The following is a 144,179-nucleotide window of genomic DNA, read 5'->3' as shown; positions in this document are numbered from 1 at the left end:
CACTTTGTAATTTCTGTACTTACTTTTGATACACAATATTTATTTTGCTACACAGTGTCAAATTTTCCATTTTAATTGGGACTCCTGATTGTGTTTTGCATACTTAAATGGGCAATCTCTGTTTAGGACCATCACATAGAAAATTATAGAGATCAGTGGGTTAAAACAGGATATTCATAAACTCTTAGTATGAAAGACTTTAAATTACATGGAATAAAAATGGTCACTTGTCCTTATGGATACATGCTATTTTGTTTATAAATTTAGACAACATTATCCATGGAGTTAAGCAATCTAATGCTAACTTTGGTTGTGACAAAAGTTGAGATAGCAATAACGTTTGTTTATTATTACCAGTTTTGGCTTAAGTTAAAGCAGTCCTCAGATTTTTTGGGCCCATTAAGACATACACATTTTTGTATATTTACTAGGCAGCACCCTCTAGTAAAAAGCCATCATTTTAAATTCTTACCAGAGGGCACTGCCTTGTAAATACACAATGATGTGTGTATAATTTAATGGGCCCAAAAGATCTGAGGATGGCTTTCACATAAGCTGAAACTGGTCATAGGAAACAAAGGTAATTGCAATCTCGACTGTTGTTTTAACCATGATGTTTCGAACTAATTAGTTACAGTATCAATTTTGTTCACTTATAAAGAAAGATAATGAGATGAAATACCATACTAAATGTGAAAACCACTTTGAAAATTCAGTATTTGTTCACTATAGCGATATACTTTAAAACCACTGAGTTTTAAGATTCTTGAGCTTTGTGCAAAAATAGTTACTTGGCAGAAATTAATCATTGAAATATTTGGAGTATGTTACCCCAAGTAACCTGCACTTAATTATGAACTTTACTTATTAACTGTATGTACCAATATTTCGAGATCTTATGCAAAAATTTGTTAGTAAGTGAACAGAAATTAATAACATAAAATTTTATTTAGGTTGACTTGGCTTATGTACCCTTAATATTAATATATACTTCAGTATGAACCTTGCTTACAGTAATTCAGAACCAATAAATTATTAAAAGATAAGGACATGAAATTATATTTTTCAAGATTTTATAATGAAAGCTGTAGAAAACTAGGAACTTATTTAGCATATTAGTTAAGTTTGTGATGCAACATTGGTTTGCTTTATGGACCAGGTGCAGGATCCTAATAATGTTAGTGTTTCCAGGTGAATGAAGTATCACAGAATTAACTTTACACAACAACACAATTAATGATGTCATTGGTCCATGTCCTAATGCAGCTCTTTTGGAAGCACATACTTTTCCTTAAACCAACAAAAATGAGCAACAAATAGTTGTAAGCTGATGTTCATATTATCATCTACCTGTTATTCCTGACAATAAGATCACTCATTGTTACAATTCTTTCCTGAGTGGTGATGGATGAGTACTATTAATGTATCCACTGAGCCAATTCAATCACACCATGGAGCACTACCAACAACACAGTGGACTTCAATACAGTTTTATATGAACTTGTAGATGGATACAGTAGGGTATGGTAGAGATAACATGCAAGATGATATGATACAGAAAAATATTGTTTTATTGCTCAAATGGTACATAACAACAAGGCAAGCTTACTGACTATAAACAGTCAACAACAAAGGTAGTCTGTTGTGCAGCAAGATCGGTTATCAGTGTGTTTAGAGGAACTCCCACCCTCTCCTCCCCCCAATAGTGTGGATCACTGGGGAAAGGTGATCACCATGGGCTAATTACAGTGTGATAAGGTGCCATCCAAGCAGTGGTGGATGATGTGTTGTGGGCATTGAGTAAGACTGTGTCCAAGCTAGATGTCAGAGATGCAGTGGTCTGGATCCCATTGCACAGTATCAAGGGGATAATCTGTAGGAAAGCAGGTGGGTCCCAAGTCCAGCCGTAGTGTGACTGTTGTGGAATGTCAGTGTTGGGGGCATCCCAATGGTGTCAGCTTGAGGGAAGTTGTCCTCATGGTCCTTGATAGTGGAGCAGAGGACTGTGATGTTCTGGGGACAGTAATTGTGAGGAAACTGTTGGGGAATAGCCATAATGTGATGGCTGCCATGTCCACATTGTTGGGCAGTTTGTAGGAACATGTGAAATGCTAACAAATGAAACTATTTCCTGTGCTGCATTTGGGATGTTGACCTGTGACAATCTGGAACTTGTCAAGCTTTTTGACACTAAGGTAATAAGGCTGAAAGTTACCGACACTACCATGAACTTTGGAATTGTTTGTGGTCACAGTGTGTCTGGTTGAGTTGCCATGTTGGTTGGTGGAGGTTGACTTCTTGTTTGTGGATGGATCATCCTGAAGCATTCACATAGGTCATAGTTGGTTGATAGATACTGTGCTTGGTCTTCTGTTCAGCAGTATTTCAAAAGTATGTGTGCCACATGATAGAACCTTGTGGGGTGCTGTATAAGGAGGCTGTAAAGTGGGCTGAATCATATTATTGTGAAGAGTGACATGGTTGCTGTTTATGAGTGCTTTATGGATGAAAGCTTTAGCAGTTCTGTAATGTTGTGGAAGCAATGTTTTGAGCAAAGCAATATGTTCTTGTATGTCGGTGACTAGGGCAGGTTGGTTGTTGGTTGATTTGGGGGAGAGAACCAAACAGCGAGGCTATTGGTCCCATCAGCTTAGGCAAGGATGGGGATGGAAGTCAGCCCCTGGCATTTGCCTTAAGTGATTTAGGGAAATCATGGAAAATGTAAATCAGGATGGCTGGATGCAGGATCGAACTGTTGTCCTCCCGAATGCAAGTTCAGTGTGCTATCCACTGCACCACTTCACTTGGTGATGAGGGGAGTGAGGGACGGAAGCAGGTCATTTTTGTGGGTGCTGCATATGCCTAATAGCTCTCACAGTAAAGTTTCTCTCCAGTGACTACTGTGGCACATGAGGGCAGCTTCTAGTGTGCAGTGCCATCATTCCACTAGGCCATTGCTTTGAGGGTGATAAACAATAGTTCAATAATGATGAGTGCCATAGAGGTTACATAGTTCACTGAACAGGGCAGACTGAAATTGTTGGTCTTGGTTGGTGGTAATGGACACTCGATACCAGCACCAGGAAATCCAAGTGTCAATGTAGGCTCTGGTTGTTGACTCTGTTGACATGTTTCAGAGAGGGATGGCTTCTACCCACCATGTTACATAGTTTATGATTGAAAGGACGTAATGGTAACCCTCAGATTCAGTGAGGGATCCCACCAGGTCAAGGCATATGTGTTGAAACTGCCCTTTTGGTTCCGTAAACTGTCTGAGGGGTGATTGTGCATAGTGTACCACTTTGCGTTTTTGACAAGGTATGTACATGCACATCTACTCCTTACATTACTTCCAGACATTCAGCCATACAAAATAATCTGTAATGAAGCATGTCATTGATCAAACACTGGGATGTGACATGTTGTGCAAATGGTCAAAGATAATCTTCCGAAACAGCTATGGTGCAAGAGGACAAATGTGATTCTGTGACATATCACACGAGATCTGTATTGCAGTGTCCAGCATCAAATACTGTTCAAGTTTAAGATTAATAGTTGTATCATTGAGCTGTATGTCCCGCTGTTGAGCTTCCACTATTTTATCACAGTCAGTTTGTGCAAGATGATATTGATCCATGAGAGGTAATCAGTGATGACATTGCCCACTCCTTTCAAGTTATGTCCATCAGCTGTAAACTGTGTGATATAATCTAGGCAGGGGAAACATATGGGGCATTAGTCTTTTGATGAGTTAGTAGTCAGTGATCTGTGTAGATCACTAGCAGTGTGCCTTCTATCATGCTGGAACTGAAGGATTGCCTTGTCGACAATGAGGAGTACACAGTTGTAAGTAAGCTATTTTTTTGAGAACGAGTCATTTTTCATGAAAAAAAAATATGTAGGCCTGCCACTTCCTGACAGAGCATTGCACCAATCATGAAATCACTTGCATGCAAAGTTAAGATTAACTGCATGGGAGAAAGCAGGTGTGTCAGGGTCATTGCGAGGCATCTTTGAGCTGGTTGATGTCTTTCTGCATATCAGTGGTCCAGGTCAGCTTCTGTTTACCATTAGTGTTTATTCCTTTGAGGAGGTCTGTGAATAGGGCCTGAAAAGTGGGCTGCCTGCGGGAGGTGATACTTTTAGAACTTGATCATCTCTATGAAGTGACATATTTCCTGGTGGTCTTGAGGAGGTGGTAGTTGTGCATGAGTTTTATTTGTTGTGATGTAGGGTGGATGCCTGTGACATTGAGAACATGACCAATAAAAATAACTTCAGGTTGCTAAAGTTGGCCTTTGTAATCATCAGTTATGACGCCATCTGTAGAAAGTACATGAAAAACTTGTTTCAGGTGGGAGTTGTGTGTGTCATTATCCCAGGACAAATGAGGCTGTCATCAAGATACGTGTAACAGAAGGGAAGCTTAAATATGATCACATCTACAAACCATTACCAATCCTGGATGGCAACATTGCAGGATAAATTGCAAGCTAACCATTCCATAAAGAAAGTTCATCAGCAGCAGAGTACAAGCTGTGCAAGGAGGAATCCAATACAAAATCCAAGTGCACGTTGAAGTTATGAACACTGGGCTACTATGGCACATTCTAAACAGCTGTATATAGAATAGTGGTCTCTCTGGTATTCATTTTTGCAGCCCTTATGGCCACTTGATGCCGGAGGATTTGTCCAGCACAGTTGATGTCTGTAGCAGCCTCTAGCACTCTAGCACTGTGTATCGTATCGCCTCTGTCAGGTTCTGCATCACAGAGATATGTTCTAAGTTGGTTATATTGACATTCCCATGCAGCAGGCCGGCCGAAGTGGCCAAGCGGTTCTAGGCGACTGCTACGGTCGCAGGTTTGAATCCTGCCTCGGGCATGGACGCGTGTGCTGTCCTTAGGTTAGGTAGGTTTAAGTAGTTCTAAGTTCTAGGGGACTGATGACCTTAGAAGTTAGGTCCCATTGTTCTCAGAGCCATTTGAATCATTTTTGAGACAGTCAGCCGTGGATCAAACATCTCTGTCCCTTCACCACTGTCAGATGAGGACACAATATCCCTACTTCCCTAGAGAAGGCATGTAGAACTGTAAATGGCCTGAGTGATGAGTTTCCTAGTCCTGCAGGGGTGCTGGTGATACTGATATCTACATTTACATCTACATCTACATCCATAATCCGCAAACCACCTGATGGTGTGTGGCAGAGGGTACCTTGAATACCTCTGTAGGTTCTCCCTTCTGTTCAAGTACTCTGAAATCTGCTTTTTGTCACTTTTGCTAAACAGAGAAATCTTCCTACCTTTTTTAATATTTCCATTTACAGCTGAAATCTCCGATGTTGTCACTGCTTTAGGATAGCTGATTCCCTGTTGTGCGTTAACTGTTTCAAATAGTTCAGGTCAGTTTGTCACCAGATGGTCTAATATGTTATGGCCACGAGTCGGTTCTCTGTTTAACTGCTCAAGGTAGTTTTCAGATAATGCATTTAAAAAAGAATTAACAGTATTATTTGTCCCTGCCACCAGTTATAAACATTTGAGTCTCCCAATCTATATCTGGTAAATTAAAATCTCCGCCCAAAACTATAACATGGTCAGGAAATCTACTCGAAATATTTTCCAAATTTTCCTTCAGCTGCTGAGCCAGGGGGCCTATAGAGACATCCAATTACCATGTTTGAGCCTGCTTTAACCATGGCCTTCACTCAAATTATTTCATATTTCGGATCTCCGTCAATTTCCTTTGATACTATTGCACTTTTTATCGCTATAAAGATGCCTCTCCCTTCACTGTCCAGACTGTCTCTGTGGTATACATTCCAATCTGAGTTTAGAATTTTGTTACTGTTTACATCAGGTTTCAGCCAAATTTCCATCTGTAGTACTATGTGGGCATTGTGGCCATTTATTAATGAGAGCAATTCTGGGACCTTTCTATAACCACTCCTGCAGTTTACTATTACCACATTAATATTGTCATTCCCTGTTGTGTTTTGCCTACTGCTACCTTGTTGCATCTCAGGAGGCATCTTTTTGGGCCTAGGGAGGGAATTCTCTAACCTAAAAAACCCACGTGTGCACTCCACATGTACTCCACTACCCTTGTAGCCACTTTCTTCATGTAGTGCATGCCTGACCTATTCAGGGGGACCCTACATTTCTCCACTCGATAGCAGAGGTCGAGAAATTTGCACCCCAGATCTCCACAGAAGTGTCGGAGCCTCTGGTTTAAGCCTTCCACTCAGCTCCAAACAAGAAGACTGTAATCAGTTCTGGGAACGACACTACAAATACTTAGCTCAGATTCCACCCCATGAGTGAGGTTTTCTGCTCCATCACCCGCCTAACATTGGAGCTCCCAATCACTAAAAACCCCTCCCCCTGTGTGCCTGCTCGGACCTTGCTGAAGGAGCGGCCACATGTCCATTCACAAGCAGAGCAGGCGATGCCACACAGCCAGCCTCCACATTGACCCTCCGCCTTGTGCGACGTGAACGCCGTTGAACCCACCACTCCCCTTGGGGAGAGGGTGGCACAACTGCGCCCGGTACTCACGAAGATGTCTCAACAGCAGGGACCGTGGGTGAAGAATGTAACACCTGGGGTGTAGCATGCACCAGACTCCCCACTGTCGCTACACTCTGAGGTAGCAACCTGAAGATGACTGACCGTGGCCATCAGCAGGTTCAGCTGTTCGCGAACAGGGGCCAGCTCCTCCTGCATCCATATACAGCTGTCACACATCCTATCCATCCTAAGAAACCAACAATTTACTGTAGAGAGTTAAGTAATCAACTTTTAACTAGACTGCAAATTCACTAAAGGTGGCTGATAGTTGACTAGCCTGTGGTTACTAGACACTTCTTGTTGGAAACAATGAAAGTAAGCACTAACTGTCTCTGGACTGTATTCAAAATAAACACGAAATCTATGGAACACTATTACTAGTACTAAAAAATTGAAGCTTCCTAAAAGCAAAAACACACAGAACAGAAGTAACAAGTAAGAAAAACACAGTTAATACTTAAATTTATGTAGCTTGCTTCACAGGAGATGTGAAGCAGATGGCAGGGTGTCTACCATCACTGGGGAAGAGACATGGATGGTGACATCTGTTTCATTTGAGGGAAGTTGCTTCAGCAGTGCATTTTCTGGGTTGTTGGTGTTGCTCCTGCCTCCACGAGGTCAGTTGAATTTCTGGGGCACTTGTGAAAGAGGAAGTGACAATGGAATGTAGAGTGATAGTCTCACTATGTGTGGATTGTAGTTGTCATACTGGATGAGCAGAAGGGTAAAAGTTGTGCCACTATAGAGGTTGAGGCATGGGGCTATGCCTTGATGCAGCCAGGCACAGGATAATCAGAGTTCTTAATTGGTTGCTAGGAGTTATGGTGGTGCCCTGTTATGTGGACACACTTGGTTACAATGATGTACCAGGTGGTTTTGGCTGACTGGAACTTTAAATAACTGGCCCACAACAATACCTAGGGCCACCCTGGGGTACAAATGAATTGGAAGTGCATACTTGAGAGCCCAAATGAAAAGACTATGTTGACCTTGAGCTCTGAATTCTTTGGTTCATCCACAGAAATTCCAGCAGTGAACAATGCCAGCATTCATGTAGCAGTTCTATTGGACTTCTTATTTGGATGGGAGGAAGCTGTAGAATGAGTCTGCATCATCTCTTATCCATCTGAGTTTGAAATACCATTATCAGTTATTCAGCTTCCGAATTTGGCACTGGTGGGAATGAGTGATGATCAGAGTGGGTATTCTGTTTCTCTAGTAAAAATATTTGGACTCAGAGACACAAAATAAGGGCTGTCAGCTAATGAAACTGTTCAGAGTGCTTCCTTTATAAGAAAATGTGGTTGTGATGGCATGGATCACTGCAAGGGTTATCAGTGAAGGCGTTTGGGCGTTGCCCAGTGACATTCACATTGGCCAAGCTCTTAACTGCAGCAACTGATGTATCATAGTATGGTATAGTTGCTATACTGTTGCATAAACATCATGTTAGCAGTGAACAACCACTACTATTGTCCTTTAAAATATTAACATTGGTTGAGCAAACTGAGAAAGAGCTTTATCACTTATTATATGGAATAAAAAATGCAGTGCACATTAACACAGATTTAAATTTCACTTAATAATTGGCCATAAGCCACAGTCATACTCTTTTGTTCTAGTTCTAGGCTCCCAAAAATAATAGCTTCAACAAGGATCCTTATTTGTGATCAAATACAGATACAATATTCATTATTGGCCCACTAAGAAGTATCGCAGTGATTAGGTTATTAGAAAGAGTAGAAGTTAAAGTACTCCTTTCAGTTATTGAGACTTTTAATGCGGTAAAATAAGTTTTATTCAGATGGAGCTGTTGTAGAGGATACGGAATTCATCAGAATTTAAGCCAATTACAGAGTATTAACTGAATAAACTGATGCTCTAATAAGTGAAAGGCCTCAGACATGCCAACTGATTCGACTCATATTTGGCAGGTCACCTGTATAGAACCTAAAATGAAAATCCTAGGATATTTTGGCACAAAAGCGTGCTGTTTTTTAGAAAACTGCCCCTAAAGTTCATGACACATAATTGAATTAAAAATGATGGGATCATATTGAAAATTGAGCGTTTTTCTTCATCATACATGGGGTCTACAAATCCATATTTTCCTAAAAATCAAGGAAAGAAACTGTTAGGGCTGTCACTTATGTACCCATCAGGTAAACACTGTTCAACAAAAGCCCCAATGGCACAGCAACCAAGACATTTGGCTGGGAAGCAGAGAACCTGTGTTTCATTCTCTAAAGCATTACACAGTGATTTTTTTTTTTTTTTTTCTGTACTGAAATCGGTAGGAATAGGTGGATGAATAAAGTAATCAATACGGAATAATGACAAGGTAGGCAAATAAATTTCTCAAATAACTTGGATTAATACTGAATTATGAATTTTAATCCTGGTTGCCTTACAATGGCTCTTCCACTCACTGTGTTACATGTCCTTCCAACAACTAGATGGATGTTACTTGTCACATAAATGCCTGAAGCAAGTATAGTTGCTGCACCAATAACATCTAATGAATACAATCTTCATGTAAAAACACCATCCATTCTGATGATTTAGCAGAATATACATTTAGTTTATATTAAACATATTTCTTTTTCAGGAATTAATTTTAATGCTTGCCAGGCATATGATAACATCACCTGAAAAATCAGTGCTGAAAGTCAGTTGTGAACTCTGCTATAAATCATTGTTGCATTTGTATGATTGTGCAATTCCCATTGGACTTCCATAAGCACAATGTAATGTTCTGTATAGTGCCTTGCTGTAAATAAGCATCACACAACTGGCAGCAAAATTGTTCAGAAATGTTTTGATACGATGAGGTTCAAAATTTCAGCTATTTACAAACTCAACACATCTGAGAAATTAATTTACCTAACTTGTTATTATTCATTATTGATTACCTCCTATTCCTGCCAATCTTGATGTAGAAAAAATACAAATATAAAACCTGCAGAATGCTGAGACTAGAGCACAGGTTCTCTACTCTCCAGCCAGATGTCTTGGTCACTGCACAGCAGTGCTTTCACTGAACAGAATGTATCTCATAAATACATAAGTGGCAGTTGTAACAGATCCTTTCCTCGATTTTTAGGAAAATATACATTTGCGGATCCCATTTATGGGTATGAAAAATACTCATTTTTCTTTTATCTTTTGATCCAATCAATTTTGAGTCAATTGCGTGATATTAACTTCAGGGCTAGTCTTCTGTAAACTAGAAGAGCATTGAGCCAAGACACCTTAGAGTGGTTGTGCACAAGCAACTTGTCAAATATGAGCTGAATCGATTGGCCACATCTGAGGATTTTCACTTATAAGTGTTGAATCATGGGGCACCAGTTTGTTCCTTTCCAATTTGATGGATGTTACTCACTTTTTGGCGATCTCAGTGGTGCAGAACCCTTGGCAAAACTGACTACTGCATATTGCATTCCACATAGATCTCATAGATTTCATCTGCACACTGATAAGGCACTTCAAGATGAGTTTGGAGGTAGGCAACCAAGTGGAATATGTATGAGAATATCAATGGCATTGTTTTTAATCACTCAGAGCTTCAAACAGCAATTTCATTAATTCATCCAGAAAGTCCTTCATGGAGACATAAAACATTACTAATTGAATGAGGCTGATGCCAGCCACACATGATTTTCACTGAGTTCCTTAACATATTACAGGCTTCATACATTAGTGAACTCAATAGTCAACACATCAATTGTGAACAGTGAGAGTGTAATCAATGTGATATCTTTGTTACTCAGTGAATGTCTTGTATGGAAGATGCAAAACATTGCTAATCTTATGTGCTGTATATTGCTGTATCTAGTCAGTCTTTAATAAATATCTGGTGTCTGATATACTCTCCACTCAATTCTGTGTGGAATTATTATTTACCTGTAACTAAATTTCAATAGTGGTGAACCAGTGAAGAGAATATGACATAAATTTGGATTGTTTGGCATTATCTCATCAATGACTCCAAGAACTCCTTCTTTAAACAACTACTGCAAGCAGGAGCAAACATCACCAAAGACACAAAAAATACAGAAAAATGAAGAACACTCATCAGGAGAACAATCACAGCACCTCATGTGACCTCAAGAAGCAGTGTTTGGCCACGTAAAACTGCTGCTTTCTGATTTCTCTAAGCATTTTTGAACAGTGTGGTATCCTCAGAATGGCTTCCACTTTTTTTTTCCTAATAACTTGTATTCTTTCTTGCATGCACATAGTTTACATATATTTACACAATTCTTTCTCATTTACCTCCAAAGTTTCTTACTTTTGGTCCATTGTAATATCTAAGACAATTTGCTTTAAACATTCAAATCTACCTCCTTACTGTTCCCAGCAATCAGTACGTTTCCTGAAACATTTCCTTATTTGGTCATCCTACAGATGATATAACACTGCTTAGCTTATGCGCCAGAACCTAGTACAACATTTACCACCAAAAATAAGTAAGAAATGATTTCTTCACTGAATGAAGCAAATCATTATACACCCCTTTCAACAGGCACAGTACAACTGGCATTTTGCACATGCAGGTCTTTTTCTCAGTGTGATGTATTGTACCTATACCCATGATTGAGGGGCCCAAACATGATCCTCTATTATCAGAAAGGCTCTCAAGTCTGGGCTGACATCTTTAGCTGGAACCATGGGTAAAGTCAAGGTGTCATCACTAGCCATAGTGGCTCCAACTGCTTGAAGTCATGGCCAGCCCAGTTCATTTCATTCACCATAACACTTAGGTTCAGCTGTAGCAACTGTAACTGCACCCACACCTGCCTTGGTCAATTCAGGTTTGCTGCAGCAACATCAGTAGGTCCATCCTCAACCTCAAAAAGGCATTATGACTTGTCACCATTTTACAAGCTGCAGTCACTTGAAGAGGACACTATTCAGAGGGGCCGAGTGCAGAATGGTGGAGCCATGTGACTTCTTGTCAGTACCACCAGTTCTGGTGATGATATCATTTTTTGAACTACATGACAAAGTGGGCAGGGATTTAGTGCCTACATCTGGCATACATGTCGACTCAGTCATCATGTGAGTACCATTATTGAAGTCCAGTAAAGCTTAACCAGGCTCAATCTCTTGCATCACCTTATACAAGTGGCACAGTATGCTCACTATCCTGCAGTACCAAATAAACACTGGCATGGCACTATGAAGACTTATAATGGTATGCCACAGGAAGCAATTCGTATCACACCATCAAATCATTGGTCTAAGAATCCTGATACAGAACTGTCTGTTTTGGTCTGGTTTTTTGCATAATTGATTCTGGGATATGACAACTCAAGCTTTGCCCATAGTATCTGATTTGGTTCTCTATTAATCTCCAGATGTTTCACTCTGAAGCTACTTGGTGCATAGTTTCCTTGTTGACAAACAACTCTTTGTCATTCCTGGACAAGACCTCTGATCAGCACTTGACGGATACAATTCAGTATTATCCCAATTCCTATTTTGTAGCTGCCTCAAATTTGTCTGATGATGTTCTACTGACCAAAAGTGTCCACAATAGTAAAAAAATGTGATTGAGCTGGTTATGTATATTAATTATGATTAAGGCACATTTTAAACAAGTGAACTTGTTAATTTTCATGATGTGTTGAATTTAATAGTTGCACTTTATCAAATTTGCTTATCAGTTGCTTCATGCTTTTCCTCAAGGTCACTGTCACCGTGGGTTATACTGACATCACTGCATAAACACTGATGACAAGTGAGGCTGTTCTACCACCCCAGTCCAGCAAATTTTTGACGTTACCAGCCTTTGAAAACAGGTTGTTGCATATTATGGTCAGGTGTTTTTCCATTGTGACTCCCAGCACATTGCACCTGAGGGAGATGTTCGGGAAGGTTACACCGCCCACCCCCCCCCCCCCCCCCACCCGAGGAGAGGGGGGGAGGGGCCAAGGCAAGGGGTGGTCGCAGGAGCCGGACCATGGTCAGCTCGACAGTGTCATTGGGGAGCTGCGTGGGTAGATGTCATGAAGGAAGGTTCAGCCACCGAACCTGGAAGCTGTTGAAGCGCACCGGGTGTTGTACTGGACATGCTGGTCGTGCATCGACAGGGAGGCCGACGGTTTGCGGGTGGAACGGAGTGACGACGACAATGTCTCTGGTGGCCGTGGCAAACACATGAATCATGTCCAGGTCGATGACAATGTCTCCGGTGGGCGTGGCGAACACACAAAGCATGTCCAGCTCGATGTCGGTGGCAGGGAATGGCGGAGGTTGTGTCGTGAGGACTAAATGAAGGGAAACACACAATGAACAGTGTATTATCACATAGTATTATAGAGATCAGTGGATTATGTCTTGGGGGACAGGCACAAACACCTTGAGCGAGGGCACGTTCAAGATTGGGGGCATGAGAAACCTCGACAGAGCGAGGCAGGCGAAGGGGGAGAGGTCAAAGGGACTGGCGAAGGGCCTTGTGGCGAGGGCGTGATTGTAGGTAAGCACAACGTGGGGAACGTGTGATCACTTGACAGAGTGTGTGAGACCAGAGTAGAGGGCGAGGTCGGAGAAGAGCTCGACGATTGGAGCTGGAAGTCACTTGACCAAGTGTGTAAGTCTGACATGGAGGGAGTGGTCGGAGTGTCGTGAGCCATGGTAGTGAGTGGCATGGTCGTGGCCTGAAGGGGGGTAGAAGTGGGCTCGACATGAGCAAGCTTAAGTTTGCTGAGATAGACTGTAAGAGCTGAATCTTTTATCTGGATGTCATAGGTGTTGGCTGAGCGCCATAGAACTCAGTACGGGCCGGTATATGGAGGTTGGAGGGGAGCACGGACAGTGTAATCTCGGAGCATGACGTATTCGCAATTGTCCAGAGATTTCAGGACGTGAACCTTAGGGCGGGAGTGGCTGGCAGGTAGAGGGATATGGAGGCTGATGAAGGTAAGTCAGACTGAGGGAGAGAAGTGGAAGGGCTCATAAGTTCGGCAGGGCGAAGTTTGTGAACCAAGCCATTGGTGACGATGGAAATGTTGCCGGCGTTGCGGAAGGCGGTTTGTTTACAATGTGTGGCGGGCAGGGCGGGCGAGGCATGGTCATGGTGTTCGGAGCCACTCAGTGGATCCAACGGGAACCCAGGCGGCAAAATGCCCCAGGAGTCAACACGACAAGATGGCCGCCAGCCAGAAGCTGTGGCACCAGGGTCAGGTGAGCCTGGTACAGCTCGTGAGCCGTTAGTGAGCCCATTGTCCGAGGGCACGGCCTGTGACAGCACGGTCGCAGGCGAAGCGCTAGGCACAAGTGCAATGTTCGTGTTGTCAGTGGCGGTCATGGCGGTCGCACGGCGGTGTGCAGGAGCCGGAGTTGCGAGGGGCGGGCTAGCAGCCGTCAGTTCGGGAACACGTGACGCTCGTCACGCATGTGCACTTGTGTCCAGCCAATTGTCAAACGCTGCCGTGTTAGGAGGCTGTGGCACTACGGAGCTGTCTGTACATGTTAAGGCATTCTTGATAGCACAGTTGCGAGGGGTAGCGGGAGGTAAACACACGGAGGCTCGATTGCTGGGATTCCAAGCAGATTCAGCACACTTACTGACCTTGCTTTGTCCTTGCTGTGGTGTCTGTAATTCCTTTGCTGCATTGGAGAGCTGGAGCTGTGTTTCGTGGAGCCAGAGGGAGAGCTCGAAATTTTCCTTGAACAGGAAAGCGACATGTTTGAGCTTGACAAGGTACTTGTGCATTGCTTCTTTTAACATGCATGTATGGATGAGAGGTGAGCCTGGACCGATGTGTCACGGGGGGGGGGGGGGGGGGGGAGTGAGTCTTGGAAGGATGGTGAAACACACTGTTTCACACTACGTCCGGTGAAAGTTTGTGGTGCCGCAAGAAGTCGATGCCTAGTATAGGTTCGTCAATTTTGCACACTAAAAAAGTCCACTCGAGTTTGTGCTTTGGGGAGAGTGAGACGACGTGTGAAGTTGAACCCGAGCATTGTAGTTTAGTTGAATTCATAGCTTGCAGTGAAGTATGATGAGGGCAGATGTTCGACGACGCTAAGGACGTGGGCAGCAGTGACACATCGGCTCCTGTATCCACTAGGAAAAGGTATCCCCACGAAATGTCTTTAATGTAAAGTCGTCCACAATTATTCGGTCATTCCTGGACAGAATGGAGCACTGGGGGGGGGGGGGGGGGGGTGCCTGTCATGTTGAGCGCAGAAGGTGGCACCCGAACCTACCTGCGATTGGCGTTTGGAAAGTAGCAGGGTGGTCTGCAGTTCCGTGCCGCCTCACCAAACAGTGCGTGGAAGTAACAGTTCGGGTAGTGCGGTTGCATTTCCTGTGGAAAGTTCATTGCCAGTGGCGGTGGATGAGGTTCAGTGACCACAGCAGGTTAGGTTGCAGGAGGGGGCGTGACCGTGGGAAGAGCCGGTGGTGTCCCAGTTGCTTGTTTACTGCTTCCCAGAGCGAGTGGAACGGTCGGCACAGTACAGCCTTGGCCGCGTCTGGCCGCAGGGCAGTGAGCCTGAACCTGAGACTTGTCAGGTAGGCAGTGGTTGGCGAAGTGGAGCAGTAATGCATTGTGTAGCTTGTCAGCAATCGTCAATCTTTTCTCACTGAGGTTCGGGAGGCCTTTGAGCCAGAGCAAAGCGGATGTGAAAAGATAATTTATCTGACCAGATGGCGAGGAGAGCTGTGTCAGAGAATAGACCGGTGCTGACCAGGGCACGTAGCCATCTCCAGAGCTGGGAAGGTTTGTCGTTGCCTAGTTGCTCGAGGTGGAGCACTTGCCGTATTGCTGCGTCAGTTGAGCACGCAAGCCGATGTAGAACTGTCTCTTTGGCTAGAGTGTACCGGGTAGATGAGTCTGGGGCATCTAACAGGTCAGCAATCGAGTCCTCCTGGTCGTGCAGGTGAGTGATGAGACACAGAAATCTGGTTGACTTGTCGAATTTGTAATGGTCAAACACTTTGTCCGCAATTTTGAACCAGGTTGTAGCTCTGTCGGGATTAAACGGCGGCATTGTAGAATGTTCAGAAGAACAGGTCGAGTTGAGTTCGTCGGGGCACTGCCTGAAATGAGCTGTTGTTGCTGTAGTATTCCAGGAGAGTGTGCCTCAAAGGGATGTGGCAACGACGGCTGTTCGGGAGGCAGCGTGAAGGTGACACATTGTGGTTGAGCACGATCTGTTGCAACGCTGAAGGCCGACGCCGGTGAAACACCATAATGTGTCGATTGCGGTTGAGGAAGCTCAACACGTTGCGGGTGTGTTCGAATTGAAGCGTCACGGAAGACTGACATGGATGAGGCACCGAGATGTGCCGAGAATGGTAGTGGACGCTCGACTGGAGCGGGCGTGTGGGCGACAGATGAGAAAAAGTTCAAAGTTTGAGAACGCGTGTTAGTCCGTGGAATGCTCGACGTATGATCAGAGCTGGGTCCACCTGTGTTGCAGGAAGGTTGCGGAGGTGCGGGCTGTCCAGAAGCACAGTGTGGGAAATGATGTCGAATGTGGGACAGAATGTGTGGAAGTTCACTGTTCATAGTCACTCCACTCAAAATGGTGTGTGGATAAGGTGAATGTCGTGGTACAAAAAATGGTTCAAATGGCTCTGAGCACTATGGGACTCAACTGCTGTGGTCATCAGTCCCCTAGAACTTAGAACTACTTAAACCTAACTAACCTAAGGACATCACACACATCCATGCCCGAGGCAGGATTCGAACCTGCGACTGTAGCAGTCGCACGGTTCCGGACTGCGCGCCTAGAACCGCGAGACCACCGTGGCCGGCATGGTACAAAACACTGAGCTGTAGCAGTTAGACAGAGGTGAAGGTCAGGCACAGATAACAAGTTATTGTTCCTATTGCAGGCTGAGGTATCGAAGTAGGAAGGGAAGTGCTGATGCTGAACCAAGGCAGGCACGGGCGTGGTCAGATGCTGAGTAGGTTAACCTGTGAACGAAGCAGTTCCAGCCACGTGGCAGGTATCCGCGTCGTACTGTACGGATTTCGGCGTGGCAAATCGTTGTCCTGGCGGTGGTAGGTTGTCCAACGAAGCATCTGCAGAAATCTGCATTGGTCCCACATTGCACGGAGATCCGTAAGAGGTAACTGCACAGTCGATGAGGGAAGGTACATGTGGTGGGAACAAAGGCGTTTGATAGCCGGAGTCATGCACACTCCTAACCTCACTTATTGTTGCAGGTTCGAAAACGTCCTGCAAAATCGGCGTAATCGTCGGTTGAGAGGCATCGTGTTGCAATCCTGGTGGGCGTACATCGCCCGCAACATGATGCATGTCGATCACAAAACCCAGCTTTAGGCGTTGGGCTGAAGTCATTGTTCGAATGCTGTGTCGATGAAATACACGCGAAAATAACCGACGCGGAGGTCGCGGACACAGTGAAACGGCGAAAATGGAAGACGTTACAATTCGGGGTCACCAGTGAGGGGGATGTTCGGGTCAGTTACACCAAACAACTCTCCCATTTTGCAGTAGTTCGTTTATTCACCTAAACATAACAAAGGCTTACAAAGATAATTTTAGCTTAGGGTCCAAAGACGGTGCTCGGAGTCTAGAGACAAACATATATTGATGCTAGTGTCGACCTCATCGGCGGCACACACCTAGTACTGATTATGCCATGATGTGAAGGCTTTTGTCACACTATATCTGTATGCATGTCAGAGTGCTGTTTTACTCTGGGCAGGATACATGATTTCCTGTTACAGGTGGGCATGTCCTTATACAGTTGGCTAATGACAGAAGTGACAGGCACTGCTGGCTGTGATCAGCTGATAACTTGGCTCACTGGAGACAGTCTCTACAGCAGGTGGTGGCTCGGGTGCCAGATTCTAACCCTGTAGCATGGCTGAGGTGCATGCAGCCTGCATCATATGGTGGATTGTGGTTATGATGCAGCACAGGTGTTTTAAGTGGACCTGCAGGTAGTGTGTATGACACAGTCTACTGGTAGCTGTGGTTGGGGTTGTCTGGTTGCATATGGTGGCACAGTCCAGATGTTTGCCCCAGCTGGCATGACAAGGTTGAGTGATACTGAGGCACTTATGGTGGCAAAATGACAATTGGTGGCAGGAGTCACAGGACTGGTAGCACCTGTGTGCCATCAGTGGCAGCTACAGTTTCAGGTTCCGCTGAAGCACTGTCCTGATTGGTGTCAGAGGAACCAATGTCATCCACCAGGTTGAAAAAATGAACAGGAGCATGAGCTGTCAAGATGTAAGCTGGCTGGACTCAGCCAACTAAAACTTTAGTTGGCTTGCTGCTTTACTCAGTGTTGATCATTCTCTCAGTACAGGTGATTACATAGTGTGGTCCCAAGTAGTGTGACTGGAGTGGTGGCTGCACTATGGTGGTGCACAGTATGATGTGAATTCAGTACCATTAGGGCCTGGGCTAAGACCCTTACAGTTGCAGCATGACAAAGCATGTAGTACAGTGGTGAAGACCAGCTGACACAAGTGTACAACTTCATCATCTTCTCTGTGGCCATTGAGAGAGCACTGGATGGAGCATGCAGCCTTGGAGCATGCTAACTCATGCACCTCAGCAGTCACTTGAGGCTTCATCTCCATCACAGCTGTTCATGTAACACTGGCACTGTGTAGGGCAGCAGACAGCATATATAACTCATACAGTGGCACAGACCAGCAGATTGCTGACTGCTTTTTACTAAGGCGTTCTTGTAGACATTGAGGGGTGTGTCCAAGTCAACTACAGCAGCTCTGCATGGAATGTAGAAGGTAGTGCAAAGTTCCAGCATGGCCTCTCCACCAATGGCAAGCCATGAACGCTGGTGTCTGCTCACAGATGCAAGTCAGGGGCAACAGTGTTTAGCGCCAATCACCATCAGTTTGGCTCTCAACAAGTCAAAGGCAGAAGTCCCAAAGGATTCACACTAGCAGATGAGATGTTGGCAGTTCACAGCAACCAGGTTTGGTAGACTAGGCAGGCAGCAATCACAAAAGTAGAAGTAATCTAGCAAATGGTAGGTAGCATGTCACAGGGTCTGTATCATAAGTAGGTCACTAAAACTGAATTGCTTACGGTCTTGGGAGCCTGTGTATTTATTACTGTATGTCTGAGGCAATGACATTATGTCTTGGCAAGGATAACTGCGTGTGTACTCATTTTCTGGGTTCATCAGCATTATTTGCCACACACTTCAGTGTCTTGACAGTGGCTTTCAGTCCTTAAGTTTAGTACATTCCTGCCATGTCAGTGGGTTGATAGGTGGTCTTGTGGAGCATTTACTGGTTCTTGCGGCATCATACTGGGCTATCAGAATGACATTATGATCCATTCTCAGTGAGGTCATTTTGCTGAATTAACAATTCAGACTGTCACTCGAGGGAGGTGAAGCAATAGCTTCTGGGATGTGCCATATTATTTGCAGTATTGGCTCTCTGCCTGTTTGTCATTAAGATTGCTACATGATGCACTATCCTAATTTGACTTAGCTTGGCCCTGGATGGAGAAAACATTAAGAAAATTTTACAGTTGCCCATATCTTTCTGTGGAACTATATGTTATGATGCAAGATGGTAATTGCTATGTTCTGAGCAATCAACTGTTATGTTCTCACTGTTAATGGTAAATGGGCAGAAGCTGGCCCAAGAATCTGTTGCCATAGGAATCTGGAAAGGCAAGCAAAAGACTAGCTGACACAAGAGCACTTCAAAGAACTGCATTGTGTTCTACATGTGGTGAAGAAATGCTCCACTGTTGACAACTTGTGGCAGCCATGGCTGGCTATAGCAGAGGCCAGATATGCGAGTGCATCTAAGTACACTAACAATCAATGACTCTTTGCAACTTTCAGCACCAAGTAGTGACACAGAAGTAATCTTTTACTAGTGCTCAAGTGCCTGCCACATCCTAGCAGTTTTCATTTGTTGGCTACCTGGAGGTTCTTCATTGTTGGTGAAGTTCAAAGTGCTACTTTGAGGCACCATCTCCAGCAGTATTAATAAGTTATAATTCAACATAACATACTCTTCTCATTTAAAAAAATTCATCACAGATTTTTCCTTTGTTTGTCTCTGGAACAATTTCGTGACATTTATATTGGGTAGATAGTAAATTGCTATATAATTTCTGTCTGCAACTCATGGTCTTGCGGTAATGTTCTCACTTCCCAAGCACTGCGCCGCGGATTCGATTCCCGATGGGGTCAGAGATTTTCACCTGCCTCAAGATGACTGGATGTTGTTGTGTTGTCTTCATCATCATCATTCATCCCCATTATGGTCGGAGGAAGGCAATGGCAGACCACCTCTGCTAGGAACTTGCCTAGTACAGCGGTGCGGGTCTCACGCATCATCCCCTACGCACTGTCAAGGAGTATGGGACTTCATCATCATCATCGTATAATTTCTTGACGTTCAAATGTTTATAAAAGCTTATTCACAAAGTATTTGTTTTGTTTAATAACCTATATTGTCTCAATTAAATCTTTATGCTCCAATACAAGTTACCAATCTTATTTTATGTAATATATTTTGTCCATTATTAATACTATTTAGCCGCTCAACAGGACTTTGATGTATTGATGGTTCAGGGTTTTACATCTCAAGCAAAAGTAGAGTTCACAAACTGTTAGTATAATCATGGCAGTATTGGTAGTGGTAACATTTATAGTGATAGTATTATACCACGTCTATCTCTATAGTTATGAATATGCTGGAACATTTATTCTATGGAACTTCATCCTTTTTGTGATGCTGTCAGATTGTCCAATGAGCACAATAAGTTGGAGTTTAAGGTGCTGTTAAGGAACATTAGGTTTTGTCTGGTAACACTTCTAACAGTTTTTCAGAACTGTACAGTGCAGGTTGAGATAACTTGATTGTGGTCGTACTGGTGATGGTAGTTGGAAGATGAAATCATGCTCTAGCTATTTGACAAGATGTACCATTTATCAATATACTACTGTTTCATAGTTCTTCTCAGGTCATGCCTTTGGGTTTTCTGTTTTTGTAACACTTCTCATGAGAAAACTGAATAAATCCAGTGTACCCCACTCTCTGGAAATGTGGTTGTGAGGCCAACACTTCTCTTTTGCATTCTGCTGTTTCTGCTTTCACTAAGAACAACTGTACTTCACATGAATGAGATTTTCACTCTGCAGCGGAGTGTGCACTGATATGAAACTTCCTGGCAGATTAAAACTGTGTCTCGGACCGAGACTCGAGCTCGGGACCTTTACCTTTCACCAGCAAGTGCTCTACCAACTTGTGCTTCATATGCCAGAGGCTTAGACTGTATCATTCTGCCTCAAAAAATCATAATGCTTTCTCTTATAGTTTCCTGTAAATCTGATACTGACATGATGACATATACCTCCCTCTGTTCTGAGTTTAATAGTACTTCCTGAATTTGTGCCTGTATCCACTTGCCTATAGTTCTCAATTTTATCAGATACAGGTGAACAATGAAACAATGTTATCATGCATTCATGTTCACAACCACAATCTGAATGGATACATGCAGTTTTATTCCATCCAATTGGACTTTAATTGCTAAATGATAGAATAGTACTAGTTTTTTCTCAGTTAAGTTAATTATATGTTGCAGTTCTGGGGGAAATTTTTTTGCCCCTGGCATAATTATGCTATGAACTCACCTCTGTGGCCAAGGTCATGAACACATGCTTGTGCAGTGGCACTCGACCTGGGGGTAAGCCAGTTCAAATCCTGGCTGTGGAAAAAATGTTCATGAGCAGTATTTGGCCATCAAGGGGGGAGAGATGGTGGCATAAAGTTCCTGATCATCAGATTTTCTGCTAGTGTCCTGGTTTAAATACCAAAGCTCCCAACAGTGTCTCATAAAGTGAGGACACTGTTGACAGTAATCTGTCCTTCAGATGGGGATGTTCAGCATAGCAGACCTCTTGATTTTATTTTATTTTATTTTATTTTATTTTATTTTATTTTATTTTATTTTATTTTATTTTATTTTATTTTATTTACTGTTCCATAGGTCCAACTGTGTTGGGTTCATAAGGACGTGGAATGAGTCAATTTCTTACAAATACAAAATGATAATCTTAGAGTATATACAGACATTTGAGCACACAATTATATAAAAATTTATACAGTAATTTCTTTGAGTAGCAATACAGAAAAAAAGACGCATATTTTCTTAGATTCAGAAAAACAGGTACAGAGCACAAACGGAAACAGAGCTCAAGCTGAATAGCATTTTTAGTGGCATTATGTCATCTTGTATTATATGATATTAAAATCTTACAATTTATTTATTTAAAAATTCATCTAGAGTATAAAAACTCTTTCTAGCAGAAATATTTTAATGCTTTCATAAACTTACTCTTGTTATGAATCTCTGTCTTTACTTCAGGAGGAAGAGCACTGTAGAGTTTTGTTCCAGGGTAGTGGACACCCTTTTGCACAAAGCCCAGATTCCTATGCTCACTGTGTATTTCATTCTTCTTCTGAATTACTGGTTGCCGCCCGCCGATGCGTTGCGTCTTGCACCGTGCTGCTGCCCGTGATTCTGGAGACTGCTACAGTCCCCGGTCCTCGCTGCCCTCCCCCCCGTTTGGCCCGCTCTGTCTGACCGAGAGCGAAGGTGGGTGTACCGGTCACCCGTGGCCCTCGGGCCACTGTTGCTCCCAGGACAGGACCTGACTCGAACCCACACCCACTCGGATACTGTGCCGCAACTTGCCGCTAGTGGTGCTTGCCGGATGGCAACACCCGTCACCATCTCTGGCAATGCTGAAGAGGTGCTGCGCCTCCCGCAGTTTACGCCTCGCCCAGACCCCAGTATGCCAGGTGGGAAGCGAACGTGGCCCATAGACTCGAGTGGAACTGAGCCCCTCCTGGACCCACTGCAGATTGCTGCCACTACCGTCTCTCAGGCAGACCATGCGATCTCTAAGTTGCAGGCTGCAGTTCCGTACCACCTCGGTGTCGTGTCCCCGGAGGCAGAATATAGCCCGAACGAGTACATAGAAAACAGAAAGAAGTTTATGCAGAATACTTATGACTTTGCTGTCAGACTGGCCCCCATAAGCAAAGACCAGCACAGGTCCGTCCCAACGCTCGGCTGACATGGCACACTCTGTCTCAAGCTAAAATTGGCTATCTATTTACATTGGTTCCTCCCTCGCTTTTGACACAGTGTCAGAGAGAGACATAAACTATGGCAGGGATAAATTCCCACACGTCAGCCATTTACAAATCGCCACTCTTGGCTGTGGCCTAGTGCCCCGCCTCATACATCGCAATAACTCAAAGTAGCGCTGCAGTTTCCTGCTTCGTTATTGCTCCACTCAAAACAAATTGTGCGTGCAATACCGCCGTCGCAGCTCCGCGCCCGCGAGTGCCATGTTTACCTTGCCTGGCCTGCTGGCTGTCGACTGTTACCACACTCTGCCAGTGGCCCCCGATTCCATCGCCCAACCACTCCTTCATTTAATTTTGATACAATTTCCCTTTCCCTTGACTAGGACTGACACTAGCGCAGCACTTTCTTCCTCCAGCTGTACCTGAAGGGCACAGATTTTCCTTTCCTGTTCCCCAATCAAAATGTACCTACTGTATACTTTGCCGTTCCAGGAGAAAGCCTTTTCTGTTCTCCCAACATTCTCCCCACTGCATTCCCCCCTCCCAGTGAAAATATTTCTTACTAGATTAGCAACAAATCCCTCTACTCACTACCCTATAACAGCTCCCACATTTCTCACTCATGGTCAGTTTCGAAAGAGTAATTAAGTTTAAAGAACGTTTTAAATTTGTCAAGGGCGCGAGATTAGCTGTGTGCAAGCAAAAATCGACACAAAGGTCTCATGTGCGGTGGTTGTTGTTTTTGTACTGATTTAGAGACACAATGACAGAAGAATGAATTGTAATTACTTCACTTTTAGAGAATTTACGCTATCAAGCGTGTTTGGTCAGGCTTTTAAACTTTTATAACTCGGAAAATTTAGGCCTATATCGCGTCTATCTAAATAGTAAACAATGCGAAATGTGTTAGTTATGCCGGCCGCTGTGGTCCAGCGGTCTTAGGTACTTCAGTCCGGAACCGCGCTGCTGCTACGACCTCAGGTTCGAATCCTACCTCGGGCATGGATGTGTTTGATGTCCTTAGGTTAGTTAGGTTTAAGTAGTTCTAAGCCTAGGGAACTGATGACCTCATATGTTAAGTCCCATAGTGCTTAGAACCATTTCACCCATTTTGTGTTAGTTAAATACGTTTTATATTACACGTTTATTGCGACAATAGACACTGATGAAACTAGTAGCTGCCTTTTTTAAACGAATTTTGCACTATCAAGAAAACTTGAATAATTTTTTTTGTGTTTATGTCACCCAAAATTTCGGGTTCTGTCGCGGTTATCGGGACTTCAGCTAAAGAACAAGTTTTTTTAAGATCAAGCTCTGCTGGGACTCTAATTTTCAGTTGTGTGACAAGTATACAAAACAAGTATACAAGTATACAAAACAAAGAAAATTTAAACTCGATACTATTTCCTCTTAAATAAATTCTTTTAGCGGACGAAAAAATACCTGTGATCTCACTCGGCGGTCATCTTGCAACTCAATTAGGTTAAATGTTTACATCAGGCGCTCTTGTTCTCATCTGCTGTTATTTGTAGTTAAGAAGTTAATATTAAAATCACCCATGGTAATTAAATCCTTGTGTTTTGAGTAGATTTGCTTCAAAAGTTGTCCCATATGGTTTAGAAAGATATATATTTCCCCTGTAGGAGCCTTGTAAACTGCCAAAAACTGAATTATTATTTGTAGTAATTTCCGTTACACGTGCTTCAAAGTGAGAATCTACACTATAAGTAATTGTCTAGGGATTTATATTTTAAATCAGTTTTAACATAGATTGCAGTCCCTCCTTTCTCCTTTATCGTTCTATAGAAGCTGGCTGCCAATGAGTATCCATCAATTTGAGGAATTTCAGTTCGACTTATCGCATGGTGTTCAGTAAGACATATTACTTGTGCATGGTTTACAGATTCAGCGTCATTAGTGTCAACATTTAGAAGCTCCAGTTTACTTCTGAGACCATTGATGCTTTGGTGGAACACACTGAGTGTACTGCTACGCATATCTCCTGTAAACGTGGACCGTTTGGCAAATTATTACACCCCGGATTATCACCAATCTTAACACTTAGCCTAGAAAAGCCTTAGAAACAGATTGATGATGTTCATCTAAGGATAACGCCCGCATGATTACTCTTCGAAGCTTATTTCCTATTTGACTCCGCACTTTATTCGCTACAAGTGGTTTTCCCTCGCCATTTAGATGCAGTCAATGAGTCTCCCTGCTATTATCATCCTCACACACACACACACACACACACACACACACACACACACATGTGTTATTACAAATGTTGTAAGGGAATATGTTCCAAATAAATAAAAAAAGATCCTGCTATGAGCTGCTTTGGAAGAAAAGAGTGCAGGACTGTTGCCCCTGTCTTGCATGCTAAACTGCTTTTGCAGTGTTGCTACTTTTAATCTCGCATCATTCAAACTAATTGCCAATGCTCGCAACAACCTGGTTACAGTCATTCTCTCATCTATTGCACCTATACAAGTATCAATCCTTCCTAAGTTGTTATTCATTGTTTGCATAGTACTTCTCCTATACTGTGCCAATTCTTTACTTCTCTTACCTTTCTCATATTGTTTAAGACATTCTGTTCCATGTTTAACAGGTCCATGGTATGCTATTCTACTGTGCTCTTTGCTCTACTGTATTACTTAAATTTTGTATATCCTCACCATCTGGTGTACTGAATGTGGTTTTCAGTAATTTCCCTCCGACATCCAATCGTCCTCTGTTCCATCATATTAGTATCAGTGGCACTATTTCTGTAAATTTATTCAGCTGCATTCTAAATTTCTCATACAAGAATCTCAGCTCTTGATACTCTCGGTAATCTTGATACTTGATACAAGAAAGGATGAATTCTTTTTCGAAAACTGAGAATATCAGGTCTGGAACTGATATCAACATTTTTTTAACACCTGAAATGCTGTTTGGCATTCTGCCACCCATTCAAATTTTACATCTTTTCTTAATAACTGGTTTAAGGTTCAGAAATTTTTGCAAAATCCTTGTTGAATTTTCTATAATAACTTCATAAGACAAAGGATGATTGAAGTTGTTTGTTTATTAGCAGTGTTATGTAGTCATGAATTGGCTATATTAATTAGGGATCAGTTTTCTCACCTTCCCCACTAATTACATGTTCAAGGGAGATAATTTCTGTTTGCACCAAATGGCATTTATCTGAGCTGAGCATCAAACATGCTGTTTGTAGTTCATTAACTACTTCTTCCAATGTTTTTGTGTGTTCTTCCACATCTTTCGAAAATACAGTTATGTCATCCAAGTACACCATACATACCTTGGGCTTTAATTCATGAAGTACCCCATTCAACACCCGGAAATGAAGATGTGTTTTATAATCCAAATGGAATTCTCTGATACAGATAATGAGCCAATGGTTTTGTGAAAGAAACTATATGTAGTTCAGGTTCAGGAGACCAATTGGGCAGCAATCTCAAAGACAGAAGTCATCTAATGAATGATAGGCAGCATGTCACATGGTCTGCATAGTAGCTGACTGACTGCAATTGAATCACATATGGGCTTGGAAGCCTGAGAAATTATTACTGGTTGTCTGAAGCAATGACGTTATGTCTTGAAGAGGATGGTCGCATGTGTCATTACTGGATTCTTCAGCATTCTTTTCCGCACCTCAGTGCCACAATAGTGGCTTTCAGAGCGTCAGCTTGGTGCTTTACTGCCATGGCAGTGGGCTGGTAGGCGTTCTTGTCGACAATTTACTTGTTTTTTTTTTTTTTGGCATTGTGCTAAGCTAGCAATGACGTTATGATTACTCCTCATTGAAGACATGTACACGTCTTGCTCGAGTGAGGTGAGACAATAGCTTCCAGGGTGTGCCATATTATTTACACTATTGGCTCTCTGCTTGTTTGTCATTCTGATTACTGCATGGCACATTGGCCTGGTTTAACTTGGCTTAGCACTAGCTGCGAAAAACCTTAGAAAATGTTACAGTTGCCCATGATATCTTTCTGTGACACAAAAGTGTTCCATATTTGCATATAAAAAACTTTTCTGATGTCATGCCATATCATTTTGTGCAGTCCGAGGCCACCCATTTGGATGCATAGCCATTCTGCCAGTGGTGGGGGCGAGGCATAGTGGGACAGTTGCAATTTTTCCATGAAATCACCAGGGATGGTGAGTGGTTTTCCACAGACAAGGTTGGCAGGTGAAGAGCCCATCTCTTCCTTCATAGTTACTCATAGGCTGAGCAGTACCAGTGGGAGTTATTGGTTCCACGCAGTATCAGAACAAGTCAGGGATGCATCTAGTGTCTTACAGAGCCAAATGACCGTGTCATTAGTCCTGTGTAACTAGTATGTAGACAAACTGGTGGGCACAATGTGTCATGAAGTGACTGGGGCGTAGCATGTCACCCAGGTTTTGATGAAGGCAGTGGCAACATCTCAGTGGTTATGTCAGCTACGGGCATTTCCTCAAGCCAGCGAGTGAAGCTGCCCATCATTCTCAACAGTTAATGCTTGTGGTGCCATTGGGGCAGCGAGTGTAATATGTTCATGTGGACACGTGCATAACTGCGTGTTACATCAGAAGCCACTAATGGTTGCATGCATATGCCTCCCAACACTGGCATTCTGGCCCACTGATGGCAGTCTCTCTTAATCCCTGGCCAAAGGAAATATGCAGGCAAGAATGGCACAGCAGTTTTGATGCCAGGGTGTGACAGCCCATGGATGTACTCAAAATCAATGCACCAGAATTTCTCTGGAAGCAACGTTCAGTGTGTGCCCACAGAAATGTTGTAAAAAATCTTGATGGTAGGGTCGGGAATGGAAACTAGTCCCAATTGTAGGCCACTGGAGGTGTTGAGACGAAGGTTAAGCAGCTTTCGTCACTCTCTTGTCCTTGCACAATGTCCTCAAAGTTCACAGGAAGCCAGATAGCTGCACAAGTGTCGGATAAGCAGTCATAATTCCATAGTTCTGACAATATTGCGCAAATTCACAGAGAACTGAGACACGTGATCCAACTACCCCTTCAGGGAATTTCCAGCTATTTCTAGAAAACTTGGATGCTTTGTTGTGCTATCTATCAGACAGGCGGAAGCAAATTACCATTCGTGGGGATTTCAATGTTGATTCCCTGAAAGAGTGTAATAGGAAGAATGACCTTGTAGTATTACTCAGTTCTTTCAATTTGAGCTATGTCATTGATTTTCCTACTCCAATAACAAAGAACAGCAGAACACTGATAGATAACTTTTTTATAGACCAAGATAAATTTAAGGACATAAATGCTTATCCTGTTGAGAATGGTCTTTCAGATCATGGTTCACAGTTAGTTACAGTACATGACATAGCTCCATGCAGTATATCAAATCAGAATTTCAAAGCAGTGCGTTCAATTAACAATATAAATATAGCAAACTTTAGGGAAAGCCTAAAGCAGCTAGTCTGGGATGAAGTGTATAACGAACCTGATGCAAACTTGAAATATAACTTATTTCATGATACATTTTTAAGGGTATTTGAAAATTGTTTTCCCAAGGAAATAGTTAAACATAATTCCAAGAAAACATATAAAAACCTTGGCTAACTAAAGGAATAAGAATATCTTGCAACCGTAAAAGAGAACTGTATCTAACAGCAAGAGGGAGTACTGACCCCAAAATTGTTCATTATTATAAAAACTATTGTGTGGTACTAAGAAAAGTTCTGAAAAAGTTCAGAAGCACGTGTATCATGTCTGAGATCAGTAACTCTGATAATAAAATTAAAGCAATTTGGAATATTATTGAAAGGGAAACAGGGCAACCAAGAGCACAGGAAGAATTTAGTGCCATAGAACTGAATGACAAGTGTACTAACAAACAATCAGAAATTGAAAATATTTTCAATAATCATTTTTTAAATGTTGTGGAGAAAATAGGATCTAGATCTTCACTAGAAGAGACAAGGCTTCTAATAGAAGAGGCCATACCTGTGCAGTTTGAAACAACTGTATTCCCACCAACCACTCCCTCTGAAATCAGTAAAATAATAAACTCACTGAAAAGTAAAAGCTCTTACGGAATTGATGGCATTTCCAGCAAGATACTTAAAGCTTGTTCCCCACAGACAAGTAGGATTTTCAGCCACGTAAGTAATAGCTCTTTGGAGCAGGGTGTTTTCCCCGAAAAACTGAAATATGCCGTTGTAAAACCATTGCATAAAAAGGGGGATGGGACGGATGTCAACAACTATTGCCCAAACTCTCTTCTGACAGCTCTATCAAAATTTTTTGAGAAAATAATGTATTCAAGAGTAGCTTCCCATATTTGTAAAAATAAAGTACTAACAAAATGTCAGTTTGGTTTTCAGAAAGGCTTTTCAACAGAAAATGCTATATACGCTTTTACTGATTAAATATTAAATGCTCTGAACCCATTAGTATTTTTTGTGGTCTCTCAAAGGCCTTTGATTGTGTAAATCATGAAATTCTTTTACATGAGCTAAATCATTATGGTTTGGGTGGGGGGCAGTGCACAAATGGTTTAATTCATACTTAACTGGAAGAATGCAGCAAGTTGAAATAAGTGATTCATGTAATGTTAAAACAACAGCTGATTCCTCAAACTGGGGGGCTATCAAGTACGGGCTCCCACAGGGTTCGGTCTTAGGTCCTTTACTGTTGTTGATATATATTAATGACTTGCCATTCCACATTGATGAAGATGCAAAGCCAGTTCTTTTTGCTGATGATACAAGTGTAGTAATAACATCCAAAAGCCAAGAACTAAGTGATGTAATTGTAAATGATGTCTTTCACAAAATTATTAAGTGGTTCTCAGCAAACGGACTCTCTTTAAATTTTGATAAAACACAGTATATACATTTCCATACAGTAAATGTCACAACTCCAGTAATAAATATGGACTTTGAACAGAAGTCCGTAGGTAAGGTAGAATTTTCAAAATTTTTAGGTGTGGCCATTGATGAGAGGTTAAACTGGAAGCAACACATTGATGGTCTGTTAAAACGTCTGAGTTCAGCTACGTATGCTACTAGGGTTATTGCAAATTTTGGTGACAAGAATCTCAGTAAATTAGCTTACTATGCCTACTTTCATTCACTGCTTTCGTATGGCATCATATTCTGGGGTAATTCATCGTTGAGTAGAAAAGTATTCATTGCTCAAAAACGTGTAATCAGAATAATTGCTGGAGCTCACCCACGGTCATCCTGCAGACATCTATTTAAGGATCTAGGGATCCTCACAGTAACCTCACAGTATATATATTCACTTATAAAATTTGTTGTTATTAATACTACCCAGTTCAAAAGTAATAGCAGTGTGCATAGCTATAACACCAGGAGAAAGGATGATCTTCACTATGCAGGGTTAAATCTGACTTTGGCACAGAAAGGGGTAAATTATGCTGCCACAAAAGTCTTTGGTCACCTACCAAACAGCATCAAAAGCCTGACAAATAGTCAACCAACATTTAAAAATAAATTAAAAGAATTTCTAGACGATAACTCCTTCTACTCACTGCAGAATTTTTAGATATAAATTAAGGACAAAAAAACTAGCTTAAACATTAGTGTCATGAAATATTTTGTGTAATGCAATATCTTGTACAGACATCTTTTATTAACCTGACACGTTCCACGTCATTACGAAGTGTCGTATTCATGATCTATGGAACAAGTATTAATCTAACCTAATCTAATCTAACACTTGGAGTGATTATTTCGAAACACACGAGTGATGGGCTTGTGACCCGCGAATATAATTAAGGAATGAACTTTCACTGACAGGTGGAATGACTTCACTTCCTCAAATACCAGAAACAACTCGTGGTCATAAGTGTTCCAAGAGTATTTCACTTGCAACAGCTTCTGTGAGAAGAACGACAGACAGCTACTGATGACACATTGTTGGAGCACAGCAGATTAGATTAGATTAGATTAGATTAGATTAATACTTGTTCCATAGATCATGAATACGACACTTCGTAATGATGTGGAACGTGTCAGGTTAATAAAAGATGTCTGTACAAGAAATTACATTACACAAATGGGAGACTGGCTGCCATCCACCAGCATGGCTAATTCAGTGTTGTGCACTGAATCAGTGGGCAGCATTGCTTCAGCTAGGCTTTGTTTGGACTCCGTGAAACTTTTCTCCAGTGTATGCATCCAGATAACAGGTGTCTTTCTTTTTGAGATGGTGCCATGTAGAGTTGCAGTCAAAGGTTCCTGCATAGTGGCAGCATTTGGCATACGGCAACAATGAAAGTTTAATGTGTTCAGAAGAGACATAAGTCTTCACACATCTGTGGGTGCAGTGTATTCACGATTGCCTGTAACTTCATGTGGAGTCGTTGATCAAATGGCCAAGAAACTACATTGCAGTGACCACAGATATGCATTTAAAAACGTTAATGATGATACTGGTATCACTCAGGCACTGAAAGATGATCATCAGGGGGGGGGGGGGGGCGACAGCGGAGCTCAGACGACGCCAAGAACACTAAGGTGTCATCAGGTTAAGCAAAACACCTTTGTGAGCCTTTCAGAGCGCCATGCTGCCAGTTCTGGACTGCATTCCGAAGGCCAAACGTTATAATCATACTCTCAAAAAGCCCAAATGGTGTGATAATGGCCATATTGTGAATGTTCTCAGGCACCACAGGAATCTGCATGAACGCCTTCACACATACCCAGCTTTGCTGAATATAGATTACCTCAAATAGGGCATGGATGAAATCCTACAGGATTGGTACCAGTAAATGGTTCATGACCTTTCTTGGATATGGAGCATGTTTGTCCCCACAAACTGTCTTTCGAGAGGACTGAGTACAAGGTGGAGAACCAGGATACTTGATGGTCAAATTATGACTTGCTGCAGGATAGCCTCAAAGTCAGCCTTGGCTATAGTGAACACGTCGAGTGGAAGTCGACATAGGTGGTACAAAGTGGGTGCACAAGTCATGGTTAGAATGTTGTGGACATTAAGTTTTTAGCTCCCTCAGTGCAGCAGACGGGAGGTGAGCTCTCGAAAATTTTCAAGACAGTAATCATATGTAATGTGGCAGTTCATTGTTTCCACGATGAGAAAGGGGCCTGCTGGCACTTTGCCATATCACTCCCTAAGTGAGTATGGTACCAACAAAACCTGTTCAGGGTTGTTATGACATCGGTGGAGTACTGCAGGGAAGGCTGTTGCTGCATTGCTGGTTGCACAAGCACTTCTAGCTGAATCTTCTACTGCTATGGTGCCTTCTGCTCACTGGCCATGAGAAAACCAACCAGCTGACTTACATGGTTGGTGCTGCCACCTGGATAGCCAGATTCTGGACTAAGTAGTGCAGGCTGGCATCTACAGAGGTCGGTCTGGAAAGCATGTGTTGCTTCAGAGTGTAAGATGATGCTCGGGCTATTGCATCATACTCCACCATGGCTGAGGTACTTGGAGCCATTGCCATTGTGTTGTGTACCCAATCAGCTAAGACCACAACAGCATGCAGGTGCATTTGTTTCTTGGTGACATTGACTGGTTACACTTGAGCTGGGAGGCTATGCACCTAGACAGCACACAGCAGTGAGTCTGAAACCATGTTGCACTGTGCAAGGCTCTGCAAGTGGTGCAGAACTGAGATGGCCTCCTGTTGTTGCATTCTTGTTGGTGCAGTAATTGATGCACCCGTAGTGGCTGAATTTGATGAGTTCACAGGTGATGTCGCTGTTCAGGGAAACTGTCTCCACTTGGCTAAACCGCATTAATGGGTTTGGCGATCAAGAAATCGGTACCCTAACCAACAGCTATTCTGTGCATGTCACTGCTTCAGTAACAGTAAGAGGTGCTGATGGTGAGTGGAGGGCATTGTGGGTTCTGGTCCAAATGTTTGATGTAAGCACTTTTTGGTGTCTGCATTCTGGGAACTGCACCGACATCAACATTTTTTATGTCTGCATTCCTGAAAATGCCAATTTTGAGCATATTCAGGTGTCAGCATTTGTAGTTCTGAAACAATTGCGCTTGTTATATTCATGGTCACAGATTTCCCCTCCCCCATTCTGCTCTGGGCCAATTTCAAAACATCAATGTCATCATGCTCCCAGATAATCACTGGGGGCCCCACTTCTTTCAGACAACATGCTCGCCTAATTTGATTGAGAAATTCTTCCATGTCTGAGGCCAGTGACCATTCAGATTTGGCACAGGATATAATTCTGGAAATCTTTTGTCACAAATTTATTTATTCATGTTAACACGTTTCAGTACATAATCATCTGAAAATATTAGTGACAGGAACAAAAATACAAATTAAGAAATGCTAATGAAAAATATTTCGTGCATAATACAGCAATTTCTACTCATACATACAATAAAATACAACACAAAGCCCACAAAAGTGAGCACATAAGTCACTATAAATGTGACTCTCATATCTATGGAGTCAAGTGCCAAACTGTATATGTACTGTTATAGCACAGAGTAATATGGGTCCCAAGTTATAAAATTTTTAACGGAGTTCAACCACCTTGATGTAAGATAGGCTGGTTACACCACGATTAGCGGCGGACCAGGAAGCATGGTGGTGCAAGACAGATGGGCAGCACAGTCTGCAACTCTGCAGTAGCTGAGTGAGAGAGAGCACATGCAGTAGGAAAACAGAGAAAGACAGCGACTAAGCAAAATAATATGCATGCTCACTTGCATGGCGGAATACCCCAAGAAGCAATAGCCACAGCTAGGGAAAACACTCATAGACCAATTTAACTAGCTGCTAAGAGAGAATTAAAGCACGGGTATCAGAATAACGAGGCCACATGCAACCATCGCTAGTAAACCACACATCACAGAACTATGGTGAGCTCTTTACATACCAGATCCCAAATTCCAAATACAGAGAACAATTCAGGTCAATGCGAGCGATGGAGTCCGTGTCGATGACATTCCACTCCATGACCATGTTGTTTCAATAAGTCTTGTCTCAGATCAACCAGCACAGTACCTGTCAGCCGTGGAGTGCCGTAGAGCTGAACTCCACTGATGAACTTCATGCTGTGTCACACCAACCACTACTGAAGGAAGAGCTTATGAACTATCAACAGCAATGCAGTACCAGGTGCTGTACTGTCTGAGTGTAGGACGGAAGACTATGACCATTCCGGCAGTACTGGGTTCGAAATCTGGTGCTTACACCACACTGTGGATGGGGTGGTCCAGGGAAGAAGAGGCACGGAGTGAGATCGAGTATGCTCCCTCAGCCTGTAGCAGACATCCATGCTGCACCAGGCTGGGCTGAGCATCCGAATCGATGCTAGAGGAACAACGTCTCACTAGGACGCAGGTGCAAGGACTGATGCAGCGTCCGACACCGGGAGTCTGTCCGTGACAGGGGCAGGAGGCAACTATGGCCAACAGTGCACCACCATTTGTAAAGTTGTCACAATAAACGATTCATTGAATAATCATGTTTTCTTAGCTGCACGAGCGCTCCCAGACGATTCCTGACATTGTGCAGAGGCGTCATCGACTCGGCATCTCTGTGGCACCAATAGTATACCGATAAACAAAACATTACAGGCACCAGATGGAAACAGTTATACAGAAAATAAATCGAATATCAAAGAACATAAATGCTATCAAAAAACTAAAGCAATGTAATCATTAACTGATATACTGTATGAAGTAGCATCTAAGGAAATGACATACAGGTCTAATACATTAAATGCCACAGTAATAGAATATTACAAAAGTTTTGCATCTTGTGAATGTTGCAGTATATCCAGTACGAATGCAGACAACAAGATGATTTTACATTAAAATTACAGAAGAGGCACAGAAATTGACAGTTTCGAGTAAATTCAAAATAAGAAAGATTTATTTGTTTACAATCCAGTTGTGAAATAGGCAACAGCAAACTGCATGGATGATGCTATGACTAGTGGGAAAACCTTCACATCAGCCCACACTGCATTATTGCCAAATTTATTCAAGGTGGCAGCAATGACATTGTCCAAGATGGCGGCATGTAGACTTGGCAACATCGCATAACGTCATCCAAGATGGCGGTTTTTGGCGGCGAAATAGGCCAGTTGTCCTACGTCCACTAACCTAACCTCAAGAAAAAATGGCGGGAAGTTTGGATTTTGGCGGATAATATCACGATTGGGCAACGTCCACTAACCTAAGCCTCCAGAAGAAAAAATGGGGGGAATTCCAACACAATAATGGATGCAAAAACCGTACTTATCTTTATTATTATTGATTATCATTTATCAACATTCATTATCATTTATTATTATTTATTATCATTTATTGTTATTTATTATCATTTATTATTATTTATTATTATTGACCTGCCTCGACTAGAAAATTCCCTCCAAATTCAAATTCCAACACGATAATGGCTGCAAAACCTTACTTTTCTTTATTATTATTCATTATCATTCATTGTTATTTATTATCATTCATTATCATTTATTATTATTATTTATTATTATTATTATTATAGGCCTACCTCCACTGGAAAATTGCGCCAAATTCAAATTCCAACTCGATAATGTCTCTAAAACTGTACTTCTATTTATTATTATCATTTATTACTTATTCAAGATGTCCGATTCTCTCGGCGAGAAAGCCATTTTCCTTACATCCATAACAAAAATCTATTACAAGTTCAAATCCCAACAGCATAATTGATCACATGTACGAACTTTCTCTGTCACTTATCTTTTTTTATGTGAGCGAGAGCGCAGGCTACACTTTTGGCAGCAAAGTTTGCTCTACACTGGAATCCGCCATGACTATATAACAGCACGTTTGGTCCGCACTAGAAAGCTCGCTAATTCACTCTCTCGCGCGCGTGTAATAACTGTTCAATCGCTGCTCCGCAGCCCCGCTTACGTCACACACACACCATACACGCGACAGACCTAGTCTTCTGTAAATACCTAAGTACTTAATTCCATTTAGTTTTTAATCATATTAAATAATTCAATTTAAAATTCATATACGCATGCAAAGGTGCTGAACTACCCACTTTCAACTGCTTTTCAAGGACCAGACAGCCACCTCTTCCTAGGAACCAGCGCCGAGTTTGAATTCTGGCAGTAAAGAAAGGTCACTTTCTGTATTTACCAACCTAACAAAATTGTTGTAAATAAAGGGCACTTGTACTAACCTCAGTAACCCGACCGCCTCCTAGGAACCAGCGCCAAGTTTGAAATCTGCCTTTAAACAAAGCTCACTGGTGCTTCCGCCACCAACCTAAGAAAACTGTTGCAAACCAAGCTCATCACCGCTAAACTAAGCCACCAGCACTCAACCTCTTCGTACATGTTTTGGGTAAAAGGACTCGGCCTGCACTAGGCCCACGGATGGAGGAACCACTTTATTTAGGAATGGAATATATGTATCACACCGACATGTTCCACACCATACAGACCTGCAAAACACTCCTACATAATTCATTTATAATGCTCTAGACACATGCTTGCTAAATTAAAAATAACTCATAGCCCAGCCTACAGACATGCAAACCGCTCGTAAATAATGCAAAACATTTACGTCCAAATAGCCAAACAACTGCTAATTTCCGGAAATAATTTCAGTGCATAGGCTGATGGAAGGAGGAACGAGTGTACTTTATTTATTTGCGACATATCTTTTTGAAACTTTTACTTCTCATAAATTTCGATATGTAAGGCTGACATAAGGCAGTTTCTGAACTCCAGTAGTGCACTACACTTGGAAACACAACCACACCCACCAAGATATTCATTCCAATCCAGACGTGTAACTCATCTACAGATAAATTTGTCCAGTTATTTCTTGACTCCCTCACTGACCAGATTGCAGTTTGTGCGTAAAAACCGCTCAGACTGCGCTGTGCTGCTCGGGGAAGTAATGAAGGACTGCACTCTGTTTATGTGGAGCCCCTTTTATTTAATCGTGCAGTATATTTGTCACAAAACACCCACACTGATCGGACTGTGGTCATCTCACACAGGCCACAAAGATGTAAACAACTCCTGATTTCACGACTCAATAGCAAACTGCTCTTAAATAATGCAGTAAACAATATCGGTAGACGAGGTATCTACTCTTAAACTCTCCAAATAACGCACAGCACAGTGCACAGACAAGTCCAACAGACGCGGCCAAACACCCCCAGCTGCTAAACCGACCAAAACGTCTGTGCTCGGCCTCCCCCAAACATCAAACATGACCTCAGCACAGTCGCATTCGCGCCTAACACCGGAGAAATTGATATCGCATATGCGCCTTAGCTTACGCTCCCAGATAGGTCCAGGCTGCGCGCGTGCGGTCGGTGGATGAGGGCGTTCCAGAGCCTTCACCCAAGTTCAGCTTCCCAGCGCTCCCTCGTCATAGCCGACCAGAAAGGGCACTCTCATCTGACACACGTGAAAGCTGCATTGTTCTTCTCATGTTTACCGCAGGCTTCTCAGGTCTGGACCTGCCTTCACGTCTATTGTCAGAATAGCTCATAGCTCGTTGACACACACGATTGACGCGGCCGTGAAAAAATTTACTACTAGCATGCAACCGAGATGGTGACGGAAAACCAATCACTCTGATCTGTGCTGCACGCGCCTGTAATCATTGAGAACACTCTATTTATATTTTCGTACAACTTAATTAACCATACAGTATATCTATCACGCTATCACAAAAAAACCACCCAGATGTGCCCTGGGCCATGTTGCGCAGCCCGCAGACATGCACCCAATCATAATTTCATTACACACTATAGCAAACTGCTACTAAATAATTCCTCACACACATGTGTAGATACGCTCAGTACTTGTAAACTATCATAATAACGCATAGCAGAGCCTGCAGATTCGCTCATAATGCGAGTAATCAGTAAAAATGAAGCACAGAGCCATCAGCTATTCTGTCAATGTGACAGATGAGTTTAAATATAGAGGTCGTCAATCACTTTCTGACAGCAGCTTGTAAAATCTCCACAACACCGCCAAACTCTTCCAGTTTCCTTCTGTTGTAACTGTCTTTTATTTAAAATCGTCCATTGTGTTTGGCGTATTATGTAGGCGGAGTAACAAGATAATTATACCATGTGACATCTAGTTTTCTGCGAGAGGCAGTGGATCAGAACGTGTTAATGTCAGTTTAGAACCTGACATAGACCTCGAAGTCGTGGTGGAAAAACAAAATGTACGGCAGTGCACAAAGCGTGTTGCAGCAGAAAAAAAAACAACTTTTCAAACGACGGCACAGAGTCACAGGGAGCGTCCCTTGATACTTACAGTATGGTTTGTGGGATTCGGTCATCCTCCTACAGTACAGGTGATGAAACTTTAAACTGGTCGGTTCATTGGATCAACACCTGTGTATTTAATAGGACCGTCACATGTGCTCGATGACGGCTCGCATGCGGCATTTGCATTCTATATATGTGAGGAGAGAGATGCAGTAAAAATTTCTTATCGAGTTCTCTATCGGATGAAGTTAGTGGAGCTTTCAAAGTTCGTAACTTTTTCTCTATTGGGTGGTACAAAATAACGATGATAGCACGTTGGGCTGACAGACGGGAATGGGACCTGAGGGTCGCAGATTTGCTTTGGACGGTATCTGTATGTAGTTTGGGGACACACCACAATGTGCCCATTTCCACCAAGTGGTCAAAACATGGTCCTGTCGCACTAACTCAGGTCGCTGTGTTTCTACATGGGTTGTAGATGGTGGTGGATATGGCTTTCTCCAACTTCTGCTCCGTTCTGACTTAGATTGGAACGATCACATGCGCAAAGCTGCAGAAATGGCAACAGTCGCAAGATGCATAGGACTGACTAAAAGCATGTTGGGCTTTTACTGTAGCAGATAGGTTCGAGAAAGATGACTTGTTTCGCGATATGAGAGTGCCACAAATATGATATGGCATCGAGACAGAATGCATACAAATACTGGAGAAATATCTAATGTCAGCGGCGTGAGGAGGTTAAAATACCTGTTACATCCCCTGCTCCTTAGCTGCACCACTTTCAAAATTCGGCGATTTTATTGCCAGGGTGCACCATCTATATTCAGTGTCACGGGATTTGTCTGGAAAACTAATTCATTTGTAGGTAATGCCATACCTCAATTTATAAACCTGGTATAGCTTTTAACATGGATACTTGTGTGCACATGTAGAACCAAGACCGCTTGTGTAACAAACAATAGTTGTGGGGATAAGGTTTTTTAACATCTGGCAGTTTGTACGACTATTACACCTCTCTTTCTAAGACATGGTGGTAGCGCTCGCAAGAAAACTTATGAGACATGTCCACTCATCGTTCGTTGCAGGTCAGTATTATTCAGTATCACCAGCAATCTGTTATTGACGAAGTATTATACTTAGTAGTAAGGGGTGTGTGATAGGTTCACCTTAAGCATCAGGTTTATAAACTACGTGTTTGTATTCCAACATGCGGAAAGGAAATGACTATATCCAGTCGTAAGGAAGGTATGGGTTTGACATGTAGTACTGTGATAGCAAAGGGAAGCATATGTCAAGCCATAAGAATGATAGCGATATTTCTGTTTCCGGAGCCACAGCCGTCAGCAGGGTGTGTTTCCATTACTTCGCTCATTGCCAAATGTTGTTCAACTGAGACTGCCATCGCAACATTTAGTTGTAGGTACAGGGATAAAATATATGCGAGGACGATTGTTTTCCTATGACGGTTCTGTCTATCCTTGCTTGGTGTGCAGCGCCAGTGACTTATGGCAGGAATTATTTATGTTTCCCGTTAACTGTTGGAGCTGTCCGAATACAGAGGCCTGTTGGAGGGCAGGAATGTAACTGACTTAACTGTTGTCCTCTAGATGGCCAAATAGTGAACTAATACTTAGTATGTGTTGCATAGCTTTCGTGATCGCATGGAAATTTGGGAAGATTGAATATGGATTTGTGTTTGCACTGGACCGTTATTCCCTACCATGAAAATTGTTCGTTTGAATGTTTCTGCACATTTCGCGCATTTATTTAGTTGACGGAAAATCGATTGTGGTGTGTACATCTAGCATGTGGAAGACACGTTTACCAGTTCTCTAGACATGAGAAACAACTTAGTTGACCTTGCAAATTATAAGGATGAATTGGAACCTGCTGTGTCACCGTCATCGGTATTCACAAGTGGAAATATCAGTTTTCTTTATTTTTCTCGAGTTTCCACGTAAATGTCTTTGGAGACATGCCAAGTTTCTAGTTAGTCAGTGGTTTACAGCACACCCCACCTAGCTAAAGCTTTGGGTTTGTAGAGAAATAATTTCCAGTCTATATCTTCGGAATTATGTTGCACGAGCCATCGGTAGGTTACTGCTGTGTGCTTGATATGGAGAAGTACTGCGAAAAATGGTATAATACAGGGGCGAACCATGCAAAAATACATATGTTCTTGTAATCCCAGAGTCTGGAGATGGATTTAGAAGAGCGAGTAGGCAAGCAGGTCTGGACCAGAAACAGTAAAGCGTTTTAGTCGAGGGGAAAAGCCCGAATTTGTAAAACAGTTCTGAGAGTGACTTCAGCCCACTGTGGGTGCTCTGGTCACCCGTCAGGAGTGGATGATCGACGACCTCACAGGGAAATGTCTAGTGGCACGAGTATATCTATGGTGCTGTCTGTCTTCGCGGTATGTGTACAAACGATGTAAAAGGGGCGATTTTTGTATGGCGTAGGATAGGAATTGTATGTTAAATATATCAACATGGTACTCAATGATATATTGCTGGGCTGGAGATCGGTTTCACGCTCTGATATTCAAATTCCTCTCCTCAGTGGGAGAACAGTATTTGATGACATGTAGGGGCACTTTTCAAAGTTTAATTTTTGGTGCAACATAGCGATCTATGTAACATAGTTTGTTTTGCCACTGAAGGCCTTGTCTGCAGAAAGAAAAAGAAAGGCGATTGGTACTTCCACACCACTGGCATCAGTACATCGGTGTGTAAGTTCAAAAAGAGCCAATCATGATGCCGAATTCAATCATATGACATCCTTTGTGCTGGGATATAGGAGTCTCTACATAGCGGTGAGAACATTTTCCTATGTTGAAAGCAGGAAGAGTAACACATGATGGACAAGCTGCCACATGAGGACTGCAACGAAGAATGCATTCAACGTTATTTTGCGCTATTTTTGTAAACTCGTTCTTTTAGGGCAAGAATTTCCATGCATACAAGCCGAGACATCACGATAACTCCTACAAAAGGGCACGTTAAGTATTTCTGGGATACTATGCTACTTCCAAGAGTTCGCTGTACATACTGAGATTCGTTCTACAACCACAGCTGTCAAGAGGAGACATTACCTGTAGATCGATCGGTGTCAGATTGTAGCAGCAATCGTAATATTTAATTGTAGTTACACTGGTAAATATGTTCCTGGCTTCCAATATTCTTGTGAGTCTTGTATGTATTTGATGATCTGTAGACAACTCTTGCGAGGTTTTACTATCAGTGCAATGTAGCCATCTGCGCAAAATAATTTTGCCACTGAAAGTCTCACCTGCAGAAAACAATTTAGAGTATTCAAGATAGTATATGGAATATATGGGAAGGGTATATTGTTTATTTATAAAAACCTCAGTTTGTGGGGGGTTGGATTACTCTTGCTCATCATTCTCTGCTGTTTGGAAACATCTAAGTTCTGCAAGAAGCAATTACATGTGGCAAACATGTTGAATGTTTGGCGGATGGTGCTCACACACCGGCAGCATCAGCAGTTTGACGGGTAATTTCAGTGATGGACTGGTTGTTCCATTAGGAATGACCCTGTGCTATTCTGGGAAGCATTGCATCATCTCTCGTGGCACTGGACCTAGACAGCAGCTATACATCATCGCACCAGCAACGGTGTCTAAGTGAACACGTATTTCGACACAAATTTCTCAGGTGTCAAGTATGAAAGGGATGTCGCCGCCTCATCCTTGCACAACCCGAACGGTCGCGTCAGAGCTTTGCAGGGAGCGCTGGTGCACTTCGACGTCAGCGTCAGGTGTCGGGTGGCAGGATGTGTGTTTTATTAGCGATCTTTTGTTTAATGTATATTCCATCTACATCTGCATATATACTCTGATAGCCACAAAGTGGTATGTGGTGGAGGGCGTTATTCGCACCAAAGTAATATTTCCCCCCTTCTATTCCACTTGTCGATTGCGCGAGGGAGAAACGACTGTCTGAACACCTCAGTATGACCTCTAATTTCCCTTATCTTTAAATGGTGATCCTTGCGAGATATCAAAGTTGGTGGTAATAATATATGCTCTACATCCCCAGCAAAGATAGGATTTAGGAATTTAATGAGCAGCCCCTTCCATTTAGCTCTTTATTTATCTGCAAGTGTGTCCCACTTCAAACTTTCAATGAGATTTTTAATGCTCTTGCGATGGCTAAATGTACCAGTCACGAATCTTGTCGTTCTTCTTTGAACTTTTTCAGTCTCTTGAATCAGACGCAACTGGTAAGGGCCCCATACAGACGAACAATACTCTTTGACGAATAGGATGCCGTGAAATAAAAAAAAAACTAGCCCATACATGTGAAGAATATCGAATTAATTAATTTGCATAAATTGTTTATATCAACGTGGTGCTAGTAGTACAATAGTTAAGGTGAGGGTGTGTGTGAGTGGGTGACATTGAGGAGAACAGCGGACTAAGTGCAGATTACTAAGTTAATTTCAATAATTTTTATGAAAAACGCAGTTCAGTAATTTAAGGGGGTGGGTGACAGAGAAGGATGCGCCAGAAATGGCGTTCAAGAGCATGTGAAATTCGAAAAGTGTACCAGAAAATGGTGGGAGGCATAACTGATTAACTAATTTGCCATCAAATGTGGTAAAATAGTTTAAGGAAATGGGGGTAACATGGAAACCACCTGACAGAACAATTGGTTAAGTGCTGACAAAGGCCCAAACATTAGGTTAAGATATCCAGAGTACAGTGCCAAACATTATTTTATGCAACATGTTTGACACATGTAATTGCTTCTTGCAAGACCCAGATGTTTCCAAACAGCAGAGAATGATGATCAAGAGTAATCCAACTCCTACAAACTGAGATTTTTTTTATAAATAAAGAGTACATACTTATCATATATTCCATACAGCCAGCCGGTGTGGCCGTGCGATTCTAGGCGCTTCAGTCTGGAACCGCGTGACCACAACGGTCGCAGGTTCGAATCCTGCCTCGGGCATGGATGTGTGTGATGTATTTAGGTTAGTTAGGTTTAAGTAGTTCTAAGTTCTAGGGGACTGATGACCACAGATGTTAAGTCCCATAGTGCTCAGAGCCATTTGAACCATTATTCCATACACTGTCTTGAATCCTCCATATTGTTGAAATAAACAATATTCCATGCAGAGCAATCGATTTCCCTCCAAATTAAGGATAATCTGAGTCTTTCTTCCCGCCATTTTCTGGGAGGGAGGGAGAGTTGGTGGAGGGTGTACCAGAGGGGGAGAGGTTAGTTAAGTAATCAATCAAATTGATAGTAGTGACAGGTCTATTCCCATAACTCAGACCTGAAAGTGTACCTCTAGCAGCGAGGGGGAGGTTTCCTGAGGGGGGAGGGGAGTGGGAGGGGGTGAAGAGAACAATAGGTTAAGTGCAGTGAAATGGAAAACCACTTAACAAAACAATATGTTAAGTAAGACTTACGTCCATCCTATCTAGCAGAGGCTGAGTCCTTTTCCAGCCAATCCCTAGGAAGAGGTGGCGGTCAGATGACTTAGGTTAGTGGAGGTAGCCCAAGTGCCTTTTCTTCCTGCCGGTTTCTTAGGTTAGTGGAGGTAGCCATGGTATGTTGTCTTGTCCTGATGGGACTTGAACTTCTCACCATTTTCTGGGGGAGGAGGGCGGAAGGCAGAGGATTTACCAGTGGTTGAGACGTTAGTTAATTGATCAATTTAATTAAGTAGTCAATCAAATTGATAAGAGTGAGAGGGGTGCCAATTCCAGTAACTCAGACCTGGAAGTGTACCTGTAGCAGGGAGGGGGGAGGGGGTTGGGGGAGAGGGAGGGGGTGGGGGGAACGATAGGTTAAGCGCCTGTCAATCAAAAGGAAATGGTGGTGGCATGAAAAAACACTTAACACAACGATAGGTTAAGTACCTGTCAATCAAAGCAGAACAATAGATTAAGTACCTGTGAATCAAAGGAGAACAATAGGCTTGTCCCTGAGTGCATGCCTGCCTTTGATGTAGGCAACCCGCACTAACAAAATGCGCTTGTTCTCTCCTAGCCCTACTACTCACGTACACCCCTCCATGGCTATCATGTTTCCTGACAGCAGTGGCATTTTTGACGAGATAACGCGCAATGTCACAAGGCCAAACCTGTGTCCGAGTAGTTTGAGAAACATAGTGGCGAGTTCCAGTTGATTTGCTGGCCAGACAACTAGCCAGATCTCAACTCAATCGAGGACATCTGGAATGTGGTTGAACGTGGCATCAAAGTTCATCACCCCTATCTCCGGAATTTACTGTAATTAGGTCACTTGGTGTGCTGATGTGGTGCCAACTCGTCTCCAGCGACCTACCAAAACTTCATTGCTTCCAAGCCACAATGCGTCGCCACTGTTTCCCGCGCCAAAGGTGGACATACTGACTATTAGGTAGGTGGTCAGAATTTTTTTAACTGATCATTGTATGCAATTAATTTTATCCGTGTTTATGAGCTACAGTGTAGTAACTAATAATACTCAAATGCTCCGACTGCAAATTAAACATAAAAAATCCGTAACTCTCACAATTATGTCTGTTTTTCTGTGGTAAGCACATTGGAAAACTGAAAATCTAATTAACCAAACGTGGTGCAGATTCACTGGAGCGCCTCGAGTGGTTATACTGCATACTTTATGAGAAAGTAAGACGTCTTTTGATCGTTACGGGCTTTGAAAATGTTTCCTTTAAGAACACTGTCATTGTGACTGTCACAGAAACAGAGAAACACATATGAGAGGGCAGTCACCTTTCATTGCAAAATGAGAACTTCAAGGAGAGGCTGCATAAGCTACGAATAACGTCACATTCTGAACCAAGAATTAGCTGGAAATCCGATGCAAAAAACTGTGTAAAAGAGTGGCACCAGCGCATACGCACAGTGTTAGTTAGATTCAAACTACTGCTAACGGGAAAGTGGAACCAGTTGTCATCAGAACAAGGAATAAGGGACGAAAAATGCAGTTATCTCTGCAATAAGTCATCATTAAGCAAAACTGTCGTTAAGTCTATAAATATTGAAAGAATAACAAGTATCTACTCATAATGATTACAGTATAACCGCTGCTGATGTATTGTAAGTAAATGCAGAGAGCATCCATGTGGAAGAGCTTTTAACCTGCATTATGCTTAACACAGAGAGATAGCGAGATGACAGTACATTCACCATGGTGAGCGTTGTGCTTATTTTCTACGCAGTGCTTCACAATCGCTGCACAGTGTTACACTCCTGGAAATTGAAATAAGAACACTGTGAATTCATTGTCCCAGGAAGGGAAAACTTTATTGACACATTCCTGGGGTCAGATACATCACATGATCACACTGACAGAACCACAGGCACATAGACACAGGCAACAGAGCATGCACAATGTCGGCACTAGTACAGTGTATATCCACCTTTCGCAGCAATGCAGGCTGCTATTCTCCCATGGAGACGATCGTAGAGATGCTGGATGTAGTCCTGCGCAACGGCTTGCCATGCCATTTCCACCTGGCGCCTCAGTTGGACCAGCGTTCGTGCTGGACGTGCAGACCGCGTGAGACGACGCTTCATCCAGTCCCAAACATGCTCAGTGGGGGACAGATCCGGAGATCTTGCTGGCCAGGGTAGCTGACTTACACCTTCTAGACCACGTTGGGTGGCACGGGATACATGCGGCCGTCCATTGTCGTGTTGGAACAGCAAGTTCCGTTGCCGGTCTAGGAATGGTAGAACGATGGGTTCGATGACGGTTTGGATGTACCGTGCACTATTCAGTGTCCCCTCGACGATCACCAGAGGTGTACGGCCAGTGTAGGAGATCGCTCCCCACACCATGATGCAGGGTGTTGGCCCTGTGTGCCTCAGTCGTATGCAGTCCTGATTGTGGCGCTCACCCGCACGGCGCCAAACACGCATACGACCATAATTGGCACCAAGGCAGAAGCGACTCTCATCGCTGAAGACGACACGTCTCCATTCGTCCCTCCATTCACGCCTGTCGCGACACCACTGGAGGCGGGCTGCGCGATGTTGGGGCGTGAGCAGAAGACGGCCTAACGGTGTGCGGGACCGTAGCCCAGCGTCATGGAGACGGTTGCGAATGGTCCTCGCCGATACCCCAGGAACAACAGTGTCCCTAATTTGCTGGGAAGTGGCGGTGCGGTCCCCTAAGGCACTGCGTAGGATCCTACGGTCTTGGCGTGCATCCGTGCGTCGCTGCGGTCCGGTCCCAGGTCGACGGGCACGTACACCTTGCGCCGACCACTGGCGACAACATCGATGTACTGTGGAGACCTCACGCCCCACGTGTTGAGCAATTCGGCGGTACGTCCACCCGGCCTCCCGCATGCCCACTATACGCCCTCGCTCAAAGTCCGTCAACTGCACATACGGTTCACGTCCACGCTGTCGCGGCATGCTACCAGCGTTAAAGACTGCGATGGAGCTCCGTACGCCACGGCAAACTGGCTGACACTGACGGCGGCGGTGCACAAATGCTGCGCAGCTAGCGCCATTCGACGGCCAACCCCGCGGTTCCTGGTGTGTCCGCTGTGCCGTGCATGTGATCATTGCTTGTACAGCCCTCTCGCAGTGTCCGGAGCAAGTATGGTGGGTCTGACATACCGGTGTCAATGTGTTCTTTTTTCCATTTCCAGGAGTGTAGTAACTGAGTCCCTGGTGTTACCATCTATGAATGATGCCTCTATCCTGCCACAATACTCAGATGAGAATTATCAGAGTGTAATACAATGGCTCAGAAGGGCAGATAGTTCCAGTACTTGCAGAGACGATTTGTACGGTGCAGATTCATGACGATTAACTACTATTGCGTCAGATAGTAGTTCAGACATTTTTTTCTGCTAGCGGAAGAGTTATTCAACAGTGGGTGAAAAGCATACACACCCTAGCATCCCACACAAAACACAGACCCATAATATACCAGTTAATAGCAGTGAAATCCCATATGCTCGCGTCTTCCTGGCAGCGCCGTTTTTTTCTTTTTTCTCCTTTTGCAGTAGACTGTCACGCCGTTTTGGAAGCGAAACATCAATTGTTAGCTTCTACCACGCCATAATTATACCCACTAGCTCCCCATCCACCCACGACAACAACTGTGGAAGGTTCTTAAAATATGACAGTGGATGCAATTTCTTACCTGCATTATAAGCTTCTTGTTGTCATCTTTTTCGAGTGGTTATTCTTCTGTTACTTTGAAGATGAATGCATAAGGTAGATACCAATATTTTATTGTGGTGAACATCCAGTGTCTCCATTCTTTCAGCTCCACCATTCAAAATGCAGTGATAATGAGCAGCAAAAAGGCGCTTATGACTGATAAACAGTATTATTGTAGTAACTAATGAAGTGTGGCGACGATGGTAATGAACTCAAGTATTTCATAGGATTTTTTAGTTGATTTCGTTGTGGTCATTTTCAATTAAAATAGAAGAAGAGGTTAAACATAGGCGACTGGAATGGCTATTGGAGTATTTTAGGGGTAGTGATGCCAGTGAGAGGCCAGAAATCCATTGCTAGCGTTGCCTTCTGCGGGCCTGGAGCCTTGCCTCGCTTGTTGTGATTGAAATCACGGCCTCTGCGGGTTGCAGATAATGTTTCTTCAGTTGTTGTGGTGCAACACCATGTGATTCACTTTTTGTCATTCAGTTGTTCACTTGTATTTTTGGCATCCTACGCTTCATCTGCATCCATGGCACATTGAATGAGTGTTAGTGGTTTATGAGATTATACTACTGCACTGCTTAATCTAACACTGATTGGGACATAATTATTCCACACAGTAGCGGTCCTTAAGCATAGCCAGCATGGCAACAATGAATTACTGCAAATTTTCTTCAAATGTGTTGCCCATTTGTTGTGGAATGGTTTACAGAATCTTGTTACTCACTATCGCTTGCTGCACTAGAGAAGAAGTACTGATGATATTTGTTGTAGAGGCAACTGAAACATAAATTTGTAGAGTACCAAGCACATTTAATGAAAGCTACTGCCTTCCAGGAAAACAGATGTTTCAAAAGTGATACCAGGAATTTATTAAATTCCAAAAATTGTTATTAATGCAATCAACTTCAATGTAAGCCACACATGTTTGATCATTGCTGTGAAAACAGGTGCACTAAACTCATGCAGAATTGAAGGATGTATTTTAATGATTGCATTTGATTGCATTTTGAATTTTTTCGTGAATCATTTCACCTGCCAGCAAAAATAAATATCACAGGTTTGGCAAAGTGAATTACATGATTGAGGGATAATTTTGACAGTACAAGTGACTGCTTTTCTTTCATTTACAAAGGTTTGATTAGAAAGTGCCTAAATAGGCTACACTCCGCATGAATCAAGGAAACCTTACCCAAATATTTCGAACTGTAAATACATTACATAAATAGAAAACATGTTTGAAGAATGTTTCTGGTACAATTTTTTTATTAATGAAATTACTAGTGCAAAAACCAGTATTTTGGAGTAATTTTGCAGGATGTGTACCATTTAATGACAGCCTGTACAATGAAGCTGAAAAGAGAAGCACACAGACAGGATTTGAACCAGTATGCTGTGCATGATAGCTGTGAACTATGGCGACTGAGCTACTCTCACTACCATGGAACAAAGCTCACGTTATTGTTATAGGAGGTACACAAAAAACTTCAAAATCGATTTCCTCGGAAACTAGGAGCCACTGGATGAGAAGCCACTAGCCACGTACCTAGAACAGGTCACTCTATGACATACCTAAGACTTATCAAAATTTCTGATTTACAGGTTTAATGGTCTCCTTGTGAGAAATAGAAACCACTGGACATTTTTAACTTCTGCATTTTCAACAATGCTGCCCAAATAAACCCCATCGATGGTGTAACAGGCAACAATCATAGAAGGGAAGCTGATGTATATGACTAGTGCTGGTTTGCTTCTTCCAAAAGCGATATTAAGTACATCGACTGCAGCGTCATTAAAAGTAATGCACTGCAAAAACTCTCATACACTATGTTTATGTGATGCTAATACTAGAATGAACATTAAATACCTGTTTTAGTGGTGCAAATATAGACCATATCAGATTTGTGGACGACATAGTAACAATAATAATAATAATAATAATTGTAATAATAACAGAGGAGTTATTAGAAAAAAAGTGGGTTCAATAAAAACTACAGACAGTTGGAAAATGAGTAGAAATGAGGAGATCTAAAAAATACAGAAAAAATATTTGTCATGATAGCTAAGTGAGGATTAACCTTTGTTGAACATATCTACTGATTGGATGTGAACAGGCTAAAGAAACAAATAGTCTTTTACTTTGGGAAGTATAAATCAACAACAGCATGGGTTAAGAAGTAAGCAAAGAACTAGAAAAAAACATCAAAGTATTGGAACTAATGTAAATAAAGTTTTTAGGGATAAAATATTGAATTTAGAAGGCTTTCAAAGCAGAAGAAATAAGAAAATGGAAACGACATAGACAGAAGAAGGAAAAGACAACATGAGAGAAAATAATGAGACTTTTGAAAAAATAGGGAACAATAACAGAGAAAGCAGAGGAATTGACATTCTAGTTGATAAATTTGATAATAATAATAATAATAATAATAATAATAATAATAATAATAATAATAATAAGTGAACACCTGAAAACTATGAAAACATTTTTAAATTATTTGCTGTCCATACCTCCAGGAAATAGATGTCGCTTTGACAACGCTTGGCTTCATTGCATTCTCCAGAATATTAATGTAGGTCCGAATTTGCCACAGGGACCCTGCTCCCTGAGCTGAGATACAGCCCCATATGGCAACAGAATAGCGTCCACTTCTTTCTCTTTCAGTCCCTTTTACACGATCGACTTTGTTATTTCAATTGGCTACTCGAGACACGTGCATTTACTGCAGCGCTCCTAGCGTTTGATTCACATACTGAGTCTCATCTGTTTTGAATTGTCATTTTCGTTGACAAGTCAGGTCATAATTGCCGGTGTTGTGAAAGCTGTCTGCTGTGCAGTTTCGTATATGAATTGTGAAAGTGAGGTTATGAGGGACTATAATTTTTATGGAAAAGTCGAAATGTAGTGACAAAATGTAGGAACGAACAATGACGATAGAGTTTATTAATGCCCAAAGCAGAATTCATAGTGGAAGTTCTTGGCAAAGGTCGTGTGGTAAATTCTCTACACTCCTGAGAACTGAAAGAATAGGAGAAGTGTAAGCCAAACATTTCAGAAAATATGCATTTATTTATTTCAGAAAATATATACTTGCAAACACATTAGAAAATGCGTAGACCGCAGTAAATAGCACCACTTTGCTTCATCCTTTGTATCTTGCTTTCGTGTGAAGTGTCAAATAACAAAGAAAATTATTTTTCTCGATCTATAATTCTAACTGTTTCGCTGTTGAAATAGTTTTCAGGAAAACACCGTTATCTATTTACCTTCTTGTTTATGCATAGTGTTTTTTCCCTCTGTATACCGCAGTGGCGGCTCGTGAGTATACATTCTGGGTGTTCACAAATTTTTACATTCAGATGACTCTGAGAGTGTGAAATTAATAGCATCTGCTGTGTAACAGTCACGCTTATCAACAATTTTATACAAACACAGCCACTACCGATAATAATAATAACAACATTAATAATAATAATAATATGCATAACTTATCTGACAAAAGAAAGAATTGTTTCTTTGGAATTTTGTTGTTTTGTACATAATCAAGTACCGTTTAGGACAAGGACGAAACAGCTTTAGCAACTCTTCATTTCGCATTTTTGAGTTTCGTTCTTTTCCACATTTTCGGACAAATGTACAAGATCCCTGACGGACGTATTACTTCACGTATTTATTTCCAGGCTGAAAATCACATATTCTTGCGTTGTCGTCACGCTTATATGATTTTTGTCACTCTTTGTTGTGTACATAGTTCCGCATATAGTCAGCGCGTACACAACTTTCCCAATAGAGCGCGCCCCGCTAAGCACAACAGCGTAGGCGCAGCGCTCTTTCCTTTTCCGCACTATGAGATGGCGCTGTATTAGAGATGGACCAAAGTCTGCTTCTGCCGATCCGCATATTAATATGTAACGCAGCCAATGAGATTTTTGCTAACATAGAACCTTTTCTTCTCGGAGATCACACTCACGCAGTGATACATGAACGCTCGAGGTATTATAACGAGTGTACAGACCTAGGACTAGTCAGTCTGCATTAGTCTGCATTAGTCTGCATTAGTCTGTAGTCAAGTTTCAGTCTGCACCTAATAAGATTATCATATTCCTGTACATAGCCTTGATGATAAATGACTAGACATTTTGTCAAGTATCAGAGATATGTGAGAATAAGATTAACATACCAAGACCAAAGAAACTTCAGATCGTCAATTGTAAACAGCATCCAGAATCCAGTTACATAATGCCTATGTTTTTTTATTATTTTAATAAATGTGTGTGAAAATTAAACAAGTTCTGTTTAAAGCTGGTACCGTCAGTCTGCAACTCTAAGCGTGCAAGTGGCATTTCTATCGTCTTACCCAAAGGCAGAAGATAAACACGCCACGATAAGACCACGAGACATATTGCTGACCTCGCCTACTTCGTTAGAGCGACAAGCCAAATAATCTGATGTTGTGTGTACCGAAGGTTTTACAGTACGCACACAACACTTTTCAATCAAATGATCTGTTCTCGGAGGCCCTAGCTCCTTTGCCGCTAATTTTTTCTAGTAATTTACTTTTCTGTTCCCAGAATGAGATTTTTGCTTTGTGTGCTGATATGAAACTTCCTGGCACACTGAAGTTGTGTGATGAGCCAAAACTCAAGCTCAGGATCTTTGTCTTTTCCAGACTCTACCAACTGAATCACCCAAATTCAACTCATCCATTACCTGTCCTCACAGTAAAACTTTCCTGTTACCATTTAAAATAGATTCCACATAGATTATGTTTACACTGCATACAAAAGCCGATTCCTGCACAGTAAACAAACAACTCAAAACACAAACGTTGTTTGTGAAAATGATTAAACTCAAGTAGTAATGTCTACCAACATGGTCACTTGCCTAGAATAAGAATGAGGCGCAGAGATCTATAAGCGCCTAAAGCATACTGCTGTCAATTCCACATTTAAGTGAATATCTGAGAAACCAATGGTACAGCTTTTAGCGAATTTTCTTAAATATAATGTTGCCTAAAGCACAGATAAACCTGATTCACCATAATATCAACAGATTTCAGAAGCATGAGTAAATGCTACAATGTCACAATCGATGGTGATGTGCTTTACGCCTTTATGACTCTCAGGGCCTCAAATAGATTACTGTGTGACAAAATTCACACCTTGATGTAGTACACTATGTGATCAAAAGTATCTGGACACCTGTATGAAAATGACTTACAAGTTCGTGGTGCCCTCCATCGGTAATGCTGAATTCAATATTATGTTTGCCCACCCTTAGCCTCTATGATGGCTTCCACTCCTGCAGGCATGCATTCAATCAGGTAAATAAATGTCGTGCGACTAGGGCCTCCTGTCGGGTAGACCATTCGCCGCGTGCAAGTCTTTCTGCCACAGGCCGTGCATTATGAACAGGTGTTCGATCGTGTTGACAGAAGCAGTCGCCATCCCCCAATTGCTCTTCAACAGTGGAAAGCAAGAAAGTGCTTAAAACATCAAGGCAGGCATGTGCTGTGATAGTGCCACGCAAAACAACAAGGGGTGCAAGCCCCTTAAATGTAAAACACGACCACACCATAACATCACCGCCTCCGAATTTTACTGTTGGCACTACACACACTGGCAGATGACGTTCATAGGCATTCGCCATACACACACCCTGCCATCGGATCGTCACATTGTGTACCGTGATTTGTCACTCCACACAAGGTTTTTCCACTGTTCAATCGTCCAATGTTTACCCTCCTTACACCAACCGAGACGTCGTTTGGCATTTACCAGCGTGATGAGCAGCCGCTCGACCATGGAATCCACGTTTTCCACCTCCTGCCTAGCTGTCATAGTATTTGCAGTGGATCCTGATGCAGTTTGGAATTCCTGTGTGAAGATCTTACATATTACGACCCTCTTCAACTGTCGGAGGTATCTGTCAGTCAACAGACGAGGTCGGCCTGTATGCTTTTGTGCTGTACCTGTCCCTTCACGTTTCCACTTCACTATAACATCGTTAACAGTGGACCTAGGGATGTTTGTGTGTGTGGAAGTCTCGCGTACAGACGTATTACACAAGTGATACCCAATTACCTGACCACGTTCGAAATCCGAGAGTTCTGCAAGGCGCCCCATCCTGCTCTCTCACGATGTGTAATGACTACTGAGGCGATGATACGGAATACCTGGCAGTAGGTGGCTGCACAATGCACTTAATACGAAAAACGTATGTTTTTACGGGTATCCAGATACTTTTGAACAAAATTATTCAAATGGCTCTAAGCACTATGGGACTTAACATCTGAGGTCATCAGTCCACTAGACTTAGAGCTAGTTAAACCTATCTAACCTAAGGACATCACACACATCCATACCCGAGGCTGGATTCGAACCTGCGACCGTAGCAGCAGCGCGGTTTCTGGACGGAAGCATCTAGAACCGCTCAGTCACACGGTTTGGCAATACTTTTGATTGCATAGTATATAACTCATCTAGAAATCCACAAAACAGGTTCATTGTCAGTACAAATTTAACATATACTGACGTCCGATCTAATTTTACTGCAGTATATAGTTAGTCAATTAGCATATCTGAAGAGTGGCTATATCTAGCAGGATATATGCCAAACAATCAGGGATAAAGTTCTGCTACATTGTGCTACCACTGATGTAAACTTCTAGTTGAATGGCAAGGCTAGCTAGCTAGCTGAACACATTGTGAAGCATGCACGTTGTTTATCAGATGAGTATGTATTTGGGCCATAAGAGAATTATGTCATGCGAGTAGAGCATGCGTAAAAGCTCCTTAAAAGGTGAACAACTGGAGGTGTGCTAGCGACCCTAATGGCAAGTTTCATGGAGTCTATAGGAGAAGTAGCTCGTTAGATTTAAGTGCCCTATATTTCAGATTGCAACATCTATGTTACGTTTAACAGCATTCAAACAAAAATAACCAATAAATCCGCAAGGTGTCGAAACTTAGGGTGCCCACATGCTGTTGTGCTCCTACACAGCAGCCGCCACTGGTAAAATGTAAATGCTTTATGCTTTCACATACACTCCTGGAAATGGAAAAAAGAACACATTGACACCGGTATGTCAGACCCACCATACTTGCTCCGGACACTGCGAGAGGGCTGTACAAGCAATGATCACACGCACGGCACAGCGGACACACCAGGAACCGCGGTTTTGGCCGTCGAATGGCGCTAGCTGCGCAGCATTTGTGCACCGCCGCCGTCAGTGTCAGCCAGTTTGCCGTGGCATACGGAGCTCCATCGCAGTCTTTAACACTGGTAGCATGCCCTGACAGCGTGGACGAGAACTGTATGTGCAGTTGTCGGACATTGAGCGAGGGCGTATAGTGGGCATGCGGGAGGCCGGGTGGACGTACCGCCGAATTGCTCAACACGTGGGGCGTGAGGTCTCCACAGTACATCGATGTTGTCGCCAGTGGTCGGCGGAAGGTGCACGTGCCCGTCGACCTGGGACCGGACCGCAGCGACGCACGGATGCACGCCAAGACCGTAGGATCCTACGCAGTGCCGTAGGGGACCGCACAGCCACTTCCCAGCAAATTAGGGACACTGTTGCTCCTGGGATATCGGCGAGGACCATTTGCAACCGTCTCCATGACGCTGGGCTACGGTCCCGCACACCGTTAGGCCGTCTTCCGCTCACGCCCCAACATCGTGCAGCCCGCCTCCAGTGGTGTCGCGGCAGGCGTGAATGGAGGGACGATTGGAGACGTGTCGTCTTCAGCGATGAGAGTCGCTTCTGCCTTGGTGCCAATGATGGTCGTATGCGTGTTTGGCGCCGTGCAGGTGAGCGCCACAATCAGGACTGCATGCGACCGAGGCACACAGGGCCAATACCCGGCATCATGGTGGGGGGAGCGATCTCCTACACTGGCCGTACACCTCTGGTGATCGTCGAGGGGACACTGAATAGTGCACGGTACATCCAAACCGTCATCGAACCCATCGTTCTACCATTCCTAGACCGGCAAGGGAACTTGCTGTTCCAACAGGACAATGCACGTCCGCATGTATCCCGTGCCACCCAACGTGCTCTAGAAGGTGTAAGTCAACTACCCTGGCCAGCAAGATCTCCGGATCTGTCCCCCATTGAGCATGTTTGGGACTGGATGAAGCGTCGTCTCACGCGGTCTGCACGTCCAGCACGAACGCTGGTCCAACTGAGGCGCCAGGTGGAAATGGCATGGCAAGCCGTTGCGCAGGACTACATCCAGCATCTCTACGATCGTCTCCATGGGAGAATAGCAGCCTGCATTGCTGCGAAAGGTGGATATACACTGTACTAGTGCCGACATTGTGCATGCTCTGTTGCCTGTGTCTATGTGCATGTGGTTCTGTCAGTGTGATCATGTGATGTATCTGACTCCAGGAATGTGTCAATAAAGTTTCCCCTTCCTGGGACAATGATTTCACGGTGTTCTTATTTCAATTTCCAGGAGTGTATTTCGTCTCTTTTTGTAGGAGAACACTAGCAGGTAGGAAAAAATACAAGGTCCTTGTGTAATCGTTCAGTGTGCCACACTAACAAAACAAACAACATAAGAAACATTAAGAAGACATGAAAACACAAAATACATTTCTACAATAGGAGTGAGCTAGACCAGAATAGATTATAACTTCCGATGTTGGCAGACGCTGCCATAGTCCCCTGTCTATGCTATGCACAGCATGCAGCATACCCGGAAATTTAGAAATCCACAGTTAACACACTCTACAGATCGTTGACATCATAGACACACTCGCATCGTGGAAAGTTGCTGATTCACATGAGGGCACGAATGGCGCACAAACTTCATGTGGTCGATTTTGATCAGAACGTCGCTTATGTAAAACGGGCTTCAACAAGAAACGTCGGACTGAACCGCTCTCCTCGCGGACGGTACACCTATTAATATGAAAACCGTTTGATGTTAATAAAACCGCTCACAAATTCAATGAAAATATTTATTGAACAAGTGCAACGTCATAAAAGTGTAACTATAATAGAACGCAAACCGATTTTATTAATGGTGTTCTGCACTGCAATTACGCAAGGCCAGTTTTACATAAAACGCTTGCATGTATGACAGTACACACAGTCAGTTTACTGATATCACACTTGAACTGGGATATTACTCACTGAAGAAAAGATTTTCACGTCAGAAAATATGACTCTGCTCCATTCCAAGGCAATGTATTCTCTCGCAAAAGCCATGCGCTCGATCTTCTGATATGTAGTCAAGCGTTGCTTTAAAGCAGCTCTTTGGCACTAAAGTTCATTATCTTTCAACCTTCTGCTGGCGGTTCTTGTTCTGCCAGGACACTCAGAAATCTCTCCTAGGTGACGGCAACTGAGGAACGGATTGGTGTGCATGTTGTCGAGCAGACGTCGGTCGTCTCTCTCACTGGACACACTGGGTCGCTCACTCCCACTTTCGTGGATTTCTGGAAATTTATGAGAAAATGTTAAGCTAGTCAACTTATTTAAAGACTCACACAGACAGATATTATTTCAATAATAAACGATTGTGAATAGTGAGAAGTGACACCTTGTTTTTTTTGCAGTAAACTCATTTTGTTATTAATTAAAACGCTATGAGAAGTGAACATTATTTCACCACAAATTTCCTGCCTGCATATATTTAGGGTTGCTACAACAGTGGTTGGTCCTTGGATGAAAACACAGCAACACAGCCAACATTTTAGAAATCCAACTATGTTAAGGAAGCCCTATAAACTGTGTTCCTTCCTGTATTTCAATTTTTTTTCTTACTAATGCATGTGTGGCTCACTAGTCATTATTTGGTGAAAACAACAATTTTTAGCTTCGCCATTTGTCATTTATTTATCCATACAGAATTAACAAAGTTACCAAGAAAAACACATCTCATTTAGTTTCACCATACATCAGTCGTGTCTGAACCCTAACTGTTGCAAAGAGTGATGAAACGTATATCATTCACAGTGCCCTGCTTGAAAAAGCCAGCCAAAATATAGCTAGCTAGACTGTCACCTATAATGGCTTTAGGAAAGTCTCCTAGGCTTTTAAAATAGGGTAGAACAACAGTCTCCTTTCTGGGTGCTTTAAGTTCCACTTAGTCACTTTCCTTTTCCCTAGGTTATCTCGGCATACTAGTCTGGTCGAAACTGATAGTTTCCTGGCTGACACTCTCTTATGGAACTAGCCAGTTCACAAAAATATTGATCTATAGTCTGTGGTGTAACTGCTGCCGTGGCATGTTCTTTAACTCGATAAATATCTCTTTGCCATTTTTGTTCCGAGAAAAAGCTGATATCGAAAATAACTTTTTCTTCATTCAGACTGAAAACACTGGGCCAACCATAAGGATTCTGCTGTATATGTTTTACCCTTGTCTGAATCAAAGACTCTGGAACTCTAAACTGTTCTCCACTTTCTGTTTTTTACCATTCCAGCTGCCTTCTGTGTGGGACTGTCACTAAAGGTATCTTAGGCTTTTAAAGCCATGTCTCGTTAAACAACGCTTTCCCTCACGAAAACCTGAAAACAAAACAATGCAAGCATAAGCTATCAATTACTTTGAATCAGTTTTGTGTCCTAACTTAGAACTTTTACTGTAAACACATATACCAGTCAAATGCAAAAAGATTTAAACAAAATCTCGTGGCTAAGCCTTTATTACAACACTTTAGGGATACCAATTATTTACCTGACTTGAGTTACTGTAAGCAGAGGTCTGTGGATTCGAATATTATCAAAGCGAGGTTTGTGATGCTAAAGATAAATAACTTTTACGTTTTATATCATACTTATATTCACATAAAACGTGTTACGTGTTACACACCCAAAAAGGAACTACTACACAAAGATGGTCCATATCTCATGGACATCTATGACAGAGATGAAATAAGGAGCCAGATGAGCAACACAACAACACTACCACTGAATCTGGCGAACTTTCAACTTATGAACAACTATTGCTCTCTAGCAAGTGGTTTAGTTAAAGATTTATTCTGAACAGCTCACCTCAATTGCAATAGCAATTCACAAACTGAAGATCTGTTCACTGGAACAGCAACTGTAATTTGTTTGTATTGAATCAACAGCCAGATCGAATCTCACATAGAGGTGTACCAACTGTCACCATGAAAGATAACAAAATATCTCTATTTAGGATGCTCTCCCATGTATGGGCATTTGACTGTATCTTGTTTACAAAATTAATGTTTTCAAAAAGCACTGGGAAACTGCATCAAAATTAATACATCCATAGATAAAGTACAAGATGCACACTAATAAACATATGACACAGTCGCTAATGGTAGTCCATATTTCAAGGTTAAATTATTCAACAGATTGTCCAGTTATATAAAACAGCAACAATATAAATACCCCTTTGAAAATATTCAAGTTGTTTCTTATAGATCATTCCTTTTACCCAGTGAAAGGAATCTTGAAGAAAAAACACAACCCTTGTAAATTATTCTTCTAAGCTAAACTCTGAATTATTGGAAAATTGAGCTACTGAAACTGTGTTCTTTATAATTTGTACATCGAGATTCTGTGTACCATTGGAAATTTGATGTTTCTAAACTAAAAATAATGCTTTCTTTGTTCTCTCTCTCTCTCTCTCTCTCTCTCTCTCTCTCTCTCTCTCTCTCTCTCTCTCTCTCTCTCTCTCTCTCTATATATATATATATATATATATATATATATATATATATATATATGCACTATTGGAAATTTGATGTTTCTAAACTAAAAATAATGCGTTCTTTGTTCTCTCTCTCTCTCTCTCTCTCTCTCTCTCTCTCTCTCTCTCTCTCTCTTCCACAAAACTGGCTTCCCTATATTCAATATACCAGCATGGTTAGAATCTACATCTACACTCTTTAAACCTCTATGAACTACATAGCAGAGGTTATACTGTACTGGTTATTAGCACCTTTTTAAATTTCATTCATGTATAGAGTGTGGTAAAAATTATTGTTTAAATGCATGTGTGTGTGTGTGTGTGTGTATGCTATAATTAATCTAATTATATATTCGTGATCTCTAAGGGAGTGATATGTAGGGGATTATAGTTCATTCCTAGAATCATCTTTTAAAGCCAGTCCTTGAAACTTTCTTAGTAGACTTTTCCAGAACAGTTTCTATGTGTCTTCAAGAATGTACCAGTTCAGTTCTTTCAACATCTCAGTAATACTCTCTGTGTGCCATATAAACCTGTGATCATTCATGCTGCCCTTCTCTGCATATGTTAAATATCGCCTGCTAGTCTAATTTGGTATGGGCCCCACACACATAATCAATATTCTAGGATGGGTTGCACAAGTGGTTTGTAAGCCACTTCCTTTGTAGACTGGTTGCATTTCCCTATATTCTACCAATAAACCAAAGTCTGCTACCTGCCTTACCCACTGCTGTGCCTGCGTGATCATTCCACTTGTTATCTCTACTAAGTTTTACACCCAAATATTTATATGAGACTACAGGTTCCAACTGTGACTCACTAATATCGTATTGATAGGATATTATGTTTGTTGCTTTTTTTCACGTACATAGTTTTACATATTTGAACATTCAAAGCAAGCTGCCAATCATTGCACCACTTTGAAATGTTATCATGAGCTGACTGAATATTTGCACAGTTTCGTTCAGACGGTATTTCGTTGTAGATAACTGCATCATCTGCGAAAAGACTGAAGTTACTACTAATATTGTCCACGAGATCGTTAACACACAACTTAAACAGTAAGAGAGGCAACATGCTTCCCTGAGGTCCATGTGAAGTTACTTCTACATCTGTCGATAACTTTCCATCTAAAATAACGTGTTTTGTCTACCTACAAAAAAATCATCAATCCAGTCATATATTTCGCCTGATACGTGATCCTGCTTTTGATAATAAATGTATGTATGGTACTGAGTCAAATGCACTTCGTAAATCTAAAAATACTGCAGCTACCTGTCTTGATGCATGGCTTTCAGGATGTCATCTGAGGAGAGTGTAAATTGGGTTTCACATGAGCTGTGTTTTCGAAATCCATGCAAACTGGTATGGAGGAGGTCGTTCTGTTCGAAATACTTCATTATGTTTAAGCTCAAAATATGTTTTAAGATTCTACAACAAATGGTTGTCGAAAACATTGGACATTAGTTTTGTGTGTCACTTCTGCTACCCTTCTTGTAGGCAGGTGTGACCTGTGCTTTCTTCCAATTACTGGGAACAGTGTTTTGTTTGAAGGATCTCTGATACATTATAGGTAACGGAGGGGCTAACTCAGCTGGGAATTGGCTATAGAATCTGATAGGGATTCCATCAGGCCCTTTAGCTCTCTTCAGTTTTAACTATTTCAACTGCATCTCAACCCCACTGACACTAATATCTATTTCACTCGATTTTTCACTAGTGTGAGAATTAACTTTGGGCAGTACTCCTAGGGTTTCCTTTCCTGAGAAACGTTTGAAAACAGAGTTGAGCACATCTATCCAGTGCACGATCACCTATTCTTTTAAACTTCAGCCCCTACGTGTTCCTGTACCGAACTAAAAGTTTCAAGTTTCTGATTGAGGTATGACACTACTGTTTCTCTGTCATGTTTGCTGAACATATAAATTTTTCTGGTTGTTTTAGTGGCCCTTTGTGATTTGGCATTCACTGTTGCTGTAATGTTCAAAGAAGGAAGAAGTTATGAAATATTTGTTCTATTTAGTTTTCAAAGGAGGCATTTAGTACGTTTTACACACTAACTTGATATGCCTATCACTAAGAAAACAATAAACAATAATTATCCCAATTACTTGTTGGACGATAAAAGTCTCCTCCACTGATTACAATATCATTAGGGAACTTACGTACATGCAAACTAAGGTTTTGTCTATAGTTATCGGTTATATCAGTAGGAGAATATGATGGTCGATAGAAGGACCCTATTATAATTTTTTTCCACCCTTGGTACTGAATCTTTAATCTCACTTACAGCTTCGACTTCTGTCTGGATGGATTTTAGTTTCTTGTCTACTGCAACAAATACACTACCTTCATATCCTGTTTCCCTATACTTTCACCTACAGGAGGCATTTCCTTTGATCTTACTGTGATACAACTATTGTTATCTGGATTGGATGGAGGGTCGTCATATATATAACCTTGTGTGCACCCCACACACAGTCAGCTACTTGGGTAGCTGCCTCTGGCGTGTAGTGCTCACGTGATCGATTTAGTGGGACCGTACAACTTCCAGACCTATGGTGCAAATTTAGGAAGTCACAGTCTAAATTTTGTCACAGGATAGTCGTAGCCTCTGGTTCAAATCATTGGGACCACTGCTTGTTCTGGGGACAATGCTGCAGATTGTGACCTTCGTTAACACTACTTCAAAATGAGGAGGATACTGCTGATGATAGGCAAGGTCAAAGGCAAAATTTTCTATTTCAATAGCTGGTCACTCAAGATTTATTTGTTATAATGTAGATATCTGTGGTAACTGAAAAACATAAAACTACGTCAATATTCTCTACAACACCATGTGAACAGTACTCAAGGAGGGAGCGTAAACATAATTTCGATATTTACACTTGCTGCACGTTTTTGTGGCTTGTGGAACCTCTTATATACACATTTCTGGCCATTAAGGATATTGTAGTACAATCGATTATGAGGGCGATAGTCGACATGCCTGCCCAGATTCCACCGGTATGTGTTGTGTTTGTTTTGATTTTGAAGGTATCGCGGTGTACGGAACGCTGTAGGAAGTGTCAAACAATGGAGCGTCATTAGCTTGTCTGTCGGCAATGGAAATTTCAATACGTGAACGAGTATTGTTAACGATTTATTTCGAAGTTTTAATTGTTACGACATCATTTAGTGTCTTGAGCGAAACGCCACAGTTCTGTGTTTCGGAGGAGGATGGTAGTAATTCCTGTCATCCAAGGAACGTTTGGAACACTGACAGGTAAGCTAAAAAATTTTGTGTTAAGTGCTATGAAACTGTATCTGCGGTATTTTAAAAAAATTCTAGCGCGTATCGTTTTTAGGTACATTTTGTATGACGTGAATCCACCGGAAGGGTTCAATTTGCGCCGAGATGTTTACATGCGAATGGCAGTTCTTATGAAGACATTGCAGTCTCATGGGAACTGGAAACTGGTATGACCTTTTTTATTTTTTTAACAGCACGTAGCATTTGCGTGTGCATTACTTTTTACGTATTTTGTATCGTACCGTACTCTGTTGCAATTTATATAGTTACATGATTATTTTCACCCAGAAATATAATTTTCCTTTTAATGTTAGCATGAATAATCCACAGCAATTCATATCAGATGTCGTGAAATATTGCGCATTATTTACCAACGTGCAACTGTTTTGTCTTATACTTGTAAGCCTACTCCTAGGATTTGATTGACATGTTAATAAGGAACAGTATAATTTGTTGGTGACCGTAGTTGTAATTGCATTCAAGAAAGAGAGGAACTGATAATCAAGAAAAAATATTGGTTGTTCAAATTACATAACGAATTATTAGGTTCATAACCAACGTGATGGGGTCTTGATACCCCAATACTCATGCAAACACTGGTATAAATTTCGTTGAAATGTTCAATTTATGATTGCTGTATACTATTATGGACAGTGCTGGACCTATAGAGAGAATGACATAAACAAGATTTCATACTAATAATCATAAAAGTGTCTTCAAATTCTGTGCAGTGTGGTTCTAGGCCTACACATTTAATGTTACAATGAGATGTTCCCTGCTGCAGAATGTTTTGTATTACAATGGAGAAGCAAGGTAAACTTGGTCCTGAGAGCCAGCCAACCTTACCAGCAAAGAACAGAACTTTCTAACTACTGCTCTAATGTAACTTCCTATATGAGACAAATATGACATTTAAAGAATTTTCAAGGGTTACCAAACTAAACAGACAAAAAATCTGACAGTTTTTGTCATTGGCACAAACAATAGATCTGCCTTTCTACCTCAGTTAACTAAGGAAGAGGCTCAAGTAGATGCAAATGTAGTCAGCACGCAGCAGACTTTGACCGGAAAACCAACTGTTTCAAAAAAAAAAGTAGAAAGTCAGAGGAAAGTTTTGTTGTTAACTAGTAGTCATGGAAGAAGTGTGTGCCAGATCTTTTAGAAAAAAAATTGGTGACAGAAATCAGATCACAAGGTTTTTCAAGCCCAGTGCATGTCTTATCTAAGTGATAGATGATGTAGGATCATTTTGCAAAGGATTTACAAAGCAGGATCATGTTGTGGTGGGTGGAGTGGTAAACAGTATTGATAGGGATTAGGGCTACAACATTGGGAGTGTTCTAGTCGAAGTAGCATCTGCAACAAATCATACAAATGTTGTCTTCCTTTCTCCTTTCATGCGGTAGGATTGGCCCCAATTGAACAACTCTGTCAGGAGGGTCATTATGTAGCTGGATCAGCTGCTTCAAGCGGCTACTTTGTCAGGCATGGGTTTGATTCCTGTTGATGGTATGGGTAGTTGGGACTTCGCAAGACAGGGCCTGCATCTCAATAGGAAAGAGAAGGGTAGATTGGCTGGGATGATAGCAAAATTTTGAAAGGGGGGGGGGGGGGGCACTGACACTCATAGGAGTACCTCTTTTTTTGGGCTAATATCAGTGTACAATGATTTAACATTGACTGAAATTAAGCTTAATGAGGATCTCCGACAGGCAGGTACTAGAGATTTTAAAACATCACAAGATTCTCATAAAAGAACAGTGAAAGATAATGTTAGTATGTCAAGATTCTCAAGAAAGCCCAGTGAAAAATAATGTCAGTACATTGCATCAGGATATCAGTGGACTAAAAAATAAAGTTTATTTAGAAGATTTAGAAACTGTGGTTGGAATAGATGTACTATGCCTGTCTGAACATCATATAGTCTCAGATATGGAAAAGGTAAATGTAGGTGGATGTACTTTCAGTAAATGTAAGTAGAGATATCATGGAGAGCGGAGGAGTTGTCATATATGTTCAAATCTGTCATAATGTGAAAAATTTACAAACTAAAAAAAAATTGTGTGGAACATGAGCTTAAACTAAATTGTGGTACACGTCACACATTGGTATTTTTTGTTATTTCTCAAAGACGTTTTACTGTTCGAATTGTGAAATTCTTCTAGATAAGCTTAAGTAGTAGCATGGAGGGCTGCATCAAACCAGTCTCAGGACTGAATCCACAACAACAACAAGCTTAAGTGTTGTGGTATGAGTGGGACAATGCGCAAATGTTTTAATTCATATTTAACTGGAAGAATGCAGAAGGTTGAAATTAACAGTACAGGTAGTCTGCAAAAGTAAGTAACTGGGGAGGTATCAAGAATGGTGTCCCACAGGGTTCAGTCTTGGGTCGCTCATTGTTCTTAATATATATTGTTGACTTGCCACTCTGTATTCATAAGGTGCAGAGCTAGTTGTTTTTGCTGATGATATAAGCATAGTAGTCACACCCAACAAACAAGAATCAGCTGAGGAAATTGTAACTAATATCTTCCAGAAAAGTATTAAGTGGTTCTCTGCAAATGGACTCTCACTAAGTTTTGAGAAAACACACTATGTACAATATTGTACAGTAAATGGCATAATACCATTGATTTGAACAGAAGTTTGTTGCAAAGGCAGGCTATTCAAAATTTCTGGGTGTTTGTATTAATGAGAAATTGTTTTGGAAGAAACACATTGATGACCTGCTGAAGCGGTTAGGTTCAGCTGCTTATGCTATTAGGGGTATTACAAATTTTGGTGATAAACATACCAGTAAATTAGCCTATTATGCCTATTTTCATTCACTGCTTTCATATGACATCATGTTTTGGGGCAATTCATCATTAAGAGAAAAAATATTCATTGCACAAAAGCTTGTAATCAAAATAATAGTTGGAGCCTGCCCAAAATCACCTTGCGGACATTTATTTAAGGAACTCGGGATATTCACAGTACCATCGCAATATGTATTTTCTCTTATGAAATTCGTTATTAATAACCCATCCCAATTCAAAAATAATAGCAAAGTGCATAGAAACAGCACTAGAAGAAAGGATGATCTTCACTATTCTGGGTTAAATCTGACCTTGGCAAAGAAACAGGTGAATTAAGCTGCCACAAAAATCTAGTGTCACACCCAGAAGGTGGAGAAAAATTGTGTCACAAAATTTTAAACCTGGATAGCTGATGCCAATAGGAACCAAAATTACTAATGTTGTGTAGGTCAACAACCCACCATTTTTAATCTACAGAAACTTGGTGCCATGCTCTCTGATTGGCCGCAGTACAAACAGCAAGACCTATTTGACATGTGTGTGGGCAGTGGTGGGGTGAGGGACATTTGTATGTGTGAACCAACAACCATAGCGCTGCCCATCAACTGATGAATGGCAATCTCAAAGCCATTCGGAGCACTTGGCACCAAGTTTCCGTAGTTTAAAAATGGTGCATTGTCAATCTACAGATCATTAGTAATTTTGCTTCCTACTAGCATCAGCTATCCAGGGTTAAAATGTGTAAAGAGAATTTATAATATACTGACACGCCCCACATCATTATGAAATGTCATATCCATGGTGTATGTAGTAGTAATGTAATGTAACAGAAACACACAAGATGTGAATATAATTGTGAACAGGACATTGTCTAAATGAGGAACCAGCAGCGAGACTGAAATTATACCAGCTTAAATGGTACAGTTAAAAATAAAAGCTTCACAGTGAGAGGCTATACAATAATAAAGTGCATACTACAGTTGGTCTGAAAAATAAGACAACTTGTTTTATCATATGTAGCAGTACAGTATATGTATTAAGGTATTACACAGACAGTATATCGTGGCAGTTGGCCGTTGCTGTAAACAAATGAGAACTTGGACTGTCTTAGGGGAGAGGAGCAGTGCAGAGGAATAAGTTCCGCTTCTATCTGTGTTGTGTGCTTCCCCAGTCACAGAGATTGTGGATTCCCTTTGTTGTGGTGAGAGTTGCATTCGTACCAGCGTTAGTCTATTCATGTATTTCAAAATAAGAAAAAGAAAACAAGCAATCCATAACACAAAGCGTGTTGTAGTGGCTACAGCACAACTATTTGCTGCAGTTGGCAGTGGTAGTTCAGGCCCATCCTCTACCTGTATCTTATGCAGCCATAGTTCAGAACACTCCCCATCTAAAACTGCCATGATGTAGTGTCCACATAATAACAAGATTTTATTGTTTTGATTTAAAGATTCTTAAATTTTCGCTTGCAAAAGAGATTTCCTTAGAAGAAGTTGTAAGATGAAAGTTGATTGGAATTTTGTATTGTTCGTGAATTACAAAAGTGTCCTGCACCCTGACAAACTTCTCAGTTTCCCTTCATAGTATTGTGTGCATCATTGTGAATTAGGAAGGGTTCAGCACTCTCGAACATCTGATCCTTGTGCTTAGATGATTAAACTATTGACCCCTTATGTGTCTCAGCATGGACCGTAGTTTTTTTACTAGAATGTTTGCATTGTATATTTTGGAAACCTGATAAGACAGTGCTCACATAGTTCTAGATTAGAATGAAAGATTAAACAGTTATAACATTAAGTTAATTGCAGAACACTGTCATTAATTAACTTTATTATTGGCTTCTTACTTAGTGGGCATAAAACTTTGTATTAGTTTCTGCTCCAGCTTGCATTATGAAAGCTAGATTTCTTTTTTCTGTTTGCTACACTTAGATCAAGTTCTGCACTAGTGTCTTGCAGTGCCACATATGATAGTCATTTATTGTTGTAGGCTGTTAAGTGGACTTGGCATTTGATGCCATATGACTTGTCACATACATGGCCAAAACTAACTTTTGTTGCCCAATAAGTTTAAATCTTCAGAAAGTGTTACACGCAGATACACTAGACTCTCACTAATCTGGCCATTCCTGGCACACATGGTTGCTGGATTAACGGAAGTGCCAGACTATTGTGTGTCTGAAATATATTCATTTATTTTGAAAACATAGGGGATATAGTGTACTGTACTTTATTAAACCAAAGGATACAATTTTAAAACAGAGGATATACTTTATTAAATCCAAAAACACGCATATCAAAAAAAGTTTCTGAGAGTTCTGGAACCTTTACAGAAAATTGGTGGAGATCAACGTAAACATCATTTGCGCCCTTTTTATTGATCATGAAAACCACACATTACATGTTGTGCCACCATACAGCGAGACCTTCAGAGGTGGTGATCCAGATTGCTGTACAGACCTTACCTCTTATACCCAGTAGCACGTCCACTTGCATTGATGCAGGCCTGTATTTGTCATGGCATACTATCCACAAGTTCATCAAGGCACTGTTGGTCCAGATTGTCCCACTCCTCAATGGTGATTCGACATAGGCCCTCAGAGTGGTCGGTGGGTCACGTTGGCCATAAACAGCCCTTTTTAACCTATCCCAGGCATGTTCAGTAGGGTTCGTGTTTGGAGAACATGCTGGCCACTCTAGCGAACAATGTTGTCATCCTGAAGGAAGTCATTCACAAGATGTGCATGACGGGGGCGTGAATTGTCGTCCATGAAGACGAATGTCTTGCCAATATGCAGCCGATTTGGTTGCACTATCAGTCAGAAGATGGCATTCACGTATCATACAGACGTTATGGCACCTTCCTTGATCATCAGCAGCGTACATTGGCCCCACATAATGTCACCACAAAACAGCGGGGAATCTCCACCTTGCTGCACTTGCTGGACTGTGTGTCTGAAGTGTTCAGTCTGACCAGGTTGCCTCCAAACATGTCTCCGGTCAATTCTGCATGTTGTTGGGCCCATCTGTACCTCACTGCATGGTGTCGTCATTGCAAAGATGGACCTCACCATGAACGTCAGGAATGAAGGTGCGCATCATGCATCCTATTGCACCCAGTTTGAGTCATAACATGACGTCCTGTGGCTGCACGAAAACCATTATTCAACATGGTGGTGTTGCTGTCAGGGTTCCTCCAAGCCACAATCCGTAGGTAGCAGTCATGCACTGCAGTATTAGCCCTTGGGCGGCCTGAACGACGCATGTCATTGACAGTTTCAGTCTCTCTGTATCTCCTCCAAGTCCGAACAACATCGCTTTGGTTCACTCCCAGATGCCTGGACACTCCCCTTGTTGAAAGCCCTTCCTGGCACAAAGTAACAATGCAGACACGATTGAACCATGGTATTGACCATCTAGGCATGGTTGAACTATAGACAACACGAGCCATGTAGCTCCTTCCTGATGGAATCACTGGAACTGATCGGCTGTCGGACCCACTCCGTCCAATAGCTGCTGCTCATGCATGGTTGTATACATCTTTGGGCTGGTTTAGTGCCATCTCTGAACAGTCAAAGGGACTGTGCCTGTGATACAATATCCACAGTCAACATCTATCTTCGGGAGTTCTGGGAACCGGAATGATTCAAAACTTTTTTTGATGTGTGTACATTAATTTTCAAAGAAAACTTAGTTCTTGAGTGTATACTGCACATAATTATATAGTCGTATCACTCACTATGACACATGTCTCTAATTTTTAACTGTCACAATGTTGACATGCAACAGTGGCATGCTTTATAACGCTACTGCTTTACAAGCATTACATCGGTACTGCGTGTCTCTTGTTGTTACGTAATGTACTCCAGGAAGACCTCGACAGCTTCAGCACCAGCAGTGTGAGAAATCTTCATGTTCTCTCCTCCTATGTCCTCTCCTTCATCAGTTTCATCATTACTTTCATGCACACTGTTGATTATTTCTTCATCTGTTAAAGTTTGATCCATGTCACAGTTTTCCTCATTCAGCCACTTAAGAATATCTTCATCATCAATTTCTCCTCCTCCTGGAAGGGTGTGGAACATGTCAATATACAAAGTAATTGATAATTCTGAATTGACTGCCTCATCGCTGTCACTCACTACTGGATTCAACTCGGCACCAGTTGGTGGCCACAATTTTCTCCAGCTCTTTATTATGGTAGTGCTCTCCACTTTATCCCATGCTTCAGCTGCTTGGAAAACATCACCACATATGTTAATTGCTTTCCATGCCTTCAGCATAGTTTTGATGGAATAATTTTCACTTTCATTCAGCAAGAAGATGAGAAGTGAATGTCGATAATGACATTTAACTGATTCCAAAAGTCCCTGGTCTATGGGCAGAATTAGGGCTGTCACATTGGGTGCGAGAAAGAGTGCTTGTACATGTATACCACCGAACTTTAGAGAAATATCTGAAGGATGACTGGGAGCATTGTCAATTGTAAGGATAGCTTTCAATGGAGGCTTTTTCTTCTTGAGCTCCTTTCTCACTGCTGGTACATACATTTCATGGAACCACCGAGAGAATATTTGTCCATCCATGCTTTCTTCAAAGGGCAATACTGCACTTCTAGAGTATTTATGTCAGTCAGTTGAAAACAATGTGGATGTTGGGATTTTCCAATCACCATAAGCGGTTGTTTATGACTTACATTTGCATTGTAACATGTCATTAATGTTATCCACTGTTTCCATTGCTTGAAACCACGAGCTTTCTTCTCGTTCCTGGCAGCTAATGTTTTTGAAGGAAGCATCGTGTAAAAGAGTCCTGTTTCATCAGCATTATACAAGCCATCAGCAGTTAAATCTTCTTCCTCTATTATCTTCCTTATCTTGCGTACAAACTCATCAGCATCCTTATCGTTAGCTGAGTGACTGTCCCTGGTGACTGTGAGCTGCCGAATGCAATGTCGCTTTTTTTTTTTTTTTTTTTTTTCTTCAAACCTTCACTTGCTGCAAACAAGTTACTACCACCAAGTTGTTTGTCAAATGCAGCTGCTTTTTCTTTTATAATCAGACCACTGATGAATAAAGAACGTAAAATGCAATTCTTCTCTGTATAATACATGTATACAAGAATAGGGCACATCAACAATAAATGATAGTGTAACATGCCATTGTCCCATTATTGGGACGCATAAAATATATCGATATTGCACTTACTTAAAAAACTCTGAAGTATACTTAATCTTACACGGACATCCGTATGTTCATAACAAACACGCCCAGACAACTAAATCACAGCTTATTGTTGTCCAGCAACTACCAGCAGACATACAGTGCTGCCAAGTGCGAGAACAAAAAATCTGCAAGTTTATAATTTTCCTGACGTGAAGTACTTAGAAAAAAGTTATTTATTTTACATTTACAGGCATTATAGCAGTTAGTTGAACCTACAGGTGCAACAATAAAGGCTAAAAGCTCCATTGCTTACATAGAAATAAGTAAAATATACGCGTCCCAAAAAAGGGACAATGGCCAGTAATGGGTTAAGTAAGCATTGTTGCACACAATAATTGAGTGTGCACATGTTTTTGGATATGTGCTGGATTACTGAGGGCCGGATTAGCAACAGTCTAGTGTTTACATTTGCGACCACTCATTGGAAATACCAATACAGATACCAGCCATCAGCTTTGACCCGTTGTGTCGTCAAGGTGATGGACACGACAGTTTCACCCATATGCTATATGATGACCACGATGTCACGGTCAAGACTTGAAGAGATGAAAATGATCTCATTATGTGAAATATAACCAAAATAATTAAAAGACGAAGAAGAAACTAACAAGGCAACCTCAGCAGTTGAACAAGATAGATGACATTCCTCATGTGAAATACATACCAAAACTGAAACTTACACAAAAATTTAGAAAGCTTACATTACATGAAATCCACAAAATTAGTACTGCCAACTTCAGTGGACCCGAATAGATAAACTGAATTCAATGATACCGACATACAAATAAATCTGTAACAAACTGGTATTGGAATTTTAACTTGACTTATATAGCTCAAACGAAATACATGATTCCCCAAAACCACAGCTTGCTCCAAAAACTGGTATAGGTAACTGCACTTGGTTTATTTATCTAGAACAAAGTTTATGATACCAAGAAAAACCAACTATAAACTTCCTGGCAGGTTAACACTGTGTGTCAGACCAGGACTAAGACATAGGACCCTTATCATTCACGGACAAGTGCTGTAACAACTGAGATATTCAAGCATGGATAGCTTAGTTGGTAGTGCACTTACCCACATAAGACAAAGGTCCTAGGTTCGATTCCTGGTCCAGCACAGGTTTAATCTGCCAGGAAGTACAGACAATCGCACACTCTATTGAAGGGTGAACATTCATAGTGGAAAGCACAGATCATTCCAGAAACATGTATTGAAAACTTCACCTCACATATTTAGCTATAACAAAGGGCATGACACCATAAAACCAAAATTCACTGATTTAACTGTAATGAAAAACTTTAATTGACCAAAATAGAAGAAACTCTACAATGCCGATAAAGCTCTGAACATGCAGTTGCAATACAAAGCAAACGAGTAATATACAGTGCCTGACAAACAACACTACACTAGTCCAGTCACTCACTAAAAACATTCAATAGCAACTTGGTAACATCATCATTCAATACTAGAAAGCACCACCACATACTACAAAATGCCCTCTTAAAACAAAAGCAATTTTGTAATGTTGACGTTCAACACTAGAAATTGCCACCACATACTACAAAACTTTTTCTTTAGACAAACACAACTTCAGAACATTAATGTTCAACACTAGAGAGCATTACTACACACTGCAAAAGGCCCTCTTTCAGTATTCCATGCAACCATAAAATCACATAACACAACATAGTTACATCACAAGTCAGAGCTGACAAATGGTATCACATTGTTTGCATACTGGGATCTGTAGAATCCATACGTCTTTGTACATTCACACTTACCATAATAATTACTGTCTGTTTCATGTCATCTTTAGTCCTCATTAGTCACTATGCTTTCTGACATAATCGTTTTCAGTCCAAAACATGACTTACGTCTCTAATGATCTCATCATTCACAGGATGTTAAACCTTCATCTTCCTTTCTTCCTAAACCACAGCAACTTTAGTTCCACATGCTTTCTATACTTATTTGTGTCTAAACAATTTATATTTAAGTGATACAGCCACAAAACCTGTGGAAATGACTTGGCTTTGTCTGTTGTTAACTGCTGTATAGATAGTAATAACTGATGTAGAGACCTGAGATATCTACACTTTTTGTTATCTATGGTTAGATCACTGTTTGTCCTGTCTTATGTCTTAAATAATTAGTAACTTATTTTCTCTCTTCCTGACTGACTGAATCAGCAATCTAAACCCTTCTTACAATTTCTTGCATCAGGATATGGACCTGTCTGTACAACAAAACTCTTAACAACTATAAATGTGTTATGTTTGGTATCAACATATCTCTTTAGATCTTTTCTATGATTCGCAACATTCTCGAGGAAAATGACATGTCTTTTTGGACAATTTTTCTGGTTGTTTCAGCATTTTTCCTGTGTGTGTAATATGTGTATATGGTATGTATTTCATGTACCTGTTTTTTTACTACACACATTTTGTTAATATGTTGTCATTCCTATCCTGGAAGGTGTTACCTCCATGGCCAAAGCTTTATCACTGGCAATCAACAGATGTTGGAAGACAGGACATGCTGCCTTGGAGCTTATTTTTTGACATAGAGAGCCTCAAAAAATTTACCCCAGTTGTGGAAATGACAGATTTTTTTTCCGGTATGCATTATGTAATTTCTTAATTGTTTTTTCTTCCTTTGTGTATGTGTGTGAACCACTGAATGAAATATCACACTGATTAAAAGTGTTTTTATGACATTGCATGCTGATTTATGAATAAAGTCTTTAAAATAAATTTTAAGAGTAGCCTTTTGTTGTGTGTAAACCACTGTCAAGGCGGAAGTTAAGCTGGCATGAATTCATGTATTGTTGGATGAAAATATAAAACTGGCCAGTTTTTCTTTCTCAGACCTTAAAGATCTTGATGATTTCGTTATTGCTATGTAATGTACTTACTTGGCTGGTAGTCCATCATTCAGCTGATCTGTCGCTTGTCCCTGACATGTTGTCTTGTGCTGCACAAGGTGTGATATTCTTTCTGTTATTTCTTTCTGATTGTTTTTTGCCATTTTGTTAAGCTCCAACTATCACTTCAGGTATTTCTCATGTTTCCTTGACATGTTTCTCCTCATTTTCAGTTGTCGTATTACCTGTGTTGAGTACAATAGAGTCATTAACAGTAGACATAATTTTCTGTAACTATTTAGTTTTTATTCTGTGTGAGCAGAATTACTTCTCAAGTTTTCACCCTAAGAATATTCTGAAGCAGTTACTTGTCTTGTCCTTTGAAGCATGTTGGGTGGCCTCTTCACAACTTATCCATTAGATGTCACTCGTTATTCTTGATTTCTGATTCTGTGAACTAATTTGTAGTCACCAAAATGATTTATTTTGCTTGTGTATCATTATGCACGTATGCAGTTATTACATGTGATGATTTCAGCACTCACTAATTGAAGAAATGATAACTGTCATTAGCCATTAGTAAGCCATTTCTATATATCTAAAAATGTAACATCTATTTTTGGTGAAATTAGAATTTATGTTAGCAAAATTAGCACCAATTATTTGGAAATGATTAGATGTACAGATTTGAATGAATCTGGTTACTCCCTGTTACTAGTATATGTTATATCTTGTAGTTGGCAACTGCTTCATTAACTACTAGTGTGTCATTAATCTCTTTGAGGAAAGAAAGAAAACAGGTATTTTATGACTGATTTCTTAGATTATATATATTTATTTGTCAAAAGAAAGTAGTGTATATATCTCAGTATTACATTTTTTAATATTACATCTGCTGTCTGTAAAAACACTGTTGTAGTTAGCAACATTGTTGGAATCTACAGTAAATCTAAACAATGTTTGGCAAATATTGTTATGTTTATGCTCAGTCTGAGTGGCATGTAAAACATTCATTACATCAAATTTGTCATTTTCGTTTAACTGCTTTTCAAAAAGTTTCTTAAAATGACCAAAAATTGTCTCAATTTGATCTTGTTTTCACTGTTATTTAACATGACATTCCTGGGAGAAAATGTCAGAGCTAAGACTCAAACCTTTTATGATTGGAATCCTTGCTTTCCAATATAGCTAGATTTGGTCATTCCATGTCAAATGAACACAGAAAAGTGTAATTTTGAACCCAACCAACTCTGATTTTTACCACATTTGATTTGTTCATTGCAAATGCTGAGAACAAAAAGTGCACCGAATTTCAGAATTGTAGCATGATTACGACAAAAATAATTACTTTTAAAAATGCTCAGAAAATTCAACAAACACTGCTGACAAAAATGTAATTGCTGTTCTAGTATAGACAAACCATGAATGAGGTAATTTTGTAAAGGGCCAAGAACAAGCTTTATATCCAACATGACCACATTCAAACAATGTGGATAAGGGCCTTGATCTTTGACCTTGAATATCTCAAAATGTGTCTCCTTGAAAATTTATGAAAAAATATATTTCCTTCTTTATGATGCTTCACAGCACAGTAAAAGATCAAGCTGGGATGACATATAGATTAGAAGATATGAATTAATATCTACAGCTGTGTGATACAGTAAAGCAATACACATTGTCTGCAAATGCAACAAAATGACGTCAAGTACTGAAAAACATGTTAACTGTTGAAATGGTGATGTGATAGCAATGCACAGTAAGGGAGCAATATGAACAGGCCAATAGCAAGCATTTGTAATAGGCAAAGCGCAAATGTGGATGGTTGATAAGATCAGTGACATAATGACATACCACTAAATATGTGATAGATCCAGCAAAAATCGACACTGAAAAAAAGGCCTGTGGCTGAACCAACTACTGATAGGTATCACAAACCTGCATATATTCTCAGATGAGTCAGACACATCTTTAGCCACAGATATTGAGTTAGTTGTATTAAGTGACAGTCTGTATCCCTTGGTGAGCCATCAGTGAAAAAGAAGACAGAGAGAGAAAACATATGCACAGAAAAAGTTTCAGAAAATGTCGAGGTATTCCAAAGTTAATATGAGAAAATGTAGGGGATGAAAAAATTGTGGAATGTGAAACTATAATGTAGTTTAAAGAGAAATTCGGTACTAGCACCACAAATAGGAAGACGATGCAGATATTAACATTCCTTGCAAAGAGTAGGAGCTTTTGGAGGATTGAAAATGAGTTAGGAGCATCAAACTATTTAGTGAGAAAAACAAAACAATTATTAAAAAAAAAACTGGCATTGGGAAACATGAGTGAGCTATGTCAAGCATTCAAAGATAAAAGTAGCTTTATCCAAATTTTTCCATTTATGACCCAGTAACCACAGTATGTGTGTTTGCAGTATTTACAAAAATGCAATATTTACGAAAATTTGGAGGTGTCATGTTGAAAGGTTTGAGACTGAAAGAGTTGGCACATTTTGCCGATTGTCAACAAGTACACTGTTTTGCTCAGATCATTTGTAATTCCATGGAGCTAAAGTGTTACATGTCAACATACAGAGAACTACCAAAGTTCATATTCTTTAATGACATACAAGGAGAATTGCTTGAAAAAAAGTTGAACTGATGAAATAATGTACAAACTGTTGACATCTACAGATAAAATAACTCTCCAGATATGTCTGACTTCTATGGAAAGCTTCTGGGAAAACCTCGTCGAAAAGTTAAGAAAAGCTCCTACTGCACTCCTCTGTAGCCACCTAACAGTTTGAATTTCTGCAACATCAGAAGAGAGACTTTGTGACAGTGAATACTTCATTACACATAATGTTGCAGAGAATTTCGCATTTGTCTACAGGATGAGGTCCGGGGGTTTCACTGGAACATTGTACGGGCCACCATTCATCCATTTGTTGTTTATTATAGACATCCAGAAACCCTTACAGTTGCTCAAATTTCATTTATCATTATATCAGAATGCCTTACACGTAATACTATTTGGTTTCATCTTTTTCTCCATAATTTCGTTAACTTCTCGGTGTCCCATTGTCATAGACACCCAAGTACATTTATTACTTCTCAGATGGTGCTGCAGCCCACTACAGACACCAAAAGTATTTTGAAAACATATCTTTTCATGAATTTGATTCCAGTGTCTGTGTAGAGTGGCATTTCTTTGCCACATCATGTGGCAAAGGACCACTTGATGATATCACTGGCATCATCAAGAGACTTGCTCCCAAAGTCAGTCTGCAGTGTGTATACAGCTCTCAGATGATGACATGCAGTCCTGTAACATTAAAGTGTATCACATACATTATAAAACTAATAGTATGGTGAAGAACCATCTATCCTTCAACAGTGGCTAGCTGAGATTTGCACATTTGCAGATACAAGTTACACTGTGTTATTTCCACCAGCCACAAGAAAATCCAAACTAAGGTTTTCTCCAATTCACCAAACTTCAGAAATGAATATCTAACAGTGATCAAACAAGGCTCATGCCTTGGTGACATCACTGGGTTTTTTTGTTTACATGTGTGAAGGTTGCTGCTGCCTTGGATGTGTTTTGAATGTTAAGGAAGTTACCAGTGGGGCTACAGTTAGCTTCCTACAGGCACATGGTCCTTCACCTTTATTAATAAATCCTAAGATAACTGACATCTTTACTGTGGATAAGAAATGTTTTCCTACAAAGGTTGCTGTAAGAACAGCAACAAGCTGGAAGTGTGTCCTTTCACCAAACGATGCAAAGTGTTGTATCTTTCTACCCAGTATTGAGGTATGATGTGTTCTGATGATACATTTGTCTTTGCATTTATTTGTGTAAATATGAACCTGTTTGCCATTCATTCCTCCTATGTCTGTCTGTGATGGTTATATCATATTTTGCATCATTGAAGGTCAGAGGTCATAATTCGTTACCTCGCATCTTACAGATACTTGCTATTGACCTGTTCAAATTGCTATCATACTGTGTGTTACTATTACACCATGTTTCTAACAGTTAACATAGTTTTCAGTATTTTTTCATTTTTCTGCAGTTTGCATTCAAAGTGTATTGATTTTCCGAAAACACAGCTGTAGATATGACTTATACCTCTCAATCCAAATGTCATTCCAACTACACTTTTTTACTGTGTTCTGTAGTGTTACTTGAAGAAGCAAATATATTTTTTTCAGAAATTTTGAAGCTGATATGTTTTGAGATATTCAAGATCAAAGGTCAGAGTCACTTACCATAATTATGAACAGTTTGAATATGGCCATGTTGGATATCATGTGAACATTTGTTCATAGTTTTTTCCAAAACTACCAGAGTCACGGTTCTATCTCTGTTAGAACAGAAGTTGCAGCCATTTTCATCACCAAGCAAGGTGGCACAGTGGACTAGCATTCGGGAGGATGACGGTTCATATCCGCATCCGGCCATCCTGATTTAGATTTTCTGTGATTTCCCTGAATCGCTTCAGGCAGATGCCGGGATGGTTTGTTTGAAAGGGGATGGCTGACTTCCTTCCCCATCCTTCCTTAATCCGATGGGACCGATGACCTCGCTGTTTGGTCCCCTCCCCAGATGAACCAACCATTTTTATCAGCAGCATTTATTGAATTGTCTGCAGATTTTTAGAACTTTGCGTGGCCATTACTTTCATCATGCTCGTGCAACAATTTTGAAATGGTGACATCTTTCAGTCTCTCCTTTTGTGCAATCTTTCATTCTCTCCTTTTGTGCAATGAATGCACCAAATTTGATTAAAATCAGAGCTGATTGTGTTGTCTGTTATGTTGATTTGACATGGAGTGACTCTCTCTCTCTCTCTTATATATATAGCACACAGTGCTTGTTATGTATCTTCTGAATGCTGTTCTTCACATATTATTCAAAATTTAATTTGAGATTAAGTATACAGTTTTAGATAAAGTACAGGTGATGCTGGATACTCTGAGTCCTCAAGTATAGTTACATGTTCCACAAGCTGCCTGACATTTGACAAAAACCATATGGGAGTAAATCCTATTCATGTCTGGCCTTAAGATTTCGTGTAAAATTTACACCACATTTGCTTGTCTCTCTCATTTCTGGCAATTTAAAGAAACCTACAGCGTGGTAGAAGTTACTTACCAAATAGAATACTGCTTCAAACCGACTGTTCCACCTATGAACTACAGAAAATATATGGGGTTTAGATTCCTTTAAATTTCCATTCTTCAACTTGAGAAATTGACCGTAGTTGTATTTACATTTCATTTAAATTGAACATAGCTGTTGCCCAACATTTACTAACTAATTTGCGCTGATGTGTCCAACACTACACTGGGATTATCTAACTGCCAATAGTGGCCTTTGAAGTTAGAGACACTGTCACTAACAATGTCATATGGCATGTTGTGCTCATTTAATGTATCTCATATTATACGAGAACAGTTTTTTGCATTTACTGGTTGTTGAAATTTCACAGCACTAAGGAATAACTTGTTCTTCTGCATCGGACACTTGAAACAGGACATCAAAAATGCAGCTTTCCATTCTATGGTTTCGTCACATGGGATGTTTGTCTTCCTTCCATACAACAATCACAAAACAATCATCAAAGTTTCAATTCACCTGGAAGCTATCCTGGCAGCTAAGTTGGTTTCGAACTGATTTTTCTGATATTGTTTCAGGCATTATTAAATTAACTGACAATGATAAAAAGAAATGGTTTCATTATAGCTAACGGTCAAGATTTTTATTTATTTTATGCAAGACATGTTATGGCAAATAATTTCCATCATCGAGCAAGTTTTCTTACTTATGCCGTGGTATCTTAAGTGTAATGGTTGCTGTGTGTGACCTGCTACATAATTGTGTTGACTATACTGTCATGCAAGGACACACAAATTTCTCCATGACTGATGTATCTCATATTACAACTCATACCAAATGTGAAAGTAACTGTAATTATGAAAGTTTGAAGTGAACTGTGGTGTAACCCTGACTGCTGGCCACAATGTTTACTGAACACAAATAATTTCTGCAACAGCACTGTAAATTGTCAGTTAATCCGTGAACTAAACAGTAGTAGTTATTGATGGAGTAGTTATCCAAGCCATTGATCATTCCAGAGTAATAGAATAAAGTCCAAGCTCGACTTACTTGAAAAACATGTACTTCATTATCAAAATCCCACATAGGCAGGAGGTTGTGGAATCCACGAGTTATTGGTCTGTTGCACTAAACAAATAAGAAACAGTCACCAGTGAAGAGTCCACTTGTAGAAGTGAGTTGGGCAGCAGCAACTAGGGCTGAAACCACTGTTGGGCAGCCTTATCATTGGCTCACTATGGAGCTACATGACTGGCTTGCAATATCTACCTTGTTCCCTCCACAGGCACTCTCGCCAGACGTGTGAAATTTTACATATATCGATATGTATGTATCGTCGGTCTGCATGTGTAGTGTGGTTGGTAAATACCCCCTCCCATGAACTGACACATAAAGCTGGTACCTGCCTGGCCATTATGGGGGAAGACAACACAGTAGAAGTGGCAGAGAGCTGGGTGTTGTCATTGCTAAAGGTTCTGTGGAGACATCCCGGTCAACCATTGTGATGGAGTTGGATCTGGAGACTTCTAGTAATGACAATGGACCCCCAGATAAACCCTGGACGCTCTGCCCAAATGTGCATGTCCACATCAAGACATCCATACAGAACTGTGTGTCTCTGTCTGTCTGTTTAGTGTTCTTGGGGTTAACACAGGAGATCCAGAAGCATCCTGTGAAGATACTCATAGAGGTGCTGTGGTGGGCTTTAACCATCGATGGTTGTGGACCTGTAAGATGCCAGGGAGGTGTGTAGTGGTGGAGCCAATGAAGCAGATGTTGAAGCTCTCAGCATTGGCACATTAAAGGTGTGAACAGATCATTCGGCCAGCCTATTTAATGCTCAATGCAAAAGGGGCTGTGATAATATGTTTAATATCATTGTGGGTGCAAAACCTTTTGTAATCGATTTTTTGTGAATTGGGGCTGCCGTCGGTCACTATCTTGTGGGTGCACCTTCTGTTGTGATGATCCAGTTAAAGCTCCCATTGAGGCTGCCATTGTTGTCAGCTGCAGGTGGACAACGTACGTATTGTGGGAGAAGGAGCCCATGATATGCAGACCCCAGGAAAGAGTCTTCAAATTGGATGTGAACTCCATCCCACAGCTGTGTCAGTATTGGTCATGGCTGAAGCAACTAGTGTGGGGCTTGGGACTGATTGGTGTGCTTGGTGAACGGCAAACTGTTGCACCACCCATGCAAATCATTGGGGCTACACAGGGCCAGTACACATAGTGGCGTATTAGTTGATGCAGTCTAGAAGTTTGCCTGTGGGCTTAGGCATAAGCTGAAACACAGGGTCATTGCATAGGAAATGGTACTACCTTCTGGCTCTGTTCACCATCTTCTGTAAGGAACACCACACCTTGCCAAACTGGAAGTTAGTGCTGCTGATGAAGAGGGGAAGAATGGGGAGGAGGCAAGGACCAGGTGTATCTGCACCAGAGCACTTGGGAGAAAAACCCAACTGGACATTTTACAGCACTCATTGAAGAAGCAGGTCATATCAAGACAATTAATGTTCTGAGAACTTGTTCAGAAGTTGATCTGGTTGGTTGTCTAACTGAAAACAATCTCTTTTCTGGTAGTCAAATTCAGTCTGCACCTGCTGGAAGACAAAACAATAGATCTGTGTTACAATTCTGAGTAAAGTATGATAATGAATAGAATATTGGAAAATCGCCAGATAGAGAGCCCATTACAAAGGCAGTGCCACATACACTCTGGTAATTTAGTCTTGGGTACAAAAAACAGGGTGGCAGCTCTTTTGGAAAAACTGGAATCCTCAGGGAATTATATTTTACCTGTAAAAATCTGGGAAACCTCAGGGAGTCTTATGAATTTCATAAAATCTCAGGAAATTATGCGTTTTTAACCTAGCACTGAAACTGGATGTTATTGAGATTTATAAATCACAAATTTTAAAATAATTAATGTCTCAAAGTTTGTTAACTATGTGACTATTATTCCATATAAATTATAGAGTTTAAAAACTACTTATTACGCCTGGTATATATCTCAGCTCAGCTGAGAGGAAAGAAAAGTCATTATTGTGTCAGCACCCCTACCCCTGCTCACTAGTAACTAAACAGGAACTTCTTGTCACCATCATCCTTCACACATCTGTAATTATCAGGGAATTTTTTTTTTCCAGGATTGAGTAGCCAGCCTGAAAAAGTGACAGAACAGTTTGTGGTTGGTGGTAAGAAGAAATTTATGACCATACATAAATATGCAAAATTTATGGACACAAAAATGGTGACTGCTGCTTCCTTTTTGATCTGAGAGTAATTCTCGTAAGCTGAAGTGTCTTTGACATAAATGTGATTGGTCTCTCCATTCCATCCTCTTCCCCCAGCAGATTCACCAATCTTTGGTGAGTTTGTGCTTGGATACCACGGGTCCCCAGCCTTTGCAGCACCTTTTTCCCTTTTCTGTGCTGAATGTCTGTCCTCCTCCTACTCTTCTTTGCCTCCCTTGGGGACCATGTGTCAGACATTTTTGGGAATGTGTTCTGAATTTTCAGTAGCATCCACTTTTTCTTTCTATCTTTCTTTGCTTTCTTCATTCTCCTTCTCATACCCTTCCTCTGCTTCGGCATTAGAGGTTTAACTTTGTTTCTCCTTCCTCCCTGTGTGCTCCTGAAGGCTGGGTTTTGATGTGACATACGAGTGCGATTATAATGATGACTCTGGAAGCAGCACTCTGAGTTTGTAATGTATTGTCAGAGTGTGATGACTTCATAGCCCACTTTGATCTTTGATGATTCAAACGTAAGAAATAAAGTGTGTGTAGGCACTGTGGATGCATCAGTCTATATTATCACCCGATTGGCTGCAGGACGCCCTAATCAGAGAGGTAAGTTTGGATTTCTCCCTTAGTCAGACCGTCAAACAGCCTAGTGTAAACATCACCACATGAAGATGGTGCTTGACATGAACAGGATAGCTGTGGAGAAGTGAAACTGCAAGCAGTTGTGCTTGAGATCACTACTAGTTTCCAAAAGCAAAGTGCCATGGCATAAACAAGAGCAGGATTTGACAGAGCCGGCAAGTGTATCAACAAGTTTCTGAATAAAAAATCGATTAACCATTTCAAAGGACTGACCTCCTTCAGTAAGTGATACCATGTGGAGCCGAGGTGCAGTCAGGAGAGTCTTGGAATATTTAGCCTCATTCTGTTTACATTTACCAGATGAGAGGAGAAATGTATCACCCAAGCAGTTGTTGAGTGCGAGCCTTCAAAGACTCACTGCTACAGGGCACACAGGTTGAAGGATTCTGCTCCTTGAGAGCTGTGGAGGCATTGGCATTCTCACTGGGTTGGACTGTGGATTCCAAGGTAGAAAAATGGTTGGTGGTGTGTACTGACAAAACGGATCAGGACCATCTGCCTTTGTTTGATTTCTTGGAGCCTTTGCAGTTAGCAGCTGAAGACTCAGATGTTTGTTGGCTGGAGAGATGTAAAAAGTCTTTGTGGGCATATTCCTTCTGTTGTGCAGCAGGTGATCTCACCACCAGAGGCGACAATTTGGGTCTTGTTGCACAGCTGGAGTCGGAAGAGATAGGAATGCTACCATGACACTGGGTATTTTACAACCGTGGTGCTGAATTTGAGGTTGCAAGACTGTTTGGCTGTGGCCCCTCATGGAGGCAGGTAGCAAGAACGGTACTGTAAGTGCCAGATGGTAAAATGCAGGGCTTTCAACTAGCCAACAACTTGTGGGCAACAGGGTAAGACACTTTTTCCTTCATCTGGATTTCCTGGACAGCCCACTCATTGGGATATACAGGACACTCTCGAGCAGAGGCTGCATTGTCACAGTTGCAATTGATATAGCAGGGAGGAGGAGGAGGGCAATCGCATTCATGAGCATCCCTACAACACTTTGTTTGTTGTCCTCGGTGTTGATGTATTGAGTTGCTACACTGTCTGAAAAATGGGTTGTGGATTCTGACACTGACTACTGTAAATAATGTAGCCGACTGGTGCACAGTTGCATTTCATAGTACTTTAATTTCACTTTTCACAACCCCCTAATAATACACAGTTATATGGCCAGTACAATATTGGTTAAACTTTTGATAAGCCTCATTAATAGTTAGCAGGCGAACCTCCACATACTGCTACTATCTTGATGCAATAATTTAGCAACAGCCATATGATTTTTAGAAGTTTATTTTATTTTATGACCTTCTATGTCCTACCAGTTTCAGCATTACATTGATGCTATCTTCAGGCCCCACTCGTCATAGTCATAAAATTGCTATACACGGAAGGAGCCATATAACTGGATCCGTGAATCAATCGTCCTGCAACAGCTCTTGGTGGCCAGGCGACACAGACTCAAGTCGTAAATTATTGCATCAAGAAGTTCATGCCAGCCGTCGTCCCACGATCCATAATGGATCAATGAAGATTACTACTACTGCTACTATAGTTTCTTGTTGAACATCTATGAGCAGTAAAAACCTAACCACAAAGTTCACAGTTCTTGAAGAATAATTAGGTACATATGGAGCAGACACTGTCATTGTTTTTACACATGGCCTAATTGTTTAACACTTATTACACTGTTAAGTTCAAACATTGTTGTTGTTCTAACCAGCACAGGTTACTCATCTGAAATATGGCCATGGACTGACTGTCTTGTGACCAAAAACTGGGTCCTTATATATCGTCACAATAATATGTACTGAAACTTCACTAACTCATTAAATTAACTGAATACATCGAAATATTGCATCTTTTTAGCAGTTTCGTCTACTACAAGAGTTAAGCCAAATTATTTGTTTAAACCATGAAATTAACAAATGTAGTTATGTAAACAATACTTTTGACAAAACTTTTAATTACTTTCGAATTGTTGGCCGGGGTGGTCGGACGGTTCTAGGCGCTACGGTCTGGAACTGCGCGACCACTACGGTTGCAGGTTCGAATCCTGCCTCGGGCATGGATGTGTGTGATGTCCTTAGGTTAGTTAGGTTTAATTAGTTCTAAGTTCTAGGGGACTGATGACCTTAGAAGTTAAGTCCCATAGTGCTCAGAGCCATTTGAACTTTAGAATTAATGAAGGGCCGGTTTTGCTGACATGTTTTTGAATAGAGCCAAATAGATACTTTAAGATTAATAGCATTTCACCTTCCAAACATTTGTAATTAGTGCAGAATCTATATTTGTTTGTATGCCAACAGTAGAATTTAAGTTACGAAACAGTTACTGATTTCTCCCTATAATGAAAGATACTAACTAGGAATAGTCCAAATAAATTACAAAATCAATTACATACATAAAACTAGGCACAAAATTAGATCTGGTGTTATATTCTTTAAAATTAAGGGCCAGTCTTTCTCTTTTATGAAAATGCAGATTATATTCACGTATGTTAATGGTAACTAGATAAACATGAAAAAATGAATTTAAGGAGGCAGATGGCAAAACAGGAGGGTAATTAAAATTATCCCAGCTTGCTTCGTCACAATCTTGTCACTTTGTAAACCCATGCCATGAACAGATTTCTTTTGAAATACCAGACTGTTGCCATGTTTGTTGATTTGGAGAAAGCCTACAACACCTGCTGGAGGACTGGTATCCTCCATACACTCTACACATGGGGTTTCAGAGCCCGCCTGCCCTGTTTCCTTCAGGACTTTCAAAAAGACAGATTTTCCAAGATACATGCGGGTTCTGCCTTGTCAACACCTTTATTTAGGAAAACTGTGTGTCTCAGGTCTCCATCTGTGTTCGATTGCAGTTTTCCACAGATTTGTCTCCATGAGCGGTGTCATCAGCCCATCTTGATTGTCTTTACTCGTGGAACATCAACAGTGGCTTTTGATTTTCTGTGGACAAAACTGTTCGTATTAATTTCTGGTGGTGCAGTGGGTTTCATCCACTGTCTGTAAACCTTGGGCCTCTTGCTCTTCTGTTCACTGAAAGGAAACTTTCTTGGTCCTCCCAAGTGTCTTACCTGTCTGCATGCTGTACCTTGTCCCTCAGTGTCCTGTGTGTTCTCAGCAGTACTTCCTTGGGAGCAGACTAGACCGCCCTCCTCTGTTTGTATCGATCCCTTGTTCGTTTGAAACTAGACTATGGGTGTTTTGTTTATGCACCTGCATATCTGTCCATCTTACGCTGTCTAAATACAATCCACCATTATGGAATCCGTGTGGCCCCTGGTGCCTTTTACTGTAGCCTGGTAGAGAGAGATGTTCTCCTCAACAGATACGCATGCTGTTTGTCAGCCACGTCTGGTCACATCTTATGCTTCCTGCTTCGATGACTCCTTTGACCGCCAGTAAGGGGCATGTCCCTCTCTTCTATTGCTTCCTGGAGTTCGCTTTTGGCTATTGTTTTGGCAGCTTAACTTCATGATACCTGCCGCTCTCCTGATGGGTGTGAACCCTTCACCACCTTGGCTTTGTGTGGCGGCCCATGTTCACCTTTGGCATCTTTTTTTCCCTAAGGACACTACTCCATATTCTATCTATCACTGTAAGTTTCTCGACATTCACACAGAACTTAGTACCTTTGTGTACACTGATAGCTCTTGAACTGACCATGATGTTGGATGTACCTTTGTTATTGGCACCGATCATAGTTGGTATTGGCTTCCAGAACACTGCTCAGTGTTTACAGAAGAGCTCTTTGCCCTGTATCAGGCCAGGCAGTATATATGGAAACACAGGCTTTTCAATTGTGTCATTTGCTCCAATTCTCTCTGTGCCCTTCAGAGCCTCTGTGTGTTGTACACAGTCCATCCCTTTGTGAAACGGGTCCAAGAAGGCTTCCACTTGCTTACTTTTGAGGGAGCCCTGTAATGTTTATATGGGTCACTGGTCATGTTGCTCCAATGGGAAACAAGGCTACCAACTCTACTGCCATGTCTGCTGTCATCCTACCTCGGCCTGCTAGTTCTTCCGTTCCTTCCGATGATCTCCGTGTTGCCATCTGTCAGCAGTTGGTGTCACTTTGGCATCACCACGGGTATTCCTTTTGTGGGAACAAGCTCTGGGGAATTAAATCTCTCCCAATGACTCTGTCAGCATCCTCTCAGTCCTCTTGTTGCAAGGAGATCATTTTAGCTAGGTCGTGTATTTGGCACTGTCATTTTAGCCATGGTCATTTGTTAAGTGGTGACCCCCAACACTTTGTGCTGGTTGTCGTCAACCTTTGACAGTTCGCCATTTCCTGACCAAACACCCCTCCCCCCATTTTTTTTCAACCACTTACATTCTGATGTATGTTTGCATCTGAGTTATTGGCTGTTTTAGCAAATGACGTGCTGGCTGTCAACTATGTTTTACTTTTTACCTGTCATAGTAATGTGGCAATGGACATTTAATTTCTAGTTTGGGACCTCCATTGTCTTTATGGCATATTTTGTGAACCTTCCTCCAAGAGGAAGGCCTTGTTCTTAGCTCTCTTTCCTTCCATCGATTGGGCGTAATGCATAGTCACTTCTAACTCCTTTTTCCTATTGGTGTTAAAACTTCCATCTTTAACTTACGAGGGAGAAGGGCCCCGATGCTGTTTAGGGATGCATCTGTGACCAAGTGGGGCAAGTAAGTCACAAGGCAGGATGCTGATTGATAAGCCCAATTGCACTCTTCACATGTTGGAAAGGTTCTGTCTTTTTTATGGAGACAATCTACTGGACAGGCTATGGAGGCTGCCTGGGGAATAAATTGTGCATAGTAATTAACTTTTCAAAGAAATACCTGAAGGTATGTAACTTATTTAGTCGCAGGCACATTCTGAATAGTCTCTATGTATTCCGTGGTTTGCTGAAGACACTCTTCAGTGATCAGTGATGTGAATTTGGAATAAAAACTCCACCTGGAAGGGCATAGTATTTTTTTTTACAAATCATGCACTGATATAATCTAAATAAGTGATTGATGGCTGAGACAAGGCACATTTGGAAAAGTTACACTCAAGTCCTATCTGACCAAGAACCGCAAAAGTCAGGCAGAGACTGTGCAAATATTTGTCCGTTGTTTGGGGAGAGCTACAAAAGTTAGGGAAGTTAAAGACTTGGAAAGGGTACAGAAAACAGCTGATAAGCGAAAAAGGAGTGCTATAACATTTTTTCAAAGAAGAAAAAACAAATTGAGTCCTAATAACCTAATTTTGTAGAGGAACTAAAACAATTAATTTAAAAGTTGTAACCATTTTGTTTGTATTGCTCTGAGACTGGTACTGTACAGCTGCACTTTAAAGCTGTTTCTAGCTTTGGGTATATTTGTGCTGGATAGGAGCATGTCAGTATTATAATGAAAGGCAATGATTTTTTAAAAAAGGTTTTGATCCTTCTTTCCTAATGAGAAATTTAAATCTGTGTTAAGTCTGGTTGTCTTTTTTTTAATGTACAAAGCAGTAAAGTCAGTTTTTGTAATCAAAATGGTCAGTAAGATAGTAATTTTAGTCTTGAGTTTGGTTTCCATCTCTGCATCTGGTTTGTACGAATGAAGCCATGTAATGGTTTTCGAGACTACAGGTGACTGAAAGTGGAAGTTCTCAACATCATGTGCATTTCATACTTGGTCCTGCATAAGAATGCATAAGAATTTAGCAGAGCATGTATTATCATATACAAACTAAAATCTTTCATTGATCGCAAAAATGTAGGGTTAGGAGCTGAAAGACCTCATCTACACCTGGCAATTTCTGTGGATAATTCTCATCCAAATAATGACTGTCTTTTTCAGATCAATGTGTGTGCTAATGCTCTATGTAGTTATGCTTTCTATAGACTCCATTTTTGTCATGTTGTATACAGTTTTCTGCTTGAACAGCTTTTATATTTCATAGCCTGCCCCAATAATTCTATCTACAAGAGGGCTCTCTATCTATGCATGTGTACATCAGAGCAGTGCCAAAATTTTGTTTGGTCAAATTAATGCATCATTGTTTTGTGAATAATTGCTGATTTGAGATATTTTCATTGCTGGCATGTTTTTCATGTAGACATTGGTATGTGTGTATTGACAGTGGAGCCTAATAGGTATTGTGAAGTAACATGACACATGATATGTATGTGTTTATTATGCATTGTCATGCTTTCACCAGTGTGACTTTCTACTTATATTAGGCAGTGACTAATACACGGTCCAGTCATATCCATGTGACCACCTGTCAAAAGCATGAATAAACACATTTTACAGTGTGGACATGCTGGAAGATAGTCAGTGAGCTTCTGATAGGTACCAACAACAATATGGAGCGTTTCCGACTCCTGTCCTGTAGCCAGTTTCGCTAGACTTCTAGCTTGAGGAGCCATGGCGCAAACAGCCCAGTTGAGGTGGTCCCTCGATTCCAGGCGCTTCAGTCCGGAACCACGCGGCTGCTACGGTCGCAGGTTCGAATCCTGCCTGGGGCGTGGATGTGTGTGATGTCCTTAGGTTAGTTAGGTTTAAGTAGTTCTCAGTTCTAGGGGACTGATCACCTCAGATGTTAAGTCACATAGTGCTTAGAGCCATTTTTCAGGTGTTGTCACAGATTCCCAATTGGACTTCAGTCCTTGGAGTTTGTTGGCCAGTGAAGTATGGTAAACACAGCCAGGTGCTCTTCAAGCCACTCGGATACACTGTGAACTTTGTGAGACATTGCATTGTGCTGCTGGTAGGTGGCATCATGCCAAGGGAAAAAAACAAGCTGCATGTAGAGGTAGACGTTGTCCCTAAATGTAGATGAGATCACCCAGGGAATGCCACGAAAACATTCCCCAGGCCATAACGCTCCTTCCTCTGGCCTGGACTCTTCTGACAACCAACGGCTGTCTGTGAGATAGAGCATAAAATGTGATTCATTTGAAAAGGCCACCTGTTAACAGTCTGTGGACATCTAGCAGCAGTATTGTTATGCAAATTCCAGCCTTTGTCACAAAGGATAGCTCTCAGCATGGGTGCATGAACCAGGCACCTGCTGTGGAGACCAAATGCAGCAATATTTGCTGAACGTCATTGGGGAGACACTGTTGGTAGCCTCTTGGTTCAACTGGGCAGGCAATTGCTCAGCAGTTGCACCTCTGTTTGACCGTACACATCCCCGTAGCCATCATTCACCCTGTCATCTATGGGCCATGGTGCTCCATAGTTAGCTTGACATTGGTTTTGAATAGTGCAGTTTTGGCATGCACAGTGTACTTTAACCATGGCTGCTGCAAACAGTTTACAAACTTAGGTACTGTGGAAATGCTTCCATCAGTGCCCCAAAAGTCAGTGATCATGCACTTTTAGATATCAGAGAAATCGCTCTGATTCCACATTCCTACGATGCCTGCACTGTTTTCTACATCCCTCTGACAAGCTTTTTATATCCTCCACTGCTAGTGCTGCTGCCTGCGAATGGTTATTGCATATTGATGTCAAACACAGGCAGTGGTCACATTAACGTGACTGGACAGTGTATGACAGTGTTTCAAAATTCTGAGGAGAGTGTTCATTGCTTTAGTGTATATTACCTACTAACAGTAATAAAACTCAAAAATTTTGCTGTTGTTTAATTCTGTTCATTTTGATCTTTCAGAAGTAAACACAACCATAATTGACCATGTTTTCTATTTGCAACACCCAAAGGACCTGTGGAAAGATGAAAATTTTGAAGAAAGATATAGTATTGATGAGTGCCCTCAGAGCATTCCTTACAGGTGTGAACTTAGAATTAAGTGTCATTAAGATAGTTTTCTGGAGATTTGTACCAAATCAAACAAGTTTCAATTGTCTCATAAAGAGACAAAGCAAGGGAAAATATCAATTAAGTAGTATAATGTTCATTTAGCAAGAAATGTACACACTTAAAAGTAGTTGAAGCTCTAAGTAAGTGGGGAGAAATGTGGGCTATGCAGATATGCGACATTTGTACATATGTAACTTCCAGAAGGTGTAGCCAAGTACTGAAAGTAAATAATACTGGTTGAATAAATGTGTTGTTAGTAATTGGGTGCTCAACCTTTTATGTCATAGGTTGCTTCTGCTTAGAGAAAGCTAGATGGGAACTGGACAGATGACAGAGGGAGAGAGGTTAGAAGTGGAAGCTGGCAGTTGACAAAAAGATTATTAGGAAGAGGACAAGAGCCAGTTAGTGTTATGGTAAATGTTGACAATAAGGTTAGTCTGCTGTCAGAGTACAGTTGACAGGAGCCTTTGGTAGTTGTAGAATCAGGGAGGATGGAGCAGACTTTCAGCATTTTAAAGAAGCCTAAGTGAAATAGAAACATTGAGGAGAGGATGATGATGGTGCTGCGAAGTAGCAGCCATAGGTGAGATAAATGCACACAACTATTGAAAACTTAACTCGCCATTATTTTCAACACAAGCTCAAGGCTTAGTAAAGAGACTGAAGACTTATAAGGCCATTGTGTAAGGACTTGACTAAAGAAGATCACATATTGATAGGGAGTAGGGAAAAGGGGTCTACAAGAAGTCTTGTTAAGGACTGACCTTGTTACTGTATACATGGTGTTACGAAAAGGTATGGTCAAACTTTCAGGAAACATTCCTCACACACAAATAAAGAAAAGATGTTATGTGGACATGTATCCGGAAACACTTAATTTCCATGTTAGAGCTCATTTTAGTTTCGTCAGTATGTACTGTACTTCCTCGATTCAGCGCCATGATTTCATATGGGATACTCTACCTGTGCTGCTAGAACATGTGCCTTTACAAGCACGACACAACATGTGGTTCATACACGATGGAGCTCCTGCACATTTCAGTCGAAGTTTTCATACACTTCTCAACAACAGATTCGGTGACCGATGGATTGGTAGAGGCAGACCAATTCCATGGCCTCCACGCTCTCCTGACCTCAAACCTCTTGACTTTCATTTATGGGGGCATTTGAAAGCTCTTGTCTATGCAACCCCGGTACCAAATGTAGAGACTCTTCGTGCTCGTATTGTGGACGGCTGTGATACAATACGCCATTCTCCAGGATTGCATCAGCGCATCAGGGATTCCATGCTACGGAGGGTGGATGCATGTATCCTCGCTAACGGAGGACATTTTGAACGTTTACTGTAACAAAGTGTTTGAAGTCACGCTGGTATGTTCTGTTGCTGTGTGTTTCCATTCCATGATTAATGTGATCTGAAGAGAGAGAATGAGCTCTAACATGGAAAGTAAGCGTTTCCGGCTGGCCGAAGTGGCCGTGCGGTTCTAGGCGCTGCAGTCTGGAACCGCGAGACCGCTACGGTCTGCCTCGGGCATGGATGTGTGTGATGTCCTTAGGTTAGTTAGGTTTAACTACTTCTAAGTTCTAGGGGACTAATGACCTCAGAAGTTAAGTCCCATAGTGCTCAGAGCCATTTAAGCGTTTCCGTACACATGTCCACATAACATCTTTTCTTTCTTTGTGTGTGTGGAATGTTTACTGAAAGTTTGGCCGTACCTTTTTGTAACACCCTGTATAGGCAGTGACTTTGAGACAGTCGCTGCTCAGAATAGCAGCACTAATATTCACTTTGTACAGCTATAACAGCATCATAATCAGCCCCATTTCGATAGAGATATAAAGTGAGTTAATATGGGATCTGTGAGAGCACTGATGACTGCTGAAAAGGCACACATTTTGTTGGTGCCAGTAAGTCAGATTACATTAGAAATGGCCTGGGAAGGGGTTGCTAGTTTTGCTTATAAGTGATAGTATAGCATGGATGTTATTGCTCTCTCTAGTCCAAATTCCTGTGTAGCTTGTAGAAGGGTGAAACCTTTTTTTTTGGGATGAAGCCTGTGAAGGGGTATCACTCTTTCAAGATGGTTTCTGTAATAGTGAATATTAGTCCAATGAATAGGGAATGCAGGTTAGACGACTCACAGTGAGATTGTTTCGTCAAAATAGGTTGTGAATTAGAGATAAAATAGAGAAACTGATAATGATGTCAGCTGTGGAATTTGTTTTTGCACCAGACTATCATGCACATAGAGAAGAAATACTAAGACTTCCTTTAGAGGGGTACCTTACAGTATTTCTGTGTGAGGAGTTATTGCAGATGGCAGAATTGACCATTTATACAAAAACGTGATGTTTCGTTCAGAATAATTTACATAGCAAAATATTCTACAGACAGATATTTGAAAGTTATGTTTGAGTGTTTGTATTTTCAAATAAAAAAATTTCTGTTTTAGTTGTACAGATCACCCAGTTCAGATTATTTTCCTCTCCAGACTTGGCAGTATGCAAAACTCATTCTTAAAAAAGACATAATGTTAATTTTGTGTTGGGATCTCAATATTAACTGTTTCACAGGTTCTCCACAGAAAGGAAGGTTTATTGGATCAGCTTGAGTCATACAATCTGATGTAGACAGTGTTTTTTCAAACTAGGGTATGTGGACAGATGCATATAGATAATATCTTAATAGATTGTTCTGTAGCAGAGGCACACAGTGTGAGAAAAATTGGTTATGACCCATCAGATCATGATGCATAAACATCAACACTGTAAGAAAATAATGCCAAGTCATGTCCTGAGATAGTAAACAAAAGATTTAGAGATATTAGTCCATTTGTAATGCAGGCATCCAAAGCCTGTCGCAAATGGCACACTTTTCTATCTTTTGCATAGTTTCAATCTATTACATCCTATGGTATAAAATTTTGGAGGAATTTTATGCAGTCCCAAAGAACATTCTGAGATAAGAACTGGATAATGAAAATGATCTGCTATGTCAATTCACAGACTATGCAGGCAGTTGTTCAATTGTGTTAAGAGTTCTTACTCTGCAATCTCTATACATAATATTACTAATCAGATATACCGTATACTTAGACACAGTGGAGTGGATTGTGGGCCTCAACAATAAAGACAACTAGCTGTATCATAGATTGAACCATGTCAGAGGTGTATATGTGGAGAGGCCAAATTAACATATGGTTCTTGAAAAGGGGCAAGAGCTTTTTTTGTGGTTTCAAGGCAACAGTTTTTATAATTGACCAATCGGGCCTTGTGACATTATCCAACGTAGCCATTTTTGTTTGTACTATGGTGCTGTGGAAGGCAAGGGGAAACTACAGCCATTATACTTATTGAAGATTTACAATTTGGGTGCATGTTTTAACCATGATGGCATCCTCTTGGATAAAATATTACGGAATTAAAATATTCCCTCATTTGGGTCAACAGGCATGTACTACTCAGGGGGGTGTCATCATCAGAAAAAACAAACATGGTATTTTATGGGTCAGAGTGTGGAATGTTAAGTCCTTTTATTAGGTAGTTAGATTAGAGGATTTGAAAAGGAAGATGATTAGTTTGAAGTTTAATGTACTGGGTGTTGATGAAAATTCTGTGCTAGCAAGAACAGGATTTCTGTTCAAATGAGTACAGTGTTACCAGCAAAAAATCAAATAGTAGTAAGGCAGAAGTCAGTCTGATAATGAACAAGAAAATATGATTGTGGGTAAACTACGATGAATAGCACAGTGAATGTGTTGTTATAGCCAAGATAGGCACAAAGACAAGACCCACCACAGCAGTACAAGTATCTATGCCTACTAGCTCTGCAAAAGATAAAGAGAATTAGAGATATAATTGTGATGAGATAAAATAAGGGAGATGATATTTTATTTATTTATGTATCTATTTATTTATCTATTTATTATTTTTTGACGAGGGGGGAGGCGGAGGGGTGACATTTGACAGTAGAAAAGAACGAGAATGAAAATAGTAGCAAATTGTGGGCTATGGGAAAGGAAAGCAAAGGGAAGCTACGTGGTAGAGTTTTACACCGAACCTAGTTTAATAACTGTGAACTCTTGGTTTAGAAATCATGAAATAAGGTTGCATACATTGAAGAGACCTGGAAACATTGGAAAGTTTTAGCTAGGTAATATGGGTTTCAGAACCAGATTTTAAACTGCAAAACATTTTTAGGAGCAGATGTGGACTGTGACCATAATAATATGTTTGTTTATTAACTACAAATTAGAAGTGAAGAAATTAGAGAAAGGTTGGAAATGAAGGAGATGGGACCTGGATAAATTTAAAGAACCTGTAGTTGTTGGAAATGATATAGGAAGCATAAGGCAACAATTGATTGAAATGGGGAAAGAAATGCAATAGAACATAAATGTGAGAAAAAGGGATTATAGAATCAAAAGCACGCGATTGACAGAAAGTGTGAAATGGTGATGCAAGAATGGCTGGAGGAGAAGTGTACAGTTGTGGAAGTGTAAAAGACTGCAGAGGGAAGGATCCGCATAACGACTATATATAGGAAAGAAACTTAAGGACAATATGGAAAAAGTGGAGGAGGAGGAGGAAGAATTTGAAACAAGGCACTTGGAATAGACAACATTTCTTAAAAATTATTAAGATGTCTGGGAGAAATGACAAAATTATTCCACTTTGTATGCAAGGTACATACCTTGAAACATTCCAGAAGAATGTACTAATTCAAATTCCAATGAATGAAGCTGCAGAAAGGTGTGAATATTAACTAACTGTCAGTTTAATAAGTCATGAATACAAAATACTAACACAAATTATTTACAGAATAACAGAAAGATTGTCTGAACCTGATCTCAGGGAAAATCAGCTTGGGTTTCGGAGAAACTTTGGAACATGCAAGGCAGTACCAATCTTACGACTTAGAAGATAGATTGAAAATAGGCAAATGTGCATTGACAGCATTTGTAGATCTAGAGAAAACTTTTGGCAATTTTGATTGCTCTCTCTCTCTCTCTCTCTCTTTCTCTTTCTCTTTCTCTTTCTTTCTCTTTCAAATTCTGAAGGTATTAAGGATAAGACAGAGGCAGCAAAGGCCACTATTAAAACTTATACAGAAACCAGACTTCAGATTCAGTTATTTGGGTTGAAGGGAGTGACACAGGGTTGTAACCTATCCCCAGTGTTATTTGATCTGTACACTGAACAGGTAGTAAAGGAAACCAATGAGAGATCCCCCCTCTGCGGGTTCGGGGGTACGAATAGGCCCGCGGTATTCCTGCCTGTCGTAAGAGGCGACTAAAAGGAGTCTTCAAAGTTTCGGCCTTATGTGATGGTCCCCACTTGGGTTTGACCTGCCATTTTCAAAATTTCCGTTGTTAGTGCGTGCCATTTGGGGAAGGACGCCTTATGTGGTGTTTTTCTATTGGTCCATCGTGCACCTCCATCTTGCATGCTATCTATTGTCGTGTGGAGGGATTTACACCCCATGTCTTCTGGGTTGACTCCTCGTCTTGTGCGCAATCCCCTTCTTAGCGCCCACGGCAACTGTGGACCCTTTCAACACCTAAAATCCAGCACGGTAGCCAGTCCGTTGTGGTGGGGTCGTCAAGTACCCTCTTGGTGGTAGCCCCCTGACCACGCAGGGATCGCACTACAGATGCCAGAGCTGTTTCCTCCCCATGCATGCCAAGGAGTATGTGCCCATCTTGTCTGGGGCACGGGGACTCCGGGCAATGAGATATCGGCCAGGTACCCGTTGCTTTGGCTGGGTGGCGCCCTTGGGGAGAGCCCTCGTTCGGAGTAGGTGGCATCTGGGCGGATGTGGCGCAATGAAGCGCAATAAATCTCACCAAGCTGGTGGTCGCACTGCCACCAGTGTCTCTAAGCGAGGCAAAATTGAATTCGATGCTGCACAATATGATCCTCAGTCGTTCCCCTCGTTGGCTGCGCCATGGGAGGGACGCAGATCTAGTGCCAAGCAGGAGCCTTATGTACCACAATACCTTGTCTGCAGCAGGACTGATGGTGACTCCTTTCTTACGACAAAGCCTATGTTTTTTGTGGAACACCTGGAGGATAAGTTTGGGGAAGTGGCGGGTTTGTCTAAAATGAGGAATGGGTCCATCCTCCTCAAGACGTCCTCCCCAGCCCAGTCACGGGCGTTGCTCTTGTGTGATAAGCTGGGAGACGTCCCTGTTACCGTCACTCCCCACAGTAGCTTAAATATGGTCCAGGGGATTATTTACCATCGCGACCTCTTGTTACAGTCCGATGACGAGCTGAGAGCTGGAACGACGTGGTGTGCATTTTGTCCGCCGTGTGCACAGAGGACCCAAGACCAACAGGGTGGCCACCGGTGCCTTTATCTTGGCCTTCGAGGGTGCTGTATTGCCTGAGAAGGTCAAGGTAATGGTTTACCGTTGTGACGTCAAGCCATACGTCCCTCCCCCGATGCGGTGCTTCCAGTGCTGGAAGTTTGGGCATATGTCCTCCCGTTGCCCATCCAGCGCCACATGTCGAGATTGCGGACGCCCCTCTCATCCCGATTCTCCATGTGCGCCTCCGCCTGTCTGTGTCAACTGTGGGGAACACCACTCTCCATGCTCGCCGGACTGCCCCATTCTTCATAAGGAGCGGAAGATTATGGAATTTAAGACCCTGGACCGGCTTACTTATCGCGAGGCAAAACTGAAATTTGAAAGGTTGCATCCTGTCCCTCTTCAAACTTCTTATGCTGCAGCTACGTTATCGTCACCCTCGCGGGCGGCAGTTGTCGCCTCCTCTGTGCCGCCTTCAGTTGGCCCTCGGGGCCGTCCATCTCTGTCTGCCTCCCTCGTGTCTGGGGGCAAGCCTTCCTCTGTTGCCCCCTTAGCAGTTGGGGGCAAACCCCCTTCTGTCACTCCCCCCGCACATGCTTCAGGAGTGACATCTGCTCCAAAACCAGGGGGCTCGATCCCTCCCCCTCCCCCTTCTCTGCCGGCGTCATCTCCGCCGGCGTCATCTCCGCCGGCGTCATCTCCGCCGGCGTCATCTCCGCCGGCGTCATCTCCGCCGGCGTCGTCTCTGCGGACTCCTCTCTCGCGGAAGGGGTCCCTCGGGGCCCTCCCTTCTTCCGTTTATTCTGCTACCCCGCCGGATGTCAGCCAGTGGCTGAAGGTTCATCCACCTGCTGGTCGTAGGGCTTCTGCGTCGTCGTCAGCCTCCGACGCTCCTTCAGAGAAACTCTCCCAGCCCTCTAAGCCAAAGGACAGACGCGAGAAGAAGGACCGGAACGTGTCCAAGAAGAAGGACGCTCCGGCAGTTTCAGTACCGCGTGCTGTCAATAGCTCTGGCTCTGGGGATGCGGTGGAGATCCTCGCCTCTGCCGCGGATCTCGCCCTCACGGAACCCTCGGGGACCTCTCCTATGGACACAGCTGACTCTCGCTCAGTGGCGGCTGTTGACTCTGCGGCGCCGTCTGCCTCTTAGTCGCCTTCACGCCCTCCCAGTCCCTTCCTGCTTCCATTCTCCAGTGGAATTGCGGCGGTTATTTCCGCCACCTGCCTGAGCTCCAGATGCTTCTGAGTGTTTCCCCTGTTCTGTGCATTGCTCTTCAGGAAACTTGGTTTCCAGCAATGCGGACCCCTGCCCTTCGCGGTTATCGGGGATACTATAAGAACCGCGCTGACTGTCAACGAGCTTCAGGTGGAGTTTGCCTCTTTGTTCACCACTCTGTCTGTAGCTCACCAGTACCCCTTCTGACGCCTTTAGAGGCAGTCGCTGTCAGGATTGAGCTCTCGCCGGCTATTACTGTTTGCTCTGTTTACGTTCCTCCGTATGGGCAACTCCCCCGACATGTCTTGGCTGCGCTGCTGGCTCAACTCCCGCCGCCATTGCTGCTTCTGGGCGATTTCAATGCCCACAACCCTCTATGGGGTGGGACTGTCTCCGATGACCGCGGTCGCGCTGTGGAGCATGTGTTGGCTCAGCTCGACCTTAGCCTCTTGAACACCGGTGCTCCCACGCATTTCAGTGTGGCCCATGGCTCGTTCTCGGCCATCGATCTCTCTCTTTGCAGCCCCGGACTTGTCCCATCCCTTCACTGGAGAGTGCATCCTGATCTGTGTGGTAGTGACCATTTTCCCATCTATTTGTCACTGCCCCAGTGTCATTCTTCTGGGCGCCTGCCCCGCTGGGCTCTCAACAGGGCTGACTGGCCGGCTTTTACTTCCGCAGCCACCATTGCTTCTCTCCCACAGGGTGACATTGACGAGGTGGTCCGTGTCTTGACCTCGTCAATTATTTCTGCGGCCGAGACTGCCATCCCTCGCTCTTCTGGACTCCCTCGGAGGAAGTCTGTCCCCTGGTGGTCGCCGGAGATTGCTGAGGCTATTCGCGACCGTAGGCGGGCTCTCCAGCGTCATAAGCGGCACCCATCTCTGGAGACCCTCATCGCCTTTAAGAAGCTCCATGCCTTGGCCCGTCGTCTTATTGCACGGCGTAAGCAGGAATGCTGGGAGAGGTATATTTCATCCTTGGGCTCCCGTGTCTCCCCGTCGCTCGTGTGGTCCCGCATCCGGCGGATTTATGGATACCAGACCCCTATGGGTGTCCCTGGAATCTCCCTGGACGGCGCTGTCTGCACGGACGCTGCCACCATTGCTGACCACCTTGCCACGCACTTTGCTACGAGCTCTGCGACTGCAACTTACCCTCCTGCCTTTCGCTCTCTAAAGGAGCGCGCCGAGCGGACGCCGTTATCGTTCCACACACGTCATTCTGAAAAATACAATGCTCCTTTCAGCGAGAGGGAATTCCTCGCTGCCCTCGCCAATTGCCCTGATACAGCGCCAGGACCGGACTGCATCCACGCGCAGATGCTGAAGCATCTCTCCAGGGACTGCCAGAGACACATCCTTACCATATTTAACCGCATTTGGAGCGTGGGCGTGTTCCCGTTGCAATGGCGAGAGGGTGTTATCGTTCCCATCTTGAAGCCCGGTGCGGACCCTCTGGCGGTGGATGGCTATCGTCCCATTACACTAACCAACGTTTTGTGCAAATTGCTCGAACGTATGGTGGGGCGGCGTTTGTGTTGGGTCCTTGAGTCGCGCGGTCTCCTCGCTCCATCCCAGGGTGGCTTCCGTCAGGGCCGGTCTGCTGCGGACAATTTGGTGCGGCTGGAATCTGCTATCCGTACGGCCTTTTCCCGCCGTCAGCATCTCGTTGCTGTATTTTTTGATCTGCGGAAGACATATGACACAACATGGAGGCATCACATCCTTGCTACGTTGCGCGAGTGGGGTCTTCGTGGTCAGCTCCCAGCTTTTCTTCAAAACTTTTTATTGCGCCGCTCTTTCCGGGTGCAAGTCGGTGCCGCCTCTAGTTCATCTTATATACAGGAAAATGGGGTCCCGCAGGGCTCGGTGTTGAGCGTTTCCTTATTTCTAGTGGCCATTAATGGTCTGGCTGCAGCCGTGGGGTCGTCGGTGTCTCCTTCTTTGTATGCCGACGACTTCTGCATCTCAGAGTCGCCGAACGCAGGCTGCAAGCAGCCGTTCGCAAGGCGGCCTCATGGGCTCTGACTCATGGATTTCAGTTCTCTGCGGCCAAGACTCGAGTTATGCACTTCTGCAGGCGTCGGACGGTCCACCCTCATCCGGAACTTTACCTCGACGGTCAACTACTTGAAGTGGTGGACACTAGCCGCTTCTTAGGACTCGTCTTTGATGCCCGGCTCACGTGGGTTCCTCATATTACTCAGCTGAAGCAAAAGTGCTGGCAGCACCTCAACGCCCTCCGCTGCCTGAGCCATGCGTCTTGGGGTGCAGATCGCAGCACGCTGTTGCGATTGTACAGAGCCCTTGTGCAGTCCAGGCTTGATTATGGGAGCCTGGCCTATGGGTCTGCATCGCCCTCAGTGTTGACATTGTTGGACCCCATACACCACTGTGGGGTTCGGCTTGCAACTGGCGCTTTCCGTACGAGCCCCGTGGATAGTCCGCTGGTGGAGGCCGGGGTTCCCCCGCTGCGGATTCGCCGCCACCGACTGCTCGCCGACTATGCTGTCCACGTGCATTGCTCACCGGGCCATCCCAATCATCGCCTGCTTTTCCCTACCAGGGTTCTCCCTCTGCCCGACCGGCGACCTAGGTTTGGGCTTTCCATTGCTGTCCGCGTCCAGTCCCTGCTGTCTGAACTGGGGTCGTTCCCTCTTCTGCTGCCCTTCCGGGCCTGTGCACCCACGCCTCCCTGGTGTATGACCCATCCGTCCGTCCGCCTGGACTTGGCACGGGAACCCAAGGACTCGGTTCCGCATGTGGCCCTCCGCCACCGTTTTCTTGCGCTCGTCGCCTCATTTTCAGGCTGTGAGCCTGTCTACACTGATGGTTCCCTGGTGGATGGTCGTCCTGCCTACGCTTTTGCTCACGCTGCCCATGTTGAACAGCGCTCCTTGCCGGCTGGCTGCAGTATTTTTACTGCAGAGCTGGTGGCCATATTGCGCGCTCTTGAGCATATGCGTTCCTGCTCAGGTACGTCCATCGTCATCTGCAGTGACTCCCTGAGCAGCCTCCAGGCTATCGACCACTGCTATACCTCTTCTCCTCTGGAATCCTTTATTCAGGAGTCTGTTTTTGCCATTACCCGCTCTGGTCGTTCGGTGGTCTTTGTTTGGACGCCAGGTCACGTTGGCATCCCGGGGAATGAACGTGTCGACAGGCTGGCCAAAGGGGCGGTCGACGCCCCCACTTTGGCGATCGGCCTCCCGGCTCGTGATTTGCAGCTGGCGTTGCGCCGTAAGGTGCTTCAGATGTGGCGTGACGAGTGGCGTAGCCTGACTTATCCGAATAAACTGCAGGCTGTTAAGGAGACGACCGATGTATGGCGGTCCTCCCTGCGGGCTTCTCGCAGGGACTCTGTCATCCTGTGTCGGCTCCGCATCGGCCATACCTACCTGACGCACGGACATCTTTTGCGTCAGGAGGATCCCCCCCTGTGTCAGTGTGGGTCCCGGTTGACGGTCGCCCACATTTTGTTGGAGTGTCCCCGCCTGCGCACCCTCCGGCAGACTTTTAATCTCCCGGGCACGTTGCCTTTGGTTTTATGCGACGATGCCTCCATGGCTGACGACGTTTTAAATTTTATCCGTGGTAGTCCTTTTTATGGTTCCATTTAGGGGGGACCTGTCCCTTTCCCTTTCTGTGTATCTTGTCCTCGAGTGTCCCATTGGTCGCAGATTTTAATGTGTGTATTCGGGTGGTTGACTCTTTCCCAATTTTTGTTCCCATGGTCAGTCAACCAGTCTCCGACCCTCTTCTTTTCTTCCGTTTCTTTCTGTCCAGTGTTTGTCTGTACTCTTCTTGTCTCTAGTGTTCGCTGCCACATTGGTGTTCTTTCAGTGACTGGGGGGAGGGGCGTCTCCTCCCCCCTTGGGGTTTTACCTGTTCCGTAAATTTTGTTTCGCCGGTTTTTTGGAATGGGGGACTGATGACCTTAGCTGTTTAGTCCCCCTTAAACTTCCCAACAACAACAACAACAACAACAATGAGAGATCAGGAACAGGAGGTAAAGTTCAAGGAGCAGAAATAAAAACTTTGATGTTTGCCAATGACGTTGGAGTTCCATCAGATGGTAAAGGATGTGGAATATCAGTTGAATGGAATGAATAGTATCTTTAAAAGTGTTTTTAAAATGAACATCAACAAAAGTAAAATGAGGATTATGGAATATAATTGATTTATCTGATGCTAAGGAAATAAGATTAGAAATGGGCTGCTGAAAGTAGTAGAAGAGTTTTGCAATTTCTGGAGCAAAATAATACACAGTGCCTGAGATAAAGAGGATATAGAACTTAAAACTGCAGTGACAAGTAAGGCTATACTGAGAAAACAATATATTTAACATTGAATGTAAGTTTTGGAGGGGGCAGGGGTTAGCTTCATATGAAATTGAAATTTGAATAATGATCAATTCAGACAAGAAGAAGATGGGAAAATGAGATGATTAACAAATTTACTGAATGAGATCAATAAGGGAAAGGTGATGTATAACCTGACTAAAAAAAGATTTAGAAAAAACGATTTGCACTTGGATTACAGTTCCTGTGCACTATTTAACTAGTTTCATTTTCTCTAGGCTTCTAACAGAATTAAAAAAAGAGCTATACACCCCATATTTTCAAATCCAATTTGAAAGACTTCTTAGTGGCACACGGATTTTATTATGCACAGGAATTCCTTGGAGTTGTTTATACCCTTGCACTATAAAATATTATTTATTGTGTAACCACTTGTAAAACTGTGTGTGTGTGTGTGTGTGTGTGTGTGTGTGTGTGTGTGTGTTGTCCTCGTCTTCTTATTTGGTTTTTAAATTGAATTACCTGTATAAGAAGTTATCAAAACTTAAATATTTGTTAAATGCAGATTGAGAAGGTTGTTTTTTTTAATAGTACAGTTCATGATAACAGTTCTCCACTTCAGGAATAGTAACATTTGGAGATTGGAATACATACTGTAAATGCTAAGAACAGTTAAATATCAGCAGTGTAAGTGAAGGAATACTGATTAATATATCTGTTATGTTTTCTGTGTACTTAGATTTCAATGAATGAATTGCTGTTTCATTCATTGTTAAGTGGTGACCAATTGTGTTGTTTCACATTGTATCATAGTTTCATAATTTGAGTATTTTTATAATAAAGTGATGCAGACAGCTATGCAGGAAAAATTATAATTTATCTTAATCACACAAACATAATATAGTAATTTTATCAACCATTGCTGTTCTTTTAGGAAAGTAACAAAAGATGGGATATGGAGAGGAAAATTCTGGGGCTATTCAAACCTCACAGCTACAGATCTGAAATGCATTTCTTTTCATGGACATGTCTCGCTTCTGGTAGACATTCTGAAAAACATACATAAGAGGTAAGTTTTCTTTTACAAACATTTTTTCCTGTCTAGCATTTCAGTTAGCCCTTCGCACAAACATTCGTTTGGTTGCTCATACTGAATTTCATATTTTTAACAACAAATTATGTTTTATTTTCTTCACCATTGAAGATAATTGTACTGTACAAATAATTTCCACTTTATACATGGAAAAAGTGCTATATTGTTTGGGGGGTGTACTGAAAATACTGAGTTTCAAAATATTTTAAACTTTGACATTATTTTAGTGAATTTTTAGGAAAACACAATCACGGATTCAGAGCTGTGACAGTGTTTTTAACTTGTTTGTGAGGATCTCTTGGTTATACTGCCTACCATTTACCCATTACAACTTGTAAGCTTCTTTTTGGTCATAGATTTATGCTTGGGGTCAGTGGAGAGAGAGTTGTAGTGTGTTCAGTGAAAGTAGCTACAAATTGCTTGGGTAATGTACACTAGCAGTGTCAGGCACAATCTGAATATAAGTATTCTGAATATTATAGTAAGAAAAGCACTTTGATTTGTGTGTAAGAAACATAGAGAGAAGAAGTGATGTAATGCAATTTCTGATCATTGTGCTCTTTGGTAATGTTTTAAATTCCAAACCTCACCCAAGTTTCTTACAGAGTCAGCACATGAGACATTGCTGGAAAGGTAAGGGCTATATACTCTCTTATTAATTTCAGTGGTGCACTATTTCACAGACACAGGCTGTATACCACAACCAGGTCCCCTAGGGGGCTCACATCTCTTTTGTGAATATGTGCTTAGGCACCTCAGGGCCCAAGCTCCTTTCACATGCTGCAAGTCTGTCCTTTTACTATTTTTTTTGGTCTCTAGCTTTCCATCGGATGACCTTCTTGATATCAATTGTGCTTGGATCTGGTTTGTCTGTGTTTGTGAATTGTTTTCTTCCTTTCTGACATTCTACAACTGTTCGCTCTTAACTATATGGTCCCCTTATTGGGTTTGATTTGCTCCTCATCTTCCAAATCATGCAGAAGTGCAGATCATCCAGAAAAGGTTGCCCAGTGCAGCGTTAATTCCACCTCTTGTGCCTCCTTTCTTTGCACTCTACCTTTGTTCCCATCAGATCGAGAAACACAAAACAGCAAGTTATTAGCTAATAGGCAATAAAGAGTGCAAATTTTCTGAAGAGTTCTTGTTCTCCCAATTACAAAGAATCCCATCTGCTATTAATTGCGATTCTTTTTTTTTTTTTATTATGAAAAACAAAAAAAGAGGGGCAGGCTGTCAAAATGCCCGACTGGGAGCAGGGAGCAGGATAGGCACCACAGGTCATTTCAACTCCCAACTGTCCTGAATATAGTTCGATGGCATCCAGTACAATGTATACACGTTTCAATTCCACAGTACGAAATACAGTGACGTGCAATAGAAGAATGCTTTATGAAGAGGCATGGCACTGCACTTTGGCACACTTAAGACCACATAACATGTCTTACATTTCCTCAAAAAAATATGTTTTTATGTTTCAGACTTTTCAGAAAGATGTACGTTACAAGATGAATATGTTTTTGAAAATTTGATTTTTATATATATAGTATTATTGACCTGGTTTGCAGATATCGTAGATCCGAGGCTGCTGCGCATAGCAGTCTGAGTTATAGTGGATAGTGTTCACGTTACCCATTTACCCATGTTTAAATTTAGCGATTTCCCCTTCGTTTACTCTCATGTCAAATGAAAACAAAACATATCTGTGGCTGGGAGCTATCAAGTGAATTAAAATACATTCATATAATTACGGAAGGCTAAAATGTGTCATTAGTTTCAGATATTATTTTATTTCCACCTTTCTGACTGTCAAGCATTAATTGCCTTGCAGAACAATGAAGTTATTTTTGTCTGTTTGCTAAAGAAATTTGACTTTTATTAACCTTTTCTGCAGAGGCAGCCAATGTATTTGAAATGAAATGTTAACTTCCACAGTACTGGCTAGTTTCAACTGTTCACTGCATTTCAAGTGCATGTTTTTATCTTCTAGCATGTATGGCTTTATGCCATAATAAAGAACCAAACATGATATAACACAGTACTGGTGCTCAAAGAAAATTTACATCCCAACAACTACACTGAAAAGCTTAATATCAGGTCGAGATCTACTTGATTGGGAATCTGGACATATGAATGTGCACTTTAAGTATGCACATTTTAGTTATGGTTCATGAAATTCTGATGCTCTTGGAGTATCCTCTGACGTCTTGTTTCTTTCATGACATAATGTAAGATCTTTCACTGTTTTACACGTATGTACATATGGTCTTCCTGCATCATAGTAGCTGCGCAAGCACGGTGACGCCTGTTATCTACGCTCTCTGGCAACTGCTGAAACGAATCTATTTGTAACAGGTTGCAGGAAAACATTGCGATTGTTGGTTTGAAAAGCGTTACTTTCAAAGTAAATATCCTTTTACATAAGTTGAACTATGTGCGAGAATGTACCACGAATTTCTTAAATCACAGAGCATTTAACTGTCATTTAAAAATCAGCTCTTTGATGACGAGCCATTTAGAAGAACTTCAAACCCCGAAGATCAGACATCTGTCATTATTAAAAATTTTACTGGCACATTTGTGTGATTCTTAAAGTGTAACACGCGAAAAAAAGATGAACATTATATTTGAAATCATAGCTTCTCTTGCAGCTTATTAATCTTAGAGACCAATATTATATGTTAAAGCTTTGCTTTTCTTGTAGCAACACTAAGTATATTAATTGTAAACTATTAACTTTCCCTGTCAACAGTGATGTTGCTGTTTGCTGACTACATCACGCGTCCTATGCTCTGAATGTGCACTGTCATCAGTTATCGAGATCACATGACATGAGCTATGACTGGCCTACAGAAACATATCACAATATCGATTTCAATGATTCGGAAAGTAACATGCAGTGTTTGGTGGAATTCCAATGTATACTTTCGTAATACGAAAATATGCAACGTACATGTTGCTGCACATAAAAGATATTTCCAAAACATGTCTTTTTCCAAAATGTGTATTTTTCTCTGAGTTTCGTTTTCTAAAGTGCCGGGAAATTCAACGCCCGTGAATAAAACCTTAACCATTCAAAGGATTGATAAGGGAAAATATACTGTCATATAATACAGAAAAAGCGTGTTTTCACCTGGTAGAAAGTGTATTTTTAATTGGGAAATCTGAGGAAAATCCAGGAATTTTTGTTCCTTGTCCATGTATACAGCCTGAATAATCTTCTCAACCTGGACCCCATTCTTTCTGGGCAATCCCAATGCATTGTAATTTAGGAAGTGCGACATTACGACCATAAGGTTGTTCTACACATATCCAGTCATAAGCCTTGCTGTCACCGACCCCTAAATACTGTGTGTATCTGAATCTGTTTGCCACTGAATGATAAAAAGTCATGAGAACTCTTTCTACTTCCATCCGACCACTTGGACCAGTATAATTCATACTCTTTCTCAGTTTCACTGCCACAAGTTTTACAGCACTTGCTTAGAATGTCTACATCAATTACTTTGCCTGTATCAAATGATGTAGCTATCATGACACCATTTAGCAAAGCGTGGCCACATTTCTGCCAGCTGCATTCAAAACAAGCACAAATATCACCACTTTCACTGGCATCACTTTCCTTGAGTGCTTCTTCAGCTGCTTCCTTCATGAGATGTTACAAATTTCTGCAACAGCAGTTCCAATAATTTTATTGTAAGTCATAAATTTTGGAGGTAGATTTGGAATGTCAAGTGATGCAAATAAGAGTTTGCCCGCTTCCATCCGTTTACCAATAGATCTGAGACCATAGACTAGCCTGATGGTATTATCATACAAATTATTATTTGCTATTTCTGATGTGTCATTGCTGTAGCAACTGCACACATTTTGTACTATTAACGTCTGTTTTGACACAATCCCTTTGCAAAAACACCGATTCTCTCCCAAGGATATGTCACCCCCACATATTCTGCACACAGTATTTTTGGAAATGAAATCACAGGGTATGCTAAGGTTCACCACAATATTTCCAAACGAATATTCATCTCCACAAGCTAACTGGGAGGAAACTCCTTGAAGACACTGCAGTTTCTTTCTTGAGGTGCTGATTATCTGTACATTTAACATTCTTGCTTCCTTTGACCCGCTAACATCATTTACCTTTATGTATATTTCCTCTGAATTTTAATTTAGGTGAGAGTTTATTTATTTGCAGCACTTTTATGAAAATATGTGAAACCAGAGAAAATAGAAATCAGCACTCACTCCACTCACAACAAACTTCATAAGTACAACCAATAGCGCTCGAAAACAATAACAAACATGATCAGAATGATGAGTATCGCTAGTAGATAAAGGGTAGGAAGCCTTGACACGGTAAAACAATAAAAGCAGGAAATAATGTACAAGGAATAAAAGAAACCTGTGCATTATCTCTGCATGGTGCCAAAAAGAAGGTGTAACTTTTAAATGCCAGTTCACACAGAGTATCAGGAAAACTGTCATAATTTATGAAAAAATTGCCATATTTATATGAAATAAAAATTGTTTAATGCAAGAAGTAGTGGGCATTTCAAATATACAAAAATCTAAAAATTAGTTTTTGATCCCGTTTGCTTTCATTCTCCCCGTAAGGTCATGATGTACAGGTGTGATGTGAAACCATATGTCCCACCACTGATGAGGTGCTTCAGATGCATATGCTTTGGTCATATGTCATCCCGCTGTATGGCGAATCCACAATGTGGCAACTGTGGATGATCACTCCACAAAGGTAGTCCTTGTGAATGTCGACCTTGGCGTGACAACTGCACGGAACACCAGGCTCCACCGTTGGCAGTTTGCACATTTTTCAAGCAAGAAAAGAAGAGCCAGGAAGGCAAATCTATTAACTGTCTATCACTTACTGAGGCACAAAAGAAATATAAATGCCTACATCCTGTGGATATTATGATCAATTACTCTCTAACATCAAAACCACTTCCCCCTTCCCACATGCCTTCTCCCCGTCCCCTCCTCCCCAACCTTTCCCAAACCAGATCTATTACCACTTGAGTGAATCTTGCCCACCAAAGGTTGTGAAGGAAAAGAAGAAGAAGAAGAAGAAGAATCACGACATAAGAATCGGGACAAGGCTCCTCTGGTGCCCCTGAAGACACCAGGTCCCCCCACACAGTCAGATTTTGAGCCACTGTTTGTGGAGGTTGGTCCATCGACACTGGTGACAGGCAGTGATCCTGTGGTGTGACCAATCCTCCTGGCCTGTTCACTCCTAAAGTGGCCATCAGTCACGTGATCATTCACTGGAATTGTAACTGTTACTACTATCACCTACTGGAACTACAACACTGTATGTCCTCCTCTTCTGCTGTTTGCAATGCCCTCCAAGAAACTCACTTTACTGGTGATCATTCTCAATTGCTCCATTGTTATTGTCCATTGTGTTGGAACCACACTGGTCCCAAGAGGTTTTTACAGCTGCCATTAGTGAATGGATTCCCCTTCGTACCTTGTTGAAGGCAATAGCAGTGCGGGTGCAAACGACCTCAGCAATTACCATTTTCAACATGTACCTACCTCCAGGCAGGCCACCTACTTATTTTTAAATGACCACATTAATCCAACAACCCTCCCCCCTCCTCCTTTCCTGCTTGGGTACTTCAACACACACCATCCCCTGTGGTGGAGTACCATTTTGTCTGGTAGGGGTCTTCTAATTGACCAGCTTCTCGTATACCTTGGCATATGTTGTGCTGCTGCACAGCAGACGCCTCAGTGAAGGTTCCCTGACTCACTTTAGTGCTTCCCCTGGCACCTTTTGAGCCTCTTCCCATAATCTTGTAACTTCACTACATTGGTCTCTTTATGATGACCTTTGTGACAGCTTTGCGATGATCTTGTCGTTTGCTTGCCACTGTCAGACAGACCAACTGCCACGTTCGATGCTTCATAGAGTGAGCTGGCATTTGTATGTCTCTGCTGTTATGATCATGTATGCTGCTGAAACTACTATTCGTCTTTCTACAGTAGTTATTCACAATGGCTAATGATCCCTGTAACAGTACTAACGAGTTCCTTCGCAGACCAACCTTATGACTTTTAAGTGGCTTTGTGCTAAGGCTCACTGTTTAAACAAACACAGTAAGAAGGAATGCTGGAAATGCCATGTCTCTCTGGAGTTGTATGCCTCTTCATCTCAGGTGAGGGCTAGGCTCTGTGATCTTATGGGCTGCCAACATTCATCAGCTGTTCTGGGTCTTGTTATACAGGATGGCATTTTTACCAATTCACCAGTTCTTGCAGAACACCATATCAATCACATGGCAATAGCATTGGGGTCCTCTCCCTGTCCGACTACCTTCATTCCCTTATGTTTCACTCCCCATAAAGCTGAATCCTATAATAAACCCTTCACAGGCAGGGAACTACTTCGAGTTCTTGCCTAGACACAAGACACAGCCCCACATGCTCACCAAAATAACAGCATTACGCCTTGAGCGGCCTGTGCCAACATTTGAGTGGCTGAACACCGCCACTGCAGTTCCAGGCATATGATTCACCTACAGGCGGGAGCTGCATCGGCACGCTCCCAAAAGGGTGCAGTCGGTGTGGACCTACTCACTTTTGCAGGATCGTGTGCTTGAAAATAGGTCTTACCAAATCCTGGCTGCTCAATAGTGACTTCTCCATGAACAAGCTCTCTGGGCTTTATGCTGACTGCTGCCGCTGTTTGTCAATCAGAAGCTGTCCTGGAATTCTCTCACAGCCTGTTGTCTGGTGCCAGTCTACCCGCCAGGGATCTTCGTCTCTGACGCTACATAGAGCAACCAGCAGTTGCCATGCGGAGACTTGGTCTTTACAGTGTGGACCTCCAGCACGTTGGTATTTTGGCTCAATGCAGTGTTTGTGTGATTAGAGTGTCGGTCGGTTGCTTTCGACCTGTATTTCAACTCTAGTAATTGATTGCTTTCAGTGGCTGACAGTGGCTGTGTCTCACATGATTCAGTGATAGAGACCTAATTGTGAACTATTTCTTGTGTCGTGTAATTTGACTCCGAAGAAGGATAATTGAAGCTTTATGTTTGTTTCAATAAACTTACTTTTCCATGTCTACCTGGGTTTTAGTTTGTCTGCGTCAAACTCAAGGTGGGAGATTTCAGCATTAGGCTCTAGCCTTCCTTCATGATGGATGGATGACCAGTTTGCTATCTTGACAACCTCTCTGTTGTTTTGGTCGGTGGTAAGTGGCTGCCTGACTAAAACATGGATTTATTTAAATTCTGTGTATCTGCCACACTTGTCTGTGAATTACGTCACCTCTCATGTAGTATGGTGACCAAGCTGTGTTTCGTTCAGCCCTTCGGGAGCTGAGTATAGGCTTGGCAACCCCAGGGTTCCTGAGCTGGGGAATGGTAAGCGCCGCCAGTCCCCTTTCACCATAAGCTCTGGGCATGTTTCAGCAACCACCAAATGGCGTGGCAGTGGAGCATTATGTGTCTCAAGGAATGGGGATCTGGGCTGGGTGTCCTGGATCGTGAGGACGGTATAAACTTCTATAAAAAAAAACACTAAAGGTGTGCTGCATACTGATGGAATGCATGGCTGTTGAGGTGGAACAGTTGTTTGTGGGCAACCTCTGTGGAACCTGCCGTACCTCAGTTGTATAAGGCTTACTCAGGCATGCGGGGCTCTGTCTGAGTGGACCCTTACTTCCCTAGCTGATCGTATGACCGAGATGGAACCCTCGAAATCATCTTCTTCTTCTCCCAGCAGGAAGGGTGTACCACCTGGGAGTATTCACACCCATTCATCCAAAAGAATGAGATAAGGGAGTATTCACACCCATTCATCCAAAAGAATGAGATAGGCCAGTCCTCCTGATAACAAGAATACTTTGGACTGCAGTAACAGGACTCATGGAGTCGTGAATAACAGTGTGTTTCTGGTGATAAAGAGGAAGGAGGGGACATTTGAAAAAGTGTCCCCATTTTATATCCATAAGGGTTTGGAAGGCCTTGCTGGAACATTAAAATCTATAAAATGATTGTGTAAGGGCTCATTGTTGGTTGAAACTAGCAGGTAGCTTAAGAAAGAGCAGAAACTGGGTGACTATGATAACATTGTTGAGATGCACACCTCTCTCGACTCCAATAAGGGTGTTGTCACATGCTGAGATATCATGGACATGGACATAGAAGAACTGAAGCAAGAATGAGCATTCTAGGGAATAGTTGATGTGGAGCAACAAACACGCAGGAATAATGGAGCAACTGAAAAGACTGCCGCTTTCATTGTCACATTCAATTCTCCGACACTGCCTGAACATTTCATGGCAGGCTTCCTTCGACTTAATGTTCGGTCTTACATTCGAAACGCTATGCGGTGCTATAAATGCCAGTGTTTCGGTCATACAACCATGGGTTGTGGAGGTGAAGCGATCTGCGGGAGCTGTGGAAAAGCCACTCATGACATTGGGGCTGACTGCTCTTCTCCAGCGGTCTGCATCAACTGCTCTGGGAACCACCCAGTCTAATGCCGAAACTGCCCTGTTTTTGCTGAAGATTGCAAAATACAGGAAATAAAAGTGACCAAGGGGATACCCTATGCCGAAGCAAAAAAAGAAATTACGGCGTCGAAATCCTCTGTCTTTGCCACCTCATGTTCTTCCATGGTGCAGAAACCTATTCCCAAGGCGGACGCGTCGGCACAGATGACGCTTAATGTGCCTGTATCCACCACAAGCACCTTACTTCCATGTGTAGATGTCAAGGGAAAAAGAGTAAGAACAAAGCAATCCAGGCAGCTACACTAGGAAAGACCAATAACAGTTCTGCAGCGAGCATCCAGAAGGTACAAGAAAAGCAGAGTGCCTCTCAATGCCCCCTTTCCCCCTCATCCTCAAAGGGACAGGGTGCAGGGAAAGGCTCATGACATTAGAGTCAAAAGGTGTCCTGAGCACCATCAGACATAATTCTTTCTGTCTGACTGATGAGGAGGATATCATAGAGTTAGATGCTTTGCATCCAGGCAGCCCCTCCACTCCCCCTCGCTCTGCGAGTGCTCCATCTCCCCAATGCAAAGATGGGGTAAATTAAAACCACACTGATGACATGGGTTCCGTACTGTAGAGAAACATGAATGGGTTCAGGACTAATGTAGAGTAACTGAAACTCCTAGCACATGAACGTCTTGTGCTTTTGTTTACAAGAAACGCATTTTAAAGATACAGCTGTCCCTGTCGCATTTTAAAGATACAGCTGTCCCTGTGCTCCAGGGGTATACACTATACCGCAAGGATGACCTATTAGGGGAAAGGGCCAAGGGAGGTGTCACAGTTCTGTCACTAATGTGCACCACTCCTGCTTTCTCCTTGTCTACTGACCTGCAAGCAGTTGCAGTTCAAATTCATGTGTGTCGAAGGATTACTATTTGCTCACTGTATTTACCTGTGCAAGATGCACTGGACTCTGGGGCTCTCACAGATATTATTGCACAATTCACATGACCGTTCCTCCTCCTGGGAGACTTCAATGCCCATCATGTCCTGTGGGGCTCGCCCAATACTTACCCTCGGGGTCAGGTTTTGGAGGGCTTCATGACATCACACGAGCTATGCATCCTTAAGACGGGTACTCACACACATTTCTCTACTGCTACTGGGTCATTCTTGGCCATCGACCACTCTTTCTGTTCTCCCGCCCTCGCCTACTCTGTTCACTGTGTCATTGGTGACCTTCATTCCAGTAACCACTTCCCAATCTGCCCACCTTCATGTACTAAGTAGCTCACCACCTGAAGTTAAGCCCCGAAAATGGATGGTCAGCAGGGCTAACTCAACACATTTCAGCCAGTTGCCTGTGTTTGAACACTGAGACATCATCAAGGATGAGTGGACATCACGCAAGTGATCCATCGTGTCACTGACTTCTAGATCCTACAGCCCTCAGGTCATCTTAGGAGGCGACCAGTAGCTTGGTGGACAGATGAATGCCATTCCGTGATCCAGTAAAGGCGTGCTGCTCTTCGACATTTTAAATGCCGACCGACAACGGATAACCTTAAGGCCTTTCGAGTCGCAAGGGCCAAGGCTTGACAAGTTGGTAGGGATAGTAGGAAAAGGTCATGGCAAGCATTCCTGGCCTCCATCAACAGTTCCACTTCTTCTGTAAAAGTATAGGAAGCCATCCGAAGGATTTCCGGTAAACGCAGCTGTTTACCGATAGAAGCACTGCTGAAACAGGGGTGCCTCCAAACAACACCCAGACATTGCTCAGATGCTGGCCGAACATTCTGCATGAACTACTAACAAGCAGGCCAAGATCCACCATTTTGTCGCTATTGTGCAACTGTAGGGAGGGAAAAGTTGGACTTCAGGTCCAACAGTTCTGAGGCCTACAACTCTTTCTTCATGTGGGATCTCGAATCGGCTCTGACTGAGATTCGTGACACTGCACCCAATCACGACCAAATGTGGTAATGCATGCTTCAACATTTGCCAGCAGCATCAAAGAAAATCATTGTCGAATGTTTTAATCTAATATGGCAGATAGGCAACTTACCCAACTCGTTGAGGGAGGCAATTCTGATCCCTCTCCACAAATCAGGAAAGGGCTGCATGTCCCAGTAGTTATCAGAGTATCACCTTAGTAAGCTGTTTAGGAAAGATCCTAGAGTGAATGGTTAATTGTTATCTGGTCTGGTTGTTAGAAACCAGGCAACTCCTTAGCCGCTCTCAGTGTGGATTCCAAAGATTTCAGTTCACTGTCAACAATCTGACCCTCCTAGAGGCAGCTATTCAGCAGGCTTTCCTCCGTGAGCATCACTCTTCGCTATAAGTAAGGCATACGATACTACTTGGAGACACTTTATTCTCGCACAACTGCATCAATGGGATTTTCATCACCACCTCCCCATCTTCATATGATCTTTCTTGTCTCAGCAGTTTTTTAAATACTGTGTGTCCTAGTTTCCTGTTATGTTTCTTATAGATCTATTCTTTCTCATTTCCACAGTGAACTGTATTCTGTCATGTTATTAGTTTAAATGCTGGTTGAAAAGGCAAAGTTTATTTCCTCTGTGTGGTTAAATGACAAATGTCATTTACATTTTGTAACAAGCATTTAGGAAGAAGATTGATTCACCCATCTACAAGTCATCAGATCAAGTACAACTGACTGTCAAAATCAGAATTTTGCCCAAGTATCACCATATGCTCCCAGTGAAAAGCCTGCACTGAACACATTGGAGATAGTTGTGAACTACTCCAACCACACCCTCGGTGAGGCAGCCAAGCAAGTACTATACAAAGGACACAACTTAGCATTGGCTCCGCAGTGGGTCTCCACAGAAGAAATAAGAATCAGTGAAAGTTTCACTCTGTGCCCTGCTCCGAATAGAAGCAGAGAAGATAAGACAAGAGACAGTCAAGACCTTGCTATGTGCAAAGCTGCTGCAAGTTTGTATCTGAAAGGAAAAACAACATGCCCTGTTAGAACTGAGGAATAATCCTGATATTTTAGTCATACAAGTTGACAGTGGCGATGTGTCCATCATTTTGGACTCTGTGGACTACAGTTCCAGGATGAGATACCTCATCAAAGAGCCCATATAAATAGAACTTAAGAGTGGCACTAGTGCTAAGATACAGATGAACACTCTAATTAAGGAGTCAAGATTACAGAGTGACACAACAAAAAAGGTCATACCTGAAGTTCCAATAGCACCAAGGATTTATGGAGTATCTAAGATACACACAGAAGAATATCCATTAATTCCCATAGTTAATTGTATTAATTTGCATACATACTATCTGGCGAAATGCTTAACGAACAAGCTGAGGCATGATGAATCATAGGCCGGCCGCAGTGGTATCGCGGTTAAGGCGCTCAGTCCGGAACCGCGCGACTGCTACGGTCGCAGGTTTGAATCCTGCCTCGGGCATGGATGTGTGTGATGTCCTTAGGTTAGTTAAGTTTAAGTAGTTCTAAGTTCTAGGGGACTGATGACCACAGATGTTAAGTCCCATAGTGCTCAGAGCCATTTGAACCATTTTGATGAATCATATAGAGTTGAATGTTCTGGGCACTTTACATTTCATTGATTGCTTAAAGATCCTATCCATCTCATCCACAGAATTAATGGTGAACTTTGATGTCAAATTCTTGTTCATCAGTGTCCACTACGGGACATACCGAATATTCTACTTCAGTGTGCTGAATCATATACGGAGTAGTCCATTGATCGTGACCGGGCCAAATATCTCACGAAATAATCGTCAAACGAAAAAACTACAAAGAACAAAACTTGTCTAGCTTGAAGGGGGAAACCAGATGGCACTATGGTTGGCCCGCTAGATGGCGCTGCCATAGGTCAAACGGATATCAACTGCATTTTTTAAAATAGGAACCCCCCACTTTTAATTACATATTCGTGTAGTATGTAAAGAAATATTACTGTTTTAGTTGGACCACTTTTTTCGCTTTGTGATAGATGGCGCTGTAATAGTCACAAACATATGGCTCACAATTTTAGATGAACAGTTGGTAACGGGTAGGTTTCGAAATTAAAATACAGAACATAGGTACATTTGAACATTTTATTTTGGTTGTTCCAATGTGATACATGTACCTTTGTGAACTTATCATTTCTGAGAACGCATGCTGTTACAGCGTGATTACCTGTAAATACCACATTAATGCAATAAATGCTCAAAATGATATCCGTCAGTCTCAATGCATTTGACAATACGTGTAACGACATTCCTCTCAACAGCGAGTAGTTCGCCTTCCGTAATGTTCGCATATCCATTGACAATGTGCTGACGCATGTTGTCAGGCATTATTAGTGGATCACTATAGCAAATATCCTTCAACTTTCCCCACACAAAGAAATCTGGGGACGTCAGATCCAGTGAACGCGCGGGCCATGGTATGGTGCTTCAACAACCAATCCACCTGTCATGAAATATGCTATTCAATACCACTTCAACCGCACGTGAGCTATGTGCCGGACATCCATCATGTTTGAAGTACATCGCCATTCTGTCATCCAGTGAAACATCTTGTAGTAACATTGGTAGAACATTACGTACGAAATCAGCATACAATGCACCATTTAGATTGCCATCAATAAAATGGGGGCCAATTATCCTTCCTCCCATAATGCCGCACCATACATTTACCCGCCAAGGTCGCTGATGTTCCACTTGTTGCAGCCATCGTGGATTTTCCGTTGCCCAATAGTACATATTATGCCACTTTACGTTACCGCTGTTGGTGAATGACGCTTCGTCACTAAATAGAATGCATGCAAAAAATCTGTCATCATCCTGTAATTTCTCTTGTGCCCAGTGGCAGAACTGTACACTATGTTCAAAGTCGTCACCATGCAATTCCTGGTGCATAAAAATATGGTACAGGTGCAAGCGATGTTAGTGTAGCATTCTCAACACCGACGTTTCTGAGATTCCCGATTCTCACCTAATTTGTCTGCTACTGATGTGCAGATTAGTCGCGACAGCAGCCGAAACACCTACTTGGGCATCATCATTTGTTGCAGGTTGTGGTTGATGTTTCACATGTGGCTGAACACTTCCTGTTTCCTTAAATAACGTAACTATCCGGCGAACGGTCCAGACACTTCGGTGATGTCATCCAGGATACTGAGCAGCATACATAGCACACGCCCATTGGGCATTATTATCACAATAGCCATACATCGACACGATATTGACCTTTTCCACAATTGGTAAACGGTCCGTTTTAGCACAGGTAATGTATCATGAAGCAAATACCGTCCGCACTGGAGAAATGTTACGTGATATGACGTACTTACACATTTGTGACTATTACAGCGCCATCTATCACAAAGCAAAAAAAGTGGTCCAACTAAAACATTCATATTTCTTTACATACTACACGAATATGTAATAAAAAATGGGTGTTCCTATTTTTTAAAAACACAGTTGATATGTGTTTGACCTATGGCAGCGCCATCTAGTAGCCCAACCATAGCACCATCTGGTTCCCCCCTTCAAGCTAGATGAGTTTTGTTCTTTGTAGTTTTTTCGTTTGATGGTTATTTCGTGAGCTATTTGGCCCAGTCACTGTCAATGGACCACCCTGTATAAATGACCTTGTGCAGCATTGCCTGACACATTTATTTCAAGTGGTAAGAGAAGTTCTATAAACAGTGTGACAATAGGCTCCCCTCTTTCACCAATAGCGGCTGCCCAATCCATGGAAGCTCTCGAAAAGATGGAGCTGCTCTCCACTCCCCTGCATCCTAAATGTTGATTATGCTATGTGGATGACACATTTTTCATTTGGGCACACAGAGGAAATGAATTTCACTGTTTTCGCCAACATCCAAGCCAACAATATGACAAAGTACATTTCATGATGCTGGAAATCGAAAAGGACGGTGTGCGACCGTGTCATGATGTTGAGGTCTATTGTAAGCATGACGGGAAACTTGGACACAGTGTGTTCAGGAAGCCAAATACCTGAATGCCATGTCCTATGACCACTCAGAATCATGGAATCAGTGATACCAAAATCCTGGAGGGAACTTCACAAGTTATGAACCATTTGCAGTGCAAATGGCTATAGTGAGGATACCACAAAGAAATCTATGGCAACAAGGGACAAAACTGATACTAGTCAGACAGAACCAACATCTACTGTATATAAAAGGTGTTATTAATAGAGTGGCAAATTTCTACATGGGAAGGAGGATGAAGCCAATTTAATACAGCAACAACAAAACAAGAAACACTCCTGGTTCCACTAAAGACTGTAGGAAAGTTCGTATACCAGCTCAGATGTAATTGTGAACTGGTCTATATTTGGGAGATGGAGTGCCCTATCAACACTCATATTGGGGCACATGAGCGATATGCATGGTGTGGTCACCATACTAAATAGACATTGGCATAAAATGCAGACAAGTGTGGTGGATCTGTGCAATGTCTGTACATATTTCAGCCAGGTAGCCAGTTATCACTAATGGAAAAATTAGCCAGGTTGTTGAAATATCTGAGTGGCAGTGAGGAGGGCTAAAAACTATCACTGTCTTGGTTGCCATTAATTGCAGGCTGGTGGGCCAAATGTTATAGATGAGTTATCGCACCATGTGATGTAAATACTGCACTGCAGGCAACGTGAATCACTGACAGGTCACTATGTAAGCAACAGCATGTAACAAAGGCAACTTTCACTGGATTCACAGATGACACTCAATTAAAATCAACATTACCAGGAATAGTATTCGATATCCTTCCCCCATTAACCCTTCAGACACCATAAAATAGTCCTTCCCCCATTAACCCTTCAGACACCATAAAATAGTATTTCCATTACAATCAGCCATTTGCAAATAATAAATATGAAGCAGCAAGTCACAAGTAGTCAGCTTGATGAAGAGTGCCTACAATAGCAGCCGAAATGTTTGTAGTTTTATCATATATGATATGGTCACACACACCCAGAAGGATTTCACTGAAATGGGCCCACCAGCAAAAGCATCTTTTCAGTGTGTGACTCATATAGTTAATGAGTTCATGGCTTTCATACGTGCATAACTGCAGTAGTATTCCATTCTATTTGTGATGCAGTGTTAGTACAGTGTACCACATTCACAAAAACAATACATTTGGTGTGGATGCATGGGGCAACAAAGTAAATTAGGATATTGTCTCCAAAAAACCACAGGCAGTTACTGATAACTTTCTGGGTGCAGCTGGATGTGTTTCTTGAACTTTATATTTTATGGGTGTTATATATTGTCACAGATGCTATATGGTGTTGCTAGTCATATCAAAACTGCCAGTGAGTGCTCCTGGATTACAATAAAACTAATGGCGGTTCCATAATTTCTGTTACAATGTGAAGTTCATTGTCATTCCTGTGTCATCTACTACTGTGCTTAGGAGCATCTATGACACTAACACTGTGAAGATGAATGTGGTTAGTATTCATATTGTGTGTGTTTTACACGCCTTAAAAATGCAATTCACAGGAAAATTTTTGTTCCAGAGCAGTCATGATTGATCATGCAGAAATTGCTCTGCATGATGCATTTGGTGATAAAGTATACTGGGAAGTGAGGAGGAGTATGAGATTTGCATTGCCACTTGTTGAGATAGCAACAGAATTCAGGAAAGATTTTCTTGACTCTGATGATGACACTGATGGTACAGTAAGGCCAAGGGACTGGCAGATGGAAAAGGTGATATAAAAATTAATTATATATAATAGACTTCAAATGCTTTTAATTCCATAGTCTTAGCAAGAAATCTTTTTTTAACTCCATTTATTTAGTTTTTGCCAATAGTGTATTTGTAGTGGACTCATGCAATAAATTCTTTTTTGTAGCCCACAAGTGCAAAGAATAGTTGTGTGGAACGTTATATGGTCTTTCACCTTTTTAAAGACAATGCTGTGCTCACAATACTCTGATGAAGTTATTTACCAATTGTGATTGTGAATATAGTGAGCACTGCATTCCACGTGATGAAGAAACCCTTTAATGTGAATGGGCCGAAATATCATGGCAGAATGTCGACAGGATCCTGCTGCATACCCGGAAATTATTAGAAAAACCCTTTAATAATTGCTTTAAGTAGCACTGGAACAAAGCTTGAAACTCTTTAGCACAGCAGAGATATTGTCGTAGTAAATTTTTTTTTGCACTTTAGTAAAAAAAGTCTCACAGCTCATGGCCGGAAGAATATAAGGCCAAGATCAGAACATCACAGGGTCCCAGGTTCGATTCCCAGCTTGGTCAGGGGTTATCCCCACCAGGGAACTGGGTATTTGTATTGTCCTCATCATCATTCGGGAGTGGCGAGATTGGAACTGGACAGATGAGGAAATTTTACGGGTGCTGATGGCCTTGATGTTGAGCACATCATCATCAAGATTAGAACAAAGTCGCAGCTTAACATTTCTGTCTTTATCAGATTTGCAGCAGTTCTAAGCATATGAAGTAGTTTGTAAATTAAAATGTATTTCTAACGAAGAAGGTCTAAGAAGCAGCTTCAGTGCTATCTGCAATTGTCACATTAATTTATACACTATTCCCTATGTCTTTAAAAAATATTTGTAATCATCTCAGTATTATAAAACGTATAGTTGCTACTCACCATACATCGGAGATGCTGAGTCGCAGATAGGCACAACAAAAAGACTGTCAGAAAGTCATCTATCGGACAGCAAGTGTTGAAAATAGACAACATAGAAACATGCATGCGCGCGCTCGCGCGCGCGCACACGCACGCACGCACACACACACACACACACACACACAAAAATCACAAATGCAACTCACACACATATGACGACAGTCTCTGGCAGCTGAAGCCAGACTGCAACCAGCAGCGTATGATGGGAGAGGCAGACAAGTGGTAGGGGTAAGGAGGAGATTGGGGTGGGTAGGGGGATGTTAATGTGCTGCTTGTGGGAGCATACAGGGATGAGGTGAGGTGGAGAGAGGGTAGGGCAGCTAGGTGCAGTCAGGAGGTTAGACGGAGGGTGGGGGTGGGTGGGGTCAGGTAGGGGAAAAGAAGATAAGTAAAAAGACTTGAGGGTGTGTTGGTGGAATAGAGGGCTGTGTAGTGCTGGAATGGGAACAGTTAAGGGGCTAGATGGTTAAGGACAATGACTAATGAAAGTTGAGACCAGGAGGGTTATGAGAATGTCAGATATATTGCAGAGAGAGTTCCCACCTGAGCAATTGAGACAAGCTGGTGTTGGTGGGAAGGATCCAGATGGCACAGGCTGTGAAGCAGTCATTGAAATGAAGAACATCATGTTGGGCAGTGTACTCAGCAATGGAGTGGTCCAGCCATTTCTTAGCCACAGTTTGTCAGTGTCCATTCATGTGGAGAGACAGCTTGTGGATTGTCACACCCAGCACAGCAGTTGCAGCTTAGTCGATAGATCACATGACTGGTTTCACAGGTAGCCCTGGCTTTGCTGGGATGGGTGATGCTTGTGGCTGGACTGGAGCAGTTAGTGGTGGGAGGATGTACGGGATAGGTCTTGCATCTAGGTCTATTACAGGGATATGAGCCATGAGGCAAGGGGTTGGGAGCAGGGGTTGTGTAGATGGATGAGCATATTGTGTAGGTTCAGTGGGCAGCAGAATAACACTGTGGGTGGGGTGGGGAGGATAGTGGGTAGGACATGTCTCATTTCAGGGCACAATGAGAAGTAGTCAAAACCATGGTGGACAATTTAATTCAGTTCCTACAGTCCTGGGTGGTATTTAGCCGCGAGGGGAATGATCCTCTGTGGCTGGGGCAATGGGACTTAAGGAGGCAGTGGATGACTGGAAAGATAAGGCACAGGAGATTTGTTTTTGTACAATGTTGGGAGGGTAATTACGGCTTATGGAGGTCTCAGTGAGATCCTCGGTATATTTTGACATGGACTGCTCATCACTGCATATGTGACGGCCATGGCTAGCAAGGCTGTATGGAAAGGACTTCTTCGTATAGATTGGAGTAAAGTAAATGGAGGAGAAGGTGTCGAGGTTCTGGATGAATGTGGATAGGGTGTCCTGCACCTCAATCAACACCAGAAAGTTGTCATCAGCGAATCAGAACAAGCTAAGGGTTTGGAATTCCATATGTTTAGGACGGAATCCTTTAGATGGCCCATGAATAGGTTGGCATAGGATGGTGCCATGTGGGCGCCCATAGCCATACCCCAGATTTGTTTGTAGGTAATGCCTTCAAAGGGCAACAGCCTTGCTGCAGTGGATACACTAGTTCCCATCAGATCACCAAAGCTAAGTGCTGTCGGCCGTGGCCAGCCTCATGATGCCAATTGAGGAGCTACTCAACCGAATAGTAGTGGCTTCAGTCAAAGAAAACCATCATAACAACTAGGAGAGCAGTGTGCTGACCACATGCTCCTCCTATCCGTGTCCTCAGCTGAGGATGATACAGTGGTCGAATGGTTCCGATGGGCCACTTGTGGGCTGAAGACGAAGTGAAATGCCTTCAAAGGAGAAGTAATTGTGGATGTGTGACGATATAGTTGGTCATTGTGACTAGAAGGAGGTTGTTGGTCTGGAATCCGTTGACCTTGGGAAAGACAGTGTTCAATAGCAGTAAGTCCATGGACATTAGGGGTGATAGTGTTAAAGGAGGTTGCATCAGTAGTGACAAGGGTACCATGTGGTAAAGGAACAGGAACTGTGGAGAGTCGGAGGAAATGGTTGCTATGTTTTTTTATAGGAGGGTGTTGGTCTATGAGAGCAGAGATTCTCTCTGTGGGAGTGCTGTAACCTGCCACACTGGGGCATACTGGGAAGTTAAGTTGGGTTTATGGACTTTGGGAAGCATGTAGAAGATAGGAGTGTGGGGAGCAGTAGGGGTGAGGAGAGAGATGGATTCCAGGGAGAGGTTCTGGGATGGGCCTAGGGAATTGAGGAGAGGTTGAAGATCCTGCTGGATATCTGGAATGGAGTCACTGTTTGACAGTTTGTAGGTGGATGGATCTGATAGCTGGCCGAGCCCTTCTGCCAGGTAATCCTTCTGGTTCAAAATAACAGTGGTGAAGCCACTGTCAGCAGATAGGATTATAAAGTCAGGATCAGTTTTTAGGTGGTGGATTGCAGTTCTTTCTGCAGATGTAAGGTTAGTTCATATGTTGAGGAATTTGGGGACTGATGGTGTTTCAGGGTTCGGGGTTAAGAAATTTTGGAAAGTTAACATGGGGTGGTTTAGCGGCAGTGGGAGTGTATTGCGGTTGGATAAGGAGCAAACTGAGTCAGGTTCAACATCGGTCTTTGGTCGAGTATGATCAGTAGGCGTGGTGGTGAAAAAGTTTTTCCACTGTAGGGACCGGGAGAAGGAGAGGCGGTCTTGAATAAGTCCTACATGATTGAATTTTGGGGTGGGGCAAAAGGTGAGGCCTTTGAAAAGGACTGATACTTCTACAGGGCTAAGGCTTTTGCAGGAAATATTAATGAGTGAGTTTAGGGTCGGTTTATTAGTCAGATAATTGTGTGTAAAGTACATGGCAATGAGGGTGAACTAACGGACATACACCACTCTGACTCAATCGTGGGATAGCTAAAGAATATTTGTAATATAGTATATAATTACAAGAGCACCTGTAAAGAATATTATAGTTAATAATTTGCACTAAGCATTTAATATGAGGAGTGCCTTTGTAAATACTGAATGAGTAAACAAATAAATCATAACTGACTGGAAATATATTTGCTAATCCCAAAACAATTTCTGCTGTCCCTGAATTGAAAGTATTTTAAGTGAGAAGATGAAAACCAAATGATAATTTTGTGGTAGCTGAGGTCTAAACATTAGCCTGTCCCCGCACTGAATGAATATGTCATCATTTGAGAATGGAATGGAATGTACCTTTGCTATAATCTTTCTCATATCACACCCAAAAAATGCAGTTAATTGTAGAAGTGGCTTTTCATGGCACATCTAGCAATAATGAAAAATTAGCAGTTTTCTAGATTTTTTCAATGATTAAGCTTCATTTTGACTTTGTCACCATAAAACTAGAAATCAATTGAGTTAAAAAAAGTAAATAAGTTGACCAAACTGTTTAAATAATTTCTTACAGCAGTTAAGAAGTAATAAAAATTGTATTATTTCAAACAAAAAATATAACTCCAAACTAACAAATTGAGTTCCAAATGCAACATTCAGGTAGTATGAGCTTAAAGAACACTCATAAAAAAATTGCATAATTACTCTAGATTTTACATTACTTATATCAGCTTCATTTTCTGCACATGTTCGTAAGTATTTCTCTCACCAAATGCAAAATAATAGACTATCCCATTTGATGATGAACTGTAAGGGAAACAAGCAAAAATGTACAAATTATGCCCTTGCTTGACATAAGCTTTTCTAATATGGCTCTCAAAAGAACAACAAGGGCTTACAGAATGCCATCTCTTAAATCATCTTTCCTACAGAACTTGTTCAGCATGTTTGCCAAACAAGTACAATGACTTACAATATTAGTAGTTTTTTCTTTCCATTTTGTGTGTTATTTTTAGATTCTGCAGCTGTTGCCTGTCTTGTTACATATCCTGACATCTTGTGTCACTATAGATGGGATAGTTTTTCCAAATCCCACTAGAATGCATCATTGCCAGCTTTATTTTTTAAAGATATATTGTATGAAAATGAAAAGAAAATATATTTGCTTCAATATTTGTTCTTATCTGTCACTCCACATTCTTTGGCATTCTTCTGTCTACTGCAAAAAATAAGTCTGTGTGATGTATGGTTTTTTTTTTCACTTGATCAGCATTCAAATATAATCAGCTTAGAGCTACAACAAAACAAACACTCAAAATAGACAGATGTGAAAAGACCTTTACCAACCCCCAAACTGAACTGCAACATTACGTATGTTCAAGAGTTATTACATTTTCTATTCATTTATGATGTAGCTAATGATGTATTGGCTAGTGTGACTTTGAAATTTAATAAAAATTTGTGACAGTAGTCCTTGAGTTGTTAGTCTAGTGGTGTTTACTTAAGTAAAAGGTGTGCTGGTAAGACCATTTAAAAACCTAATTACAACCATTTGACAAGTGGTAGGAATAAAAATAACACAAATTAAATTACTTTGTGTCTTCTGGCCTAAAAAGTTAAATTACAAATTGTATCCTATTGTGTAAAGTTTGAAAATACTACTGTGGTGCAAGAGAGATTAACCTACTTGGAAGATACAAATTGACTACTTAGCAAGTAAACTTAACAACTTAGGATTTCCAATGTGTATTTTGTCAGGTGCCACAAACGTAGACACCAGAAAGATAGTCTATCACTACTTTGAGTCAGTTGTTCATTACGGGATAATCTGGGAAAATTCTGCAAATGTCGTGAGCTTCCTAGTATTAAAAAAGAAAATAATTGAGAACAAATGTGTTGCCAAAAATGTGTTTCATGTTGACCACTATTACAAATTTAAGAATACTATCTGTTCCCTCTCTTTAAATATATAAAGTGGTGATGTTCTTATGTAAAAATCATCATACACTTGACACTTTCCATTTTGACCACAACTATAGAATGTGCCACAGACAGAATTTTAAACTCCTGACTCACCACTTAAAACCTTATACTTTCATGCCAGAGTATATGAGGTTAAAAATTTACAGTAAAATAAAAGGCAGTAATATATTTAACATGGATATGGTTTCACTGAAATAGAGCGTACTTTACTGTGGGAAAGTGTTGTTATACTGTTCAGGAATTCATTGAGAACAGTTTCATAGTTTGAAGAAGGAACAAACACATTTTGTGTTTTGTATACTGGAAGCTATAGAATGTATTTGTGTAGCAGTATCTCAGAAATTTATATAAAACAATACTAACTTTTGTATTTCTTTTAAAAATATTTCTTACTGTAAATCATGACATGTCTCCCATATGTCAAATCAGATGATTTGAAAATGTATGTATCAAGGTGAATAAACGAAATTTCACTGCTATCTGGAAATTGCTATTGGATGAAAATATCAAAGGTTCATTCTGATTTTTGTAAGTGGTCAGTCAGCTATACTTTCCAGAGTTATTTATTTTGCCTTCAGTGTGTCATTTAGCTAGGATTTTAATAGCACATTTGAACATTGACAAAGTTGACAATTTTACATTATGCATGATTGAGTTGGTGAATGTGAGTGAAAATGGGAGAGAGTGATTGTAATTTTAAATCATTTATAATGTGTGCATTTTTAGTTTTACCTCTTTCAACCACATTCATCTCAGACTATCCTAGCAACTGTGCTAATAAACCCACTGTTGAGTATTGTAAATCAACAAACACACACTTTCACCTACATTTGTAAACTGGCATACTGAAGCTATGAGTCACAACTTGAGATTGTAACACTTAGTTCATAATATTTTGCTTATGTTAAGCAAAAGTCTGGATTTGAGTTCCCTTTCACGCAGACAGGTTTAATATATCTGAACAGTTTTGTTCTGGAGACACCAACTTGACTGTTGAAACCTATGATGACAAAGTATGAAAAAAGTTGCATAACTGTCCCAGTGTGAATAATTTTTGTCACTTTTAAGTCTATCAGGAAAGAGTTCTTTGAGTTGTTGGAAATGCAGATGATAAACGGGTATTCATTGGACAAATATATTATACTAGAACTGACATGTGATTACATTTTCATGCAACTTGGGTGCATAGATCCTGAAAAATCAGTACCCAGAACAACCACTTCTGGCCGTAATGATGGCCTTGATACACCTGGGCATTGAGTCAAACAGAGCCTGGATGGCGTGTGCAAGGTACAGCTGCCCATGCAGCTACAACACTATACAACAGTTCATCAAGATTAGTGACTGTTGAATTGTGATGAGCCAGTTGCTCGGCCACCATTGACCAGATGTTTTCAATTGGTGAGAGATCTGGAGAATGTGCTGGCCAGGGCAGCAGTCGAACATTTTCTGTATCCAGAAAGGCCCGTACAGGACCTGCAACATGCGGTCGTGCATTATCCTGCTGAAATGTAGGGTTTCGCAGGGATCGAATGAAGGATAGAGCCCGTACAGGACCTGCAACGTGCCGCCGTGCATTGTCCTGCTGAAATGTAGGGTTTCGCAGGGATCGAATGAAGGATAGAGCCACTGGTCGTAATACATCTGAAATGTAACGTCCACTGTTCAAAGTGCCGCCAATGCGAACAAGAGGTGACCGAGACCTGTAACCAATGGCAACCCATACCATCACACCGGGTGATACACCAGTATGGCGATGACGAATGCACGCTTCCAATGTGCATTCACCGCGAGTACACCATCGCAGACGCTCCTGTCTGTGATGCAGCGTCAAGGGTAACCGCAGCCTCGGTCTCCGAGCTGATAGTCCATGCTGCTGCAAACGTCGTCGAACTGTTTGTGCAGATGGTTGTTGTCTTGCAAACGTCCCCATCTGTTGACTCAGGGATCGAGACATGGCTGCATGATCCGTTACAGCCATGGGGATAAGATCCCTGTCATCTCGACTGCTAGTGATACGAGGCCGTTGGGATCCAGCAGGGCGTTCCGTATTACCCTCCTGAACCCACTGATTCCATATTCTGCTAACAGTCATTGGACTTCGACCAACACGAGCAGCAATGTCGCAATACGATAAACCGCAATCGCGATAGGCTACAATCCCACCTTTATCAAAATCAGAAACGTGATGGTACGCATTTCTTCTCCTTACACGCGGCATCACAAGAACGTTTCACCAGGCAATGCCGGTCAACTGCTGTTTGTGTATGAGAAATCGGTTGGAAACTTTCCTCATGTCAGCATGTTGGAGGTGTCACCACTGGCGCCAACCTTGTGTGAATGCTCTGAAAAGCTAATCATTTGCATATCACAACATCTTGTTCCTGTCAGTTAAATTTCGCGTCTGTAGCACATCATCTTCGTGGTGTAGCAATTTTAATGGCCAGTAGTGTATTTGAAAAACAGTGTCATGGCTTGTGATATCAAAAGAGGTACATGGGATGATGACAGTGTTTTTCACGAGTGCAGATAGTGCATAATTTCTCTGGACAACACTCTTTTTGAATAAGAAGGCAATCACAAAAGATTTTGTATTAATAAAGATTAACTGAAATACAAGAAGCAGATTTACATGTGTTACTTTGTACATACTTCACACAGGGATTTTCTGAAGCACATGGTGGACCATACCTGTGTGTACATCTGAGGAGAAAAGATTTTGTCTGGGCAAGAGCAAAAGATGTACCCAGCATCAAGGGAGCAGCCCAACAGATCTCCGAGTTGTTAAAGAATTTGGAGTTGGACACAGTATTTATCGCAACAGATGCTCCAAAAGAAGGTATGTCTGTGCAAATAGTGGAATATTTGATTCTGCAGTGTTCTACCTTTAATTGCTCTATGTCTATTACACCACGCTATGAAGACATTCTTGTATCAGGTAAACAGAGAACTAGATTAGCTTTTCCTCTTGTTGTTAATGGTTAACTTATATAAAGCACCTGTTTCATTAGTAATATGTAGAGACAGGAAAATATTCCACACAAAACAAAGGAAAAAAAAACAAAATCTGCAGTTTTTAGCAACATAATGCAAAGTCAGTGATGTTTATGAAATATCAGAAAATTTGGTATTTTTCCCTATTTCAGCGTAAAAATATAAATTTGAGGGCAATAGAAACTGATATTACTAAGTAATAGTTGCTGAATGCTGTAATTGGATTTTGAACTTTTTGCTCAGCACTGAGAATTGTTCTTATCATAAAATGACACTTGACGTCAGCTCTTAAAGAACTGTGACTCTAGATGTAACGTTAAACAAAAGTACCTCCCATCAGTTTTTTGACTGGTTTGATGTGGCCCGCCACTAATTCCTCTCCTGTGCCAACCTTACCAATTCGGAGTAGCCCAACTTATCCTGTGCAGCTCTCTCTGGCACCATGGAGCTTATTGCTTGATGCCTTAACAGATGACCTGTGATCCTGTACCTTCTTCTTGTCAGTGTTGCCTGTATACTTCTTTCCTCGCTGATTCTGCAGAGAACTCCTCATTACTTAGCTTATCAGTCTACCTAATTTTGAACATTCTTCTGTAGCACCACATCTCAATTGCTTCCCTTCTCTGCTGTTCTGATTTTCCCACAATTCACGTCTCACTGCCATACAGTGCTGTGCTCTAGACATAACATTCTCAGAAATTTCTACCTCAAGACTTCTCGTGACCAGTAATGCCCTATTTGTCAGTGCTAGTCTGCTTTTTATTTCCTCCTTGCTTTGTCTATCATGAGTTATTGTACCAAAAACAAAAAAAGACTCATTTTTGAGAGAGCTGTAATTTGGTGCAGCAATTTAACTGCATATTTTCATTTATGCAAGTATGAATCTGAATAGTGCCAAGTATGGCACTTTAGCTGTGCAAACACGTAAACCAATGTGTCATCTGAATCACGTATCAACAGAACTTTGACCCAAGTCTGCACAACAGATCACGCTGTCACCAGAGACTTCATTCACAAAACAGTAAAAGTAATATTGAATAAATATTGTATATTATCTGCACTCAAGTTTTACCACCTGATACGTGTTTGCATGACATCATGTGTCCCATGCTCTGATTGGTTGATTGAGCAGATGTCATATTGATTCATGTGTTTTTGAAGATATAGTGCCGTTTTTTATGATTTTTATATTTATAATTGGGGACTACAAAAAATACAGTTTAACTGCTGCACCACATTAAAGAACTCCACAAAACACTTTGTGTTTGGTATGATTTGTGGCACAGAAAATAGAGAAATCTTATGTTACTGGATTTAGCTGCATTCAAAGTTAAAAGTGCGTATTGCTTCATTATTGTGAAAAATTGAATTTTGATGATGAAATCAGCAAGATTTTGAAAAATATTAATGGATGAATAGTCGGACAAGGTTAAGGAAGCAATCGAACACACTGGGTTGCACTTTCAGACTAGGCTAATAAATCTTTTGACCATAGATCTGTGTAACCTGTGTTCACAGTGTTAGGATCCAATATCCTCCCACTCTGGAATATTTTTTATATTTTGTCACACTTTTTTTTTTTTTTTTTTTTTTTTTTTTGTAACTTTATTGATCTGCATTACTGCAGAGTATGTGTTATATTACAGCAGCTATCGTTGATTTGGCCGTGTCCAGCATGTTAGAGTAATCCTCACCCAGCAATAATGCTCTCTGGAAGTGTGATTGTTTTAGATGTAAATTCTAAGCAGATTATCAAGGCAGCTAAATCTGAGTACAGGAGAGTAGTCAGTCAACCAAAAATTGAGTGTTTTAGAAAACTGCTCAAAGATATGAACTGGAAAGATGTTTATAGTGCTCATGACATGAATGAAAAATATAACACATTCATGAACAATGTCAGTACCATGTTTGAAAACTGTTTTCCTCTAAAAGTTACTCAAATTAAATGGAAGTCTATAATAAAGCCATGAATTACACAAGAAATAAAGATTTCCTGTAAGACAAAAAGGAAAATGTATCTGTCAACCAAGAATAGCTCCAATGCTGATGATTTAGCTAAATACAAGGAATACTGTAAAATATCAAAAAAAGTAATTCAGACATCTAAACAAATGCACTATGAGAAGAAGATAGCAATGTCAGGGAACAAAATAAAAACAATATAGGATATAGTGAAAGAGGAGACAGGTAGAACCAGAAAGGAACAGGAGCAAATAGCACTAAGGGTAGATGACACATTAGTAACTGATGGGCATAGTGTGGCAAATCTATTTGACAAGTACTTTATATCCGTTACTGATAGCATGGGATTGTCAGGATCAGTAAATAATGCACTTGAATATCTGAAACTAGCCTTTACAAATAGCTTCAGGTACATGAATATGTCACTCACTTCACCAAAAGAAATAACTTCCATAATAAAACGTTTAAAAACAAATAATTCTAGTGGTTATGATGAAATATCAACAAAGTTAATTAAGGCATGTTCTTGTGAATTTAGTTCAATTTTAGGTTACTTGTGTAACCTGTCAGTTATAACTGGGACATTTCCTGACTGGCTAAAATATGCAGATGTTAAGCCTCTACTCAAGAAAGGGGATAAAGAGATACCATCAAACTACGGACCAATTTCGTTTTTGCTAGCATTCTTAAAAATTTTAGAGAAAGTAATGTACAGGCAGCTTCTCAACCATCTGACCACAAATAACATATTATCAAGAACACAGTTTGGATTTCTGAAGGGTTCTGATATCGAGAAGGCTATTTACACCTATAGTGAAAATGTACTTAATTCATTAAATAACAAGTTACAAGCAGCAGGTATTTTCTGTGATTTGTCAAAGGCATTCGATTGTGTGAACCACAACATCCTTTTAAATAAATTAGAATTCTATGGTGTCATGGGCAGTGCTGCAAAATGGTTCAAGTCATACCTCACTAACAGGAAACAAAGGGTGTCACTGCAAGGGACTAGTGAATTAAGTCATCAGTCATCAGTCATCATCAGAATGGGAAGAAATTACATGTGGTGTCCCACAAGGATCCATCTTAGGGCCATTGCTTTTTCTTGTGTACATTAATGATCTCTCATCAGTTACACTGCCAGAAGCTGAGTTCGTTTTGTTTGTAGATCACACGAGTATTGCAGTAAATAGTATGTCGAGTGTAGTTCTAGAAAGATCTGCTAATGATATTTTCATGGATATTAATAAATGGTTTAAAGCCAACTCACTGACATTAAACTTCGAAAAGACTCACTATATGCAATTCAGAACCTGTAAGTGGTTTCTACCCAGCATATGCATAAAGTATGAAGAAGAGCAGATGGAAGAGGTTGACAGTCTTAAATTCCTGGGATTACAACTTGATAATAAATTCAGTTAGGAGGAACACACCACAGAACTGCAGAAACGCCTTAACAAATCTGTATTTGCAATTCGAATGTTAGCAGACGTAGGTGACATAAGAATGAATGCCTACTTTCATTCCATAATGCCATATGGTATAATATTTTGGGGTAACTCTTCCAAGTCAAACAAAAGTTTTCTGAGTCCAAAAGTGTGTAATACATATTATTTGTGGAGTAAATTCACAGACGTCCTGTAGAAACCTCTTCAAAGAACTGGGAATACTAACTACTGCCTCTCAATATATTTACTCCTTAATGATATTTGTCCTTAATAATATATCTCTTTTTCCAACAAACAGCTTAGTTCATACATACAATACCAGGAACAAAAATGATCTGTACAAGGACATAAAAGCACTTATTTTAGTTCAAAAATGGGTCCACTACTCAGGAACACTCATCTTCAATAATTTGCCAGCAAACCCAAAAAATTTAGTTACAAATAAAGATCAGTTTAAAAGGAGCCTGAAAGATTTACTAGTGGCCAACTCCTTCTATTCCATTAACGAATTTTTTAATAGAAACAAATGATGTATTGTATATATTCATACTATTAGTATTTTTATTTCAGCTTTTTTAAAAAGAAAAAAAATTGACATCTTCCACATCCACGAGGATCTCCTCAGCACGGATCTATGGAACGAAAAATAATCTTATCTAATCTCTGTGGCGTGCGCTAGGTGTAGCACTGCAGTAGCATGTGGACAGTTGGAGGAGGCATTGGTTGGCCGCCTTCAGTAAATGTGCTCAATTAAGTGGTGTGGCTAATTATTTGTGCTGTGTTCTCACATTATTAAGCATGACAGTGGTGAGTGAGCAGTTGCAGTATCCAGTCAACACATGCTCGCTATTGCTTTCAGACTGGTTATGCAAACTGCATTCTTTTTGTCTTAAAGTTTCAATTAGAAGTTATTAACAGTGTATTGTGGCATATGGGACATTGCTAAAACTGAGTGAAGTTAAGCAGGTTTTAAATGAATGATAACTTGAGTAATAAATCATACAGTCAGTGATATGCTAATAAATGTTATCAACTCAACCCTCTATTGCAAATAGTTTTTTACTTTCCTTACTATATTTGAACCTTCCATTGTCTGCTTCCTAAAAATAAGAAATTATATAATTAGATCTTTGGAGTAATAAGGAGGGAAGCAGCATCAATCATGGAGCACCAACTGGGCATGTTATAACCAGCCTATGTTCTTGTTTCAACCATGGAATGATAGAGAACACTATTAATGCTGACATGGAAAAGAGTTTGTTATATGTACCTAGAACTGCTAGTGTAAGCTGCCTAAGATATTCTCTTCATAATTTAGTGGAAAAGCAACTTTCCCTGCCAGAAGCATATGTGGATATTGCCAAATTTTGGGTGTTGTGCTAAAGCGTGTTTGTCTTTCTTATTCAAATTTAGACTTTAGGTGCCTGAGAAGTGTTGACGGATCAGCAGCATAATGTCTCAGGAGAGTACTCAGAAGAAATGACAACGCTTTTTATGAAAAACTTTTAACAGTGCATGGTTGCGAAGTTATTTTTCCTTTAATGGAATAGGTGTAATATGTTGGACATGTATGATTTCTGTTTTCAATAATGTTAACATATGTGGTCTGTGATGTCAATAAGTTTATTGTAATTAATTGACATATCATCATTTTTATCATAACTCTGAAGAAACAATGAAATAAGACAAAAATAAGGAACTTATGGTACTTTAAAAATAAGCTCTCAGTAACTAATAGCAAAATTAGCAAACAATAAGGTCAAAATTGGCAGAAAATGTCAAAATTTGCAGAAAGTAACATCAAAATTGGTAGAAAATAACACCCAAATTAGCAAATGATAACCCGGAAATTGTAAAACAAAGACACAAAATTTTGTCATGAATTAAAACTATCATTTCCTGTTCTTAGAAATATACAAGATGCATCTTAAAAGTTTGGTGAATGGTCTCAAAAAATAAAGGCCCTCAAAGCAATCACAATTAGTTCAACATCTTCCGCATTTCCCTCGGATGGAAATTCATGAAGGATCAAACCGTTACTGTTGAAAAAGAAGATCAACATCATTTTAATGTTTCATTTTGTCAGCCAGCTTTTTTTGGGAGGCAGGGAAAATGAAGAAAATCATTCCATTGTCTGTCGCTTGTTCTCTGGATTCGTTTTGGTAGCACCATGTCTCATCTCCTGTAATGGTGTGGATACCCAACAACATGACCAAGGTACTTGGAACAATTCCACAAAAAGTGTTTGCTGACAGTTTCCAACAGCTTTACAACTGGTGTGAGATGTGTGATGTAGCTACTGGTGAGTACTTTGAATGACAGTAAAGGTATTTTGTTTGTAACTCTTGTTTCCTTTCTTTTCTGAGACTAAACTCAGATGCACGTTGTATATCATGTAGTCAGATTAGGTGGCTGAAGAAGTCACACAGTTCTTAAGTAGTATTTCATTGTGAACAATGCTAGCAGTGAGACATGTGATGTATATTAGACAGAGCCACAATTTTTTAATGTGTGCAATAGGATCGAAAACATGGTAATACTCTTCATTACCCCTCTGAAATTTCTTGACTCGTGCACCCTCCTTAAAGGCCCCAGACACATGGTTGTCACTTGATACTGCCTCAAGTGAATATGTAGAATATGATACGTATAAGTAGGATCCCTAATTTTTATGTCAACAGTTGCTGTGAGTGGCTGTGTTATCACACTACAACAGTACACTATTCATTATTAAACAATTATTTTTGATATGAAAGCAGGCTTCAAATGTTTCTCAGATGTATTACTAATTTTTTTCTGCATTTCCACTGCAGATGCATGTGCTGTTAATGCCCTATATTTTATTTGTTGTGGCATAGTGTACATAATAATGCATTTCAACACATCCAGTTTAATATTGTACATCATTTTGCAACAAATGATTAAAAGCATCAATAAAAATACAAATAACAGTATTAAACTTAATAAATCATTTTGAATTTAACATAGGTTACTCAATTGAGAAAACCAATTCATGATCAGTTACAATTATTTACGAAGATAATGTCTGTACAACTTGCATTGTTCTGTTTATTCAAAACCACAACTGCTCTTGACCTGTTGTGGTGTTAAATAGACAGAAAAGTGTAAATGGTGTGGACATTTTCTTCAAAACCATTACCACAGTTCCTGAATCATTTAATCACAAAGTAACACTACTTGGGTTTTTGTTCAAAGCATTTGAGTGTAAATTCAGATATTTTGCTTTAGAAACTGAAGTTAAGAATGTAACAGTGGCTGGTTTAAATCATATTTAATACTTTGAGTCCTGAGCTACTTTATGCGAATCTGTATAGAGAAAGTTGATAGCTTTTCCATATTTGAAGCAGTTGTTACTGTTAGAAAATTTTTAGTGTAGTAGTAACCATGACATTAATGAAAAATATAGATTTTGTAATATAAATTAGTTGTATTAGATTGATCTTGAATTGACATATGACTTCACAGGGTGACTCTTTTTATATCACCATTTTTAAAAACTGAAAAAAATTGGTCAAGGGTACATGAAAATAATTTTTCAGAAACCAGTATAATTATATTATTCAAAAATATTTAATATAATGAATTACATATTATCAACTGATGGTGCAACTTATTGTAAGAAGATGAAATAACATAACCATAAGTACTGTTATCATATTTGGTGATATCTTATGATACAATTTTCAGCTCTGTATTATATATTTTGAAGCATAGTAATGTGCACAGACTCATTACACTGTAACTTTGCATCTTTGTTCTACACTTTTTCAGTGAGCTTCCCGTGTCTCTTAGAGCACTCTGTTCATCATTTTTTCCCCCTACTTCAGTCTCAGTTATTACAAGGAAATGATTTCAAGTCAACATTCTACAAGAGTTTGACTGATGAAGATAAGACAAAAATAATATCTCATGATTTTGAGGATTTTCTCTTTGATTTCTTGGAACATGATTGTCTCTCAAATACTGCAATGTTTGGCACACAGTCCGTGGTTGTCCAGTTTTCTCACAGACAAAATGCCACGAAATTCTTGCTCTTCTGTTGAAGCCATCCATGTTCTTCATGCACGATATCTAGGGGAATAATGCCATTGCTTGTACCTAAATGGGTTTGATGACAGCTCTCTTCTTATTATGTGACACAGAAAGTCGCATATGAAAATAAAACTACTAATTTTGTACTGAAAGCACTTTCAATGAAAATATGAAAAAAAAGTACTGAGAATTTCATTATAAACATTCTTTTCTGTGATGTCAGAAATTTCTTCTTAAACATAATCCATATTTTGTATGCAACATGATCTTCCGAAATTCAGTCTATCTATCTTCAAAATCAGGAAGTGACTTGTGAGCTGTTTCATCATCAGTAAAATAGTCTGACCATGTTGACGCAACGAAGTGCGTAAGGACTGAAACATGCCATGGTGAAGACCCACAAAAAAAGAAGTACTTTCCCAGCATGTCCACACCATCTAGCAACCAATCCTGTAACTAGAGTCGCTACTGAGAACCCAATTATGTGGGAAGCATTAAAAAAAATTCACAGCACTGCAGGGAAATGTTAAGGAAGCACACATTCAGGCAAGCCAATTGCACCTGTATTTTTACTGGGGGCTGGCCTTAAAATGTTATCCAAAATGCTACAGAAATTTCTGGCACAATTCCAATAATGCAGACAAGAGAATGAGTTTGTTTACCATGGTTTCATGTCTGTTCCTTGTGAAAGACCTTTCATCAAACGTAAAAGTCAGGCAAGTCATGTTTGCGAATGGCAGTATTATAGTCAGTCCCAATTGATGTATACATATAGCAACAGCATGGATGATAAAATATTTTTATGATAATTGTAGTTCATCCCTTAATCTTTAAAGAATGTATGTATGCACAATAAAGGGGTAAACCAGTTATTAATGTAATATGTGAACAGACATTAAAACTTTTGGATTTTCATAAATATAGGAATTTTATTTTGAAGGTAGAAAAAGCTTATTCTGGAGTTCTTAACTTGCTAGCATCAGCACTTTTTGTTACCTTATTCTTAGCAAAGAACTCTTGAAAAGAATGAAAACGTTCTTTTTGAAAGTATACTATTCTGTATTGGTGTATAATCATACTATAAATACTTTGTATTGATTTTCAAGAGAAACAAGCAGGCTCAGAAATATTTCTCCTTTACAACTCCTGTGCCATAGATAATTTTGTTTAGCTACTTGGTTCTATTTGAGACTAACATACTGTCATTATTAAGTAAAAATTATTTTCACTATTTATATTCTTGCTTTTAAATGGGAACCATACACCCTACTATGTTATAAAGATGAAGAGTGTTAAATAGGTTGTAAACACATCAGAACAAAATCTGGTACCTTTGAGGGTTTATTAAATGCTCTTTGCAATTTTCTGTTGCAGTTACAATGTTAGTTTTATTGCATTTTACACAAATCTTTTAGTATTCAAATGTTTTCTTTCTTTTGCAGAGTTTAAAGAACTGAAATCATTTCTGAGGGGATACAATGTGTTAAGATACAAAGCCCCAGCTAAAGTGAAAGAGAAGTACAAAGATGGAGGTGTTGCAATTATAGAGCAAATAATTTGCTCACATGCAAGGTAGTATCGAATTACAACTGTAGTTTCCTTGCACATAATTTATATTCCCTTTTGAGCACATATGCTGCAAAACAAAACAAATCATTTTTGGTGGCAGCATATGAGAGGCAGGCATCTTTCAGCATAGTTTTATGTAATCATTTATGTATTTGCTACTGCTATATTTGTTTGCCTTTGTCTGTTAAGTGTGTGAGAAAAAGAAACAATGTCCTCACTGTAAATATTTCTGTTCTTGTAACAAATGTCAGGTAAATCATGCAGAATGTTTGAGACTGTTTCAAATATCTGTCTGCTTTTTCTGATTTTTTCTTCAATTTTCTTACATAACTCCAACTGATAGTGAGTTCATAATGCAGACTGGTGGCTCCATAAGTAAGAGTTATACTAAAAATGCCTGACATTTGAGACCCAGTTGACTCAAAGATTTTTTCCTGGGAGTCAAATCTGACAGTGTTTTGTTTTGGTGAAACAAAACTAGCTATGTAAGTCATCTCCAAGTTCAGAGAAAGCAAGGACATGCCAACACCATTAGGACCAATCTACAAATTACTTTGATGTTCAAACCAGCTTTATTTTGAGGACAAGCATACTTTTGAATCCAGAGAGGAGCTACTCTGAACAAAGTAAAGTATTTAGTTTTACAGTTTCTGCAATGAACACATCCAGTCATTCAGTATAAAATGTTTACTGCTCCAACTCAAAAAGTGACTGGCAAAATAGTGTCATTACCACTTTTAACAGATGTAAATTTGCTTACAAAGAGAGAAAATTTATGTAAAAATGTTTCATTTTCTTTGAAGCTGCAAATAATCACAAGCTAAGAATAACAAATTCTTTACAATCAACCACAGAAATACAGTAGTTCACTGTTCAGAAAGAAGTGACAGCATTCAGGCTTTTCCGTAGACATTTTGTCACATGGAAAACTAGTCAAAATTTGAATCCAGACTGAGGTAATCATATACTGTCTAGTGTATGGTGAGCAATTTGAAATAGTACTCAAAATTTTCTGTCATGAATGAAAGTATCAAAATCAGTGTGAAAGTCAGTTATCATGATTGATTGTGTAATGACAGTATACATAAACACTCTGTGGGAAATTAGCTGGAAAGCTAGGGCCAGGAAACTTCAGATACCAGTAGCACTGGAAGTTACAGGACCAAGAAGGTGCTGCATACTTCAGATACGTGGAGATAGATTTGAGGGAAGCAGAAGAACAGAAGAGCAACTTTATTCACTGACTTCATTATACATACTCTCAAACTTTACAACATATGTTTTGATCTATTCTTACAGCCGGTTTCATTGTAAAGAATATCTTCTGAATTTGCTGAACATTATTTGTGTTTCTTGGTTCTACTCAGCTACTGAACTATTTTGTGAGGTGAGGCTACCCAACCCATGCTTCATGTCTTTTCAGCACTGCAAAGTTACCTCAGTAAAATATGATGCTTGGATGTTTCATTTGTACAACAATGAGAGTGCTAAGAGTTTTGCTAAATAGTATGCCCTCCAGTGATCTTCTCATGCCCCATGTATTGGCTTACAGGAACAGATGACATGTGATATCCTCTTTTTAAAATTACAGCATATGGCTACAAACACCATATGGCTACAAACACAGTAATTTGCAGTTGAATTGGAAGAAAGGGAGGGAGGATGTGGGGAGGGGTGTATATATATATATATATATATATATATCAAGTGTACAATGAGAAATATCAGCACATTTGTGCAGGACCACACTTTTAGACGTATTACTGATGTGAAGACACTGGCTTTTCACATGCCACCATGTCAGGGTGTACTGTAAGTACTTTGATTTGGGCAAAATCTTCAGCAGTTGTCCAGTAGCTAACTGCTGAGAGAAGAGTCATAACATGCAGGAACACCACCTTGCTATGGATTGCAGAAGCAATCCCCCCACCAGTGTTCACCACATGTTAAGACACAGAGATAAATATTGTCAAAAGAAAACTGCTGTTGAAGGCTTGAGGTATATTAAAAAGGTCACCTGGACTGATAAGCTGCCGAATACATTGGTATATGTGAGTGGCAGGGTATAAGAACATCAGAAAACAAATGAAGTATAACACCTACTTGCCAGTACAGCATTGTTTAACTAGGTGGTGGAAGGTATTCTTGTGTGGTAGGTGTTAACATGAGATAAAATTGGACACTTGGTATATGCCACCCATTCTTCTTAACCAGCAAAAAATACTGGAACTTGTAGGCCTGTCATCTGAATGCAGTGTTCATTTGGAGCTCCCTGCAAATAATCAATATCATGAGGACTCCTGATGTACTGTTTACCATTGAGCAAGATGAGCACCTTAGGACAATTCTGAACAATGATAGTGAGTTTTAGATGGTGTTTAAACTGTCGTGGATCCTCAACATTACTAGCTAGTTGATTCATTGGTACTTCACTCTGTTTATATTTTGTTGCTTCTATACTGTTTTCTTCCATGCTAGTCACTTCTGTATAAAATCTGCCATTTTTCCTTATTGCTAGTATGTGTAATTACTCTAGTTCTTTAGCATTCATTGTTGCTTTTCACTTAAGTTCAATTTTTTCCAACTCACTGTAAATTGTTATCTTTCCTTTAATACCTTGAAGACTGGGCAAAGGATTCAGTTCAACTGGCTGATAATGTGTGTTTTCACATTTTTTCTGAACTTTATGTGCTACATTCTATTGCACCTACCATTTGAAAGAGAGGTCTTTTTCTATGGAATACTACAAAGAAACATAGACTTACAACATTGATCATTTTTTTCTGTATTGGATCAAAATTTGTTTTCACAGCAACATTTTTTTTTGTTTCATTTCCTAAATAGGCTGTATGTTGATACTAAAAATAAAACTGTTTGAAAAGGTAGTTCTTTCTATTGATAATTACTTAGTTGCAAATGCCTTAGTCTGAAAATTTTTGAAGGTTTTCGGGAAAACAAAATTCCTGTTTCACATTCTTCACAATAATACCCATATCTTTTCTTGCCACTTTCCCAGAGCTTACCTTGGTTCGTTCTGCACAAATTTTGCCTCTCCTGACCTTCCTGTAGTCAGAATAAATTTAAGAAAATGTCTACCACCGAGTCTGTTTACAGGTGAACTGTCTTGAATGGAAGTTGATGTAACAATGCCTCCTTCATGTATAAGAGCCACTGCCAATTCAGTAACATGCTTGATAGTGGGCCTCGACTTTTTACATAAAACATACAAATTTTATCTTGAAACTGAGAAAAAAAACTTTCTTCTGCCACTTTACTTGCTTCCTCCCAAAATGGTGGTAGCTCATTAGCTAGTTGTAATCCACACCAGTGTTGTTTGCATTATAATCCAAAATACATGCAAGTTTCATTCCCAAGTTTCTAACATCGACGTTGGATGCAGTCGTTTTGTGTTTTGTTATCAAAAGAAGTACATTCCAAGTTAATTTCCATTTTGCAAATAGCAAATTGTACTGTCTGTGAAATGAAAGTTATATTTAAAAAAAAAATATCAGAGTACTTTATACAGACAAAGCTGAGAAACAGCCGACATAGGTCTTACGTTGCTTGTCTCGTGTCTCCAAAATGTTAAAATTATTATGGTTACTGTGTATCAAAAATAAATGTAAAATATATATATATATATATATATATATATATATATATATATATATATTAAAAACAAAGATTCCAAGACTTACCAAGCGGGAAAGCGCCGGCAGACAGGCACATGAACAAAACACACACACACACACACACACACACACAGAATTACGAGCTTTCGCAACTGGCAGTTGCTTCGTCAGGAAAGAGGGAAGGAGAGGGAAAAATGAAAGGATGTGGGTTTTAAGGGAGAGGGTAAGGAGTCATTCCAATCCCGGGAGCGGAAAGACTTCCCTTAGGGGAAAAAAGGACAGGTGTACACTCGCACACACATATCCATCCGCACATACACAGACACAAGCAGACATAGTTTAAATATGTCTGCGTGTGTGTGTGTGTGTGTGTGTGTGTGTGTGTGTGTGTGTGTGTGTGTGTGTGTGTGTGTGTGTGTGTGCGCGCGCGAGTGTACACCTGTCCTTTTTTTCCCCTAAGGGAAGTCTTTCCGCTCCCGGGATTGGAATGACTCCTTACCCTCTCCCTTAAAACCCACATCCTTTCATTTTTCCCTCTTTCCTGACGAAGCAACTGCCAGTTGCGAAAGCTCGTAATTCTGTGTGTGTGTTTGTGTGTTTTGTTCATGTGCCTGTCTGCCGGCGCTTTCCCGCTTGGTAAGTCTTGGAATCTTTGTTTTTAATATATTTTTCCCATGTGGAAGTTTCTTTCTATTTTATATATATATATATATATATATATATATATATATATATATATATATATATATATATATGCAAGGAAGCAAAATAAAGTAAAATACCTTTCTCTGTAATTGCAGGTACTTTATTGGATCATATGAGTCAACATTTTCATTTCGTATCCAGGAAGAGCGTGAAATAATGGGGTTTCCCACTGAAGCAACTTACAATAGATTGTGTGGAGATGGAGTGAGGAACTGCTCAAAGCCTGCTCAGTGGAGAGTGGTATTTTAATAAATAAACATGCTGTTCTTATTTCAGTTTGTACAAAACAATCCTGGTTGAGGTAAATGACCAGTGATAAGTTTCTTCTGTGGAATGTAAGATGACCAATAATTTACTACATTTCAAATAGTTGTACATGATGCTGTTAATCTGTTTCTGCAGTAAATTTCCACATTACATTGTACAGAGTTTGTTTTTTTGTATGTATGTGAAGCCAACCAAACATTGCAGTTTTTTTACTGAAGATACTGGTTTTCATCCCTGTTTGCCTTTCAGCTTTTTAAATTTGTGTAACTGGAATGTCTGTCATGATGCTGATATGTAAAAGTATGTTGTGTTCTACATCTACATACAAGCCACCAGCCCTACAGCACTTGTTCCACATGTGTATGGACTACTTGGCTACCCCCGCCAGTATGCATTCAGCAACTGCAGTATGATCACATACACTATGGCCTGGATGCAAGACTGTATAGCAGCTGGTTGCTCACTTCTGCTGCCAGTGTTCATGGTGGATGGCACCTTATTACCATTCCTAGTCATTCCCTTTCCTATTCTACACACAGATCGAGTTAGGGAAAGGCAACACTGTATATGCCTTCATAGGAGCTCTAATTTCTCTTACGTCTTTGCCAGATGTAAGCTTGTGGCACTTCCTCGCAATTGCTGGTTCCTCAATAGTGTTTTGTGAAAAGAATGTCACCTTACCTCAAGGGATGCCCATTAGAGTTCATGGAGCATTTTTGTAATACTTGTTTGCTGATTAAACCAACTGGTAACAAACCTAGCAACATATCTCTGAAGTACTTCAATGCATTCCTCTAAACCAACCTGGTGGGGATACTGAACACTCGAACAGTACTAAATTACTGTTCACGTAAGTGTTCTATACATTCTCTCTCTCCCTCCCTCCCTCTCGTTTTTTAAGTGAGCAACATCTTCTGAGAATTCTCCTAATAAACTGAAGTTACCAATTCGTCCCTACAAATACTCTACTTGAATATTACAGAATTGTTTTTCCAAGTCGCCTGAATTAGTGTACATTTTTCTAAATTTAGAGCAAGCTGCCATTACTCACACCAAATAAAAATTCATATTGTAGCCTCCCACAGTCACTCAACAGCAACACTTTCCCATACACCACAGCATCATCAGCAAACAGTTGTGGATTGCTGCTTACCCTATTCATCAGATCAGTTATGCATATAGGGAACAAGCGGTCCTATTACATTTACCTGGGCATTTGTTAGGATAGCCATGCCTCCGATGAACAGTTGCCATCCAGGACACTGTACTAGGTTCTTTAACGTCTTCAAACCCCTCACATACTTCAGAACCTATTCTGTGTGCTTGGACCTTAGTTAACAGTCTGCGGTGGAGCACTGTATGAAACGTTTTTCTGGAAAGGAAGAAATATGGAATCTGCTTGTTGAACCTCCTCAGTGATTCACAGGATATCGTGCAAGAAAAGGGCAGGCTGAGTTCCACACAAGCAATGCTTTCTGTGTCCATTCTGATTTGTGGATAGTTCTGCCCTGGGCAAATCCATTATATCAGAACTTAGAATAGTCTCAAGAATTGTGCAGCAGACAGACAGACAGAATATTGGTCTGTAATTCTGCAGGTCCATTCTTTTACACTTCTTATATATGAGAGGCACCTGTGCATTTTTCTGGGACTTGGCGCAGCCAGTGATTGGTGATGAATGCAACCTAAGTAAGGGGCCAATGCTGAAGTGTATTCTCTGCAAAACTGAATTGGGATTCAGTCTGTATCTGGCAACTTATTTGCTTTCAACTCTTTCAGTTGCCTTCAGTGTCAGGGATGCCTATTTTTATGTATGTCATACAGGAGTCTCTGCAACAGACAAACAATAATATGTCTTTACGATTCTCCTGTGTGAATATTTTTTAAAAGATAAATTTAAAACTTCAGCTCTCCTTTCGCTGTCTTCTGTTGCAAGATCAAACTGGTTGATGAGTGACTGAATAGAAGTATTTGATCACTTTCATGAAACAATACAGTCTCCTGCTCAGTTTCATGAAACAATACAGTCTCCTGAAACTTTCAACACTGAAGCACACAGTTACACAGAATGCCTCTCATTCAGCATCTACCACTAGAGTTGCTTAGCATCTATGTGATGCTTGGTATGTGCATCTAGACCAAAATGCGCTATTGTTCTTTGTATCTTCTCTATTTCGCTACCAATCCTACTGGGTACAAATCCCAGGCCTATCAACAGTATTCGAGTAATGGCCAGACATCGTAAACTACTTCCTTTGTGGATGGACTACACTACCTGATGATTCTTCCAATGAATCTGTGAGGCCTCTGCCTTTTGTGCTATTAGTTTTATATGGTCGTCCAATTTAAATCGCTCCCTATACATACTTCTAGATATTTTATAGATGCGACTACTTCTAGTGATTGTTCTGCAATCGTGCTGCCATAGTTGAGATGCGATTCAGGCAATAAGAATATCTCCTGTAGTTTGGAAATGTGCTTGAATTCACTGACTATTCAAAAAAGTAACAAAATAACAACTATTGAATGTTCCTCCTGCAAGTTACGTACAAAATCCTGTCAGCATGCTCCAAAGAGTTTCGGGGCATTTAGATAACAAAATTGGCAAATATCCATCTGGCTTACACACTGGTACCTATAGACCAAACATTTGAATTAAAATACGAAGTGCTCAGGAACAGCTTGATCTGACAGTCCTTGGTGGATTTCAAGAGGGTGTATGATTCAGTCAATCGGCATTCACTTTTGTTATCCTCGAAGAACAAGGCCTCAACTTGAAAACACTAAATATCGTCAAACAATAGGAAGTAAGGGTTGGAATAACAACAATATTATGAAAAGGATAGGTTCCTACTCACCATAAAGATGACACAACGAAAAGACTTTCATATTAGTGAGCTTGTGGCCCA

General features: G+C 41.2%; 1 protein-coding gene across 1 annotated transcript; it reads left to right on the top strand.

The window, feature by feature from the left end:
• Positions 1-61,713: 61,713 nt before the first annotated feature.
• On the top strand, positions 61,714-141,427 carry LOC126297887 (GDP-fucose protein O-fucosyltransferase 2). Its single transcript, XM_049989186.1, has 9 exons — positions 61,714-62,016; positions 62,099-62,210; positions 72,547-72,688; positions 89,571-89,691; positions 102,488-102,622; positions 118,660-118,852; positions 127,302-127,479; positions 136,540-136,669; positions 141,099-141,427. Exons 1-9 carry the CDS (start codon positions 61,856-61,858, stop codon positions 141,250-141,252), a joined length of 1,326 nt encoding a protein of 441 aa, XP_049845143.1. The 5' UTR covers positions 61,714-61,855; the 3' UTR covers positions 141,253-141,427.
• The last annotated feature ends 2,752 nt before the right edge of the window (positions 141,428-144,179 follow it).

Source organism: Schistocerca gregaria, chromosome X (genome assembly GCF_023897955.1).
Source record: "Schistocerca gregaria isolate iqSchGreg1 chromosome X, iqSchGreg1.2, whole genome shotgun sequence".
Lineage (NCBI taxonomy): Eukaryota > Metazoa > Arthropoda > Insecta > Orthoptera > Acrididae > Schistocerca > Schistocerca gregaria.
This window is presented reverse-complemented; position numbering and strand designations above follow the sequence as displayed.

Bases quoted from the DNA above. Each gene is read 5' to 3' on its own strand.
- LOC126297887 (XM_049989186.1), top strand. From the start codon at position 61,856: ATGGAAATTTCAATACGTGAACGAGTATTGTTAACGATTTATTTCGAA. The intron at 62,211-72,546 runs GTATGACCTTTT...CTATCCTGGAAG, and splicing joins CTCATGGGAACTGGAAACTG to GTGTTACCTCCATGGCCAAA. The intron at 102,623-118,659 runs GTAAGTTTTCTT...TTTTTGTTCCAG, and splicing joins CTGAAAAACATACATAAGAG to AGCAGTCATGATTGATCATG.